At 42.0% G+C, this 144,179-nt stretch overlaps 1 protein-coding gene and 1 long non-coding RNA gene across 4 annotated transcripts; both read right to left on the bottom strand.

Moving 5' to 3' along the window:
• Positions 1-26,683: 26,683 nt before the first annotated feature.
• On the bottom strand, positions 26,684-106,123 carry Mfhas1 (multifunctional ROCO family signaling regulator 1). Of its 3 annotated transcripts, XR_010042537.1 has the most exons (4): positions 102,992-106,123; positions 39,459-39,585; positions 33,828-33,938; positions 26,684-29,279 (listed from the first exon to the last, which is right to left on the bottom strand). XR_010042537.1 is itself a non-coding variant. In XM_005000272.4 (3 exons), exons 1-3 carry the CDS (start codon positions 105,987-105,989, stop codon positions 29,246-29,248), a joined length of 3,159 nt encoding a protein of 1,052 aa, XP_005000329.2. In that variant the 5' UTR covers positions 105,990-106,123; the 3' UTR covers positions 26,684-29,245. The 3 variants fall into 3 exon arrangements, 2 of the variants coding, with proteins under 2 accessions (XP_005000329.2, XP_063090641.1); XM_005000272.4 differs by lacking the exon at positions 33,828-33,938; XM_063234571.1 differs by lacking the exons at positions 26,684-29,279; positions 33,828-33,938 and adding an exon at positions 36,256-38,930.
• A 21,163-nt stretch (positions 106,124-127,286) lies between these two features.
• LOC134472585 (uncharacterized) lies at positions 127,287-130,631 on the bottom strand. Its single transcript, XR_010042471.1, has 3 exons — positions 130,029-130,631; positions 129,437-129,660; positions 127,287-128,423 (listed from the first exon to the last, which is right to left on the bottom strand). It is a non-coding gene; the product is annotated as an uncharacterized LOC134472585 (long non-coding RNA).
• Between the last annotated feature and the right edge of the window lie 13,548 nt (positions 130,632-144,179).

Raw genomic sequence — 144,179 nt, 5'->3', positions numbered from 1 at the left:
AAGATGTAATTTATCAGTTAGTGCTTTCTTAGTGTTAATTTTTTTTGAAATTCTGATTATTTCTACCCTTTTTTCTGTTTTGCTTTTTTTCTCTAAATTAAAAAAAAATCATAGTGTATATTGAAACATATGTCACTCAGTCTCCTCTATCATAAACCTCCCTGGCTAAATAATTTACTTCAGATGATAGTGCTAGAGACACAATATGTCCTTTGCTAGTCTGTTATGAGACTCAATTACAGATTGTCATTAAAAATGAACTAAGTCTTAGTTTCCATTTTGCCCCACCAGGAACTCATAAGCTAATTTAATCACAAAAATTATCCTGAACCTCACGATTAAAATAGACATACATTCATTTTATTGAACATTTTATTTTCATCTTAAAATTTCCATTGTAACTTTAAAATAGACTATATAAACATTTAAATCTTAAATTTCTGTAACTTAGGCCAGAAAATCATTTCTTTTTTAGTGCTTATTAGACATATATACATGTGTGTGTGTGTGTGTGTGTGTGTGTGTATATATATATATATATATATATATATATGTATGTATGTATTATGCAAAGTGTCAGAACGCATGACAGTATAAAGAGCAATAAATTGAAGATCTTGCCATTTGGGCTGGATATGGTAGCACAGGCCTGTAAACCCAGCACTATGGAGACTGAATCACTTCCATCTGACTATATAGACACGTTTTTATTATCTTGAAACAGTGCAACGAGGGAGATTTATGGTAGCAGTGAAGGTTCATGGGATAAAGAAAGAGGTGATTCCTCCAGGTTTTGGAACTACGTGATCAAGATTGAATGCTTAAAGACCTGTCTGCTGTTGACATATAAACCTCTTGGGAAATAGTGACAAGGCAAATTTTGGATCTAGATCTTAAGTATGCACCAAATTTTATGTGCTGAAGGCTTGATCACTGACCTGTGACTCTACTGAGAGTTATGTGACCTTTAGGGAATAGGACCTAGTGGACGGTGGGTCAGGGCACTGGGGGCTGGAACTTGGGCCATATAGGGTTAAGTTGTTGAACACAAGGACCTCTGACGGTGTCGGAAAAGAGCATATGCATAGTGCTCTAAACTCAAGATAACACCACAGCTGAGGCAGCCAAGCACATGACCCTCTATTCCAGAGTAATAAAGCTGCCAACCTTAGAGATCGAAGAGTTCTCTTAATTGGCAAAATTTACTGCTTGGAGAATTCTTTGATCTGACTTCCCAAGTCCTGCTCAGTTCCCACCTTGCCTCAATATCCCTTTCCTTTGTTTGAAAACCAAATAAATATAGGCCATCTGGTGGAGACATCTTTACTCCTGAGAGTTCTGACCTTCCTGGATTCTCCAAAAATTGTACCACTGGTCTCTTTTATTTAAGCTATTTGCTATCCACTTGTTTAGGAAATGAGCTAGGCCAAGACTGATAACTGGGCACATGCCCATGATGGGAATGTTGGGACTTGTGCCCCTCAACTCTGCTTCCTGGCTGCCATGATGTCAACAGACTCACCCTGCTGTGCACTTCCTGCCATGATGGACCACCGGTCCAAAAGCAATGGGATCAAGTAACACTGGAATGAAGGTTCTGGAACTGTAAGCCAAAAGAAATCTTTCCTGCCTTTAAATTGGTTATCTTGGGTTTGGGTCATAACGACGAAAAGCTGAATTTTAGGATGTTAGATACTCTGGCTGGCATCTCTGAAGCAAGCCTAGAGATCCTTCTGACTGTGACATAGGTGGGGTTCTGATCTTGGAGAAGAACAAAAAATTATGCACATTTGTGACTCAACTATCCTTTAATCCAGTTAGGAATTTATTTCAAAAGCTTGAAGTAGGATATTATAAACCAACAGAGTTCCATTATCCTAGGAGGTGATAGTGCTGGGGGGGGGGCGGTTATTAAAAATGCTGGGACATCTGAGTGAAAAGACCCTACAGCCAGGATGCAGGACTCCAGCAGTGAGTGGAGCAGTTGCCAGAAACAACCATCAGGTGGCAGATCAGAACACGAAATTCAGCAGTGCAGGGCCAGCCCGTAACTAAATTAAGAATTAGACAATGTAGGTTACATTTACATGATAATTAACTGAATTATGTTGCAAGTAAAGATAATAAGTACTCGATAGCCATCATTTCCTAATTCCTTTTACTATTTACTGTGTTTTTGGAGTTTACATATATATAACTTTTGATAAAAATACTCTTGATAATAATTCTCTATGGCTCATGTCTTCTAGACTTCACACTCAGTGGCATCAATTTAGGAAACCAAAATTGGCCCTCAGAGAAATACATACACTGTGCCAGCTGGGAAATGCTACACATCAGCTCTTCAGGGGCCTGATTCTTAAATACTTTCTAGACATCACTGAGAGAAATAATGGAGACCACTCAGTAAGTTATGCTGGGAGACAAGAAAGTTGAGCCTTAAATTTTCTTGTTATAATAACTGAAACACAGCAAAATGAGCTAGCTGAAACCCGGGAATCTATTGTAAGACCATAGGATTTGAACCTATTTACTGTGTTGTCTGTATACCTTGAACAATGATTCTCCATCCCTGTCTCTTTATCTGTAAAAAGAATATTATAGTACATACTACATGGTGCTGTTATAAAGATTAAACTAATTAATTTGCGTAAGTTACCTTACACAGCTATAGATGTTACCTATTATTACCAAAAAGCAGTGGAATTATTGGTACCATTAATACAGAGGTCATGATTATGTAAACAGCAGACAAATTTGAATTCTAAAACCCTAAAACCATTTACCAATCTTATTGTATTTTTACATTTAATTTTGCATGATGGCTTAAATTTATCTTCTGGAAAAAAGACTAACAAGGTATGTATTCTCTTTTTGGTATTTGGGAAGTAAATCAAGATTTTCTAGCATAGATCTTCAAGGGCTTATCCTTTTTCCTTAAATTCTTGCAAATTTCAGAAAATCCATTGAGTTTTCCACAAAAAGCATGCTATATATAAAAATTTCAGGTTTTAAATTACCTGAATCAAGAAGGGTAATTCAGAAATTCAGTTAACACAGACTCAAATCTCACTCCTCAAATGAGTGGTCAAGAATTTTTCTTCACATTTGAACTAAAATGGCAACTTTTGAGAACAATTTCAGCCAAGAGAAAGTAGAAGAATCTGGAGCAATCAGACAATTGTGACTCTGAAGCCACAAATGAAAGATGGTTTGGGGGTAAGACAAGTTTAACACATGAGGTGAGGATTTTATTCATTCACTTCACACGCTTCTACTGGCATCAAGTTGTGAAAGTGCCTTTTTGGGGTTCTAGAGAAGTTCTGGGGTCCTGGTGTGAGAGAACTATTCTTTCTGAGATCAGAGAAAATGTCCACTAACATCACCTACAACCGGGAGAAATTGGAAATCACAAGACTAGAGGTTGGCAAACTGCCGCAGAAACCAAACGTTAAAACCCAGGCTGCAACATTTTCTACTCACAACAGCCTCTCATATATTTTTGACTCACATATTTCAATTCGATTCTCAGATTATCACCCCAACATTTATTGGCTTTCTGTTACTTCTGCCCAGCACTGGGAGAAGTGCATTTGGGAAATTTATTTTAAAAATTATAGAGAAAGGAATTTTGCAGAGCACTCACAGATTAAGAAATGCTACACATCAGCTCTTTAGAAGCTGGAGTCCATCAATCTGTAATAAATAAGTTCCTTTAAAAAAATCACACAACATTTCAGCAATGTAGACACCCTAATCTAAATTCATTACAATGGGAACTCTTCAGCTACAAGAAAATGACAGTCTGCTTCGCACTGAGTGTACACACTGGCACTTTTAGAATTCCTTCTGTCACAGGGTAGACTCAGCTCTGCAAGGGACAAGCATGTGACGCTCTGAATCACTTGAGACCTCAGCTGTCCTCCTGTCCTGTTCCCACTCAGGACTATTTTGGCACCAGGGCAGCTGCTGATGGACCCCAGATGGGTGTATCCATGTGTGAGTAGAAAAGTGACAGGGACAGGACATCCGACACTACAGAGGTGGCTCCTGACAAGGAGGCTAAGGGCCAGGACCCTGGCAGTGTTTTCCAAAATGTAAATAATTGTATATTATAAAAGCACATGCTCATGGCCAAGTATATATAAAATAGAAAATTATACTGGTTAATTTTAAAGGAAATTCTTTAATTCAGATGTGTCTTGGTTACTTTTCTCTCATTGCTGAGACAAAATACTCAATACCTGAAGTTAAATGAAGAAAAGTTTGTTTAGCTCAAAATTTGTAGAGGTTTTAGTGCATAATCTGCTGGGTCTGAGGCAGGATGACTTGGCAGGGGGGCATCCCAGTGAACAAAGAGTTCATGGCAGCAAAAGACACCAAAAGCAAGCAAGGGGAGAGACAACCTTCTTCCTGTCCTTTACATTGCATCCAGTCTACGGAGATTAGGGTGGTGCCAATCCATTCAGTGGACTGATCCAGCAATCACCCACATAATCCCAGGACCCTTGATTCCAGCATTACACTGTGACCCATCACACCTAGCTTCAGCTACCTGTGTAAAAGCCCCATCTAAAACTGCACGAGGCTCTGAAGGGAAACAGACTAGTATGTAATCCCACAATCCAGATAAAACACTTTTTACACCTTTGCTGAATTTCCTTTAGTCATATTTCTGTGTGTGTATGTGTGTGTCCAAAGAAAATGATTTTTTCTTTAACTCATTGTCTTACATTATTTTTTGTCTTTTTCGTTTTCATCGGTACCAGGGATCGAACTCACGACCACACACTTGCAAGGCAGTTGCTTATGCCGCAGAGCTAAATCCCTGCCTCTATTTTTAAATAATTTTAAGGCTGCATAAAAGTGCAAAAGTTGTAAAAACAAATTCCAATACATTCTTTATCCTTTCCCAGATTCTCCAGATATTAACATCACAACATTCTTATTTTCCCCTCTTAATTTTCCTGAACCAGTTGTCAGTAATTCCAAAATTGGTATTTCCTTTCTTCTAAATATTCCATGTGTATTCCTTACAAACAAGACCCCATCTATACATATCTATATTAGATTTATCAAAATCAGAAAATTAACATAGATGCTACTGTAAATTTGATATACATAATTTATTTCAATTCATCAATTGTCTTACTATCATATGTGGTATATATGTACATATTTCATACACACACAGATTCCATTTCAAGATCATTTACATTTAGTCTCTTGGTATTCTTAATCTGGATAATTTTTCAACCTTCCATATTAGCTTTTGACATTTTTAGAAAGTAAATACCAATCATTTTATAATGGTGCTTTGAGATTTTTGTATGTTTACATTCCTATTATGCGTCTCTGGCAAGACTGGCACAGAAATGATGTCATGCTTTTTCTTAGTGACTCCTACAAGGAGGCAGATACTGAGGCTGACACAGTCTTAACGATGTAACTTTAATCATTTAAGGTGGAGTCTGCCAATTTACTCTACTATAACTTTACTATTTTACCGCATGTAATTAAAAGCTACATGGCAGCCCCTGTCTTTTGTCGTTTGTTTGACCTATTTTTGGTATTTTTGTTTCACTGCTTTGTTATAGGGATATTGAAAATTTTACTAGGGATGTTAAGGGTTTTGTGATGAATGTTTCAGATATTATCTCCCACCCTATCAGTTGTATTCTGAAGCTTTCTGGAATTTAAAATAATTTTTTACCCTTTTGTGTAGTCTCATACATTGAACCACTCTTTCCCCTAACCCCTTGCCTCTCTTTGTCATAGAAAACCTTCCTTCACACATATGATACTAGAACACATTCTGCTTTCTTCCAGTCATTACACAGATTTGATTTTTACAAAATTAAGATGGTAAATTTTTGTATCCCTCTTTTTTTTTATGTTAGAAGTATAGGGTAGAGATGTGGCTCAATAGTGGAACGGTTCATAAGTATTACCAGTGCTTTGGTTCAATTCACAGCACTGCTAAATTGATACAAAGCTCTTTGAAAATGTGAGTTTTTTTATTCAGGCAGACTGATTATAATAACTAGTTTACCCTTTATTGTGGGCATACGAAGAGCTGTTAACTTTTATAATATAGATATTTAAATGCATGTCCTTATAGATAATTGAATAAAATCCTTTTTCTATGGAATAAGTGTTCAGAAAAAGATCCAGTGGTACATCAGTTCACAAACACCTTTGTTTGCAATCAATTTGGTTCGCAGACACAAGCATTTGGCAAAACCTTGTTTGTGTTTGCAAACTCTGCATTGGTTTACAAATACAACCATGGCCATCTTTCCCACACAAACACAAAAATGGCTATCTTTTCCAAAATCATAGAATAAATCAAGTTCATGAACCGAAGTACCGCTTTCATGGCCAAATTTATGCCAATTGATAAGGAAATGAATGAATGGATCCTAGTACATAAACACATAGAATACTGCCCAGCTCTCTACAAGAATTCTTAATATACATACCACACAGAGATGCTCATAGCCATGTTTGCCTTAGAAAATGAGAAAAATAGGACTTAATGGAAAAATCTGGATTTTACCTGCATGAATTTGACATTTTTCTCTACACACTACTTTTTCACTTTCCTTGTCTTACACTTTTCTTTGTTCTACATGCTAGCTCTGTTGTCATATCCTTCTTTACACACACATTTGTTCAAGAAAAAATGAGACAGTGGTACAGTGACTTACCCATACAGACTTATCACGTATTGGAGGTGTGAACCCAATATTTAACACATAAAACTACAATTTAAATTAGAGAAAAAGAGTACTACAAAATTACTGTCCTATGGGTACTTGTCAGGAGTTTATTCTGGTACCATTTAATGACAAAATTCAAGGCTCATGGGAACAGAAAGTGAAGTTCATGTATTTCTGTTTAGATACATCCCATTGAACTTCTTCCCTGGGGATTCTGTAATCATCTATTGGATTTTCATCTAAAAAGTATTTTATAAGTGGCAAGCTTCATAATATCCTTTATTACTTCTGTGATTACAAAAACTGAGCATAACCCATTGGTTACATTTGCACTTATAAAGTAGAATCACTGAATGAGGTCACTGCGTCAGTAGCAAAGGACCTAAACTACAAGGTAAACTTTTCAGCCTAGGAATCCTAGTCCTTTTCATTTCTCACATCCCCTTATAGGTAGACCTTTTGAAGAGTCTCTGTAGGGATAAACCATGCTGCTTAGTGGAGTCTCTCTCTTCAAAGTTCCCATGTTGGTGATCTGACTCAATGGTGGTAAAGTCATGTTCCTGTGTATCCAGTGGCATCACAATAGCTTAATGTTTGGGGGTCTGGATTGTCTGCCAAGGCCACGTGTTCAAAGGTTTATTCCCAGAGTGGCTCTACTGGTGCAACAGAAAGCAGAAACACCAAAACAATATCCAGGATTTGGAGGCAGATTTATTTATGTCCATGGGCATTGACTGAGATCCTTCCCAGAATGTCAGGCCCTGATCGCCAGTGGCCTAGGGCTTATAGGGATAAGCAAGAAGAACAGAGGCAGAATGGCTTGTTTTATACAATGTGCATCACAGTGACCAGCTGTTTCTTAGAAACAGGAGCAACTGGAACTGGAACAGGAACCATTACCTGGGCAACTAAGAAATTGAAGTATACTGGCAAGGGAGGGCATTTTCTGCCACGCTGGGAGATGGTGGCACCCTTAGAGGTGGGAGTATCCCTAGGGGAGTACTCTTGAAGTGGACAATGGGACCCCAGCCCCTTCCTCCTCTTCTTGCACTTCTGGCCATAGTTAAATCATTTGCTCTACTAGGGGCGTCTCCCATGTGGTACACCACACACCTGGAACAGCAGGGCTGAGCTATCATACATTAAAGCCCTGAAAACTGTGAGCCAAAACAAACCTTTCTCACATCTGTGACAGTAACAAAGCTGACTAATACAGGATCCTTTTGAGGGCAAATTCTCAGCCACCTAACGAGTGGGACTATCCTTTTAGAAAGGTGTAGAACTCCTGACATTCAGATCCTGGAGAGAGTTTTGAGGAGGTCAGAATGGAATCAGGACAATTCTGTTCCAGAAAATAACAGAGTCAATGGTTACTGCTAAATCCAGAAAGAGGAAATGTGGGGACCTAGAAAGCTGCCTTATAAGTCAGGCTTCAGAGATCCAAGGGATTGTCTAGAAATTTGACCCATTCTTCTCCCTCTCCTTATCTCCACATTTATAGCCTTCAACATTGATGCACCTTCTGATGCAAACACATAGTTTAATGTTTCAGTTGTACCCTCTATACTTCTCTTTAAAGCACTTACAAAGCAGTGACTCTCCAAGAGTGAGTCCTGTGCTGGCAACACCAGCATCAGTTGAGATAATCACAATGAGTGAATTAAAATCTCAGTCATTCCATGCAACTTATGTTTCAAAGAACCTTAAAGGTGGTTTCTGACTGGTGCTAAATTTTAAGAACACCAGTGCACTGTAATTGTTGGTTAACTCATCTATAATTTGAGCAAGACATACAGCTTCTTCAGGAAAGAGACAAATTGTTTACCATTGCACTTGCAATATAGAATATCTAAAATATCTTTGAATGAAGTGAATGAATTGTACACAGTCCGAAGTGACTAACAGATACCCAGCGAATACGTCACAGCCTCAGACTTGAGGTCTGAGGGATCTTAGTACAGAAGAATGAAGCTCTCTACTGCACTGGAACCAATGAAGCACTGAGAAAAATTCCTCTCCTCATTCAGTAATGGAAAAAAACATTTCTTTGGAATGCACATGACACTCAAAGTACATTTAAAGAGATGCACTTATTATGCTAGAAAATGGTGTACAGTTTGATTGTAAAGCAATAAGAAAACACAAAGTGAACAAAACAAAACCCTCTTATTCTGTCACCATCTGGTTCTTTTTTTCTGTGCCCTCTTTTAGCCTCTTCAATTATGATATTAAAAATAAAAATTACTCCCTTATAAATCAATAAAAATTGCTTGAAAATATTGGAAAATTCCAAAAAACACCACAAGGAAATAGCATCACCAATAAATTCCATCTTTCAGCAATGTAAATGCCTTTGTTGGAATCCTTCCAGACTTTGTGCCTTCACGTGTACTTATAAAAGGCCTGCATATACTCTAAACCTCCTAATCTGGAATTCTATCCCCCTTCCCAGCCTCCTCTAGCTGCTGCAATTGTGACTTGTTCCTGTGTTGTGAAACTTACAAAGCACACTCATTGTCACCTGATGAGGCCAACCTGAGGGGATCTCACACACTAGACACTGCACAGTCATCAAGACCAGGAGTCTGCATGCTAACGACCCTCGGTGACATCATCTAAATCACCTGCAGGAGAGAAGATGCTGCGGCTTTACTTTAGAAGTACACGTCAAATTTATTTTTACTGTCTTCTATCAGTACATCCCAGCTACACACAATGCTCACGTCCACTCTCAGGACGTGTCTTCCTGCTGCTTTCCTCTGGGCCTTCCTCTTCCGTCAACACCTCTTCCCGTTTATTTACAAAAGCTTTGTATCCATTTTTCTTCTATTTTCCCTCTCCCTTCCTTCCTCCCTTTCCTCCTCCCTTGTTCCTCTTCCCATTTGATTTTTTCCTATTTCACAAGTTCTATGATACACTTTATTCCTTATTTATACTTTCATTTTCTCACAACAGAGAAACCATGAGATATTTGCCTGCATGTGTCCAATTTATTTCACTTAAGAGCACGGCTTCAAGGTGCATCCATTTAGCTAGTTTATCTTTATTTATGACTGGTAATAAGCCATTGTATTAAAAAAAAACCCCACATCTTCTTTATCCATTCATCAATTGATGGTCATTTGGGCTGTTTCTAAGATTTAGCTATTACAAATTGCACCACTATAAACATGGGTGTGCATGTGTGCTGTGCATAATGCTTTTAATTCTTTCAGGCAGATACCAAGAAGGGGAATAACTGAGTCAAAAAGAACGTCCAGTTTTAGTTTTATTTTTTTTCTTTTCTTTCTTTCTTTTTTTTTACAGAAATCCCCACAATGATTTCCAAAGTGGTTGTAGGGTATGTATGCTCCCACTAGCGGTGGAGAGAGTTCCTTTTTCCCCACAGCTCCACTTTATTATTGGTTGATTGTGTATAGTAGCCATATTTTACTAGGATGAGATGGAATTTCAGCATTGTTTTAATTTTCATCTCTTGAATGACCAGTGATTAGAGCATTTTTTCATATATTTATTTGATGTTTGTACTTTGACATCTGAGAAATGTGCTCATCTCAGATGCCCATTTTTGGATTGGGTCTTAAATATAGGCACTTCTGATTTATATATTTATGTATTTATGCAGTCTAGCTATTAGTCCTGTTTCTGAGGAGGGACTGGGAAACATTTTTTCCCATTCTATAGATTTTTTTTTCTTCACTTGTTTTTTTTTTTTTTTTTTTTTTTTTTTTGCTACACAAAAGCTTTTAATAAGATGAAATCTCAATCCCCAGCCCCAAGATCTCAATTGTTGATTCTTTGATATTTTCCTGTATAATCAAGGTCTTGTTCATAAGGTTTTTGCCTAGACCAATGTCTTCACAAGTTCCACATATTCTATATTTCAATAGATTTAGTGTTTGTTTTAATATTTAGATCTTTGATCGATTTCATTTTAGCTTAGTGCATGGTGAGAGAAATAGGTCTAGTTTTACTCTTTGGCATGTGTAAACTGGTATTCCCATCCCCATTTATTAAAGAGACTGTCTTTCTTCCAGTAAAGCTGTTTGACTCTTTGTCAAAGCTAAGGTGGCTGAATGTGTTTGGAATTGTTTCTGCATGTTCTAATCTGTTCCACTGACCTGCAGGTCTATTATTTTTTGCTAGTATAGTTTTTATCACAGTAGCTTTGTAGTATACTTTCAAGTGAGGAAGCATGATGTCTCTCGCCTTGCCTTTGTTACCCAGAGTTGTTTTTGCTATTGTAGATCTCTTCTGGTTTCAAATAAATATTAACATTTTTTCTCTAATTTTATGAGATATGCTATTGGAATTTTGATCTGAATTGCATTAAATCTAGATAATAATTTTCAAATATGGTCATTTTCACTCTATTATTTCTTTCTATCCAAGAAGAAGAGCGATTTTTCCATTTCTGATATTCTCTTTGATCTCCTTTTTCTGAGTACTTCAGTTTTCAATGCAAAGTTCTTTTAGTATCTATGTTAGATTGATTCTTATGGATGTGTTTATTTTTTTCTTTTCTTTTCTTTTCTTTTTTGATGCTACTGTGGAAAGTGTGGCTTTCCTAATTTCTTAGTGAGTCCATTGTTTGTGTGCAGGAATGCTACTGATTTTTGAGTATCCTGTTATGCTGCTGAATTTGGTTATTAAATGTAGAAATACATGGTGGAGTTTTTGGGGTCTTTTGTGTAGAGTATAATGACACCCATAAATAATGATAATTTAATTTCCTTCTTTCCTGTCCTCATTCCTTTTATTTCTTTGTCTTGTTTAATTGCTCTGGTTAATGTTTCCAGAAATACATTGAATCGGAGTAGTGACACTAGACATCCTTGTCTTGTTCCTAGTTTTAGAGTGCAAACTTTCAGATTTTGACCATTTAGAATGATTTGGGGTATTGATTTGTTATAGATGGCTTTTACCATACTGAGATAAAGACTATTCCAATTTTCTGTAGAGCTTTTATCATGAAGGGATGTTGGACTTTGACAAGTGCTTTTCAACATCTTTTGTGATGACTGTGTAATTTTTATCTTTGGCTCTATTAATGTGGTATATTACACTTATTGATTTGTATATGTTGAACCATCCTTGCATCCTTATTGTGATTCCTACTTGGTCATGATGTATAATCTTGCATTCTACTTCCCAATACTTATTGAGGATTTTCACATCTAGGTTCACTAAGGAGGTTAGCCTAATAGTTCTCTTTTTCACTTGGATCTTTCCATAGTTTTGGTATCCAGGTAAGGCTTGCTTCCAGGAATGAATTTGGGAGTACACTTCCCTTTCAAATCCATTAGAGTTTCAGAAGCTGTGGCATCTCTTGTAGAATCCAGCAATGAGTCTTCTTCTATCTCTTTTCTGCTGTCACCACCTCAGAGTCCAGGTGAGTGACCTTCAGATTGTTCCCCTCATGGCTCCCTGGGGTTGCCTTTGGTGAGCTGGAAGTCTGAGTTGCATCTTGCTTAAGAGTCATTTTCTTTCTTTCTTTCTCTCTTTCTTTCTTTCTTTCTTAGTTTAATTCTTGGGTTGATGCTTATATATTGGCTACGGAAGGTATCTTTATTGATAGCATTGAGAACCCTTAGGAAATGACTACTTCTCTGAGATACCTACCAAGATATAGCCTGATTTGGGGTTTCGAGTCTGTTGTAAGATCCTACCTGTTCAATTTATTGGGGATGAGAAGTTGCTGCCTCTACAGGTCTACAATATTGTTTATGACCCTTAGGCAATCTCAGACTCAGTGTACCAAGAAGAACAACTGATCAGAACAATTATGTCACTTTAACTAAAGCAGTACAATCAGCAACAATAGCATTAAACACAGCTAGAGCATGACAAACTATGCTACTAATGCACCACCTTTAGCTGTATGAACTGTATTTGTGGTTATATAAGAAAGCCTAAAACAAACCAGAAAATTATATAAATGTCCTCAATATGGCGATTTTACCCTCAATGGAGAAAATAGAAAAGGGGTTAGGGGAAAAAATAGAGAGCAGAAGAGGAAGAGATTAAAAGCAAGGCTGGAGGACAAAGGAAGATTGCCCAACTTCAGGAAACTGGTGCAGAAGGCAGAAAGGAAAGAGAGAAGGAAGAAATAAAACCAAGAACAGAACAGAAAAACAACAAAGAAACTGGAAACAACATTGACACTAATATAAAAACAAGAACAAGAAGAAAACAAAACAAAACAAAAATGGAAGAAAAAATGTCCACTTTAAGATGTGTCTCTGCTGTCACTGGTCAACAGAGTGGGCAGACAAGACCCAGATTTATGTTAATAAACCCCAGCAAGCCATCTACAGATTTTACAGCAGGGCAGTGAACAGTCCCAGCAAGCCTGCACTTTTAGTTCCACTGGGGTTCAGGCTGATTTCTGGCTGTGAGGCTGGAATCTAATTTGTTCAGCTACAACACTGTGTGTGCTTCCTACCGGCTTGATCTGGCTTCCCGCTGCATGGAACATGGCTCCTTGACCTCAGGCCTTCTTGAACTTGGTTCCACCTCACCCCAACACTGAGACTGGCTAGTTGAAGCGAGCCCACAGCTGCTCTGAGTTTTGAGTTCAGTTGGACTCTCTCCAAGATGGCTCTCAAGTAATTGCCCTCTCCTGGGGGACATCTGAACCTGAATAATTCACCAGCCACTGTATCCACTGCATCCACTAAGCTATTCCACTGATGCATTTCTCTGTGGAGCCTCTGGGGTTGTCAATAGTGACCGTGTATCTGCAGGTTCAAGCTGCTGCTCCCACACAGAGGGTCAAAGTTCAGGGAAAGCACTGCTTGCCACTTCGTTCTTCTGTACTAAGGTCCCTCTTTTCACTCTCCCTGCGGGCTTCAATTCTTGCTTGCAAACCTTTCTGGGGCCTGGGGACTCACTTCCCTCCTTCTCTCTTCCTCATGTTGCTATCGTCCAGCCACCGGACACCAGATCTCAGAAGGGGCTGCTCTCTGTTCAGCCCCCCACTATCTTCCTGGAAGTCTTGAATGACAGGGTATGTCCTTCCTGAAGTAATCTGTTGTTAGCATTTTGTCTTGCATCATTTTGTCTGTGTATTTGCCTTCATGTGTTCAAATACACTATACAAAGCATTTGTACCTTGAGTTTTTAACTAAAAATCATAGCAAATATGTTTGTCTATTATTGTACAACATTTTTCTTTCTTTTTCTTTTCTTTTTTTTTTTTTTTTTTTTGTCTTTTTCTTTCTTATTGGTACCAGGGATCGAACTCACGACCACACACTTGAAAGGCAGGTGCTTATGCCGCTGAGCTAAATCCCCAGCCCCAACTTTTTTCTAATTACTACTTACACTTTACTGGATTTATTTCTCTTTGTTGCTTTTACATTTTTGCTGGAAACAACCTTAGTTGTTTATACCTTTCACCACCTCCCTCTAATGCTGGAGTACATGTCCAGGAGGGGAGTGATTGATGGAAAGATTCAGACAGTTTGGAAACTGTTCTTCCTAACTGGATTCCAAAACAGTACAACTTGCACTGCCATGCTCAGCATATGAGACCAAAAGAGAATACTTCAAAGGGTCAGTGCTTGGGAACATCTAGAGCACTAGATTGCAAAAGATATAAAAAATAAGCTAGATTTACTAATGTGTTCCTTCTTAGAATTCTTTTGCAACATTAATAATGGAACACAAGTTTGTTTTGAATTCTATTTAGGCAATTTGGCCTCAGATATTATAGTCTTGTCACTGTTTCAGTAACATAGTGGGTTTAAAGAACATTACAGAGATGCATCCCAGTGTAAGCTCCCCTGGCGAGACAGGATTTACTGTTTCCCTCTAACCATTTGTTGTTGTGGTTGTTGTTTTGAGACCAAGTTCCTCTGTACAGTTCAGGTTGCCTCTGATCTCGCTATGCAGTCCAGGCTGGCCTTGAGCTTGTAAACATCCTCCTGCCTTTGCCTCACAAGTCCTGGGATTATAATCATGCACCACCATGCCCGTCTCCTCTAGAGATACTGAATACCCTCCCCATTTTCACAAGTGACCATCCTTCCTAGGAAACATATCATCACTCATCCATCCACTCCACTGAAGAAGTAAAACAGTTAGATCTTTTCATTTGAATTTAAAAATAATACTGGTGAAATTTTTGAAGATTTAGGATACAATGCCTGGAAGACAGCAATCCCAGAATACATGCGCCTAATACTATATATTGATAGAAGGAAACAGTGTCAGCCAAATTCCATTACTTGGCCACTATGCGACAGATGTAATGTGAGTCACAAGGGAAGAATCAGGTTAGAACAGGCATGCAAACCAGCACCATCAGACAAACAACCCTAATGTTGACGGCTCAACTTTAATAACTTTGTAAATGTTTAACAGAGGCCAGTGAACTGTCATAGATTCAACTGAAAATGGTGGAAAGGACCTTGGTAAACTGTTGAGTATACAGATAACACAAAGCCAGAGGTCCAGAGATGTGTACAAGATTCCACAGCTACTTAGTGCTAATCTAATCTTTAACCAGTCTCCTGACGGCAAGTTTGGTATTCACTCTAGTGCTACATCAGCTGCATTTCTAGCCCATGTGGATGAGACTTGGCAGAGCTAGTTGAAAGAGAACCTTGGACAAATGAGAAGACACCCTTTTATGATTTTTTACATTGCTGCCACCTTCATACAGTTATAATTTTATGTTGCATCCCAGATGCCATATCCAGTTCTTTGCATATTCATCTCTGAGGAAGAAATATAATTCAGTGATGAACTCCTTTCCCTAGTCTCTTATTTTTAGTTTCCATGCATGAAAGGATAATTTCAAAGCAAGATTATTTTCCAATGAGATGGAAACCAATGCTCAGTGAATATGTAACCAAAAGCACCAAACTGTAATTTGCTGACCTCGACATCAGTAAACCTTAGCAATGCCTTCACATTAGCTTGCTTTCATGTAACTGCATGAACAAAGTTTTGCCAGTTCAGAGCACTTAGAAGTGTTTTGTTATGCTTTTTTCCTCGATATGCAATACTGAATACTTGCCAGAGCTAAAACATAACTCATTTGTCGAAGAGCTACTGGTAATTTGGATCGTAGGAGGCAGCTGGGCTCCAGTACATGTCCTATTTCATCGTACTTATAGAAATGGGGTAATAATGCAGGGCTCATGTTCATATTTTTGGTTGGTTGGGCATAGGGGATGAAGGTCAATGCCACTTTCTCTCTTCCTAGATCCTCACAAGCTGAATTTAATTCTAACCATCACACACCGAATGGATCCTATGTTGATGGTTCCAAGATAATCCCTAGGGAATGGAAGACTCAGGTCAATGTCTTGTTCTCTGGGAGTTCAAGTTCCTGAGGATGAAATACAGATAGAAACACTTTAATTAGGCAGATGGCATAAATGCCACTTAGCATTTATAAGTGCGAAAGGAAATAGGAAAGAGGGAAAATAATTTTGCCTGAGAGATTCTTTAAAATTATAGAAGGAAGAGTCATTTGAGCTAGGCATGAAAGTGGCTTTGCTGGTAAAGGGAATTCAGTAAAGAGGAAATACCCAGGGCTGGGGATTTAGCTCAGGGGCATAAGCACCTGCCTTGCAAGCAGGCGGTCGTGAGTTCGATCCCTGGTACCCATAAAAAATAAAATAAAATAAAGAGGAAATACCCTCAGAACAAGGTGACTCAGTCCCATAGCCAGGGATGGGCAGGTACAGGACATGTGGATGACAGTGAATGATCCAGTGTGAATATCACATATTATAGTCTCTGGCCACAAGAAAATCTGTTCTGTACAGAGGGCTCATCTAGTGACTCTCCACAGTCTCAAACAGATCCCAGTATATAATGACTGTCCGTCTTTAGATTGTATTTATAAAATGTCTTAGACTTGGCAACTCATAAACAACAGAAATGTATTTGTTATGAATTCTAGACTCTGGGAAATCCAATATCAAGGCATAAGCAAATTCAGTTTCTGATGAAGTAGAAGGCACAAACTCACTTATGACATTTTTACAAAGGCAATATCCCATTGGTGAGGGCTGCACACTCAGGACTTACTTATCTCCTAAAGTCTCCACCTCTTCATGCTATAATGTTGAGGATTCTTTTACAACATATAAATTTTGCGAGAACATATGCATGAGACCCTAGCAGTTCCCAGTAAGAATAAAGAAATCACTAGAAAAGAGTCATTGCTTCAATTGGGAATTTCTGGTGCAAACTTAGAGATTCACTGAGAGTACATCTGGCCATATTCAGAGTCAGGGCAGACAGATCAACAGTGGAAGCCACTGGAGGCCCTGATCAGCCCCAGACCCAGGCGTGAGGAGTGCAGGTTTTGGTGTGCTTTCTCCAATGTTCAGTCCTCTCTCACACTTGACTGCTTCTGCTTTCTGCAGGTTTCTACTCTACCTCACCTTTAGCCAGGAAGTGGCCAAGTGGCCAGTTGAATCCTTTTCTTTGTATTGTAACATGCCCTTTGCTCCTACCATTGGTTGGCTCAGTCTTTCCTATTTCTATTCCTCAGAGTAGGAAACTTGCTGGCCTGGCCCATTTTTGCATCCCAGACCCATGCCACCTCCAGCTTGCAATACCGACTGACAGAGGGCTCCAGATGTGGGTGTCTCCATGGGGAGTGGATATGGTCGGCTCACAGTCTCCACTACACCTGTAGAGGAATAAAATTGTTTGATTTAAATTGATTGGCCAAAACCTTTGAGTCATATTCAGAGGGCATAATGCTGGGTGGCTTCCAGTAGAGCACGGACTGCTGGGTTTACATTGATGTCCTCAGACTCTACTGTGCTACTGGCCAGCAGCCTAGCAACTCATTGCCCTCAAACACCCTTGTGTTTCCACCTCAATAGTCCATTCTCAGTGTGAAGCCATCACATGCTGTGCACTCTGCAGTTTTCTCATGGAAATCTGTGTTCTTGGTTTCCCTACCAGCAGAGATGTGGGAGGTCGGGTATTGTGAATGTGAATACAAACTCAGGTGTGAGCTCCACCACTCACAGTGTAATCCTAGCAAGTCACTTCAACTCTGTGGACCAACTTCTTCATGCATAAAATTGGGATAATAAAATAACTTTGGGGATAATAATATTTATCACCTACTCCTTTATTTGGAGTGGGAGCTCCTAACTCCAATACATCAAGTACAGTGACTGTACTTGAGTATTTAGGTATCAGAAAGGGTAATTAAGGTTAAGTGAGATCACTAATGTGATCTTTAGGATCACATGATTGCTATTCTTGTAGGATGAGGAAATTTGGACCCAGACACATGAAGGGAGAAGATAATATGAAGACCTAGGAAGAGAGCCTTCCTCTCATCAGAGAGAGACCTAGAATGCATGGATCCTTACCTCATAGCTCTAGAAGGAACTGACTCCGTAATATGCTGCGCTCAGGCTTTGAGCCTCCAGAACTGTGAGGAGATAAATTTCTGTTGTCCAGGTTACCCACCTGGGGTTCTCTGCTACAGCAACCCAAAATCTCTATCGAATCTGGTTATGGAGGATGAAACTTGTTACGGCATATGAAGCATTTGGACCAGTACAGTAACGGTTAACAGTTAATTTCTCAATCTGTCAGTCCTGCACCCTCCTTCCTCTTATGCACTGCATTGTGTGATCTTCTGCTTTACCTTGTTTCCTGACATCAAGCTGAATTGTCCAAACCTTCTAGATGTTCAGAACAAAGGAATCAAGCTGCATCTCCCTGCTACCACTGACTAGCATTTCACATACAGCAAAGAACTTCAGGAACTAAATTCAAAGAAGTTGCCTAACAAAAGTTGAATAAAAATTTTAGAATAAGTTCAAGGCAATATTTACTAACTCAAAGTAAAATCTGTCTGTTAGTTATTCTCATGTACAATAGAAATTAAGTATTTGTAGCATAATGATGAGTAATCTGTTGCTACTAATAGATTAAGAACTAAGATCATTCCTGTAATTCCAGCACTCAGGAGGCAAAGGCGGGAGAATTGAGGCCAGCCTGGTCTTTTCATGGTCAACCAGAACTATATAGTAAGACCTTGTTTCAAAAACAAATGAAAACCTAAAGATTGTATGCATGCAATATCTCTTTTTATACAGTGACATTCTCACCACCCTTCATTCTTAAAAACAGCTTCAGTGCATTTTTTCATCGAATCTACCCATTTAAAGAGTACAATTCATTGAGTTTTTAATATATACAGAAGGCCATCTAGTTATCACTACAATCTAATTTTAGAATAATTTTGTCTTCCCTAAAGGACTTCTGAACCTTGAATGTTGTTCTCTCTCTCCTCCATCCCTAACAATCATCTTTCTATCTCTACTTGCCTATTCTACTTGTCTATGGTTTATATAAAAGGTTTTTAATATGTACTCTTCTGTGACTGGATTCTTTTACCTAGAATAATATTTTGATGGCTCTTCCAAACTGGGAATACTATGCACCAGTACTTCATTTTTCTGCCAAATAAATAAATGTTGCATTTTATAGGTATACCACACTTTATTAACCATACTGGGAATACTATGCACCAGTACTTCATTTTTCTGCCAAATAAATAAATGTTGCATTTTATAGGTATACCACACTTTATTAACCATTTTTAAGGGGATCTATATTTGCATTGTTTTGACTTTTGGAATAGTATGAACAATGTACGGTGAAAATTCACTGACAAGTTTTTGAACGGGTATGTTTTCTTTTTTTTCAATACAAACTTGGAGTAAAGGAGTAGAATTGCTTGGTCATAAGGTAACTTGTGCTTAAATTTAAAAAAAAAAAAAAACTGCCCAAATGTTACCTAACCCTGGGGCATGAAGATTGATTCTTATGTTTTCTTCAGAGTTAAAGTTTTAGCTCTTATATTTAGCCATATATAATTAACTCTTATATGGGAGTTAATTTTTGTATAGTGTTAGGTAGGCATACCCATACATCTGTTCTTTTGCATATGGACACATGACTCCCTTTGCACTATTTGACATAACTGTTCGTTTGCCTGTTGATTTTACTTGACACCATTGTCAAGAATTTAACATGAGAGTAAACATAAGGGTTAATATTTGAAATATCAATTCTATTCCTGCAATCCGTACATCTATCATTTTATGCCAGTACTGCATAATCATGACTGCTATATCTGTGTAGCAATTTTTGAAATTTGGGAATGTGAACTCTTTCTATTTGCTTTTTATTCAAGACTTTGGTCTATTCTAGATATTTTGTATTTCCAAGTTAGGATGAGCTTGTCAATTTCTAAAATAAAAATAGTTGGAACCTGTCTGGCATTGTATGGAATCACTGATTAACCTGGAAAATATTGTCATCTTAACCTTTTGTGATTTTTGAATATGGGTTGCTTTTCCATATATTTAGCCTTTTCCAACAATGTTTTGTAGTCTCTCATGTCCAAGTATGGCACTGTTTCATAGTTTTGTACGTGTAAGTCTTACAGCTCTTTGGTTAAGTTTATTCTGAGGTATTTTATTCTTTTGGTACTCATGAAAGAAGACTTTTCTTAATTTTGGAAATGTTTAGTCTTATTGTATAGAATCTGCTAAACTTGTAATGATCTTATATTGTAGATCTTTGCTGAAATTATTAATTAGTTTTAATATCTCTACTTTAGTGGATTCTTTGGAACTTTCAACTCAGAAAGTGATATTTCCTGCAAATAAAAGTGTTTCATTTCTTTCTTTGCAAATTGGAGGCATTCATTTCATTTTCTTTTCTGCCTAGAATCTCCAGCACAGTGTGTCAGTGATGGGAGTAAATATTTTTATCTTACATTTGAACTTAGACACTTAGTCTTTTAACACTGAATATGATGTTAGCTGTTTATCAGAGTGAGGAACTGCTGGGGTTCTGGGTAGTTCATTTTTTTGTTTGTTTGTTTTTCAATCATTAATGAATATTAGTTTTCAGAAATTGCTGATAAATGTAGTTTTTCACCTTTTATTCCATTGATACAAAGCACTACATGAACTCATTTTGCAATGTTAAGCTAACGTATATCTATAATTCCATTTGGTTATGGCATATACTGTTTCTTATATGATGCTAGATTCAGTTTTCTAGCATTTTGTTTTGATTTTTGTATGTACAATCTTAGGAATATAGATTTAGGTATAATTTTTTGTGCTTTCTGTCTTGTCTGATAACCCTAATCCTCTCTTGGAATGATTTAGCGAACAGTGATATTAAGATACATATCTTGCTTCCTGGTTTAAAGCCTTCTCTCATAGCAGGTGATAAAAATTAAAACTTCTGTTTCTCAAGGTAGGTCATAAACACTATAAAACGTTCCCCTTCCTTCCTGTTTTGTTACTTGCCATAAAGAAACTCTGTGCCCTTACCTGTCTGGTAAGTCATAAAACCCTCCTCTCCCAGTGAGATCCTGCCCCATATCCTGGAAGGAGGAATGTTACACAGAGAGATTAAGAAGAAAGCTGTAAGTACACAGGCCTTTCTGGATTCTCCACCCGGTCTGTCAACTTTGGAACATAAACTTTCTGCTTGATCATATTTTGACACATTTGTGCATGCTTTAGTCATGTTTCCATAAAAACTCAAAAGCACAGAGTTCAGTGCTCCTGGGAGGCCATGGGAGGTACACACACCTTCCTGCACCTTACTCCACATATTTCATCATCTGTACTCTTTGCAATAAGCCAGTAAATGTAAAAACTGTTCACCTGAGTTCTGTGAGATGCTCAAGCAAACGAATGGAACCAAGACTTTGTGGGTTTTGGTAATTGTTTTGCTTTGCTTTGCTTTGCAATGCATTGCTGGGATTGAACACAGGCTTTCCTCAATGCTGAGCAAGCTTTCTACCCAGCCCAGATGTTGAGTATTTTGCTGTACTGCTCTGTCCCGTTTGCCTCCTTCATGCTCTTATTGCTAACTACAGTCATGAGTCACTTAGCACCAGGGCCACGTTCTGAGAAGTCTTGCTAGGCAAATTCATGGTTATGTGACTATCACAGAGGCTAGTGAAGAAAGTTGTGTAGTTTTAATTACTACCTTTGTAATTTCCTTTATTGGAGCTCATTAATGTGCTTTTGTCTTCTAGCTACCCTAGAGGTCCCTCTGGGTCTGTGTCAGTCACTTATTGGTCAAATGTTGTGCTTACTTTCCTTTGTTGCACTTTACTAGTTGTGTATGCAGCTTGGAATTTATGATCACACTTCAGTTAGCTACAGTTTTTGGCTCTGCATTGATTTAGGGACATGGAGCCTGGATTTCCCTCACTCATCACTTGAGAGTGGGTTTGGCCCTGGACGTGCACTTCGTGTTCCAGACTAAAAGAATGAGTGTGATTTTAGTGATAAAGGCCTTCTTAGGATTTGTTCCTGGCTTGCAGTATCTTATTTTCCAGCCAGTGTTTGCTCAGATGCTGTGATAAGCCTATGGTGCCAGGAGGGTCCTGTGTTGGTCAGACTGATCTGAGTGAAACTCAGGGATTGTTTCAGGACCAGCCTACATTCTACTGGGATGAGCCCTGGGTGGGTATGGCCTAGTGCATCAATACTGCCTTTCTAATCCTCAGAATTGACTGTGACCTCAGAGACACTCTCCTTGGTCTTCTGGGCTCATTGCCTGGTTAACTTCAGGCTGCACCATTCAGCTGTGAACCTCCTTGACTGCTCTTTACCATGGCCTCTACTGAGTTCACACACTTTCCAGGCACAGGCACAGCTGCAGATCTCCTTCCCCTCAAGGTCTGCCATTCCCTTGCACAAAGTTCAGGTCTCCACACCGGACTCGAAGGTAGGACCCTTTTTGGGCATGATACTTCAGCTCTGCCGTTGAGCTCTGAGGAGGGTGCTCTGGCTTACTTCTCCCAGTACGGTGTCTCTGTCCTGTGAGAGCTGGGCATGGGTAACCAGGCCCACATTCTTGGTCCTCCATGGAGCCTCCTCACAGGCAGAAGGGGGAAATAGTCCGCCCAGCCAGTTTCTCTCTCCAAGTATCTGGGGAGGAAATGCCAGTGGCCCAAGCCCTCCCGACATGAAATACAATTGGGGGAAGAAGGAATCTCCTACTCTGCTATATCTATTCAGAATACAGGATCCAAAGTAAAGCTTCTAGAACCTGGCATTACGGGGAAAGGAAAGGAAGTATGGTGCAGATGCTACTGACTCAGGCTGTTCTTATCAATATTTGTATAGTCACCCCTGAATTTCCACTAGGGATTGGCTCCAGAATTGCCTTGATATCAAAATGCATAAATGCTCAAGTCCCTTACACACAGTGGCATAGTATTTGGCTATAACCTATGCACATCCTCCTGTATACTCTAAAAACTTCTAGTTTATCTATATTATCAAATGTAATGTGAATGCCACGCAAATAGTTGTTTAGGCAATGATAAAGGTCTGCACATGCTTGGTACACTCACTGTTCTTTTTTCTTTTTCTGATGTTTTTGATCCACTGCTGAATCTGTGGACACAGAGCCTAACAGTAGGGAAAGTTGACTATATCTTTCTTCCGTTTCTCCATTGGCTACCATTGGAACAATTTCCAGGACTTTAAATGACAGAAACAGTGAAAAAAAGTTTTCCCTACCCAGTTTAGATTATACTGAGAAGAGTTCCCACTATGCTATTTTTGGTCCCCAAAACCTCACTCATGGCCCCCTTGGTGTGCCACGGAGGAGGCAAGTGTGAAGGCGCCGCTGGGCACAGCGTCCCAAGGCCTTGGACACAGGTGCACACAGCCTGCACCCCGCGATGTCCATGCAAGGATTTCTCAGTACTAAGCATACAGTGAACCTGAGCGATCTGCTCCGTCCCATGAACACCAAACCAGTGTGTGAGATTTTATTTCTAGTAAGTGAAACATGTGAGCTCAAATTTTTAGTCTTACCTCAGTAAAACATTCAAAAAAATGTATACGTTCCTCCTAAACAATGTTAATGTTTGCACAAACAATTTACCCAAAATTTCAAAACTGTATTTATGTTTTAAAAAACTGCCTGCACTACCACATTTAAAGGTGTGTAATTTACTTTAAATTTCAAATTTAGGACAATGTTATAGTATAATTTAGTATAGTATAATTTTAGTATAATACAGTATTTTGAGCTAAAAACTTTAAAAGTGGGACAAGTATGTTGGGGTCCTTCTAACATACTCAGGCAAATCACCCAGTCTCTCCATGGTTTGCATTAAACCAGTGGAAATTTGTAAGAGTAGTGGCCTCAGACTTTCTCTTCCCATTTTGTTCTCCGCACATTCACATACCAGTTTCACAATTTCTGCGGCACTACCACGATTTTCACATATTTAGCTAGTACCTGCACTTAGCTAATAGGTTTTTTTGCTGACACATTTTAAACTATCTCTTTCTAGGAGTGGGAGTGTGGCTCAGCCGCAGAACACCTGTGCAGCACACGAGGCTCTGGGCTCACCCGCAGAACCAATAAATAGTACCTCCTTTAAAATGTACGCATTTTAAAGGCAAAAAATGTTATCAGTGATGCAGATAGACAATTCATAAATATAATGAAACAAAAGCTGTTAAAATTGTAGCTGGCCAGGTATGGTGGTGCACACTTGTGATCCCAGCACTCAGAGGCTGAGTTAGGAAGATTGTTGCAAATCCAAGGTCATCTTGGGTTACAAAGTGAGTTCAAGGCCAGGCCTAACTGCAAAGTGAGATAGTGTCTCAAAAAGACGTAACAAAACAAAACAAACATAAATAAAATTGTAGCCAGCTACTGTTAAAGGTTCTGAGCTTGTACTGCTTTCTGTAAAAACAGAACTGGGAAACTGTGAGATCAGCTCTTTAATCATGGCTGTTTGTCATGAGCACGTTATACATGGTGCCCCTTAGCAGTCATAATAGCCGTATGAAGTAGAATGTTCCCACTGTTTTACACAGCAGGAAACTCAGGCACAAGACGAGGAGATGGAGGACTCAGGATTCACAGAGGCAGGCTGCAGCCTCATTTCCCACCACAGGGCAGAGAATTCACTCTGCTGCACACGAGCTGCCGCGGTGCTAGGGCGGCCACACGCACAGCACACGTCTGCCTGCATCCTGGAAACCCAGGTCTGGGGAGATGATCACAGATAACCCCGGGCACGGAGGCTCCCTTTCACACTCAGGCCGCTATAGACATGCAGCACACGCTGTTTCCCTTGTAGAGACTCGTATGTTCCATCGGCATCTAAAAGGGCCTAAAAGTCCTGCAGAAAAGACTCCTCAGCTTTTTTTTAACACAGCACTTCACAGACTTACTGGATCTCAGGAAAGGGGAGCACAGTAGTGTCACAAAGGTTTCCAGGAACAGTCTGGGAAACTGGATTAGGTTCAGTGTTTAGAATGACATTCAGTTCACTAAAATGTATTGCATGCATACAAAAATAAAGGGGTATTTTTTTTCCTGAAAAGAGCTCACAGTAGTCAGTCGAGTTCTCTCATTAGGTATGTTTCCTCAAGTTGTAACCCAGATATTGGCAAAAGTTCACCTGCTTTCAAAAACCTCATGCAGTTCATCCCACTCCTTTCCCAGGCAGAGCAAGAGCAAATCTCAGCAGGTCCCACCTGTCCCACTGATGGCCTCAAGCAGTCATGGGAAAGGTACCTTCAGCATGGGGACTCACCATAAAAGCAGGCTTCATGTGTTAGGTACCCTGCAATCAAAGTTCAGTCAGTAAATCTGGAACCTATTTCAAAGGCTCACAATATGTGGGGGAATAGCTTTGAGAGGAAGTAACACTTGTAATAAAATAATGCATTCCCCCCCACACACACTTTTTCTTGGAGGTGGGGTTTCCCTAAGCAGTTCAGGCTGGCCGTGAATTCACAGCAATCCTCTTACCTCAGCTTCCTGAGTGCTGGAATGTTAGCCGTGCACCACCATAGCTGGCAAACAGTGCATTTCTAAATTTCATCACCAATACTGTGTGACCTGCTTTTATGTGTGACCTGCTCACCATCCAAAAGTTTGCAGAGCGTCCTTTCTCTTCCTCTACCTTGTTTTTGTTTTTATTTGCAGTGTTGAGAATGGAGCCTCGGGGCTTGGCACATGGTAGGAAAGTGCTGCGCCACTGAGCTGTGTACTGCCGGCCACAGAGTTTCTTGGTAAAAAGAAACCAGACCCCAATATGACTTATGCTCACACTGTGCTCTCTCCAACAGAGGGGACAGCAGAGGCACTGGGCTGAGCGCTGTGACACAGCTTTAAGAGAAGCCAATCCTTGTGAGGCATCCCTGTAACACTACTCTTTGAAATTCTGATGACCAAATGCTTCAGCTTGTCCACTGGTAGAGCCACATGACTACGGAGTGCCCTAAGGCCCTGGCTACATTTTCCAAAGTCTTGCATCAGGCCCCCCTGCCTGGTCTGAGGATGCTCCTTCGCTCCTGGTTCCCAGCCCCCAGTGGCTCAAGGCAGGGCTTGTCTTTCCCGTAGAGATACTGCCTCTGTAAGAAGCAGTTTCAATCTTTTCCTTGCCACATCTTCTCAGCTGTCCTTTTGTGAAAACCAGGAGGAACAGAAACTCTGGCCAGGTCCCTACCAGAGGTCTCTGTGACAGTACCTCTGGAACTGCAGTGGGAGTCCTGCCAAGAGCCTTTAGAAGACAGATCAGGAAAGGGACCTGCTAGACCTATCGTGAATTCATAAGCTTTGATTTCAGAACACAGCGGCTCACTGCAAAGAGTCTGATGTAGAGTCAGAGCCCATTTGGGCTGTGATGTAGCTCAGAGACAGAGCACTCTCTTAGATGTTCCAGATGCTGGGATCAACCCCCAGCCCCAAGAGCCAGAGCCAGTGTTCCAGGACAGAGTTTAAAACTAGGGTTCTTGAGTTGTTCTGCTGGAGACTTAATCCCCAGACAGATGAGAACAGGGGCCCCACCTCCCATAGCTTAAATTTAAGAACTAAAGATATAAAATAGTTACTCCAGAACTGATAAAACTGATACTAAAAACAAAAACAGAAGAACAGAAGTATTATTGCTTAGCCATTTCTTTGCATTTTTATTGAATTTTTTTCTTTTTTAAAAAAAATTTGGTTACGACAACAAACTGGGAAACTACAATTACAATTCACAGATTGTGGCACGAAAAAAAACAATACATGCCATCAGGAATCACATCAGTCCCTTTCCTCTTTATTAATTCAAAAGAGAGTCCAATGCACAAGCATCAAATATGAGCACTGTCATTTTTCTTTTTTCTTAGAAGGGGGGAAAACATTTATTCTGGCAGCACTTTCACAATTCCAGGAAGTGGCTTTGATACCACAAGCTGCAGGAATAGAAACCATAACAAACTTGGAGGGCATTTGTTTGGGAGGCAAGGGACTCCTGGGTTGGAAAAAGATTCCTCTTGTGCTTAGTGAATTGCTTGTCAGCCTCGGCTGGTTGTTGAGTCTTCCTGGGTGTTGAAAGAGAAAATGGAATTTCCTACATAGATGGCAAAAACTCCTGCAGAGCAGAGTTTTGTATCTCCACCCTCTCCCCATGCTGAAGCAAGTTCTCATGCTTTTCCGGCGCTTACTGTGGTCACAGGACCCTCTATCATGCTGACCCTTAGGCCAAAACACACTGGATACCAAGATTAGCTCTTACATTGCTTCTCCAGGGTTCAGATGACAACATAAAACATCACGTGTGAAAAACGACAGCTACTAAGAACCTGGGCATTGACGTTCATGAAAATAGCAAACACTTTGCAGGATGTATCACCCAAAGGGGCAGCATTTCATTTCACAGGCCTTCTGGGAAGGGAGCCCAAAGTCATACATTTGAATGCTTTTTTTCCAAAGACTGGCAGAACTGGTTGGTGTAAGGAACTTTCTCATTCAATTAAAAAAAATTCTTATTGCCTAACAATTCAGTGGCCCACAAAGCAATTAAATGTTAACATTCTGTTTACATTTACACCCATGTGCGCACATGCGCGCGCACACACACACACACACACACACAAAGAACTCTGACTAAAGGATTAACCAGGTGAATTTTGTGACTGTGTTCTAAAAGGAAAATGAATTCTCAAACTTAAGGTGTCACAATCAAATAGTAAAAACAGAAAACCAGCCCGATCTGATTTGGTTTTAAAATCACAGGAAATCATAACTAGGGCTCTGGAATCAGTGACATTAACTCCTGGGGCACGAAGTTTGCCATAAAATCAACTTGAGATGTCTGAAAACGCAGTAACCTATTTTCATTTTAAAATATGTGGAGACCGTGTCTTGTGGCATTCCAAGAGTCAATACTTTATAAATGACGTGAAATAGTAACACCAGCGGAGTTGCTTTTCTCGTCTGGCACTGGTGAGAAACGGCTGGTTTTACACATTTTCTCCCTGTAGGTGGAGGAGGCAGACGTCAGCAGTCTGTGCGTTCTTCAGAGAACGTGTTACTTCTGCAGCACATGCTGTAGGAGACTGGAGAGCAATTTGTTGGGTTTGCTTTTTAAGTTTTACCCCCTAAAGATTTCAGAACAAGGGTCTTACCAGTTCTTTATGGTAAATTGGATAGTAAGAGATTCTGTGTGCAATAAATGGCAGGTGTGGGACCAGGCTCCCATCTGAAGGCTTTCTGCCTGAAGGTTCCACAGCCAGATGTGGAGGATTCACAATGCACTCTGCTAGACATTAGAATCTGTTCTAGAAAAGCAAGGTGCACGTTAGTAGAGCCCCTCGCATGATTCAGAACTGACTCCTGATGATCTACGTTACTGAAAGACTCAGGTTTTTCTTGGACTCTTTCCTCCCTTTAGCCTCCAAGAGTGCCCCATCTTTGCCCTGCATTAATGATAGGTGTCGAGAGAACAGGACTAATCCTGCCGTCCTAAGTCACAGGCAGGGACAGTAACAAAGAGACAGGTCTGAAGCACATGTAAAAGGATCTTGCTGATTACGGGTAACTTCTATGATCAACATTAAATCCAGGGGCTGATAGTTACTTCATTTTTCCTTTTTAAACTCAGAAGGCAGATTAAAGAATAAAGAACAAAAATGTCTCACGTTAAATAAGAAAATCAGCCCCCTCTTGGCACAGTTCTCATGCAAAATATTGCACCCAGTGTTAACTGATGCTAGAAGCTTCAAACTGTATAAATTTAAAGGTATTCGCATATTATAAAAATAAAGATAAACATATACATATCTTACACTAGTTACGGAACAGCAATGAACGTCGGGCGATCCCTCTTTCACATTGAACAGAACTGAAACTGAAGTGCTCTAAATACTGCCACCTGGACTGTAACTATGGCTTATATGTGCACAGAAAACAAAATCCCTGAGAAGCCATTCAACTCTTCTTCAAGTAGCGCTCTCCTTAGAGGATCACAGTTCTGAGGTTCAGTTTGTGAAACGTTTGCTCCATGTTCTCTCCCATCCTTCACGTGCCCCTCCAGGCCGGCTCAAGCACCCGGGTGCACCTTCTCTCATCTCACTGTGCATGCTCGGGACTCGGAGAGCGTGCCGTGAACAGAAGAGGACGGGCCCCATGGGCCCCACTGCACGATTCTTTCCATGGAAACCCCACAGCCAGGAAAGTCACTGGTTTCTGTGCTTCTCACCAACATTCTTCCTAGATGGGTAGATGAGAAGAAAGCACAGATATAACAGAAGTATACCACAGCACGAGTCCTTTTTTGGTATTTAGGAGATGGTATGTGACTTTTTTTATTAGTACATGTATGTAGTACACATGATCACACTCAAGGTGGGGAATTGGTACACATACAGGACACATTATAGTTCTTTTTTTATTCAGAGAATGATAGTCTTAACTGTCAAAAAAAAAGAGGAGTGATGGTTTTCTGCACAGATTTTGATTTCTACTTTTGAAGTCCTTATAAACACATAATTGGTTACTCTGGTCCCCACAAAGAAGGAGTCTTTTCAGTAAGTTAATCAACAAATGTTTGAGATGTTAACCTCGGGTCAGCCATAAAGCCAAAATCATGCCAACTGATTATTACCACTTATCCAACTGTAATGCCCCAGCTTAACAACAGCTCTAATTAAAAACACCAAATTAATTACAGAACTACTTCGCCATAAAAAACGCACATACTAAATAGCCCTTCAGGATTAGACATATAGACAGACAGTGAGAACGGAAGTCTGTCAGGACTAAAAAGCATGACTCCGTGTGAAGTGTTATAAGTGAAACTTCTTACAAGCAAGAACTTGATGAATATACAGTGAAAAAACTGCTGCATCCTCAGCTAATTAAACAAAGTGGCCTTCAATTCAGACAAAAGAGTTAGAGGACAACATGTCAAACATCTCCATCATTTATTCTGGCTTTCCTACAAACACACGCAATGTGATGTTTTTAAAAGTGTTGTGGCAACATTTAATAAAGCACTCATGGACAATGAACAAAAAGGAAAAGGGATTGTGATCTGATTCCCCCAACCCAATCCCTCTCAGTGCCCTTGATTTCATGGACATCCACGAGGACACCCTTTCAGCCCAGAGAAGAATCACAGGGGGTTAGCTAGAATTTAATAATGGACACATCACTAAACAAAGCTCTTTCTACTTAGTAACTACATGCCAACAATTCTGCCTTTCCCTGTATTGTAATCCCATCCCTGATGGGATTCCTACCAATCCCATCAGGTAAACTCCTGCATTTTACTAAGAGAGAAACCAAGGTTCCAAGAAGTTAAACAATTTCCTACAGAGAGGGTACCTACTAATGAGGGGCAGAGCCAGATCTCTAATGAGGATTATCTGGCTCCGAGGACAGCTTGACAGATAATACAGAGGTAGGACATTTGGGGCTTTAGGGATAGATTCGTATTTCTAAATGCTCAGTAGAAGAAGTTTGGAGATTGGTCTCAAATTCCAGTAATAATGTGCTACATTTAAGCTGTGAAGAATATGCCTATATATAAAACACAGGTCTCAACTTAGCAGTGAACTGCAGTCTGTAAGTTTTGGGTTCATGTGGCAGATGAGCTATATAAATATTTTCTTCACTGCATCTAATAAAGCTTCGGAAACACAGACAGTTGTGTCTAGCTGTCTGCTTCCCTGAGCCACTGAGAAACACAAGAACATCCAGTAAAGGGCATGGAGTGGGACTATCCCACCACCCATCCAGTTCAGAATTTTCCCTCATCAGTACCACTTCTCATGTTTGGATTCAGGAGTAAAAGAGCTGTCAAATGTCCAACTTTCTATTTCTCCCTGCCCTTCCATCTCAGTAAACTCATCCTCATCCTGCAGCGCTAATTCCCAAAATGTCCAGATTCTTCCTGGTGGAGACCCTGCTTACACACTTACTATGCCAGGTATTCCATTTTAATTTTAATCAGAAAATAACAAACTTGTCTGGTTGTTTTTTGGAGGCCCATTCTATTAGACTCCTGAGGACAGGGTCTGATTTGGCTATTACTGCATGCTCAAAGTCTGGCGAATATCTATTACAGGGCAAACAATAAAGACAATGAATAATAAGATGTGATTTAAAAAAGCCACCGGCAAAAGGAATCTAAGGCACAAAGAGATCATTCTTATCATGGCATATTAAGAAGTATAAAAGACATGTGCAGGGAAAATAACTGATTTGAATGGAAAGGGTTGGGGATGCTTCTCAGAGACAGTGACACATGACCTTGGTCTTAGGGGAAAAGGGCCTTTATTGGGTAGGGAAAAAGGTAGCAGCCAGCTAAGGACCAACAATGACCACGGACACTATAGTTGACTCCCCTTGCCAGCCATGCCCAGGATTTTAACTTGAGCCTGTAATCACCAAGAAACCTTTCAAGGCTTGTACATAGAGACAGATGTGATAGAGATTGACATTAAAAGATAATACTGGTTTGAAGGACAAAGGACTAGAAAGTAGAGACTAAAGACTCATGGAAAGCTGAAGAGGAAGTTACATGGCCAAGTACACTCATATCAAGGCACGCTGCTAAGACAGGACAACAGATGTTGGTGACAAATTGCATATAGGGAAGAGAAGAAGGCAGAAGGTATTGAAGCTGACAGAGTTCTTTCTGTCCTTCTATTTTTTAAATTTATTTTTTTTTTGAGTCAGGGTCTCACTGCAGTTCAGGCTGATTTTGGACTTATAATTATGTAACCCAGGTTGGCCTTGAACTTGCAATGGTCTTCCTGCCTCAGTTTCCCAAGTTCTGGGATTACAGGTGTGTGCCACCATGCCTGGCAAGCTGACACATGTCTAGCTTAGGCAGATGGGCACAAAGCTCTGCTATTACCCAAGACAGGAACAGATGGATGAATAGCTTTGGGGGAAGAAGGCCAGAAACTCAGTTCTGCACTGTGAAGTCTATGGGACCTCGAGGAGAGACGCCAGGGAAGATGCTGTAAATGGAGGTGCAGAGCCCAAGGAAGGGCTCAGTCTGGGGTCTCAGTCTCACATGCTTCCAGGGAAGAGAAGCTGACCCTCCGGTCGGGTATCAGAGATGCTTAGACTGAAATCAAGGCCACCACAGGCTTCACGACTCACATCTTTTATTTTCTGTGTTTGATGCTTTCCTATCTGGGGCTTGCTGACCTGGAGGGACTGGCCTTCTCGGGGTAAGCCAGTTACTAGACACTGTAAATAACTCGCCTGCTGTCGACCTTCCACATACAAACCAAACAGTGCAGAGCCTAGACCACCCTGCCTTCTCTGCCAGGTCTCACTGTCTGGGCCACTGTCCACCTGACCTAATCACTCCAGGGCCAGGGGCCAGACCTCTAGGGAGAGCTTCTACAGCCCAGAGTACCAAAATGATTCAAACCCACCGAACCTAAGCCTCTTTATCTGTCTGGCTTCCTCCTTCCCACGGAAACCATAATCAAGGTTTCTGCCCGCAGTTCCTCCCTCACAGCTAACCTGGATGCTTCCCTGGGTAGCTCTCCAGAGGGGTACCTTCCTGTGTAGCCTGCCCCTTTCTCCTGGGAACTGTAACAAACTTGTTTGCAATGGTAGTCACCTACTGATCTATTGGTCCTACTATACTACGGATCTGCAAATACATTATATTTTTTATTTATTTTCGGTACCAGGGATTGAATTCACAACCTCATGCTTCCCAGGAAAGTACTTGAGCTGCTGTGCTAAATCCCTGGCCCAATACATTATATTTTAAAGAACATGCATGTGAGAGTATTCAGCCATGAAAACAGAACTAAGCCGGAAGTCAGTGCAGATCCAACTGGGCGTTCAGTACCTGTGAGTATGAAAAGTGACTTTGTCTAGGACTCAGCAAGCCCTGCCTTCTCTGACTTAAATGGTTGCCAGCGAGCCACAGAATGCAGACATTTGTGACTATGAAAAAGGAAGGGCAAAGCTCATCTCTATTTCCTGAAGACAGAGTAGGCAGATTGAGGCTTACTGCAAGTGCTTTATAAATAGATCATTGTAAACTTGACCTTGACCCTTGTGTGGCAGTAGAAAAGAAGAGAAACTGATATTTTAATCCCTAGCACATGTTTATCTGTCTTGGACAGGTGCCTCAATTAATAAGCTGTTATTAAGTCAGTAGGTAGATTTTACCATAGTACACTATCTGTATTTACAGGGAAATTTATTTTTACCTTTATATGCTCACCATTTATCCCTAGTAGAAATGGCAGCAGGTAAATATACTGAGCATTTATTCTATGTAAGTAGTTATCCTAAATGCTTGATCTGCAATTGTCAGTATATATGTGGCAACCTGGTAAGTACTTCCCATCTTACATAACAGATATTTAGAGTTAGGGCATCAACAAATAGCAAAAATTCACACTCAAGAAGTATAACTCCAGAGCTCAAACTACCTGGTGAAAATAAATACAAACATTGCTATTAAAAATCTATATGCTGTGTGATAGCCCTGCTTAATATTAAAGTATATTCTTTTTTCCTAACAAGAATGTAAGATTACTTATCTGTGTAATGTTATATAGTAAACCAAATGAAAGAAGCAAGCAGTTTTCTACTCCTAATTCAAATGCAAGTGGATTCTGCAGGAGTAAAAACTTAGATATCCTAGTATACTGTGCTTTATAGAATCTCTTTATCCGTAACTCCCACTGCCTTGTTTTCCCCCCTCTAAACACTCCAGGTCCTCAGGGAGGCCTTATCACTTTACGAAACTCTCTGTGCTTCCCAGAGACTTACCCTTAAAACTTGGTGCTCCTAAAGTCACAGACTGGGCACAGTAAAAATGATGGCATAAGGGAAGGAAGGACTATCTTTTCCACTTAATTTTCCAAGAAAGTATGAAGATACCTAAGCAGAGAGGGGAAAAATTCCAGTATCAATGTGGCTGATGGGAGACTAACAGATCAGTGAAACACAATTCCTCCCAGCCCATAGAGCAGCCAGGCAATAAGCTCTGTCACTCCTTGCAACGGACAAAACGAATGCAGGTCAACAGGATCTAGCCCACAGGACACCTCCACACTGAGCCTTTTCTTCTGAACTACCAGTTCATCCCGTCTTCTACGTTTTAAAATTCTGTGTCAGTGAAAAAATTCTCCCCTGTGATCTAGCAAATTCATCTTACTCCATGCTTTTAAAATTATGTTATCAAATTCATGTAACGAATCTGAGTTGTTAGACACGCTTTGCCTGTTTATTTGGTGAAACAACCACCACTGAACCTTCATTCATTTTTAAAAGGCTATTTAAGTAGGTTGCAAATATCCTTACGTCATTCCAAAGTCACTAAAAATTCTTACATAAAGTGATGAACATTTGAGAATACTTCCAATAGCAATTAATTGGAATTAGCGAGATTCTTGCTTGAATAAGCACTGTACTATAGATAGGCAATGATTCAAGTTCTTATAAAGGAGTTTTGAAATGCGTATCTCTGCTTTGCCCTCATTGTTATTATTATTTCCTGGAAAAGGAGAAAGCTTAGCCCAACAATTTTCAGAGCAGCCCACTTTTGCTAATTCTATAATGCATAGCCTGCCAAAATCAGAATTAACATCCTCCACAAACTCCCGCTACTCCCTGGATGATGGAGCACACAGACAGGGCATCAACACTAGAGAATGGCAACTGTCAGGAAAAAAGATGATACATTCCCACTTCCTGTCCAAGAACGCACAGGGCGGAAGTGGGGCGATCCTGCCTGTACGCCCTCAGTGAAGTACTTTCATATGGTTACCTGCTGACTTCTGTCTTTCACTATAAATCAGTAGTTCAGCTGGGTTAGGACCATTTTCCACAGTCTACAGTTCAACCAGGGGAGGAGGAGGATGGTTAAAATTCTTTGGAAAGAATCTTTGAATCCTGCATCCTATAGGATAAATGAAAAGTAGCTGGCAAGTGGCCACCTGCCCAAAGAACCCCCTGGTCTTTGTGAAATGAAATACTAAGTCTTTCAATCTGAAGAACTACTAGGTGGAGACAGGAACTCACAAATGAAAATCTGAAAGAAGAACCTTTACTTTCTCCAGACTTTTTCCACTGAAAGTAAGCTGGTCTTGCTTGTGCTTGGGGTCTACATCCACACACCCGACTAATCACAGACTGAAAATATTAGGGAGGAAAATGTATTTGTAACGAATGTGGACAGATTGTTTTTTCCCTTGTCAACAGTTCCTACACTATATGCATATAACAGAACAAATATTTATAGAGCATTCGCTTTGTACGAGGTATTATCAACCATCAAGAGATGATTTAAAAATATGTGAAGGGATACTGTAAGCAATATGCAAATACTATGTCATTTTATGTAACAGGTTTGAGTATCTTCAGATTCGGGCATGCATAGGGTAGGGTGGATCATAGAGCCAGTCTTTCCATGGAAACTGAAGCATAACTGCATAATTTTCCCCTTTTGAAAACCCCAAACCCCTGGGCATCCCTTGGGTACCTAGGGAACAAATGGGCCGCTACTAAGAAGTTTTGACAGAGGCAGCTCCGCCTCCCCTCATCCAGTCAACAGGGGCTGGCAGCAGACGATCCAGGTAAACCCATCGCTTTTGGATTCACAGCCAGGGACAACATGTGTTCCTGAGAACTTTAATTCTCAAAAAATCTCTTTAATACCAATACATAAGGCAGCAAAATCGCTCTGGAAAGCGCCATTATATGGGATTGTATTAGACACAAATGAAGGGTTAGCATGAGGTTTCTTTTTGGAATAGTGAAAATACTCTAAAATTACAGTGTGGTGGTGAATTGCACAATTCTGTCAACATACTGACAAATCACCAAATGGGGAGATTTGAGGTTCATAAATTATATATTATTAGAACTTCAAAAAATGTATCTGACACAATCTGTAACTTCAAAGAAGTCAGAATCTTTTGAAACAACTCAGGTGAATTTGTTACTAGCTGCATGTTCATTTCATGTCCAACACAGATATCCTTAAAAGTCAAGATATTCAAAGTATTACTCACATTTCTATTTGACCACTAGCAAAGAGGATAAGAAGTCACTCAAATCCTGGCTAAGTAAACATTAGTTATCCTAGGATGCCCTGCTCCATAGATTCTCTTCATCCCTAATCCTCATCCCCTGCTTTCCTCCTAAGCTATCCAAGTCCTCAGGAAGGTTTTATCTATTTTATGAACTCTCTGTGCTTCCTAGAATATTACCCTTAAAAACTGGTGCTCCTAAGTCACAAATTGGTACAGTAACATGATGGCATAAGCACTGTCTTTTCTACTTAACTTTCCAAGAAAGTATGAAGATGCCTAACCACTACAGCACCATCATTTTACATTCGGTCAAAGGCAGGCAGTTAAATGACAAGGCTCAGATCTGACCCAAAACCGAGAATAAACTTAAAGAAGGCTTAGGATATCTTTTTTTAAAGTCATCATCAGATACAGATATAAATGACCCATAAGTAGGGTGGTTATCTCACTACCTAGAACTGCTCTGGTTGGTATCTGTCGTCCCAGCACAATTATTAACCACCTTCCATAATTTTCAATCTTTTCTTGACCTCACTCTGTGTGAGGACAGGGGGCCTGCGGAAGACTGACAGCACAACCTGTGTCTTCAGCGTACATCACTTCTGCCTTGGTGCTGCTACTGCCTCCTGATCAAAGAAAGGCCCAACGGCAAAGGTAAGGCCTCCCTGGCCAGAGCTTACCCACAGAGGCAGAGAGGAGATCTGACAGATTTGAGCCTAGTGCACACACGCTGGAATCTGCTGAATGACTTCTGAAATGCTCGGGCCTGGCCCCTTCCCTTGGAAACTTTGATACACATGCTTGATGGAGAAAACCCCGCCTTGTCCACCTCCCTACATTGTGAGGAACAATAGAGAAGTAAAAGACCACTGCACTGTGCTCTTGTGTACTTGTCTGGTGTTCCAAGACAGTGCAGCAGCCCCAATTCCCCAGTTTCCCTGCTTGCCAAGACACCAAGTCGCAGGTAGGAGCCTCGGCCAGGGGACCTAATGGCCGCCTCTACTGACAGCTACCCTTGTCCGTACCCTACAGCCTCCCACTCCAGGTCCCTGCCATGTGCTTCTGCTGTAGGCCTTGCATGGACCTGGCTGGTTCCAGGGATATTGGCTTTATGTTCATGACATGAGCTGTGGATGCTTAAGGGAAAACTGGACGGCATTAAACAGGCTTCATCTCTCAGCATACTCTTTTATAAATGACCCCCAAGAGCTGGGGATTTAGCTCAGCGGCATAAGCACCTGCCTTGCAAGCAGGCAGTTGTGAGTTCGATCCCTGGTACCAATAAAAAGGAAAAAGACAAAAAAAAAAAAAAATTAAAAAAAAAATAAATGACTCCCAAATAGGCAATTTTCTCCTTGCCTCTATATTAAAAAAATACCTGGTCAGAGATATGAAACTTTCCTATTTAGAGACTATTCCTTCATTTAGAGCTGAGAATTGTATCACAAAGCTGCCCTTCACATTATGATAGTTTAGGGACCTATTTCAAAATAAAACTACTTGGATTGCTAGGTCAAAAGTGGTTTAACACCTAGAGGTGTCCCCTCTGGCAACCACAGGCCCGAGGCCTCTCATTACCCAAGATATTGAAGCTGCTAGGCTTATTTAGGTTTGATAAGCTGTGAGAGGGAAGGCTGATGACATCTGGGGTGAGGGTTGTGTGTAAATGTCTTTCTGTGGCAGCAGAAGAAACCCATGGGAAAACACAGATAATGCTGGCTCAGTGCCATTGTGGTTCCTTGTGCAAAGGGGTATTATAACTGCATCCCTTACCCTGCCTATTAAATGCAATGTGTTTCTAGCAAAACAATAGACTCATGTCTTGCTTGGCTCAGGGGAATTTACATCAACGGAAAGTGTACTGAATGACTGTTTCCATTCCATACCCAACTGCTCATTCTTATCCTAAATGTGTGTGGAAAAATGGGGGCCAATGTGTTCAAATTCAAGAAATTAGAAAAGCAGTAAAATTTATGTTTTTTGATCTGCTCAGGCAGGGGATAAATATTCTGGTTAACATGAACTTACTATGTCAGCCTGCTAACATTTAAGAAGCTCTTTCAGATTTCCTGGTGACTGAGGGTCCTGTCAGTGATGGAGCAGACGAGGCCACCTTAGCTAACACAGCCCTCTGAATATAGATTTAGATAGGAATTTCTCTTCGGTGTTAAGTGATATTTTCCAGCCAAGACGGATTAGGGATGTTCTGTTTAATGTTACCCAATTTAGGAAAAAGGGTTCCACACACTTCCACTGCAGATTGTGATAACTGGAAGCCATGACAGCGCAGGAAGTACTCCGAAGCTAGGACAGCTGTCACTTCAGGGATGAGGCACGGCTCCTACCACACAGGGCTCTGGCAGGTGGCCAAACAGCAAATCACAAGATAAGATAACGAAAAAGTCACAATTCTCAAATGCAAACATTATAGAGTTGTGTTATAAAAAGCTACGGACAAAAAAAAAAAAAAAAAATGATGTGGCCAACCAGGAAGAAAACTAAAGCCTGCTGCAGGAACAGGAACACCTGGCTGGAAAAGTCGCGTTGTTGAAAGCACGAACATATGAGATCTGACACAGAGATTGCTGGTGCTACTTTTCAAAGCGGTAGGCATGTGTGTATTTTACCTTGCTTTAAAGTGGCCTTTTGGTTCTTGGTACTCCAAAAATAAATACATGGATTTAAAACCCAAACGGAATGAGTTTTATCTACAATACTAAGCTTACATTCTATACAAAAATTAGTTTGTATGTGTTCATTTTCTGACTATCCACATTGGGAAAAGGTAAAGCAAATGGCACAGTTCTTGATTTTCAGGGACTCATCAATCAGAGCTCTGCAGAAAAAAAAAAAAAAGTTTTTCTGTAGACTTTTCTTATTTAATAGACCCCCACTATTGTTTGAAGAGACTCATTTTATACTACAATGACAGAATTCTAAGAATTCACCTAGGAAAGTGATTGAGCTTGGGCAAAACCTAGCAGTCTCTCAGCAAAGCACATAACTGATCTGCAAGAAAATGCTCATAACTGCAAATATATTAGGAACCTATGAACTATATTAGAAACTTATGTTTATTTTAAATAAGGAGACTGTGTGGTTTGTGAATGGTATCTCAAAGCTGTTAAAAATGTTCTGACATTATCAGGAAAATATTTTAAAAAGGAAACTGTAAAAGAGAGAAAGTAATGTTTGTATTTTGCTGCATAAGTCACGACATTGATGTCACTCCGAAGAATCCTGTCTGCCCTGCAGGATTTTGCAAGGCTTGTGTGGATGCGGGTGAACTTGGCTTTTGGTTATCACATCTACAGAACCAGGATCAGGAGTGAGGACCAGGGGCAGTCAGGCTCTGCCAACTCACTTAGAACACGGGCTGATCACAGTTGGCGTAGGTGGGTAAACCAAGGCCACATTCACTCTCTCGCTGCCGTTCTTGGGGCAAATGATCTCTGCCACTCCTTCTGGTCTAGGCTGGCTCAGCAACTCCCCTGCAGGACGAGAAAGAAACATACATTAAGAGGTGTCCCCGAAAAACACAACTGTTTTCCATAGAGAAAACCTGCTAGCGGAGGGACAGGGAGGAATTGGGGCAGGTAGTGGCCAACTGGAGAGTCTACAGACAACCAAGGCAGAGAAGCAAGATGTAAGTAGAACAGAAGAGTTGCCTGGGCTCCCGTGCCTGGTCTCATCTGCATTACCATGGAGAAGGTTAGATGCGACCATGTTACAGCAGAAGGCTGGTCCTGCGGATACGGCATCTACCATGGTCCTGCTCACATCGGTCACAAAATGACTCCAGTGAGGCTGAGCTGCCTCGGGGTTCATCTTTAGGATTTGGGGCAGATGGAGACTCGCAAAGCTAGCAGCCTCAACAAAACCTGGCACAAATGACACTGACATACGCAGACTAAAGGTGTTAACAGGGTAAACAGAGCCACGCTGCCAGCCTTTTCCAGACCAGCAAATTTCCTGGATAGATCCAAAAGGAGCTGAGAGCTGCGACAAGCACTGTCTTATGGCTAATTGGACCTATTAAAAACAGATGATCAACTTAATGGAGGACCACAATACCTAGAGAAAAGCGGATATTCTGCATGCCCCCAGTAAGGTAGGCATCTCTCCAGCTGAATGATTAACTCTTTAACAGCAGCAATTACCTCCATTCCTTGTCCCTCACCCCCACCCTTCCACTCCCTGGCCCTCTTTCCCCAGCACCCTGTCCTCTCTCTGTCCAGGAGGCTCAAAAGCACTCAAGAAACAGCTGCTGCCTGACAATGCTACATGATTTTGCATACACTGCCCTACTTAAACCCAGAAAGTAAATAAATCACACCAAGGATGCAAAAGGTATGCCAACAGGGAAAGAAGACTACTGAATTTCAGACTTTAATTCTTGGTGGCCATCACTTCTATTGTTCCTTTCAATTTTAGAGACACGAAAGTACATGCTGGTAAATAATGATAAAACATTCCTCTGTTCAAAACAGAGTATTTCTAAATGACTCATCTTCAACAGAGTTCATGAAGATGGAACATGCCCAGGTGCCAGCCCCACTCTAAGAAATTTAAATGTGTATTTCACTTCATTTTTGTATGTCCTGAAGAGGGTCTGTCTTCGTGGTTGAATTCAGGGAGGTTAGGTGATGCACACACAGGAATGCAGAAGTTCCTCTCCGGGCCCATTACCCTTACCACCAGCCTGTGGTATCTCCCCAAAGCAGGGACTGCTTCACTAAGACCAAACTCATCTTTCCTAGAGGAGCAATCTACAATCACTATTTTAAAACAATACACTTAAGCACTGGCATATTTATACCTTTAGGAAAGGCATTAAATTTCCTGATTGGAATATTTTATATGACTTTGCATAATAGGAACTGAATGTAATTTGAATTCTTTCACCAGACTAATATAAACACCAAGCTACTGAAAAAGTCAATTTATCACCTTTACCTTATCTCATGCATGCACAGGGAGTAGAACTGTACTCTAATACCAGCTAGGAAAAGATCCTTAATTACAAAATACGTGCAAAAAATGTAAACATCAAGTGCTAGTAAGATGAACCCAAGTAAGAGCATGTCAAGAGCAGACTGAACTCTGGAAGCCCTCCCACTCCAAATGCCACTCAAGAAGTCAGACCTTCCCTGAGTTTTAACAGATCTGCCCCAAGCCCTGTAACAGCTGTACAACTTTCCACCACAGAGCCAGGACCACGACGCACTGCTCTGAGCACCCGGGGCTGGCCTCCCCTCACTTGGCTCCTTGCCTGCTATTTTAAACCTCTACTTTTGGCCTTAATATCTTCCCCAACGCGTGGGCATGGACTACTTGTCCCTGCAAAGTCTACTGACTGAAAACTCACACATGCCTCGGTTCTGTCTGCTTTTGGTTGTCCGGGTAGCAAGGACAACTCCTGCAGATGTGAAGCCCCTGTCCCTGGCACCAGCCTAGCACAGCTGGCTTCTCTGCTGTAGCTTTTGGTGAGCAGAAGATCATTCTGAACAAAAGTGGAAATAATTTACAGATTATTAAGCCTAGGGCTCCAGTTTCTATTAAATCAATAACTTTACTGACCCTCCTCACAGAACCAGGTCATTGGTTTAGTTTGGGTCCCATCCCCAGCAAGGAATTATTCATGTGTTAGAGACCGGGTCTCTTGTATGGTGGTGGTGGGACCATTAAGGGTCAGGACCAAGTGGGAGGTACTTAGGCCATATGTAACACCTGTCCATTCTCTGGCTTCCTGTTTTCCATAATGATACCTTCAAGAATGCTCCATCACTGACATCTGCCATGAGGTAAGGCAGCCATAGAGGCCCTTACCAGAACCTACATCATGTTGTTTGGATGTTCAGCCTCCAAAACTACTGGCTAAATAAACCTCCTTTCTTTATAGAGTTGTCTGACTAAGTTAGTTTGCTATAGTCATGAAAAGTAGACCAAAGCACATGTAAATTTGCATGAAGGTAAAAACAATTATGAATTTTTAACTCACTCACTTGACACTAATACTCACTTGACACTAATAAATATGGAGTACCAAAAGAATAATTCATAATCTCAGTTATACTCATGTACTCCAGCAACCTGTTCCATGATACCTGTATTCTTAGGGTTTAAGAAAGATGCACAGTTCTGAGAGTAAAACCCTAAGAAAATGGCTTTTTCTTCTCAAGCCTGTATTAAGACAAATATGAAGAATAGTTCATCACGCGTACATTCTTGGTAAAAATAAGGAAGGTAATCCTCAAATTCAATACAAACCTGGTCCTCAAAATAGAAAGTGCATTCTTTGGCTGAGCAAATACCAACTGAACACTTACTATGTGTGAGGCACAGATACAGGAATTTAAGGGATGGTCTCTGATGCTGAGGGTCTCAGTCTCTGCAGGGATGACATATGTTCAAGGACTTAATCCCACAAAATGGGTGCCCCAAAGAGATTCAAATGAGATACTAGAAGCAGAATAAGACATCAATTATTTTGTAGGATTGGGAAAGATCTCAAAAGATGGCACACATTTAGTTAAAAGGCCCAATGTTCCGTATCCAAAGGCCTGTGGGCCCTAAGGCAGCAGTGCTGGAAAGTATTATAGACCTTTAAGAGGTGGGGCCTTTTGGGACTCTTTAGATTACTGGAGGGATGCCAATGGAACTGTAGGGGTCCCAGTCTTTTCTTCTCTGCCTGCTAATTTGAGAGCTGCCCTTGCCAGAGACACAAACCAACGGGTTAATCTATCTTGAGCTTGAATCTCCAGAACCATGAGCCAAATTAAATCTCTCTACACTGTAAAAGCAACCTGTGTCAGGTATTTTTATCATAGTCATGCAAAGCTGACCTATATACCCTACAGCACTTGTCATCAGAATGGAGAAGAGTATATGCACAGTACCATACTATTACGCTCTAATATAATGACAAACCGAAAACAATCCTGAGTTAACCAAGGTAGAAAAACAATGGTCACAGTAGCAACTAACATTAGTGATCACTTACATGCTTGATATTATATAGCTAATATCTCACTTAAGCTTCACACTACCCTCATTAAGTATGTCACTATCCTCATTATATAGGAGAGGAAATGGGCTTAGACAGGATACTAAGTTTTCCAGTGGTCACAGAAAAAAACAGCTGAGTTGAAAGTTGAACTCAACACTGTCTCACTCAACATTTAACTATGGTATAAGGTGTCATAGTATCCTATGAGAAGGACATCTTGATAATTAAATAACACATGGAAAATACTAAACACTATTATCTGGAATCTAAGTCATGATACTATTATTACAGTGATGGAAAGATGCTTTTAAAGCTTATTGTGATATTTCATATAAGTACATAAAAACACTACACTGGGGATTAGATCACAAATTATTACACTGCCCCACCAGAAATCTGAAAAATTCAAGTGGAAAAAATTTAGATTTCCTTACATATCCGACATCCCTAGCATAAAGTAAAAAATCCTAAAGTTAGTGAGAATTGTTTTAAAAAAAAATCATAGTATATTAGCAACAGACTAAGAAGAAATATACATTTGACTTGTTGGCAAATTTCCATCTTTAGGAATTTCCTTCAAGGAAGTGAGCATTTCTTTCTGACAAAAATTATATAGCAACTGCATAGCAACACTAGTTATAATGAAGAGAAAACTTGGTAATTCCTTAAAATGTCTTATTAACAGGCAAATGGCTAAAAACCATGGCATGTTAATGAAACAGAATATTCTGTAATTATTGAGTGTTATGACTGACATTTCCACGTATATTTGAAAGCATATTCTAATGAAAATTTCAGCGTGAAATACTTTGTAAGGAGGGAAATGTCTGCTTTAAATGTCGATCTCTTTCCTCTACTGGAGATCTATCCTTGTGCAGTTTCCAATGCAATGAGCCTTTCTGAAGATGCAGAAATGTGGTCCGCTGAGGGGAACACTGCCTCTCCTAAGGCCAGCACACAGTCTCCTGTGCCCACTGAAGTCATGAAAACTCCTGCCTTGCCCAGGCTCAAAATTCCTGCCATGAGAATGCTGGCCAATTCTTATCAGCTCTTCTTCCCTCTATGGAAGAACAGAACACCATGTTTCAGTAAGATGTTTTAAAAATAAATCAACAAAAGGCAAGTGAAACAAGCCCCATTATTCTGCTTATTATCAGAATTCTCAAATACAGCAAACATTACACAAAGTACTAAAAACATCATATGGACAACCTAAATTGTATTAATACAGAAAATCAAAATATTTTTCAGAGCAAATAAAAAGCCATTTCCTGATGTAGAATGACCAATGACACAAAAGAAATTGTCATTCCCAGGTACTTGTTGAATTCCAGTCGTGATTTCTTTTAAAGTAAATTTCTTTTAAAGTAAATAAATAACCCTCAAACAGCAAAACAAAACGACCAAGCACACCTTCCTATGCTTGAAGCTTCGAGGAGAGTCTTAGGGTGTACGAAGAGTGTAACCTCCAGGCCGCTGGGCTTTCTGGCCATGCCCTGCATCCAAGGTTGCAACTCTGTACCTGTCTTCAGTGAGTCTGCACAGCTTGTTCATCTAGTAGCTCAAAACAAACTACATTTCAACACTTTTCTTCAGCTTTGTCCTAATACCAGCCGAAGTGGTGACTGGTGATAGTTACAGGCAGAAGATCACATCCCTGATTATTCCTGTGATGACTCACGGTGACGCAGCCCTGTAATCCTCAGTCTCCTAAAGAACACCAGAAAGGGAGCCAGGTGGGGACACACCCTGGGTACAAGTGACTGGCACCTTTCATGGCAGGTGATCCAACTGTAGTCAACAAGCTCAGCTTTTCCTTTTCAGGCCATCTCGACAGTAATGCTTGCTTCCTAATTATGTGAAGCTTCTTTTGTTCATGGACGGAGAAGGGGATGAGTAAATACCTCAAATACAGTAGACAAAGAAGAGCTCCCTTTGGTCCATAGGGACCTTGATGAGAAATCACTCAGGGCTTCTAAATTAGCAAGTGTGCCCTCGAGAAGCATGGAGCAAGCTACAAAGGCTTTCCCTACGCCACTTGATATGGGAGGCCATGGACAGAACTGAGGGCTCACAGGAAACCGCGGCAGGGAGACCACAGAGAAGCTGGTGCAGGTCAGGAGGATCTGCAGGCCCAGCCTGTCCACACTCGGCAAGCCTTTTGCTTGGGTGAGAGGGAAGCAGATTCTGTCACTGACAATAGCCAGACCTCTGAAGCATGGCACAGTGAGTCCCCTGCCCCAATTGCCCAAAATGGACTGAAAAACTGATGTCAAGGTCCTAATTCTTGGGTCAGATGGATTTGCTATTAGCTCTTCTTTGCATAAGAAATAGTATTTTCTAAAATGCCATCCTATGACAATAGGGCACTGAGAACAAAAACTACTCACTAGCTCACTGGCAAGGGCTGTTAATGACTGAATACTTGTGTGGGGTGTTTTACAAATGTTGCCTAGACAGTAGAAATTATCTTATTATTTTAAAAACAAACTTGTAACAAAACCCAGAAAAATCTATTTTCTACTTTTAATAAGTAAAAAAGGAATGAAGAGGAATCATAATTCTACCACTATAAACATGGTATTCTTTTATAAAGGATCCCATGTACACATTGAGGTTGTATACTGCGTTTATGACCTTGCTGTTATGCATCTGTCACCAGTTATAGCATGAATACACTGAATAAATACCGTCACATTGTGAATGTTCAGGGCAGATCTTCTTAAGATCAAATCATAAAAAAGATACTGTGGTTTTGGATCACAGTATTTTTTCCACAGCATTTGACAAAACCTCAACTAAGGAAACCTAAAGAAAAAGGATTGTTGGTAAAACTTCTTTTCAAATCTGCACCTGAGAGAGGAGTGGTGGTGGATGCCAAGAATCCCTGCCAGTTGGGAGGCTAAGGCAGGAAACCTGCAAGTTCAACACTAGCCCCCGCAGCCAAGTAAGATCCTGCTTCAAATACATAACAAACGGCTGGGATGTACCTCAGCAGTGGAGCACTTGCTTAGCATGCACAAGACCCTGGATTTGATCCCCATTAGCACTGAAAATCCTCTCTATCTGAGTTTAGCCCTTCCCTCATATTACAGGCTCATACCACCCTTTTGTATGTTTCTTTTGGTTCTTTAATCCCACATATACAATCCTTGATAGCATTTCTTTTTCTCCTTGGCTTTCTGAAACTCTCTTTTCTCTAGCATTCTGATTTCTAGCACCCCTGAAAGTATGGGAAGCTCTGGGTATAGGATTCAGGTAGAAACCCAGAGAAGATTCTCCTTCGAAGTATGAGGCTCAAGCAGACCCAAAAATACATTCCAGGGGGCCAGAACAAACATCCTGGGCCATGTGGCACTTATTAATGTGTAGGAGAAGGGACTCCGTGAGACTCCAGGAAGCTGAGTTACCTATTAGAAAGGTTAAAAAAGAGTGAACAGGGGCAAGGGTATAGCTCAATGGCACAAGCTCCTGTCTGGCAAGCACAAGGGCCTGAATTCAATTCCTGGTATAAATAAGAAGGAAGAGAAAGAGAGAAAGCAACAGACAGACAGAGACAGAGAGAGACAGAGACAGAGAGGGAGAGGGGAAGGGAGAGAGGGAGACAGGGAGAGGGAGGACAGTTAAGTAAAAGATTGTTGTATATTGAAGTTCCTTAAATGTGTTCTCATCTTCACCAATGCCAGATTAGTCTGGATACTGTGCAGTAATTGGCACTATATACAAGAACAAGAGATCCTTTCCTTACATTCTGTGTGAGATTTCTCTGGACAGCCTAATAGAGTGCTATTCTATAGCCTAGAAAAGCAGAAGGGCAACACTGAAGCTTGAATGAGATGGGGATTCTGATGAGAAAGCATTGACACTGATGACAACACACTTAGCAATTCATGGCCCACCAGAGGTGGTGAGGGCTGGTCCAAATGGTTTCAATAAATTTAAGCAGTAAATCAATAGTGGAATGTAACCTAGAAGCTAGTTTGAAAGAATCCAGTTATCTACAATATTGTACTCTAACAACTGTGTAAAGCAATTATCCATCCACACACACGCATATGGGCTTAAGGTCACATGCTGGGCATGAGGCACATGCTGGGCTAAACGTCTGGAGCTGACAGGTTAACTCCTGTCTTAGCCTCTGGTGCTTTGACAGTGGCCTTCCACACGTCCTTAGGCAATGTGCCCATGTACAAAGACTCACACCACTCTCCTCACTGACCCCTGCAAGGTCTGATCCAGGTTGGAGGCTCCCTGGGGGCAGACAGGCTAACTGCCCTCACCTCTTCCCACCACTTATTCTGTCCCTATGTGCTGCCCTGGGACACGTGTCTGCTACTTGACTCCTTTTGGATGGCTAAGAGTTTATATAAATACAAATCCACCCAAGAAAGGAAAACTATTTCCCTTTTTCCTGCTCTGGATACAGTTCCAGCAGACTTGGCGGAAGATTAGACAAGCTTTACAGATCAAAGCTTGCTGAGGGGCTGGAAAGGGAAGGAGCAGAGGCGAACCCTGCTCACACTCCCAACCTCAGATCCAAGTCAGGATCATGAAGCGCTTTCCAAAAGGTGACTCTTTGTTTGGATAGCCTGTCACCTACTTCTTGCTGTGAAATGGTTCCAGGCTCAGAAATTACTGCAGACAGTGGAGATACATTCACACCAAAACGTTCTCCCTCCAAATTTAGCCTCAAGAGAGCATGACAGGAAGTTTGAGAGCCTGAATTTGAAATAGGGGCTCACAGGCCTTGTGACAGTTTAAATATCAGTGTCCCCTAAATACTGATGTACTGAGGGTCTGATCCCTGATATGGCAGTGTTTAGAGCCAAGGCCTAGAGAAGAAACGAGATCATGAGGGTACTGAGCTCTGCAATGGGTTAATCTACTGATGAGCTCACAGCTGAATGGGCTAGAGATGGGGCCCAAGGAGGGGACATAGGTCCCTGGGGCATATTTTGCCTGTCTATCTGTCTGTCTGTCTGTCTCTCTTTCTCTCTGCTTCCTGGCTGTCATGAAGTCAGCAGCTTTGCTCTTCACCATGAACTTCTGCCATGATGTCCCTCTACCTCACATCAGGCCCAGAGCAAAGGAACCTTCTGCCATCAACTACAACCTTGGACAGCATGAGCCAACATAAATCTTTTTTCCTCTAAATTGCAAATCTCAAGTAGTTTATCCCAGCAACAAAAAGCTGAACAATTCTGGTCTTACCACAATCAGCCTGGGTTTGCATCCTTGTGTCCTGAAGAGAAATGTATTTATTTCTAGTCTTCTAACAAGGAAGATGACAAGAATTTTTGCAGCTTCATTTTTCTCCAAGGAAGGAAGAAAGAAGAGGAAAGCAGGGGATGAAAGGACTGAAGTTTCTGCAAAGGTGCCTGGGAGACAAGACAAAACTCACAGACACGGGGTTGGACCTCAGGAGTTCTAGCAGAAGGAGCACTGAACATAGTTCCACTGCCTCACTTTGCAGAGGAAACAGTCCCTTCCACATGCACAAACACGCGTGACCATGCACGGCAGGGAGGTAACCCAGTTGGGAAGGTGGTCCCACTGTGGGCTCTTCTTTATTTATTCCCTCAACCCACATTGCTTCACGGAAGCCAGCTAGGACACGAGGCCAATTTAAGCACACACCATCCATGATGACCTCAAAGCATTCCACTGTGTGAGCAACTAAAACCCAGCACACCTTGCCCTTGCTAACCATAAAAAAGTGGTATCAACAAGAAGAACTCTGTCTTTCAATTATACATCAGCACCTGGCAAGGACATGTGGTGGGCGACCAAACTAAAGCCTAGATGCCAATGAAAAAGAAAATACAAGGATGAAAGTATTTGGGCAGGAAGAAAGTGTGTAATTGCCAAAGGGGAAAGGCTTCATCTGATGACACAGCGGTGCAGTGAAAAGGACACCTCTCAGAGGTGGCTCAGTCTGGTGAAAACTCTCTGCTTCATAGTGATGCCTTGCCGTGTCCTCACATGGTGGAAGGAGGCAAGGGGGTCCACCTTAGCCGCTTGTCTGAGGGCACTAATCCAGTCCATGAGGAGGTGCCCCAGTAACCTACTCATTTCCCAACAAATCTGAAGTATGCATTTTAGGGAAGAAGCCAACTTTCAGACCATAGCAATGCCCCTGTTGAAGAATATAAAATGGTAGACAGATTCCAGGAAGGAAAAATTTCATTTATTCTCCCCCATAAGTTCTATGTTTATAGATGCAGGAGATCTCATAAATGAGGCCGTGGAAAGGAAAATACCACAGAAAAACTTGCATCTTTTTTGCAGCTTCTATTTATGGTATTTCATTTGTGCCTTCCTGTGACATTTATAAAAAGAAAAAAATATATGTTATTGGATAAAATTTAACTTGAAGCTGTAGATGAAACCATTTACCAATGGCTATTAAATTTTGTAAGTCTAAAATAATTGGTGGTTTCAAATTTTCAAGGAATCGCAATACCATGGAAACACCTAATAACTGAGACTAAGACAAACAGAAAGCTGACATTTAGCACCAGGTAAGTTGACACAAATATGCCTCACCTGCCCCTAAGCAACTGGAGACATTCAAGTTTTGTTTCTTTCTCCTCTTCTTCCTCTTCTACATCAGAAAATTACTCCCTGTCTGTTACAAGGTTAAAGCTATGTAACACAAAAATGAACCAGAAGCATTAGGTCAGCCAACACTTCCACGGTACTTCAAAGACTCAAGGCTAGGAGTAGTTGGAGAAAAGACACAGGCTCCTTTCAGTACTGAAGCACGGAGGAATTCAGAGACAGACTCATGAAAGTAGCTCAGAAGAGGACCAGCTTCTCTCCACCTGGACTGAAAATTACACCGTTTTTGAGAACATGAACTGAAAAATGAGTAAGTACCATAGCACGCTCTATCATCTATAAGGAAATCTTTCCTGGCTTTTACACTTTTTTAAAGAAAGAAGCATTTTATTTCTTGAGCTGAGAAATTGTATCAAATTAGATCCAAGGTCTTTAAGGAAAGCCCAGTTGCATCAGAGACAATTCATCTAACAAAGTCATTTCCAGTTTTAAAGGACTAGGTAGTCATGATGTACAATTGCTTGATTTTCGACACTAGTAATGGGCCAGGCCCTTCTTAGCGCTGCCTCTGAGGCTGGAACAGCCCGGGCTCCCCCAGCAGCGGCGGAGTGCAGTCTCAGCCCTGCTCCCTGCAGCCGCAGGAGCTGCTGCTCCCTCCGAGTGCCCCAGTGTCAGCTCTGACCTCTCTTCCTTCTCTTTGCTGTGGCTCTAGCCCTTATCTACCATTCTCATTTACCCACTCTCTAGGGGCCAAGAGTGCCAAGGAACTATGGCCAGCAGCATTCCTTCAGAACACTGTTGGTTTGTGGACCGACCTGGAAGCCTAACTAGCAATCAGAACATCCCTGCTTCAAGGCTGTGGCCCCTCCTTTGGAGTCAGTGGACTATGGAGAATGTTTGGAGCGCAGCCTTTGTGGTTAAGACAACCTTTCTAAACCCACAACAAACCTTCTCTTTCTGCCACATAAACCTGTTAAAAGAAACTTACTAGACACAAGCAAAGTCACACATTCCAGGTCCAACAGGTGAAATTTGGCTTATATCTAATTTATTGTTCAGTGTATCCACCAATTTTCACAGTGCAAAACTCAATGGAGATCTGTAACAGGGGAACCAGAAACGTTTGAACATTGTGAAAGTCCAAAAGCTGGCTTTGCCATTGCTACAATATGTCATTCTAGGGAAGTCACAAGTCCCTCCACGCCTCATTTTTCTCATCTATGAACTGTGGATAGTAAATGTCAGGAATATACCTTCCTTATAGGAGCACTATGAGAATCAAATGCATAACAACGTCTCACTAAATGGTGGCTTCCTTTCTGCCTCTTGCTTTTGTTAACTAAAGCATAAAACCCAAGGTTTGAGCAAAAGCAACTTCTGAATAGAAATGTTTCTGTAAGAGGAACAGCTGCAAAATAGGCTTCACCTCTCCTACTTCCTTCTTTAAAAGCCCTGTTGCTCCCATTGTTATATCCCACAGGTGAGGCAGCATGTGAGCCCTGTTCTACCAACAACACTTATGCTTTCGTATATTTCTATAGAAAATATGAATATGTGCCTGCTCCTTAGAGAAAGATTTGGTAATCCCACTTTAAGATATTCAACAGGTGAATAGACAGATATCAAAAGTGTAGTCGTAACCCTACAGTGTTAACGACCAATGTAAGAAACTAGAATCAGTGCAAATGGCCATCAACAGAACATCACTAAGCTCCTACAACAGAGTATCAGGCAGCCAACAAAACGCCACCAGACAGCTTTCCATGTACCAGTATGTCCAGCACACATATTTAACTAAAAAAGGGTACAAGTGGTATATTTATATTATGCTACCTTTTAGGTTTGGAGTCTGTTGCTTTTACTGTCTCACACACACACACACACACACACACACACACACACGTGCACACACTCATACATACACACACATATCTCTCCTGAAGGACAGCCAAGAATCTGCTAACAGCAGCTGTTCTGGGAGGGAAAAGGAACTGTTGTGGATAGGAGGGATGATACTCTTTTTCGTGACAAGTTTCCTTTGGTACATTCAGTATTTTCTATTAAAAATAAAACCTAACAGTGCACATTTAAATATTTTCCTCTTTATCCATAGAACATTTTCTTATACCTCAGTCTTTATTTCTTTAATTATAAAAATTGGCATGTGCTGGTTTTAAGTCAATATAAAGATATGTAAGGAAAAAGGACTAAGAACTTTCCTTCTTTCCTCCTTACCAAGTACCTAGAGCTGACCTGGTGTGAATCCTGCTGTATTCTTCCCCAAAAGCACTTCTACATACCACAGATTTTTTTCCCCAATTTTCTTCTTCTGAGTAGAACAATACTATACACATCATCTGCACATTTTCTTGCATCTGATAGTATATTATCCAATGGCCAAGTCAGACCAAAAAAACCATTTGTTTCCAATTTTTTGAGTTGCACACTCTCAATGTCTTTCTCTTCTCTTCCTATATGCCCAAGTTCACATAAACTACTGTACATAAAAGGACTCACATCACACATTCATTTTTGATTTCCTAAGCAACTTCCTCACATCCCTGTGGAGCGGAGTCCACATGTCCCCCATACCATCCCTGATGTCCTCCACAGACTCTCTCATGTGGGCCAGACCCCTGCCCTGACAGCATCCCAAAGTCAGGGAGGAGACTGTGCCAGGGGACCCCAGGCAACCTCCAGCCACCAGCCAGCCATTAAATACAGACTGGGACCAAGCATAAAGTGCCAGGCCAAAGCTCTGGGACCATTTGCATGAGAAAATTAACCTCTGGATGCTTTTAACAAACCCAAATCATACATTTGCTTAAGCCAAAAAAGCACACTGTCAAAGAAAAGCTCTCAAGCAAGTAAAGACCTCTCGTCCTACCTTTTCTTTCAAAGATAACAGAGCAGAGAGAGCATGTGAGTCAGCGTGGGGAAGGCAGCTGAGCCCCAGTGACACAGACATCCATCCTGCCTGCCCAGGCCCTGGGCCCAGCAGCCAATCCTGTTTGGCCTGAGTATGAGAGAGAGCAGCTGCCAAATGGAGGCAGAGTGAGCTGCCAGGGCATTAGTGGCTTGTGTTAAAGCTTATGAGTGCTGCCCAGCCCCTGTGGCAGGAGGTCCAAGAAACTGAAAAAGAGGAGGGAGTGGAAATGCAAGGTCACTTCCTACCAAGCCTGTTTCCACCCTGCACTTCTCAGTTCTTAGGTTTCACCATGACAAATGTGCAAAAAGCAAGTACCCATCTCAGTATTTGCTGCACGAGGAGGTGGATCTAGAAACAATCACCTCCCTCCCAAATATGTTTGTATTTCTTGCGTTCATGTGGTCTACTAATGCCAGAGGCTACAAAAACACACGTCAATCACCACCAATTAATCAAAGTTGATTTATGCCAGAGCTTCGTAGTTGTTTAAAATGTGCACTGGCTTTTTAAGATCGCACAAGACAGTCTGCAGTGCTTAAACACTGTTGGTTGTTTCTACAAGGAAATCCTCAAAGGATGACAATCCTTTGTCAATGTCAAAAAAGTCCTCTTCTACTTTCAAACAAGTGAAGATGTCAGTAGAAACTATGCAGGTTCTCAGTCAAGGTTTCAATAAAAACTGACATCTAGCCTTGACTAACAGGCTGGGTGCGTAAGTAGTAATCTGCAAACCCTGGGGGAAAGACCGTTGGGTTCAGTTGGCACTGGAGCACTTTACTTTACAGTAGCCCTCCACCTTATCCAAGGGTTAGTTTTCTTTGGTTTCAGTTATCCACCACCCATGATGGCCCAAAAGTATTCAATGGAAAACTCCAGCAATAAAATATAACATTTAAATTGAATGCTGTTTGAGCAGCATAATGAAATCTCCCACAGTCTGACTCTATTCTGCCTGGGACGTGGATCATCCCTTTGTCCAGGGGATACACGCTGTACACGCCACTTGCATTAGCTGCTCAGCAAAGTATGGGCTAGTCAAACTATCATGTGTATCACAGGGCTTGTGTGCAAGTAATCTATATTTTACATATAGCGGCCTCAAAGCACAAGAGTAGTGACATAAAAGAGATACCAGAACACAAGACACAAGAACCCACATTGGTTCCATGCAACGGGGCACAAAGGAAGAAATGGCACATACAGAGTTGGTATAATCTGAGGTTTCAGATGTCCCCTGGGGGGCCTGAGAGTGTGCCCTGTGGATGTGGGGACCCAGGTATGAAGAGTCCATGAAGAGTCTAACTTCGAGTTAGGCAGCAGTCAGCAGGAAGACAGGCTGGGCCATCTGCAGAGGGCAGCTCCCTGCACTGCCACCTCCAGGTGTGCGTCCCTGGCAGTAGCTTTGATGGCTCCAGCCTGACTCCACCTCTCCACCACACACCTCGTGGGCTGTCACAGAGACTGAGATCATGTACAAATTAGCATGAGATTCTGGCCCAAGAACCCGAGCAGAACTATCACCAGGCCTTGGGCAGCAACACACAGCACAGTGAGAAAAGCTGAGGCAGGCGGCCAGGTGGCTCCCCGGGGAACGTGAAACTGGGGTACGAGGCAGAATTAGCCTGCGGAGGAGACTGAAGTAGAGAAGAGAAGGAGTCATTTGGGTCATGTGTGAGCTGCAGAGGAGGCTGCGCTGAGGGAGAAAGAAATGGAGCAAGGCCTGTGGGAGAAGCAGACCAACGAGCTGTGACCACGGGGACTGACACGGAGGGGCAGGGAGCATGGGCAGGGAACTGTCCCGAGGTTAGGACCTGAGAAGGAATCCTAAGACTCAGACAATGAAAGGGAACCGAAATGGACACAGAAGCCAAGAGAGGGGCAGAATGGAGGGTCAAAATGGAGTCGGGGACTGGGATGGGACACAAGGGTCACGAGAGACTTAGACAGGAACAAAGGGTCTGAAATGGACTAAGATGGGGACTGCGATGGGGATGGGGAACCAAGACACAGAAGGATGATTGAAGATGGAAATTACAGAACAGGAAGCACCAAGAGGCTGGGGTAGTGGAGGCGGACACAGGGAGAGAAGCTGGGACCCAGGCCTTGAGGGGCACAGCAGCCCAACTTCCCAGTCACACAGAGGGCCTGCACTTTGTCTCCTGTCCTTGGGGTTTGGGGTTCACCCTCCCCTTGCCACAATCCTGCTTTCCCTCCTTAGATTAGCTCAAGAGCCCTGACTAAATCACAGAAATAGGCAGCTTCTGTGCATAAACCTTTCTTTCAATAACTCTAAGTTATTATTTGCAAATCCTTAGGTAGCTCTAATAAATTATAAAAGTGTCTCCTGAAACCTTGGCTTAGAGATGAAGACATTTTTCTCTACCCAGAGACTCCTTCCTGTCACCGAGCCCTGTGGCATTCTCACCTACACAGAGAGAGCAAGGAGCACAGCCTTGAGTCCTGGCTCCTGACCCTGGCCATGTACCAATTCCTGCAGATCGCCAGCAAACCTTAGAGGGTCCACAGGGCATCAGCCACCAGCTCAAAAGGGGAGAGAATCAACTAGCTTCCTCTCGGTCAGTCCAGCTGTAAATATCTGTGGCAGCTTAAAATACTGTGAAAATGTATTTTCTACTCAATTTTCTAGTCTTCTTAAGTTAAACTCCTTGCAAATTTAGCATGAAGTAGAACAATCTCCAAAATAGGACACACAAGCATGTCCTTGGCTCTCCTCGGCCACCCTGATGACTCCCTAATTTAACCTTCAGAACCCTTCACCTCTAGGCACTGCAGCCATGGGCACGGGCACCAACAAGAACATTATCTCAACGTTTTCAACAGACCTGCAGTGGTGCTGTCTCAATATGATCTCACCACAGAGATAGTCAGGGCCAAAAGAAGAAATTCCGTCTCCAGCAAAGGCCTTTGAGCTGGTGGAGATGAGCAGTCCCTTTGGGCTTCAAACAGCGCAGCCCTATCATGAATAATGCATAATTTGGCAGCTCACATGAAAGGCCTCTATCACAGCAAATTTCCCCAGAGCTGAGGAAGCAACGTAAAGCGTACTAAGAGAGATGAGATTTAATTTTGTGCATAAATAAAAGTGCTTTTCATCCCTTCTTAGCAAAACAGTACCCTCTAGGAGCTCATGGCTCCCGTCCTTGAGCCAGATCTAAATATTTCCATCTCTGTGCAGCTCTGTTCTGACAGCTGACCAGTAAGGCTGCCCAATCCATGCTCTGAGCTGCTCCCATGAGAAAAACTTAGGGACAGTCATGCAAGGCTCCCTCTTGTGGGCTTGGTTGGGAGCTGGGAGCCCCCAGATCAACCTCTGCTCATCTTCAGCCATCTGAACAGCAGTGAGGCATATGGGCCAGGCTCCTTCCCAGCACAGCGAGTTGTGGGTGTTGCCACCCACCTTAGCCCAGGGAAGGAGGAGCCCATGTGGTTCCAGAGAAGATCCACGACAAGTCCTCTGGCCCTAGTTGAGGCCTAGCTCTGACCAGACTGCTGCGATGCGGGCTGAAAGGACAGCGGAGTTTTCCAACATGCACGCAAACACAGGAGCAAACACCACACACACGCACACAGACACCTTTCTGCTCCATCCGCAGTAGAATGTGTTCCTTGCTATCATTTGTTAAAAGGTAACTTTGGGTTGTGGGTTGGCTCAGGAGTAGCAAGCTTGCCACACGCATGCTCAAGGGCTTCAGTGTGTACTTCCACATGCTTGCACACATGTTCACATGCACACACTCTTCATTTCTTTTGTGGGTGGTGCTAAAGAGGTTTTCTCCAAAAAAAAGAAAAAAAAGAAAAAACCCACTGTGATCAAGACAGACCCCATACATAGTCAGACACCAGGCAGGGAATCACAAGCACAGGAGAGGATCCATTCTGAAGCTCAAGCAAAGAAGACACACTAGAAATCAGGTTAGTATTTTCTGGTTCTTAGGCTGGATTCCCTGAGACTAGTTTTCACCAGACAAGGGCAAAGAAGTGGCAGCCAAAACTAGGGTACCTCATGCTGTCCTAGAAAAACACATTTACCCTCAAAGTGTAAGGTGACCTGCAGGGCTGACAGGACCAAACACACACACAGGGCAACTTAAAGTCCAAAGACATTCACTGTCTCATGGTCTCGGGGCTAGAAGTCTAAGTCCATGATGGCCGCAGGGTTGGCTTTTTCTGAGACTTTTCTCCTGAGTTGAAAGATGACGCCTTCTCCCTGTATCTTCCCCTGGGCATGTCCTGTCCTGTGTGCTGTTCTCATAGGGAGCACAGCCCTAATGGACTGAGACCCACCCTAATAACTTCAGAGTCCACCTTAACTAACTCTTGAAAGATTCCCACTTCCAAATAGTTACAATTCTGGTCTGTAGGGGATTAAATCATCAACTATGATTTCTAAGGGACACAAGTCAGCCTGTATCAGAGACCACACAAGAACATGTTCAGATGCTGGGCTTTTCTGCCTGCTATAGAACTGACACCTGCCCTCTTCTCTGGCTCCCAGGGACTGTGTAATTAGCTGCAGGAGGCTCAGGGCTAGAGAAAGCCCAAGGTGACATAGATGGGACCTCTCATTTTATGGCTAAGGTTGAAGCCACAGAGACTGGACAGTTGTACCTGTGGGATTTTGATAATAGACTGATGTCCTTCCAATTCTTTCCTTTAAAGTTCATACATAATTATTGTGTTTTAAAAATCTCAGTAGGAAAAAACAACATAAAGCGAAAAACAAAGGTCTCTCCTTGACTACCAGACTATGCCCCAGAGGTAACTGCTGCTACCCACTTACGACACCACCCAGGAATACTGCACACAAATGAAATGTGTGTGTTGTGCGTCTGTGACCCACAACTCAGCTGCCTCTCCAGTGCCCACTTACTCCTTCTTCTGTCTGCACAGAACCCTGGATTGCATGTCAGGGAGGAACATGTGCCTAGCCAAATTCTTTGCCTTCGCAGATTGCTTAGAAGGCCGGGGCAGCTCTGGGGACAGTCCGAGCCAAGGAAATCGAAATGCAAGTTGGCTAGAGATTTCTGGGAACATTTTGGCTTTTATGACATCCATCTTCCTATTTCTCTCTTTACTTTTTTTCCCCCAGACTGGAAATGGAGATGTGGTGCTTTACAGATTGCAATCAACTTGCAGCCATGAAAGTACTGTCACACACTAAATCTGCAAAGTAGAAAGATAGCACCTAAGTCAGAGGTAGCACAGGCTCAACCCTGTGCTCACAGTACAATCCCTGAGCATCCCTGACACATCATAAAAAGCACGTGATATTACAGACAGATCAGTCAGAGAGAGAGAGAGAGTCTGCAGAAGAGGAGACACACCGAGACTGAGGCTTGAGGTGGACTGGAAGAGAGCTAGGCCTTAGAATGCGAGATATGAGTGCCAGGCCTACAATATCCCTGGAAATAAAGAACAGCTGGAGATTATACTTTTATTAGCAGTACCTGGCTCAGTGAGCCTAGGCTGGCATCAGATGCATAGACCGGAGACCCGTACTCTCATCCCTTACCCAGAATGCTTTTGTTTTTTCTATGTGAAAGTTACAGATAGGCTAATGTAATTGGTGCCTACTCTATACCCTGCTCCATGCCTTGCTTCCCTATCGGGTCAGTGTGAGCTAAAGTGACTCTTGTAATCCTATAGACTGACTGTAGTTTGACCCACAGTTACCCTAGTTGTGATTTTGTTGTGATTTAATAATGCCTGCCCTTGACAGAACCTCAGTAGCCACCCACTCTGAATCCCTCCTTTCTCTCAGGAGCTTGTCCTCCTTCTAACCTCATTTGTCCTCATATCCATTCTCTGGTTACCAGGGAGACAAGAACTTAGTACATCTGACATCTAACAGGCTGGGAGTCCCTCTTCTGTGACAAAGGTAAACAGATTTCCTCAGGTTTTCTTTTTATAGCTAATAACTTCCTTGCTGATATACCATGTATCTTTTTATTTTTTTAATAATATGTCAGCCTGTGTTACTGACTTGCTTGTTCCTTTAAAGTGTTCAATCACAAGCAGTACACAGGAATTGTGCTGTTTTAAATACTACCCAGTATTTTTGCTATATGCTAACAGAGGGGCTCCTATGCTGCATCCATTTTTTGCTAATATTTCCTGTAATTCTATTTGTTACTTTGGTTATTAAAAATGTTACAACAAATATCTGTACCACTATTTTTTGTACTTTCTGGAAAACATTTACAGGGTCTCAGTGGGATTACTGAGTCTGAAGATGTATACTTTTTAAATTCTGTCCGATACTACAGAGATACCCTTCAAAAATCTCTCATCCATATACATACATCGGTGTCCCCAGGCTCTCGCCAAAAAATGCATTACGATCAATCTCACAGGGGAACAAATGAGAGGATTTATTTGATTTCCTGTAAGGACTGAACCCAGGGCCTTTACACTGAGCTATGCAGCCCTTTCACCTACCTATTTTGAGACAGAGCCTTGGAAACTGGCCCAGATGGGTGGAACTTTCCAAAGTCCTGCTTCAGACTCCCAGAATGCTGGGATTAAAGGTGTGCAACAACACACTCAGCTTCATTTGCATTTTTAAACAAGATGAAGTTTATTATGTTTCCATATGCTTACTTCTAGCCCTGAACACCTATCCAATCATCATCTCGATGTTCTTTTTCTTTGTGATTTCTAAGACTTGTTTCTATACAAAAGGAATTAGAGAATTATCCCACTGATTAACATGCCACAAATAGTTCCCCAATCCATTATTTGTCATTTGTAGATTTTTGTTTCCAAACAGATCTTTCAATTTTCACATAATTTTTCTTTTTGGAAATTTAGTCTTTTTGTTCACAGCTTCTGCATTGTGTGACACATGTAAGAAAGACAGTTTTTCCTCCACCCCAAGATATTTTCATATTCTCTTACAATTCCAATAAGTCTAAATCACTGTGCTAGTTGTAATTCATTATTCTTTTTATCTGGTGAATGAGAAGGAGCACTGGCTTTGACTTTTTTCCCCAATGGTTTTTCAGCTGTCCTAAACATCACTTCCTGAGGGTTTATTTCCTACACTGATTCAGAAGGCCACATTTTCCCTACCTGAAGACACAGTGTGAAGCAGCCAATGCCTGCCAGGCCTCTCTCTGACTTAAATCCCAACTCCATGTGCATGTCAGTTAAGGATGCTCCTGAAAATATACACGGAAGCGCAAAAACCATTTGCTTGGCTTATAGAGAATGAACTAATGAGAAGAAACCACAGATTTTTTAAAAATCTCAAAACAACAGACAATGTACCAACAAGACAATATCTAGTAGACTATGCAGTGAAATCAAGGGAATTAAGTGCAGAGTGAGCTGGGGAATGGAAGCATAGCACACATGAAATCTTTGGAATTTTATCAGTAGCTTTGACTAATGGTTGTCTCAGGTGCCCTTAAAAGAAGCAGGTCTGAGTCTTTTTTTTAGAGCATCTTAACAAAAAGGAGGGCTTAACCTGGGCCCCACTGCACATTGCTCAGACTACAACCTGGACCAATCAGTTCTGTTCTAGACACAACTGTTTAAGAGGAATACTGGTCATACCATTCCCAATTCTACTCCACAAATGAGTCTGGTAGTTGCTAGAGAAACTATCGCTTAAAACCTAAAAATATTTACTTATGCAGCTCTTTACAGATAAAATTTGCTAAACCCTGACCTACAGTATATCTGCCCCAAAAACAATATAATGAACCAAACCAGACGAGACAGAAAATGAAGAGTATAAAATCAAATCCCTAAATAAAGTATAGTACTTTAACTTAAGAACAATTAAACAACTGCAATGCAGATTATGTTACAGGAGGAAAGTTTGTTGTGGCAAATGTAATTTTCATGTAATACTTGCTTAAGACAAAATGTGTGGTTTGACTAGTTCACGTATCTAACTTGTACCTCACTCTGAAAAGCTGCTTCTGTGAACTGTAATTATCAATTGCTCTAAGCTTCTTAGAAAAGTATCCATCTTTCCTTTTCAAATACTTCCTCGGTGTCTCAATCCACCTATCTGTGAATTTAAGGTCAAAAAAAGACATGATGCAGAGATGGTTTTCTTATGTCCCCCCTTCTCTCCACAGATGGCTGTGGTTTAGATAAGTGGTCCCCAAAAGCTTTTCGTTAAAGACTTGGTTGCCAGCTTACAGCACTAATTAAGAGGTGGGGCCTGGTGGGACGAAGTCAGGGCACTGGGAACCTGGCCTTCAAAGGGATGTCGGATGCTACATGCTGCCTCTTTGCTTCCTGGAGGCCGTCAGGTGAGCAGTTCTGTCTGCCTCACACTCCTGCCCTGATGAACTGTGCGGTCACAGCCCCAAAGCAAAACATCCACCAACCATGGACTGAAATCTTCAAAACAATGAGCCAAAATAAACTTTTCCATGTTTATGTCAATTATCTGGGGTATTCTGTTACGTCAACAGAAGGCTAACACAGTGGGTCTGCAAACTGATTCCTTTTTCCAACTGTTAATCTTTGGTAAATTAATCAACTTTTTCCCTTTTTTTTTTTTTTTTTCCCAGTTTTAGTTCTCTTGCTATTCATTTAAAACGTTTCTCTCTTTACATATATGTAAGTCTTGTCCTATCATAGTTAATGAAACATAGTTGCAATAAACAAAAGCTTAAGCATTTTTGTATAAGCTAAATTGGGATAGGGAAAGCAATATGGGAATACTGTAACTAAACTTAGAGCTCACAAATATTTATTTAGTATTTAAAATATGAACTCATCAAGTAACCATTCATACTGCTATAGTTCTTAAATGATGACGTAAATGTTCTAAATTGGACAAGCTCTTCACATATTCTTGGAGCAGAAGAACAAACATTATTCTGCCAGGCATTTAAATTAAAAAGTCTTAAAAAGCAACGCATCAAAGGACTTAACTAGGTATTTCTCAAAAGAAGAGTGGCTAATAGACACATGAAAATGCATTCAACACAACTCATTAGTAAAATACAAATTAAACCACAACGAGATACCACTTCAGATCAAGATGGCTATTATAAAAATAATAACAGAAAGTGCTGTTGAGGATGTAGAGAGTCGGAAGTCTTGTTTATCCTGCTAGTGAGGATGTAAAATGGTATAACACAGAAAACAGTATGGTAGTTCTTTAAACAATTAATAACAGAATTGTGATAGAATTCATTCAGTGGTATTTCTGGAGTACATACCCAAAAGAACTGAAAACAAAGTTTCAAAAAGGTATCTGTACAAACATGTTCATAGCAACATTATTCACAATAGCTAAAATGTGGCACAATTTATGTGTCCACCAAGGATGAATGGCCAAGCAAAATGGAGTACATGGTGTGGTGGAAAATCATTCACCCTTATAAATGGAATTCTAGCCTGGGATATAGTTCAGCATCACAGCGCCTGCCTGGCAAGCACATGGTCGTAAGTTTGATTCCTGGTACCAAAAACATGGAATTCTGCATATGCGATACCATACATGATCCTTGTGGATATTATGCTAAATGAAAAGACATGTACCATATGGTTCTATGTAAACATGGCACACAGGACCACCAAATGCTTAGAGTAGGGAAGGAGAATGATAGATTCCATGAGGCTAAAGGAAACGGGAGGGAGGAGTTATTATTTGTTCAATGGATACAGAATTTTGGTTCAGAGATAGAAAGAATTCTGGGGATAGATGGAGTGATAAGTTATACAACAATATGACTGCACTTATTGCCAAAGATAGTATATTTTGAAATGATTAATATGAGCTTACATGGTAACACATACCTATTACCCCAGAACTTTTGAGAACTGAGACAGGAGAATCACAAGTTTTGGCTCAGAATGGGCAGCTCAGCAATTTAGTGAGACACTACCTCAAAATAAAAATATTTTAAAAAGGGCTTAGGATGTAACTACATGAAGGCCCTGAGTTCAAGCCCTAGTAACACAAAATAAGTAAATAATATTAAATGGTTAACACAGTAAATCTTATATGAATTTCACCAAATAAAAATGAAAAATAAAGAGAAAGCAACGCATCAAAGATTTGCATCCTGAATGCACAGGGAATTCTTACAATGCAATGAGAATAACGTGCAAAATCCAATTAAAAACTAAGACAAACTTTAAATGAAAGAAAATGTGAACAATCAATGCAATATGAATAATCATGCATCATTAAGTCATTGAAAAGAAAGTAAAATCCACACCCACTAGAATGACTCAGAAGAAGAGCTAACACAAGTGTGGGCCACAGTGTAACTGAAATCCTCTTTCATTGCTGGAGGGATATGAAATAGTACAATCACTTTGGAGAGCAGTTTTGAAGTTTATTATAAAGTTATCCTATATTTACTCTATGATCCAATGTTTCCACTCTCTCTTATTCACCTAAAAGAAAGGAAAACTATGTCTGACACGCAAAGTTGTAATGGTTACAACAACTTTAGAACAACACAAAACTGGAAAAATCTTAAATGTCTATCAGCAGGTAAAGGGTTAACAAACTGGGGTGTAAAGAAATAAAAGAACAATTATTGATACACAAATGAATCTCAAACACATTATACTAAATGAAAAGCAAACAGGCCAGTCAAAGACTGTCCTCATCTCTACAAAAGGCAAATCTGGTTATGGTGACAAAAAGCCTGATGTTTGCCTGAGGTCAGAATGAGAAGGACCACCTGGGAAAGGGTAGAAAGGACAATTTAGGAGTGATGGTAATGATCCACAACGTTAACTGTGGTAGCAGCTATATAAATGTTTAAATGTTCACAATTCAATTGAATGGTATTTCAATTATATTTTAAATAGTGCCTATTGTTTTATCTAAGTTCTATATCAGTCAAAAAGTTTAAATTACCTGCTGGAAAGGAAACAACTAATTGAGTGAAGAGACAACCTACAGAATGGGAAATAATTTTTGCCAGCTGCTCCTCAGACAGAGGACTAATATCTAAATATATAAAGAACTCACAAAACTTAAACCCCCTCAAAATAAAAGACCAAATCAAAAAACGGGCAACTGAAATGAACAGGTACTTCTCAGAAGAAGTACAATTAGCCAATAAACACTTGAAAATATTCTCAACATCTTTGGCCATTAGAGAAATGCAAACTAAAACAATGTTGAGATTCCATTTTACTCCAGAAAGAATGGCTGCATCAACAAATCAAAGAATAACAAATGGTAGTGAGGCTACAGGGAAAAAGAAATCCTTCTACATTGTGAGTGGGAATGGAAACGAGTGTAATCACTATGGTGATCCATATAAAGAGTCCTCAAAAACTAAAAATAGAAACTCCGTTTAGTCCAGCACTTCACCCTCTAGGTATCTTCCCAAAAGAGTTGAAGACATCTTATTAGAGCAATACATGCATACCCATATTTATATCACCACAATTCATAATGCCTAAATCTTAGAAGCAGCCTATATATCCATTAACGTAAGAATGTATATAGAAAATGTGGTATTTGTATACAATGAAGTACTATTCTGCCATAAAGAAAAGCAATTTGAGTCATTTGTAGAAAAATGGATGCACCTTGAAACAATTATTTTAAGTGAAATAAACCAGACACACAAGCGGAAATATTCGTTTATATAAGAAACTCAAAATATAAATAATTTTCAAAACAAAATAAGAAATAGGTAATAGGAACAGGGATACATATGTTTTGCAAATGGGAAGGGGACCAAGAATTAGAGGATGGGGGGACAGAAGGGAGGAAAAGGGACAGGAAAAAGGAAACTAATCTATGTTATTTACAGAAGCCAATGCCCCACAATGAATGCAATCATACTAATGTGGTACGTACTAATAAAAAATCCCACTAAGCTTTCAAATAAAAAGCTTTTTAAAAGTAAAGCAAGAAGCCTGTCTTCCCATCTTTATGTATACCCCACTCCCTCACCTTCTAATAACCTCACACAAATTTCCATATAATATAATTTCTCCTCTTACCCTTCCTGGAATACCAGCTGTTTTCACATTTTACAGAGCTTTCTTTTTCTATGATCTAACACAATACAAATGAAGCAAAAGAAGGTATGATTTTATGGTACACTCAGGGCCTGTTTGATGCTTAACGCTACGCATGTAAAAAAGACAGATGTTAATTCAATTACTAGCTACTACTTACAGAGACAAACACTGTTGAGAAATGAGAATATTGACAAGTAGAGCACTAAAATTTATGAGACCAATAAACTGATTTCCTGTAAAAGCTATCTGCTCTGGATACTAATTGGTATTACAGTTTTTCCTCTCCAGAAAATTGAACGTGGGGGAAAGAGAATGAAAAGAAATAAGAATTGTAAGTTTAAAGGCCTTGATGCAAAAAATTAACTGAGAAAGAGAAAAGTAAATTTTCTTCTTCTCAAATATCATCCAACATCAGTAATTTAAAGATAACATTCTTTGCTCCAATTGTGAAGAAAATGGGATCCCCATAGAAGGCCCAAACTGTAGTGTAGTGACCTCCAGAACTAATATTAACAAGCAGCCAGATGGTCCCAGTTACGTGATATTCCAGAAAGAACACCAGCAGTCCTAGTTCCCAACTCCACAGGTAATGAACACAGTCAATTAGTGGGAAGTCCACAGCTTGCCTTAACCCCCTAATCTTAAATCTGCCACTCTATGCTTCCTCATCTCAGAAGCTCGCCCTGCAGCTTGATCACTGTGTATAAACAGACCTAAGCTTCTCGCAACCAAACTTACTTTTTTCTATTAGTCTGGTTCAAACAACCTAATATCTTACCAATCACATCAATGTGAAACTCTCAAGACACCCTCAACACCAGCTCAACACTGAATTCCGCTGTTCTGAGGTAACACAGAACATTTCATTTCATTTAACATTAAAATAGATCTGGTAACTATAATGCCTGGACCTGAGCTTTTTCAGATGAGCTTTGATGTTAACTCAAAACAAACACAGTACCTGGAAGGAAAGATATTATGCAGCTCACAAGTGCCTGGATGAATTTTCTCCAAGCTCTGGTCAAGAATGAGATATCTATGTGCATATAGTGTAACACAATATTCTTAAAGGCTTCTTGTTCATCAAAACCCTACCCATCCTACCCCCCCCCCCATTGTCAAAGTCAGTGCCATCCGGACCATCCTGTTCAAATCTCAGAACTGGGCAGCCATGACGCTGCCTTTCCCTCACGGACCTGGTGACATCACCAACAATCATGACATACCATTATATGACAACGAAGAGTTCCTCAACAGTGTGAAAACACACTTTTCAGAACACCTTTAGGCACAATGCCATTAGCTGGATGCTACCAGTACTTTGCAGCTCCTCAAATCTCAGCTGCATACACTGCTACTGTACTTCTGTCTCCTTGCAGCCTCATTTAGTGCTACATCTTGCCTTGTGTGACGAGTATATCCTGACAAAGATGGTGTAAAAGTTAACACTTTTAGAAGCCCTAAAGACACTTACTACTGATAGACAGCTTACTAGAAATCTTTCCAGAACATAATCTACTTCTTAATAAAGCTAGTAAAAGAGCTAGAATAATAAGGAAATTTTAGATATTAAGAAGCTCCATTTTATGTATTATTTCAAGTGTCATCAAATGTCAGCTTTCAGTAACTAAAAGTGATCGACTGAGAAGCAACTACAAATTACAAAGCTGTGGCTACAAATAGTCCTGGGGCTGGGGGTAGAGCGCAGGGTGAGGCTCTGGGTTCAGTCCCTCAGCACCGCATGCACACACTCACAAGCCACACAACACTGACAGTGGACTGCACTCCCTGCTTCCTTTTGTGTTTTCTGGGGATGATCCCATCACATACAAAGCACTAACGCCCTGAATCAAGCACACCTAATGCAAGAGACCATGTGAACTGGCAACAACTTCATCAGTCACGCTGCAGGCTGGTACTTTAGAGACAGCAACGCTGAGGCCACGAGGGTCTTGCAGAGCTCCCTCCAGGCTGAAGGAGCGGAACAACAACAAGAAGCCTCAGCTTCTTCCTGCTCTCACTGCCCTACAGGGCCTCGCCGACCGTATTATAGCACAGAACCCTAAATGCTCAATGCATAAAACAAGACTTGATCCTGCTGCACTTATCCAGAATAAATCACTTCTTATGTCACCACATAATTTTAGGGAACTGCCATCCAGCCCAAATTTCTACATGAAATTTTCTGCATTAAACAAAGAACAACAAAAAAAGAGTGATACACGCATTCTGGGTTAGTGCTAGAAATAAACCCCTTTCCTCACTCCTGGCAAGATATGCAGTGAGAGATCTCAGGGGCTGATTCTGCACAGCCTGAGGGCAGAGCGGAGTGATGGGAGGGGCCGAGTGTGCAACCCCGGACACCCACCGCAGGTTTGAAATAGTAAGTCCTAAAGGAGAAGCAGAACCCACCCCTTGGGACTTTTTGAGGGGCTGCAATTTCAGACATCTATTTAAGATACCAACACTTCCTTATACACAGTGAGTCATGATTTCAAAGTGACTTGGAGGCACACTTCGTGCCACAAGCAGCCCTTCCCCACAGTCATGCTAACAGGTGAGATGTGGCCCGGCGCCCTGAGCACCACAGGGAAGCACTCAGGAATGCAGTCCCCATCCTCGCACCAAGCTGTGCGATCAGGATCTTCTGTCTGAATAAGGTTCCTGGGGGCTGGTAAGTGCACTGAAGTTTGGGAAACACTGCTAGGTTACTGCTGGTAACCACTTGCACCACTCTAAGGAATCCAGGACACTGCCTTCCAGGCCTTTGGAGCCATCGATGTACAGGGCCTTCTCTCTACTTTTTGTCATGTGTTTTTGTTGTTTTGATTTTTGAATTAACATGATTTTAATCAGTGGAAAACCAGGAAAGTACATGTCTGGTTTGCATGTAAAAGTATGAGCAAGGAAACAAGAGACGTTCTCTCAAATTTAGCATTCACACCTAGGTCAAGGATAATGAACTCAATGGAAAAGTGGTATTGGAGAATCACCTCTGTTTCAGCATTCTTGAAGCAGAATTAGCTGCATAAAATATAAAGTACAAAAAGCTATTTTATAAGTGATTGCAGAATCGATTTAAGAGATTTAAAACCTGCTCTTCCCTGGGACTCTCAAGTGCACAGAGGTTATAATGAGCAGTGTGGAGATGATGGACTATAACCGTGGAGTCTGGAGGCCTGGCCTGCGCATCAGCCCCCTCCACCTCCCCACCAGTCAGCATGACAAGCTGAAACTGGGCTTCCCTTTATCAGCCAGCCTTATGGGCCAACGAAACTGAGGAATCAGCCAGGAAGAGTGTCTACAGTCCCTCCAACATAAGCCCTGGTCACAGTATGAGTCTAAATCAAATACTCATTGTTCTAATGTTTTACTATTTTCTTTAAAATGGGGATAAAAGAACTCACAGATGTTCTCATCAGATGCAGGATTCAAATGTGTCACTTGCCTGTTTTAGGAAACAGTACATCCTCTTCAAAATAAGATTGCTGTCACACGTTGCAGGCAGCTGAGTTAGTTAAAAATATTATAGGCAGTGAGACAGGGCTAGGTCCACAAAGGAGCCACTGCAGATACCTTGCAACTGTGAGGGAGACAGATACCTCCTGCTGTGGGCCAGGCCTCAAGACAAAGGATCAAACAAATGCATCCACATCCTAGGGACTGATACTCTAATTAGTTCCCTATCACCTGGAGTCACTACCCAATCCCCTAGGGGAAAGGTCACAACTCTAAGAATGCTCCCTTCCTACATGACTTGCTTCCTTATTTGTCCGTAATGTAATCAATTTTACCTGAATTATTGATCTTATTGGCTAACTATAGTTATGTCCTACCTTAGGCCCATCTGCCTTATGAGTTCCCAGTTTTCCCCCACCTTGAACCCATGGTTTTGCTCTATAAAAGTCCCTGGAAAAGACAAGAGTTCTGGGCAACCCACTTGGTCCCTTTCTGTCTCTCTCTCTCTGACAGAACCTTTCTTTCTCTCAATAAATATATTCTACTCTTCACTTCTGTTGTTCCTAAAATTCATTCTTCTGTCTTAGGGAACACAAACTCGTGACATAGTAGATTGGGAGTTTCATTCCCTATATCAACACTTAACCAGTTTTCTTTACAAAAGTACAGATCAAATATGCACAGGCACATACTCACTCCTATCCTTGTTTAAAATGAGGCCACTGCTTGCAACACCTTCCAATCTGAGACAATCTGAAACATATAAAATGTACTAAGCTATAACTTTTCTAAGTATTCTGCAAATACATTTTTCCCCTTTGGAGCCAGAGACAGAGATTTAAATTGGACTGCACTTATTCACAGGCAAAAAAGTAAAACCAGTTCGATATTTTCAAAAGTTTCACTGAGACTGCCATTCTCTAATATTCAATCAGCTGAGCCAATAATGAAGCTTTCCAGGTTAGTTTGCATAAAAGTCAGAAATAGTCCCATGAAAAATTAAAAACATAGTGACTTACGGATCTAATTTAATGGTAGAGCATGTGTTAAGCATGCTGAAGACCTAAGTTCAATCTCCAGGTTCCCCAAACCCATTTTTTATATTTATATTTATTATATAGACTAATGGATGGCATTTTCATACATGTATCTAACATATTTTGCTAAAAATATTTTTCCAGGTATTAGGAATTCAACCCAGGGTCTACACACTGAGCTACCTCTCCAGTACTTTTTTATTTTGTATTCTGAGACAGTGTCTCACCTAAGATACTAAGTTGCCCAGGTTGGACTCAAACCTATGTCCCTCGACCCTGCCTCAGTGTCCCAGAGCGCTGGGATGTTCGGTGTGTGCCACATTTCCAATGATCACACAGCTGTTTTCACAGTGAATAGCCAATATTGGTAAGATGTCAACTGACCTATGAAGCCGCAAGCAATGCCAGATTCTTTTTAGTGGATCAGCACCATCACATAGGACACAGGGCAGCAGAACCCACACTCAGTCATTGCCAGATGCAGGAACAAAAGACCCTAAGTGACATCTGTGAAATGACCAAAAAGCTGCTTGCAATTAGACTCCCACGGTTCAGGGATGCTGCCTTTTATACAACCCTTCTGCTTACACGACCCATTCCAGTTTGGGGGATGCTTCCTCACAAAGCGCCTTTATTGGTCTTTACCCTAAATTTTTCTTCCTTGACTTAAAGATTCTATGCTTTAAACTTAGTATTTTAAGCTAAGCATTTTAAGCTTAGTGTTGCCTGAATCTTACCAACAAATGCACACTTACCTTAGAGAAAACTCACTGAGGAGACTGAATGAGGTAACTAGCTTTTTCATAACTACCTCAATAAAAAAAAAAAAAGTGCAGCTTTAGGTATTCCCCCAAATATCCTTTCCCCAGCCCAGGAAATGCCATACCTATGGATCACTGTGGTTGCTCATGCCAAAAACCTTTATGGCTTTGTTTTCATTTGTCTGTTGTGACCCAGAACCGACCCTTCAACACATCCTTGAGAGCTATCTTCCAAGCAGATGTAGCGTCTGACCGCTTTTCACTAAGCTCTACTGCTGCCACCCAGCCCGGCCCGGAGTAAGGACACAGTCAGAACCCCAGAATGCGTGATGAGGACATCTCTTCCTCAAATGCAAACACCAGTCCGGAACAGCAACTGAGGCTGCCTCCTCCCCAAGCAAGGTCAGTACCTTCAGGAGAGCCAAACTGTCCCTAAAGCCACTGGGGTTCCTTCCAAGCTGCAAAACTAGAACTGAGGTAATGATTGGCCGGGCGGCAGCCCGCAGCAGCAAGCCCACAAAGGCCGACCTTGCTTTGCTGTGAGTGAGCAGTCTGAAGCTCCTCATCAGCGGGTGCCCCCTTCAGCCACCCAGGCAGAAGCCCCTTCCCTGTTCTCTCTCACTCTGCCTAATAAATCTGCCCAAGCCGCACATCAACAAGCCCTGGAGTGCTTTCCTCTGGGGACAGCCAATGAACTTACCTTATCCCAAGTGTGCAGGGAGGGAGAGCTGAAGTCCAAGTCACTTTTTTGCCTGGACTACTGCAAAAAGTGTTTCCTACTCGCCTCCCAGCTCTCCTGCAGACCTATTCACCACACACCCTCTACAGGCTTTTCAGATCTTTTAAACTGTCTCAGCTTAAACAGCACCACCAGCTTTTCAAATGTCATGGAGTACCCACCCCACTCCTCATCCTCCCCCAGCTGTGGCCTCCCTGGAGAGCCTGTAGCTAAGTGCTGCAGTCTTGGGGCCTCTGCACTTTTCTCTCTGATGGAAATGCTCCTTCCCTCATTTCATTCTTAGCTCTGCTCACCACAGAGGTTTTTCCTTGGTTACTTTACCTAAAACAGTACCCACCCACTCCACCACTCTGTCCTCATTAGTATATAAAATCTTCAGTGTCCTCCACGGCCTCTGACACACTGCAGACACTTGGATGGAGACTGGATACATGAGTGAATTTATTACTCATCTAGTATGTGCAGTAACGAGGCAGATGAATGAATGAATTCTACCCAACAGAACGCAAATCAACAGGGACATAAGAGGCTGCTTTTGCAAAGTGCTGACTTCACTTGGACCTGCGGATGCCCACTGGGTGACTAAAAGCAGAATAAAAGCCAGCATGACTGCCTTCACTTTGTATCTGCCTCCCTCATCACCTTAAACCATGGATCAGAGTCTGCACGGAGACATGTTAGTCGCTTGAAGGAGTATCTCTGAGACAACCGCTTAACGCAAGGTTGATCAGTCCTAAACCTACCTGACCTCTCTCCGTAAGACTGAAGACATCTAGGAAGAGCAGCTATGATACTTTCAAGATTCTGGGTATAATGACCCTCAAGAGCAGAACCCTTCATGATGGTCTGCCCAGATAAGTGGGAAGAACAGAGCGGACCCTGGGAAGCAAACTGCTTGTGAGAAACAGGGACTTCCATTGCAGGACCTCACAGAAGTGAGCCTGAGATGACTATCAGTCAGACCCCAGTCTGACCAGACTGATCAACCTTGCACACTTCTTGCTCCCACTTTTTTTTTTTGGTCTCTTTTTTTGTTGTTCCAGGGGTTGGACTCATGACCTCGCACTTGCTGGGCAGGTGCTTGTGCCACTGACTAAATCCCCGGCTCCTTGCTCCTACTTCTGTTTCTTCCCTATATAGCCTTGCAGCTCTCATCAGCACCCCAGAATACAGACATGGAGGATCCCTCTGCTTCCCAGGGTGACCACAAATTCCATAAATTCCTTCCCTGTTGCATCACTCCTCATGTCTGGTCAAATTCTCCAGCTGGGGATGGCAGAACCTGGCCTCCTGGGGGATCCCCAGGACTAATGGTCTAAGACTCTTAAGATTTCGCAGGGCAATACTGACCAATTTGAAGCTAACACTAATGGTTAAAAACAAAGAAAGCAGGAAGAAAGGGGAGGAACATGTGAGGGGCAATTAAAAATTACAGTGAATGATAAAGTTAAAAATTTATTACAGTAAGAGACATGCTGCTGTTTGTTCCCCTAAAAAGACTTTCCATCACTTGGAACACACTGATCCCATTGCTCTTGCCACTTTCTGTATCAGCTCTGGAAGTCTTCTTTGTGTCTTTCTTTACTAGGTGGGATCAAAAATACAGTGATTGCTTCTGTTGAGAGTCACCTAACAGAAAGGCAGACACATAAAAACATTACAGTGTCCTCCTCCACCTCATTCACCAGCTCTGGCGTAGTGAGACTTCTGGCTCTTCTCAAAATCCTACTGACCATGAAAGGTAAACGTTTTAAATTGATTCAGGATACAGAGACAGTCCCAGCAGCACAACTAAAAATACTCACAAAGGAGGACTTCCAGAGCCACTTCAGCAAGCGGCAAGGATGATGGGATCGGCTTGTTCAAAGCAAGAGGAAGTATTTTAGTAACAGCATGCACCAAATAACAACTGTGTTTATCTTGAATGGTGAGATTACAAGAGGTTTTTATTTTCCTCTTTCTACTTCCTTGCACGGCCAATAAACATACTGTATTTTCACAATTATTTAAATAAAACACTACCTAAAACATTAGGTTCTTTGTGACTGATAAACAAGCCCCCCGGACTAAAACAAAGAGAGCCACAAGTTCAGAGGTAAATTTTATGGTCCAAATCATTAATAAAATGCACAACACTGAGACCTCAAAGACCAGGACCCCTGAAAGAGACAGCCATGGGTTTGGGGGTTTTGTTCCAATACACAAAAAAATTCTGGATAAGGAGTGCCTAAATGGATGGAGTTTACTTAGACTGCAGGGAAAAAATAAACTATGAGCTAGAATAGGAATCTATTATTGATGGAGCAGCTGGTGGTTATAGCCTAAGAAATAAAAACATACTATGCTTAAAAATTGCCATATGTGAACACCCCGATGAATACACCTCCTTACATAAGGTATAAACTGATTCTGCGGTAAATTCCCTGCATCCTCCATGCCTTCAGAAAGCACATGCTGACTGAAGTTCTATCTTATCACAAAGGCCGAAAGGAAGGTTTCTATTCCCTATCACTCAAGATCACTGACATCTAACGTCCAATCACTGATCACGACATAGACTACTTAGTACAGCCCATCCAGAGGATGGGATCCATTCCCACCATATTGATGCCTTAAAAACCTACACATTGGCAAGGGCAGTAAATCCTAGGACAAAAGAGTACTATAAAAGGGTTCCTGCCTCTTTAGGGATGTTTCCCACCTTCTGATGAAAGGTGAGACAAGATCACAGCAGTGGACACCAGGCTAATCAAGCAGCAGGAAGCTCACTGGGGCTACAGCCAGGCCTCAGGGCCCCAGTTTCCATGTGACTGAACCCACATCAGCCATTCTGAGGTTTGGGTTCCACTTTTCACCTTCTAATGAAGCTACGAGGCTTCAAAATGAAGGGGAAAAAAAGACCAAATCCTCCTATTTCACTTCCTTCTCCGTCACAAACAAAAGTGAGAGGCACAAGGAGAGGCAAGCAGAACTGCAAAGGGGAGAACTAAAAAAAAAAATCCCCTGATATTTAACCTGAAACTAAAATATTAAAATTCTTCATGAGCTGAAGACGAACCTTCTGCATGATACCAGAGCCGGGAAGTTACTTTTAAATAATAAGTAAATTATTCCACGGAGAACACACAAGGCTCTCAGTCTCACATGAGGACTTTTCTTCTTAAAGCAAACAAATGGAAACAGGACTCAGAAGCAGGCCACCAGCCCTCAGGCTACTTCAACAAAGGGACTTACTGTCCCCAGCACTCTCACCAGTGCTGCCAAGTCAGCTTCACCGTGCAAAACTGGTTCAGAAAACAGTGAGTAAATCAAATCACCATTTTTTTCTGAAGGTAGGAAAGGGACTGACTTCTAAATTCACACCACCACAACACTTATTTCCCTTTAAGTGGCTAAGTGATTGAATTTACCGCTTCCTCCCAACAGCCCAGGAAAGCTGAAAGACCAGTACTCTGCAGTAATTAACTCAGAAGGTGCACAGTTCCTTGACTCGTTCCTTCCTCAGCCCAGATATTCATGTGTGCACGTCTGTGTGTGTGTGCCGTGCGTGTGTACTTTCTATGTTAGCAAGAACACAGGGTTCTTATAAAGACAAGCGCCCTGTCTCACATTTGTGCCTTTACATTTCTCCCAATATTTAGACCAAGTCAGGCTGAAAAAGCTTCCCAGCAGCAGAAAATACATTGTATGTCCTGGTCCAGAGCTGAGCAGCACAGACAGCTACTTACTGTGGTTCGGGGGAAACTGCTTTTATGTAAATAAACTGTTGCTTTGTCCAAACTGCAAACAGATAAGAGTACATAAGCTTCATTTTCTAGCAAGGGCAAAAATTATCTTATTATAGCCAGCTAAGTTAGCTAGGAATATTATAGGCAGTCAGAAAGGGTTGGGCCCTGAAAAAGAGTCAGTGCAAAAGGTAAGAACACATTACAACCGTGGCTGGACATGCACCTGTCAAAGGCTGGCCTCAAGAAGAAAGACAGAATGACCATAATAACACATGTCTACCCAGGGATGAGCAGCAGTGACTGATTTTTCTAAATAGGCATCAACCACCTTGATGAGGGACCAAAATTTCTCTGGCCTGCTCCTCCAAGGAAAAGTCCTTGTTTGGTCCACGTTCACCTGCTATGTGACTTGCTTCCCCCTTGGGTCAATGTCACCTAAGCAACTACACTTGCAGTCTTATTAGTTGTTCATAGATTTGTCCCACTTTATAGTCATTTCAGTTTTACTCCATAAAGCTTCCCCTGATAAAACGGCTCACAGGTGACTCTCTTTCCGGGCCCCAATTCTGTCTCTCTTAGACAGAAGCTTTCTTGTCCCCAATAAATATTTCCCACTCTTACCTACATTGTTCCTTAGGAGTCATTCTTCAATTTTAGAGAACATGAACTTGACATATTGGACACCTAGCAAGCTGGAGTTATAGTATTTCCCTTGCATTAGTTGGAGGTCCTATCTCATCCCTGTATCAATCTCCTTTTTCTTTCTCTCAAAGGAAACAAATGCCAAGAGATGTTTACAGTTCAAAGCCCTCATTGCCTGGCATGGTCCCCAAAAATTCCAATTTGAGAATATATCTTTCCTTTAATTACTCTGGGACAGAAAGCAACTAGGTCTCCCAAGAAGCTACTAGACTTTTTCAGGATGGTAGAAATTTCCAGGAAAATAAAGCATTAAATTACTTAATCCTCACAGAATTTTAAATCTTTATCTTGAGCTGCAAGCATCTTCTACAGAAGATATTTTATAGAATCTATTCTTGACTAGGTTTGAGGCTACTAAAACCAAAAATCAGAGTATGAACTTTTAAATTCAGCAGTAACTTGACCTATTAAGCCAGTTAGCATTTATAAACTATTAGTTCTCAGCTCCACCCTTTGGTAAACATTAACAGTCCCTTAAAGTTCTCTTTCATTCACTTAAATGTAAATAGCTTAATAGCAGTGTAACAATTTACACTAATAATTTCCCACTTTTTATAAAATGTTTAATGGCAGTAGCAACTTTCACTAATGCCCTACCTAAAAATACTTCTCATGTTAGAACAGCAGACTGCAGTGCCAATATTTTCCTAACAATGAATTTCTATTCATAGTAGAATTTTTTAATTGGAATAGACTTTAGAAATCATTTAACACAGCTCTTCATGTTAAACATTAGTAGACAGGACCAGACAGCTGAAAAGTCCAAAGTCACAGAGTTTATTACTAAAGACAGGATCTAAACATCCAGAACTCCCAAGCCAAGGAGTTCATACACCAATCAGCCTAGCACAACCCTCACAGTTAGGGATCATCGCCACAAAACTCTTCCCTTTCCAGACCTGCCCTCACTCCTACAGAGGGTTCCGCCTTCACCCCAAAATCTTGGTCCAGCTTTACCCTTCTTAGAACTAATCACCTGTCACACTGGATGATTTTTCTTAAAGTGAATTTCCTCTATGTTATGTGCAAAAGTCTTAAGTTTTCCTCAAGAACTTATAGAGTAATTTCTAGGGCTAGATGAGTTAGTGATAGTATAGATTAAAATTATAAATTTTAGGGGCAACCTACATGCCCATCAACAAACCATGGATAAGGAAACTGTGATATGTATACACAAAGGAGTACTACTCTGCCATAAAGAAAGATAAACTTGAGACATTCATAGGAAAATTGAGACCATAATGTTAAGTGAAATAAATCAGACACTCAAGCTTACATGTCACATGCTTTCTCTAATATGAGAAACCCAAAGTATAAATAAAGAACAAAATTAAAGATATATAATAGAAAGTGGGAAGGATAGATCTTTCTCAAATGGGAAGGGGATCAAGAGATGGAGGGAGGGAAATGTGGGAACTGGGATGTGTTATGTCCATGCACCAACTCCATACAAGGAATGTAAATCTTATGCACTGCAAGCATATATTACTTATGATAATTTTTTTAAAAAGTTTAGAGACTGTGTGTGTAGCTCAGTGCTAGAGTTCATGCTCAGCAGGCACAAGGCCTTAGGTTCAATTCCTAGCATCACACACATGCACATGCCATATACTCAAAAGATTATACTTTTCCTTTATGGTATGGTTTAGTTTGGATGCTTTATTAACAGGAACTAGGTTTTGTTGAAAGATCCCCAATACTGACATTTAGCACTCCTCCAGCACTTAGAAGTGCACTTCCAAGTACTGTTGTCAGTACCACTACGGCACAGGAGTAGGACGCTGGACTTCACATAGACACAGATGCCTTACAGATGCAGACACACTCAGGGGAATGCTATTTGAGTTCTAGATATAACAAAACTGCCTCTTCAAATTCTATATGGGATTGCTATCCAAACAAAACTAACTTGCTTAGCAGTTTAATCAAATTCAGGAGGCCGCGCTGTACTACAAAACGGAGTTTTCTACTTGTTGGTAAACAACCTGGGAATAGAAAGTTTAAGGTTCTTATCTCCGGCTGCAAATCAGAACTGAAAACAGAAGTGTATTCTCTAACGTTAGGCCCTTCCCTCTGCTTTACTTTTCTCCTTCCATTCACTAACACTTTAACCAAAGAAAACACTTAAAATCAAAACAAATGCAGGAAGTTAATCCAACTGAAACACTCGCAAGAACATTAAAGAACAGTCTGTGGAAAAATAAGGAGCTTTGAGGCCTCCCACGCATTAAAGCCATTCTGGCTTATCAGAGTTTAGAAAGGCGCATGTCCTACATCCTCAGTGATGAAGTATTTTCTCTGGACAAAGCTAAAGCTTAAGTGCAAAATGCAGAACATCAAGCAGATCCTAATAAGGACGAGCACTACCACAGAAGGAGCCCAGAGCAGCCCGGTTTGGGAGCACGTGGAGTGACAGTGGAGGGCAAGCTTCTATTCAGCAGCACCAACCCCTGCTCTTTAGCGTCACCCACACCAAACATCCTGTTTTCCAGGGAGCCAAGTTTCCAAGAGTCCCACCCAGCACAGTACCAATGGCATAGCCATGAGCACTTAAAGCTGCTGGGGAGGTGTTACACCCAGCATGTGCTGGTCTCCATGGCTTTAAAACTAACGGGAGCATTTTCTTTCTTTGTAAATCATGGGTTCTTGGGATACCACTGCCCGTATTAAGACTGAGATTTCAACTTCCAAGGCCATTTGCCACTGATGCTTTTAATAACCATGCAATGACTTGGTTCTGAAGTGCAAAGAACAAGCCTTCTATTTTTGCTTTCTCTACTAGGATACAGCCAAACAGGCACACCCCACAATATGAAGCTCTACCCTGGCTGCCATCAGGACAAAGGTCTGGGATACACTTTATTACTTTAGGTTGAAGATGTTTATAGCCTACTGAATGAAATGTGCATGCTGGGAGAAGGGCATGATCCTCCCTTCTAAAGACATAAGGTCAGAACTGTTTACATTTCTGCAAAAACATTTCTGCCCAGACATATTTCAGAGTATTACTCTGTGGATGGGAAGATGGCCTAAAAAAACTCAGTGCATCCTAAAAGAGCCAGAGGTCCTGACTATTCTCAGCAGCCACCACTGCCTGACTCAGCTCTGTCCCTACTACTCTCAAGACCCTCATTTCTCCCTACCCGCTCTCCTTTTCCCTGCTATCAAATGAAGATATCACCACCGATGATGTTTATTTAGCTCTACTGTGTGTACACACACAACACACCTGCTTGCTCCCCAGAAAGCTCGAGGCTTCTAACAATGCATACTGTCACTGAGTGTTCTGAGGCACCTCTTAGCTTAACAGGGGACAAACTCCTGTCCTCCCTGCCATGTCCCTCTCATAATGAAAGACAACACTGGGGTGCTATATTGAGAACCTCAGTAAAATCAGAAAACACAGAGAACCTTACTTTTAACCACAGTTCCAGAACCTCAGACAACTGCTTTATTCCTAAAAATCACGACTGTCCAAGATGCCTGCCCATTCCCATTGTTAATAACAACAAAAGTTACTTGCATTATGAGGACCTGGCACATACAAGGCAAGAAGCAGAGGCAGGACCTGGCTACGTGTTGTTAAGGAGACCTAGTTGTCATAGATGAAATGGTCTGTCTTCCCTAATACTGCTTGTGAAGGAAGCTCATTAATCTTATTTGCAATTCTGCATTTTATAGAAGAAATCAAATCCCATGAATACATTAATTCATCTTACTTGTAGACAAATTATGAAAGTATATATATTTTGAATCAAAACATAGTTTCCAAGTCATAGACATTGTATAGAGTTGGCTGATTTAGCAAATAAAAATACAGAATGACCTATTAAATCTGAATATTGCATGAGACAGGTTTATACTAAGACATTATTCACTGTTTCTCTGAAATCTGAATTTAATAATTCATGCATGCATATGACATGACTATAATTAATACTTTATTGTTTCTCTGAAATTCAAGTCTAACTGAGCATCCTGTATTTGATCTGACAATGTCAAAATTACTGGAATCTAGAGGGAAAAAAGATGAATCAAGACACTATATGTGACCCCCAGGGAGCTCACTGCCTAGACAGGGAGCCAGAGATAAACAAGAATCATAAAAATGATAGTGAAAGGTTAAAGGCACTTACCAAATATGTCATCAGGGGGTGGAAGGAAGGAGAAATTAAGTACTAATTTTGATGCATATTAACATCTCTATCCCTCGCAATTAAAATAAAGATTATATACTCTATAATTCCATATACCCCAATGTGTATTATTTAATCCTGATTCATGAACTTGGTAAGTGTTCTGAATGTTCTCAATGTTCCTCCCAGACATCACCCACATTCACCCTTCAAGAGTGAAATTCATAGTGTAAGAAGTAAGCCCCGAGCTGGGCCAACATTTCTAAACTTCCAGCAGCAGCCTTGATAATAACCTCCCAAGAGCCCATGTAAAAAATAACACCATGCATTGCCTGCCGTAGATACTCTTAAGGGTCATTTGGTAAGAAAACAGAAGCTTACTAAGTCCACATCAACTTCACATGCAAACCAAGACCTAAACAACTGATGAGTGGTGAAGAATTAAGCTTTCTGTTATTATTTGTATGGAAGTCAATTACTGTCAGTCATCAGAAGAAAGGCAAGAGAGCACTCACCACTAAGCACATACAAAAGACAGAAGAGAAAGCAGAGCTGCTTACAATGCCAAGCCACCTTCATTACTCAGCTGCTCCGAGCTAGCACAGTCTGAAAGTCAACCTGTCTCAGAACTACAGTTCAGAAGTTGGTCTTTTCCATTTCTGCTAGTGAGAGGGATTCTCCAAATAATCCCCACATGCACAGCTCCGAGAGGAAGACAATGGGCTCATATTTGGACAACTTTCCAGCTGTTTTTGCACCAGCTGCCAGGGGAACTGAGAAAGGTACACAAGTTGACTGTCAGGAGAGGTCAAGCAAGATGATGTCAGAGCCAGTCTGCCCCATGCATATGCTGGCCACGAATGGTACAGTCCTTTTAACTATATGCAATAATATATTTGAGGATATAAATAAAAACATGTCTTTATATAACACGTAAGTAATATACACACAAAACACTTAGGCAATATTTACACAAAATTTTCAAGAGTACAGACAAGTGCCAAGAGCACAGACAAATGAATCTACATGATTTTAATTAAAAATAAGCTCAAAAATCACTCTTGCATTTTATAAGTTCAGTAGCTACACTGTGTAACTGCTTTTTTAGCTGTCGGCAAATCTAACAAGAAGAAACTCCTACAAGTAAATTTTTAAAATACATAAACAAGTTTTCAAGTACATTTGGGCAAGTTTCCCTTATTGATCCATGTGCATTGCTATCGATAATCTACCTATATCGACTTCTAATAAACTATTATCTAAACTGTTGACCAAAACCAACATGATTCAAATAGTGGAGAGGGATCAAACAAAATGACCTGTTAAATCTAATAAATATGGATCTGGGTCATTTGCCTACCATGAGGGCTGACAACTCTTAACCTATCCGGGAGCTAACACCATCTATGTATTATCTGAACCCAGGGGAGTGGGCACAGGCTTACAGAACCAGGAAGGATGGGAAATTGCTTACTAAATGTCTCCTATATGCCACACGCTGTGCTATGTACTTTCACTTATGATCTTACTCTAGATCTATAAAATAAGATTTTGCTTTTTTATAACCATGAAGATGGACTCAGCTATTGGGTATCTTCATATTACTTAAATCTAAATAGATGAAACTGCTCTTTTTCAATGCTTTCTAATTATCTTTTGAAAATTCTATAAAGTAAAAAACATTTAAGCTTAATATTTAAAATTCTATTCAACATAAAAACCTATTAAGTGACCAGCCCTGTTTGGATGCTAAGAAAGAACAAAACCAAGTGATCTATTTTACTAGGACTTAGAGCCCAGAACAGGCTTATCGAACTTTAAATGATACTGTAATGCTGTAAGCACAACTATATTGAAAATGCTTAAGTTTTCTGTACATTCATTATCTTCATGGCATAAACATCTCATAGGTAAACACCTATGTCAAAACGTATCAAGCTGTATACTTGAATATGTGCAGTTCATTGTATGTCTTTTGTACCTTGAACTGTATTAGTTCAGTTTAAAAAATAGACATGTGTGGATCAGACCTAAAGGGAAATAAGAAGTGACAACAAACATAACTATATCAATAAATTTCTGAATCAAAGCGTCAATGAACATAAGCTAGGATTTTAGATCTACAACTTATCAAAATATATTCTGAATAATACAAGTTCCAAAGTAAAACCTTATCGCCAACCAATGTTATCTGCAGAGGTCCCAGGACTTAGGACTTCAACACACAAACTGGCTGGGGATAGGAAAGAAGGAGATATAACTAACACAAAATACCCTCTAATAGTTTTAAAATCATAAGAGACCATATCAAGAGAAGTTTAGGTCAGTATCCTCCCTGGGAAATCCGAGTTTTACAGGTTTTGTTATTTCTGAGCATCTCTTTGTATTCTCTAATGTTCTGATTTATACACTAATTTGGTAAAGTATTCTTGTTTTGTTATGTAAAAATAGACTATAAAAAGTTCCTCCTTCACTGAATGCCTAAATGTAGATTTTTTTAAATTAGTTTCATTCATCAAGGCATTTGTGTGCATAGAGACAAAAGACTGAATGGGATTGCCGGGATGGAAAGGGGTACCTGCAAGCCACAGCCACAAGTCACTGCTGCTTTTGCATGACCCAGGAGTTAAGGGTGGCTTTTGCATTTTTAAATGGTTAAAAATAATATTTTGAGGACAGAAAAACAATTTGAAATTTAAATATTAGCTTCTATAAATAGCTTTCCTGGAACACAGCCACATTTACTTGTTGACGTGAAGTCCACGGCTGCTTTCTGCTGCGGCACCGAGGTGAACAGCTTCATGGTCTCCAGGAGTTCCCGGAAGTGCGCCAAGCCCTCAGGGAGCCAGGCAGGAGAGGTAGCCTAAGGACACCCACTCTGGTGGCTGAGAGCCCTCCACACTGGGATAAAGAGGCAATGCAGCCAAGGCGCCCAGGAAGAGCACGTGGTCAGGTAAGCAACTACCGGAACACAGCGAGAGTCCTGCAAGCTGGAAAATCTCCAGAAGGCAGCGGAGGAGGGAACCACAGTGCAAGGCGCACAGAGGACTGACCAGGGGCCACATGGCGTTCAAACCCAGAGATTTACACGTTACACAGGTGCTTTACCAGTTAGCTACCTGCATCTAATATTAATCCTATTTTTCAAATAAGAAAGTGGCAGCTCAGAGATTAATCTGCAAAGATTATCCACTTTAGGGGAGGAGTTAGGATTTGAAACCACAGGTGACTAGCTGTAAAACCTGTATTACCTCACAACACTCCTAAAATCACATCTGAAGTAATTTGGGTATGAGACTTCCTCTCAGAGCTGGAAACCACTGACCAACAGAAAAGGCATTGTCAGGGAAATGCACATGGGCCTGGGGTTCCATACAGATGGCACAGAACTAAACATGGAAGCCACTCCACTTGTAGAACATCACCCTTGGGGATGCTCTTGTCGGCGGCACATCCACAGACATTAGACTATATGCCGTGTGTCCCCAGTGTCATATCTGATTGCTAGGGTAGGCCCAACCCATGCAGCAATAATAACCAGCTGAGTTCCCAATCTCCAGCACTTAAGTTAATGGAAACAGGAGGAGAAAGCATGCTCCAGTTAGAAAGTGAAAGTATGCAATCTGTCCCTTTCCATTTTAGTCAGGGGTCTCCCCCACGGATCTAAGAAAATACAGCGGCAAGCCAATCCGCCTGAACCCACTGCTGCACTGAATTCTCTAGAGTGTGCTGGGAGGCCTCTCCCAGGGCTCTTCATCTGACGTTGACTATGCCTCCTGCTATCGTCACAGCAAACAAGAGGCAGTGACAGGCCACAGCCACTTTCCCAGCACCTTCTTCCCTCCTAAGGAGACACTATGAAATCAACTAGCCATCTCTTAGGACTGATGACTCAACCAATAACCGAAAGATTAGTCAGCATGAGGTCCTGGTAAGTCACGGTAAACTACAGTGAGATTTAAAAAGCTCAAGAGCTGCACTTGCTCTCAGCAGACTTGTAATTTTCATGCAAATTGAATCACTGGTCTCATTTCTGTTTTTTTAAGGCTCATCTGCATACATGTTTATGTAGATGTGAGCACACAGATCCACAACCACTTATTTCTTCAGTATGAAAACCCAAACAAATTCTTACAATTACTATAACCAACACAGCAATGACTGAGAGCTGTACTCCACAGTTCCTCATTAATGATTGTGACAGAAGTCTATAGTGCCTTTTAATTTCATCACCTAATTATTTCAGGCTGGGGCAACATCAGATTCATTTATATGTCAAGCCATTGTGATTCCAAGAAAAAATGTACTTAACTGAATAAAGCAAAGGGCCATTAGGAACAAAAACCCTGAGGCTTTTTTGCCCACATCCACAGCCTTGAGATGTAACTTTGTTTTTTGGGGACACAGTATCTCTGTGTAGTGTGCTGGCCTTAAACTCGCTTATGTACTCCAAGCTCATGGTGATCCTCCTGCCTCAGGAGGAGGAGGTGATCCTCCTCTCCTGAGTGCTGGGATTACAGGTGTGTGCCACCATACTCTACAAGATGTAACTATTGCCAAGAGTCATTCTAATGAATTTAAAAGCAAACAAAAAATACTCTATTAGTTAAATCATATAAAATTGCTACCTTTGTAGGTCAAAAATGATTGGATATGAAAAATTCCATGTAGTTCAACCTAGTAGAACATAATACAACCTAAGATAGACAATCTGAATGTATATTTAGTCCTATGCCTATGAGTTCCACTTCTCAAAGTATGCACACACAATAGATACAATCACAAAGCATAAGCCAAGCTAACATGTTCTCAGCAGCTAGAATGATACATCAGCAGAATATGCCTGACTACCAAAACACTGTTTGGGTGACAACGCTTTTTGAATTTCTCCTAAAACACTCAAAAATATTTACCATCTTCTAGAACTGCAATGGGCATAAAATGGCCTACTCCCTTCCTTTAATTTGTGCCAGCTGCCTGCCTAATAGTTTTGAAATTTATTGTGCAATGCTTGCATACAGGATTAAATCCTTTGAACTTGAGGTCACTTGGCAATCATTTACAGTCATCTACAGGCTCTAGAGAAGAGAGAAACAGAAAAAGAAAAAGAGACAGATAACAAAGACAGATGAGTGGACAGACAGACTGAAATTGGATGGTATCAAATGCTTGTATCAGATAGTGCTGAAAATTTCTCATCCAAAAGATTGAGTCTCTTTCGATTCTAAGTATGAATAACATACTTGCTACTAAAAAGGTTGTCTTAGTCACTTTGTCATCACTGGGACTCAATACCCAACACCAACGAATTTAATGAGAGGTTTATTTTGGCAAACGGCTCTTAGCAGTTTCAATCCATAGGCTGCCGGCTCAGACAGAAGAGGCAGAGAAAAGGTGCAGAAGCAGACAGAGGGAGAGAAGCCAGGGAGGGAGAACATGGCACCCCAATCACACCCCCAGTGACCACCTCTTCAGTCTAGGCCTCACCAACCTCGCAGTGAGCTGCAGAGCCCCATGGTCTAATCAGCCTCCCAAAGCCCCCACTCAGAGCATGAGGCTCTTGGGGGCCTCTGGATACAAACTATAACAAGGATATCCAGTTTCTGAAGAAATCAATTACGAGTTCATCTAAGTAAGTAAACAAAGCTTCACCCTAAGTATGAGAGGCTGAAAAGCTATTTCCCAATAAAGAAGTAGCTACATTTAGTTTAATAAAACTTGAAGGGAATCATGGCCCATTCCTATAATCCCTACTACTTAAAAACCTTGTCTCAAAATGAAAATGGCTGGGGATAGAGCTCAATGCCTCCCCCAAAACAGAAAACAGGAAAAAAACAAACCAACATTTAAAGCAAAATGTAGAAACTCCAAGATACAAAAATTCAAAATGGGTACCACCAGGTGCAGGAGCTGAGGAGCGGAGAGACTAAGAGTGACCCTAACTCAGATGGACTCAGTATTTATCCAGAGATGTCACCCAGGACAGCCCTGGAGAAGCAGTCACAGGGAAGAAGAGCAGATGACACACGACATTCGTATCATCCTAGGAAGCGTTTCTTAGTTTTAGAAAGTGGGTGTTAAGTACAGTTTTTTATCACTTAACTGTCACATTCTCAACTACTCAAGGTGAGCTGCCTGTAACCTCTATGTTGCTCGTCATTATTATCAAAACTGAGCTGCCACTGTTAAACCACTACTTAATCCAACTATTTGTTCCCAAATCTGGTATTCAGAATCTTAGAAGAATTTAATTTTTAGAACAAAAAGATTAGAGGCTGGTTCATATAAAACAGCTGACTTCCATTATTTTACTGAGGAAGACAGAAAAACCAGGGCAGGAATTATCCCTCGTGGAGAACAGCTATCCTCCATCCCATCTCCCACCCCTGCTCAGATGGCCTGGTCGGCTCTCAACACAGTGCAGTCAACGCAAAAGCTCAGAGCCACACGAACTCAAAAAGGAGCTATCAGAGGCTTAACTTCGGGTTCCAGTCGGGGTTGGTTAGCTAGTTTTTGGAAAGTTTTACTTCCAGTTAAAGTCATTTTATCATTCTCTTTCCCTAAGTAGAAGAATACAGGTAAAGAGTGGTGGGAACTCCAACAGAGCATCTCCTCATCCGTAGCCATCCCGCCTGAGTCCTCCTATGACAGGAACTGCGCCTGGCCCAAGTCCTCCTTCTCCCTGAGCACTGTTGTTTCAGAAGGTGAAACTTAGGCATGAGAACCTAGAGGAAGGATGTATGGTCATGCAGTAAGGATCAGTCTTAGGCATGGTAATGAAGGTGAGCGGTACCAAATGGCCCGAGTCAGTCAGTTTGTCTGTCTCTGTCTCTGTCTCTCTCTCTCTTCCTCTCTGATCACCTTACATATATTCTCACAAACACTGATTGCCTCATTTATTGTAACCTCAGAAATGACATGGAAAATGTTCAAATTACTACTTGGCTTGCTTCCATCTTACAAACCACCCTAATAAGCAATTACTTCAAGGAATCCTAAAATAAATTATGGTATGAGTTCATGAATCAAGAAAGTACAGTTCCCTTGGATCATTAGCCTACTTTAGAGGATGGGAAAATAGGTATCTGACAGAAGGTAATTTTTATCCCATCATTTTCAAATAACTACAAATTTAGAAAGCGACAGTAGGAAAAAAAGCAACAGGACAGTATGATCTATTTCTAGCTACAATTCAGCTACATATGGTAGAGTCACAGTATTTCTGGTGTTACCAAGATGCACTAGAATAAAACAGAAAGAAAACTCAACAGATCTTCAGATTGAAGGAAATAAGATGATAAAGCTGATGGACTGAGGTCTCCTGAGGAAGAATAGGAGAAGATAGGTAGAAGGCAGACAAGGAAACTTTGAATTTTAAAAGCGTACTCTGAAGATTGCAGCTGCAAGACCGAGTTTCTGAAGGTTAGGAGACCTTTTTCACCGTAGGCCTATTGTTCTTCCAGGTTCCTCCTAAATTCCTAAGTCTTAAAGATATAACAAGTCCACACATTTGGCTTCTGTGTTTTTCCCCCCAATACTATAAATCCATGAATTTCATTCTCAAAGAAATTGTGCTAATTAGATTCCGTATCTCCAAACTTCAAATACATACAAATGGTTTGAATTTTAACCAAATTGATTAATCCAGTTTTTGATTTAGCTGACTGATGAGCAATTCAACCGCAAGAAAACAGAGATTACGTACCGTGAATAGTAAATAACTTAGAAAATAAGCATTCCAGATTTCAAGTCTTGAAGCTGCCGTAGACCACACAAACCCTCAAGTCCCAGATCATATAGTAGATTTGACATTCAAGCACCAACATTCCTTTCTGAGGGTGTATTTCTTTGATTCTGCCTAATTAATTTGCCCAAGCCTGATACTGACAAGTCTGCAATCTACTCCACAGGGAAGTGGGTTTAGGTCCCCATTTCCTCTTTGGGGGATGGCCAGCCTAGGCCCACCCGTGACACTTTAAGTGTATACTAGCAGACAATGTAATTAAACAAAGCAAACTGTTCTATTAAAAATCACAGTGGTTGTTAGTACAAGTAGACCGACTAAATTCTCATCATTTCAATTTTCTGGTACATTTTTATAGCATGAGTTAAAAGTACACTTTCATACTCTTGAAAGTATGCTTTTAATTGTTCTTAAAATAACAAAATTTCTAAAATAAATATTCCTAAGATAACCTAAAAATAGAAAGTGCTATGTAACTACCTCTTTACAGGTTTTGCATTAGAAAAACTATTTTTAAAAGCTAATGTTTAAAAAATTAAATTAAAATTAATGTTTCTACTCTCTTATCAAATTAACCCCGGGACTTCAAAGTAATGCAAGGTATCATTACATGAGAAAGACTTAATAGTAATTCAAAAATTATTAATTTACTGCACGCTTTTAATAATAGGTTAAAAGCTTGGGATGTAATGATGTCTCCAGAACTAAAATGGTCATTTGTTTAATGCTGTCCTTTATTCCCTGACTGCCTTTTCCACCGCTAATAAACAGGATTAGGGATGCTCCACAGCCCAATTCTTTCTCTTCTGAACTCTTCAGGTGCTTTGTTTAGACTGACTTCTCATAACATACCACAACTGTGTAGAGCCTGAACCCACCTCTGAACTATATTGACTGAGCCCGGCTCTGAGGGGATCCCCACATGCACATTTTACTAGAAGACCTCAGGAAATTCCTGCTGAACAAATGTTGGGTTAAAAGAATCAGTATAGTAAGAAACAGCATCTACTTATGGATAAACTCTAGACCTGTCTTGTTCATTGCATGCATACCGTATTGCATCTTTTAGTTAATTATATAAATTAGGTTAAATGATTATTCTTATGCAATTTAAAAAAAAATTCAGTATGAACTAAAGCCATAATCAGGTCCTAAAAATGAAAATGTATAAGTCAACTGTGAACTGATTACAAAGAGTTACTCTTCACAAATATTTTGGAAGACAGATATTTACTTCTGAATAGTAGGCTTTGGGCTCATCTCAATCTGGAGTCATTTTCAGCTACTTGGCCTTCTAATTAAGACCACCTTATAGAGGATGAGGCAGCTCACCACCCCACAATGAAATATATGGGTGGAGCCCTTTATGAGTAATTACTGATGATCATGTTGTAATACTGGTGTTATGCGGCTCCTTCCTCAGAAAGTAAGCAGTAACTTTTTCCTATACAAAGATGTTAGGAATGACTAAAATCAACAGCATTACAAATTGTTACCACTGATTCGTGCTTAAAATTTGTTTCAGTACTGGGGATTGAACCCAGAGTCTCGTGTATGCTAAGGAAGTACTATACCACTGAGCTATGTCTCCACAACCCAATCTTGTTTTTTATTTTTATTTTTATTATTTTGAGACAGGGTCTTCAAAATTGTCCAGGCTGGCCTCAAACTTGCACTCCTCCCACCTCAGCCTGCCCTCTAGCTGGGATTACAGGTGTGCACCTTTACAAGTAGGTGGCTCATATATGAAAGTTAAATAAAATAGTTCCTTGGATATCTCATTCAGATCACCTTGCTAAGGAGAAAGAAAAGAGGACCAAAAAATCTTCTGCTGCAGTTTGTATTTTCTAAACCTCTCTAATTTTTTCCAGAGGATAAAAGATCATAGAAATGTTTCTGAACATTTATTCCAACTTATTTTATTATTAATAGGTAAGAAAGTAATGAAGATATAGCCCGCTTTTGCAGAGTGTGAAGGATCCACTGACTTGAAGAATTTAAAGAGGGCTCAGAGAGTTGGAAGAAAAGGACAAAAACAGTTACTTTGGAAATGCCAATAACCAAGAAGAGATCCACCTATTCTGTGCTTTATCTTTAACCCAAATTGTAGCTGTGAACACTACCAGACTCTCTCCTGGCTCTTAAACTTGGTAATGAAAAAACAAAACACCAACAAAAGTAACATACACAACAGGACAGCACACTCAACCACTATGGACCAAACTTTAATGCACTGGCTCTGACCTCTAACAAGCATCACCACTGAAAATAAACTACAACAAAAGAAGATTCGTTATGCACAGCATAAAGGACTCCAGGCTCACTGCATACATAATTCATGATGCAAGGCAAGTTGCCATCAGCATCATTTATTCTTCCAATATTTTAAGTGGAGAAAGGTTACTAGATACTATTTATAAAGTCTCTTATTTCTACATGTCCCTTCCAAATATAAGAAATGGGGAAATTTATTCTTCTAAAAATGGCCCTGCTACAAATGTAAGGTTATAAATCCTCTGGAATTCACTTGATATCTATCCTAGGAAGGTAGCTAAACAACCCCAATAAATCAATTAAGTCACCAAGCAATATACATCAGTCTCGTTGAGATTAATCTTATCAAATTACTTCTTCTTTCTATCTTTAAAATAAACACCCTAGTTCTCTTGCCATAGTCACTGATACTGGTCCTGAACCGTATGTTTAAATCAGAGGCTCATTCCTGCACGATGGATGAGCAAACTGAAGTGTACGGAGGTTCTCAAGCATGCCCAAGATTTCAGATCTGAGACAGGGACTTGGGTCTCTGGCAGGAGATCTTCATCACATAATACTGTGTGGATAAGTCTAAGTGGTCCCCCCACTCCATTCTTACCCCATTCAAATCCATCTTCAATGCTGCTGCCCCAGAAGTTCCTACAAAAAGTAAATGCCAATTCCTCATTTGGCCTCATTATTTTCCTCCTGCTCTGGGGGTGGATCACCAGGCGTTATTTTAGCTTTATACGGAGCTGAGAGAGTTCTCTTTTTGGGAAAATTTTCTTTAGTTAATCAGATAGATAGGCTAAACATTACTTACAACGGATACACACTGGTAAGTCAACAGCAGGGCTTCCAGGAATCTATACAACCTTCAAGCTCCCTATCCTAAGTGGTGGCCCTGGTGCCTCACAGAAAGTCACCAAGCAAACCTCTTCTGGAGACCTTTCCCCGTCCACCCTGCCCACTCACCTGTCATCAGTGCCCTTGCCAGGCCTCTCCTACCACTGAATGTGTTTCCCCTTAGAATCCATGCCACAGCCCTGCAGCCGCATGTGTCCCTGCTTCCCTGCTCTGCTTCCCTGGACTGCAGCTTCCTGAGATCAGGGCCTTGTGCCCTCCAATGCCCCTTGCTTTGACCTGTGTCCACTCAGTGCAGACCCCTGCTTCCTGTTCACAGTCCAGTCCACTGCAGTTAGCAACCATCACCTGCATTTCACACTCATCACTCCATTTTTTTCAAATAATCACCCATTTGTGACAAGTGAGAAGCAGTATAGGGTGGTGGCAAAGACAGCAGTTTCTGGGAGACAACTTGGGCTCAGCTACACACTGTATGACTCTGGCCGAGTTATGCAGCCCTCTTGTGCCTCAGTGTTCCCCATCTGTGAACAGGATAATGGTAATTGAATGGTAATTGGAGCCAATACAATGGAAAATTTACTATTACATCTAGTAAAAAAAAATCAATCTGGGGCCTTGCTGTTCATTAAATTAATTTGCTCCTCACAACACCTCAGGAGGTGGTAAGAGCAGATGCAAGTGCTTAGGAACCATTAGGATTATCTCTCTTCATTTACAGATGAAGAATTTGAAGCTCAGGAAGGCTAAGTGGCTTCCCAGGATCCTTACTCCCTAAGCTACTGCTTCTGACTTCATCCCAAGATAAAGGAAATATGGCCTCTATTGGATGCTGGTTTAGCACAATGCAAGAAAGCTTTATAGTGATTCTTTCCTGGCTTAGCTGGAGACACCTGTTCTATGTCACCTTGGACGGGAAACAAATCAAACAGACTCCTTGTGATGAAGATCATGATGCTCCTTTCTGGAAATTCACTCATAACTGGAGTAACACAAACCCAGACGCCAAGCACTGTAAAATGCTCAGTGTAACATGTGCTCCCGTGTCCTTAGAAGGCAGGAGAGCATGCGTTTGTGCGTGGATGTGAACAAAGCCACTGACACACTACCAGATTCCTCAAAAGCAAATACTCTCTCAACCAAAGAATCAGGATTCTTTCCTAACAAAGAACAATGGAGACCATTCGAATTCCTCATTCTCCCTCCTGGTTTACAGTTATGAGCTCAATGGAGATTCTCCACAAATAAATGTGTCTGAATCACAAATGGCACCATGAATCAGAGGGTTTATGGGCTGTAGAGCAGAGATGGCATGAACATTCCAAATGAGGGCTTCCTTCACGGGGGACACCTGGAGCCGGATACGTGTGCAGCAGTGTGTCTGATCCTGGAAACACTCATCTGCTTTTTTTGTTTTTTTGGCTAAGCTGGAGAATTTTAACAGCCCTGCTCCTAAGATACAATCATCCCTGCTATTTGCTACACTCTGGATGCTGCACCACGTTAAGCAGACCAGGCTCAGACTCAAAGGGGCTGGGGAGGCTACCAGGCTAGATAAGCTCTGCCAGAGGGAAGCTGGGCCCGGCAGCCCCCAAGGTAAATTCCTGAAACAACCAAACAGAAAATCAGTGCATTTTCCTTTTCCCTACACTAAGAAAAAAAGATGGAAACAACGTAGTAACCAGGGAAAAGCCGAGGGCACACACATGTGTAATTTGCCCCCTTGGGGAAGGGAAAAGATAGACAAAGGTACAGAGGCCTCATAAAAGAAAAAATTCAAAAGAACACCTGCTCCCTCCAAGAGAGGCAGGGAAATATCTTATAAAAGTGAGAGCGAACAGCCAGAGCCCAGATACACATGAGCCATCTGGAGGCAAGGGGTGTTAGTGAAGGGGACAGCTGCACCCCACAGGGGCTGTGCATCCCGTTTTTTGTCATTGTATGATGGGCACAAAACAGCCTGGCACTCAGCAGACCAGAGAGTTCTTTCTGGCATCACAGTGTTCTGGAATATTCATATTTCTATTTTTAGTTCTTCTCAAGCAATCCATGAATCACACCCTCCTGAATCTGAAGACACCTCAGCTATGGCATCAATCAAGAGAATCCCAGCAAATGTTTTTTAATGACACATCCAGAGAAAAAAATGAGCTGCCCCTTTCCTTCATTCTGTGTGCGCTGCTTGGGGCACTTAGGGTGAGATGAAGGATTTCAAAGGCAGCACAGTTCAATGAGTCCAGTAAAATTCTCTTACTGGAAGAAGCCGCCTGCTGACTGTGTTAGCCTCAAGTAATATACGCCAGGATCTTTGAAACACAAAAGCAATAGTTTCATTGTTTACTCTTTTTCCATGTCAAACCTCTACAAGAAATCCCAAATGGAGCTATCAGTTTCACTGAGGGAAATTTAAAACTTCAAAAGACAGAAAAAATTCTAAGCTGTCAAAGAGAAGCTAGACAACATGTCTACATCCACAACACGGCAGACTAAAGATTATTATCTTTACTGTATGAAGAATTAATATAAACCAATAAAACACTGCAATAATGTTTTCAATATGTTTTAGGGTGCTCGGTTAGACTCACTCTTTATTCATTATGCACAAAGAAAAACAAACAGTGTGAGTAATTTCTTAAATTTTATACTCCCTCTTGATATGAAAACAAAATAGCCAAGACGCATGTCCTGTGCACAGCACACCAAGTGTCCTCTAAAACACACAATGGTGCCGAATTCCAGAGGCAGGCACAGGACAATGAAACTGCCACTTTGGCCTCCATAGATTTTCTCTGGAGTACAACAGCTGGGGAGCACCACAGAAGCAATGGTTTGAGTCCGTGAGCCTTGGTTTGGCACCAATTATTTTTCATTGATTTTTTTTTTTCACATGGACAAAGCATTATTTTTGCTACCACAGTGCCATTTTGATTGGTGGTGTTTTATATTTATAAGCTTTTATAGGATTTGTAATTATCGCTGTCTAAACACTACATCACATGATAATGGTGAATTAAACTGTGAAATCCACAACTGTACTGCAAACAAGGATATTCCAATATGCAGCACAAAGGCCAATTTAAAATATTACCCTGTTTAAAAGTCACGATAAGCTTCTATAATTCTTAAGGCTCTGTTTATGTCATATCATTCTGATTCTCAGACTTGTCTTTTTCTACTTGTATCTCAAGACTGTTCTGACGACAACAAGGGGGCTACTAAGCTAGGAAGAAACCTAGTTCTTAACCTATGACAGGAACTTACTTAGCTTATCACCTATAAAACAACTGGAAAGGATCAAAGGACTACAGTACCAGTCTGACTAAACCCAGTAGTACCTGGCAGTATGAGAATATATAATATGTAATATTATTTTATCTCAATATATAGGATGTTTATATCTGCTTGTATATATAGTAGCATCTCTACATACAACATATATTTCTATGTGTATATATATATGTATTATAGTATGTGTGTCTATATATGTGTGTGTGTGTGTGTGTGTGTGTGTGTGTGTGTGTGTGTGTGTTCTTTTAGGTCTTCCTTTTTTCTTTTCTGATATAGGACTTATGTTGCCCAGGCTGTCCTAGAATTCACAATTCAGCACTCCTGCCTCAGCTTCCAGAATAACTGTCCAAAATATTTTTAAGTGAATAAATAGGGTGAAAACAATGAGCATAAAATGATCTTTTCCAGATTAAAATGTATGTAAATATATGCTTTATTTTCCCTGAATATCAAAAGAAATATTTTACAGGGAGGATAAGGGCTTCTGCTACTGAATTTATTGTTCGACATACAGATTTTTTTTAATGTGAGTTGAAGTTATATGGGTGGAGGATAATGATGTTATTTCTTTAGTTACCACTCTGTATTTAGAAAAACAAAAAGGTTATGTTTTTTAAGCTCTATAAGAAATTACAAATAGAGCTATCAATTTCATTGAGGGTAATTTAAAACTTCAAAAGACAGAAAAAAATTAAGCAATCAAAGAGAAGCTAGACAACATGCCTACACCCACAACATGGCAGACCAAAGATTATTATTGTTTTTACTATATGAAGAATTAATATAAACTGATAAAACACTACAATATTGTTTTCAAAAATCACTAAGGTGATGCCCAAAGGAGTAATCAGAGGACTCAGGAAAGCAGCACATTTATACAATGTACACGAAACAAATAACCACAATTCTCTAATTCAAATCCTGAATCATCTGTGAGGCACTGTTTTCCATGAACTGTGCATAGAGCGGACGCCCAGCGAAAAAGACCCAGCCCTGAGCACCGGCTGTGTCCTGCGCCCACCACAGTCCCTCCAGGGAAAGCCAGGAAAAAGCAGGCCGAGACACAATGGCACTCTCTACCCCGCATGCTGCGACTCCACTCCACACAGCTGCCCAAAGAAGGCAGAACTTTTACAAAGAAATCCAATTGTCACAAAATAACACCACCAACTAGAAACAATGGAGGCCTGACATTGTTAAAACAAGGTAACATAAGGTTAAGTAACAGACTATCAGGCAAACATTTATAATTATTATGTAGGCACTAACATGTGAAACTATATTCACAATAGCTTAGATACAGAATATGTTTTATTGTATAACTAAAGTTTATTTAAATAAAAGGTTATTATCTTTAAATACCAAGAATTGGGGCAAGGAGCTTATTTAAACTCCTTTATTTATGTAATAAGATCACACTAACGCTGAACCAGGACAAATTTCCACAGTATCACTCACTCTCAGATGTTTTCAAACCTATACCCTTGGAAAGATGGATGTGACGAAAAATACAATCAATATTCTTTATGGCATGAAATGTAAGAATCTTATTAAGACAATAATAAATTTGGTACCTAATGAAATATTTTTCTGATTTTATGTTTTCCCTTTCCATTACTTTTTCTTTTTCAGAACTGGGAATGGAACCTATAACCACCCACTGAGTTGTAGCCCAGAATTTTTGTTTGTTCTGTTGCACTGGGTTGGGGAGGGGGCAGGGATTGAGACAGCGTCCTGTTAACTCCCTAAACTGTCCAGGCCAGCCTGAGACTTGTGATCTTCCTGCCTCCACCTCCAGGGACATAAACTCATGGAGGAGTGAGAGGGGTGAAGGTTTGTGCTACTATCCCAAAACTGACTACTACTTTAAAACGATGTTAATAGCATAGGACGCTTCATTTTAGGACTAGGGAGGAGCTAAGATTAACTCTTTAATTTTCTCAACCTTCAACAGCCTAATAATAGGAAAGCATCTCAACAAACATCCCTCAACAAAGAAATCTTAAAGTAGCTGTCATGTATCTTTATGACAGCATGTGATTTAATACGCATTGTTTTGGAGTCACTATTCCTAGGCTTTGATGTCTGGAATGACTGATGATTTCAACCCCTTCCAAAATGGGGGTAAATCCATAACCGACTGAGAACAATCAAGATCCCTGAGGAAGAGACATTTCTTTCCCTCATAAGGATGATTAATTTTTGAAGTTTTTGGAAAGCCTCAGATACAATGCAACTTCTTGCAAACAAATGATTTAGGCTGCAGATCATGGGAAGATGATGTGGGCACTGCTTCCCACTTCCTCATGTCTGTCAAGCAAATCCAAAGCTGTAGCAGTTTTTCTCAGAATGATCACTGCTCTCCTATTTAAAAAAAAAAAAAAAAAGGAAAGAAAAATCAAACGCCAGATTTCTCTCTCTCTCTCCAGTAAACTCTCAAATACACAAGTATTTTCTCCCTATGTGGTCAGATTCCATATACTGAAGAATCAACAACTACATCAAGTCAAGATTCCTCCGCCATTGCCAAGCTTATGTATTTTATTTCGATCTCCCACAACGCCCAATTCAGCGTAAATCTGCGTGCACCGCAGGTGTTCAACAGTGACAGATGACAGAAGGAAGCTAATAGGGCACATCGATCTGTCTCACCTGGTCATGTCCTAATTTTGTACCTCTGTCACTCAGTCCCCTTCCTTTCCTCCTTATCCTCCACGCACTCATGGCCTTGCTGAACTTTCCAGGAGCTCCATTCAAACTTTATGCAAATAAATAAATAAATAAATAAGGCTCAGTGCAGAACACAGCAACCATGGAAGTCTCATTTGTGCTCTCTTCCAGGCACTCTTTGCAGCATCCCACACTCTCACCACCCCAATCACACCCCACTCAACAGACCAGGCGGCTGAATTCCTTCATTCCGTCCTTTCAGCAGTCAGAGGATTCCCTCTACACCACAGGAAAGGACGCCCAATCAATGTGACATCTCAAGGCCAGCCTAGAAATCACTCTCCTCCTTACCTTCTACCTTGGAAGCCAAGCTGTCATCAACAGCCCAGCTGTGAAAGAATTTCCATTCAGCTTATCCCGGGAGAAAGCCACTCGCCAGGCTGGACAAGCACCTAACTTACAGATCATGATTGCACGACACTGTGAATGTGGGTCAGGCTACAAAACTGCTCACTTTTTTTTCCAGTACTTGTGACTGAACCCAGGGGCACCCTACCACTGCGCTACATCCCTAAGCCCTTGTTTTTATTTTATTTTGAAACAGGGTCATGCCACGTTGCCCAGGCTCTCCTTGAACTTGTGATTCTCCTGCATGAGCCTCCTGAGTAGCTGGGATTACAGGCAAGCACCACCATTCAGTGTTGGGTTTATTCACTTTAAAATGGTGGTTTCACATGGTGCAAATTCCTCTCAAGATAAGGTGGAGGAGAGGAAAGGAGGAGCAAGAGCAGGAGCAGCAGAGCAGCACCTGACTCCTAGAGCCACATTCCCCAAAAGCAGAAAGGCACACAGCAAACAGGCGCCTCCAAAGTAGTTTGGACATCACTGTAGCTTCACTCTCCTCCTTGCCGATCTCGCAAGTAATCTTGCACACAGATCTAAACGTGAAGGAAACAGCTGGCACGGCCCGGGCACCCGGGGCTTCTGCGGGCAGGAAGTCCCTCCTGCGGCAGTACACCCGCCTCCAGGCTCACAAGCCCCTGCATAAGCACCACCCAGCATCTGGCGCCCGTCCTCTGCCCTGCATGGTCCTCCCCATTGCATCCTACATCTTCGGTAGCCTTCACCTCCTGCAAATTCACAGTTAAAGGGAAACTTTTCACTAATTTACTCTTCAAGAAGCCAAGCCCTAGTTATTTTTCAGCTAAAACATTATGTTAACGAAGGAAAAATGAAAAAATGTTTTCAGGCGCTTAGTGCCAAAAATAAAAATAACTTAAAATTTTCCTTTCTCCATCTCCACAAATAAGTCAGTCTTGTTGGCAGCAGTGTCTGGGAATTGTTATCCACGCTGCCACCACAGCATACAATACACATGGAACTAACAGCCAGCAACTGTTCCACAGTCTTCCCCATACTGGAAGCAGCAGTCTTAACTCAAGACAGAGCTTCTGGAAAGCAACATCACCTGGAGCAGGGCGAAGGCACTGGGACAAACCACCCCAAGTCCCTGCCTTCCTGAACCCCTCCCATCTCCCCAAATCACATCTTTCACACTCCTCATCCTTCCTTTCCTCCTCATAGAGGCCAGAGGGGTTTGGGACTTGGAAAGGAGGAGCTGCTAGCTTTGGGAAGAAGTGGATACTTATCACCTCAAAGAAAGGAACATGAGATCATGAGATCGGGTGTTTAGCTGCCAGTTCTTACACTTAATCTATCTTGGCATCCCACAAAGCTTCCCCCTGCCCCTTTCTGTTTTTTCCTAAAAAACTATATGGGTACACCATACACACTTCCTTAAATTACAGACCTAGGATAGCATCATAAAAACAATAAAAATATTGTTGCCAGGAATGACTTAAGAAACACTAGGACTTCTCGAGTGCTTCCAAAGTAACCAATTTATATTGAGATGCTCCTGCCAATACTATTCCAGGAACTGCCCGAAGGGCACTGTGCCACCAGGTGACACACAGACACAGAACTCAGAGTGAGTAATTACAGGATGACACAACCATGACTTATGCACAAGAGAGTCTTCTGGGTCTGCAAGATCAGTAACAACTCAGTCACAGGTACACTGTGATGGTCTGCAATGCCTATCAGTCACTCTGGGTGACTGACACAAGGCAGCTTCCTCAATGCTAGAGCAGCACGGAAGAAGGACCCAGGCTCGAACAGGGGTGCCTAATCCCTCCTGGCTGATGTGAAGGTCTTCAGCCCCATTCGCAAGTAAACAGAGGCCACCCAGCAACAGGCTTTGCAACAAGAAAAGCAGAACTAGGGACAGCTGAGGCTCGGCGAGGCTGCCCCTACATAGTGTGTTCGCCATGGAGATGGGACTGCAGAGCAGCTCGCCAGCCCAGGCACAGGGGCTCCACTGCTGCAAGAGACAAGAGCACAAAGACCAGGTCAGCACTTGTCCCTATTTGCTTTCCTAAGACAATGAGCACCCTTAAAAATGGGTGGTCAGGTCCTTAATCAATACAGGCTCCTGTGGAGACAGAAAACTACAGTGAGTAGAAGGAGAAGGTAGCCAGGAGGGTCCACTCTGACAGCAGCCTTTCCCCGCGTGCCCCTTCCTGTGCAGTGGGGAAGCCTCTCATCTCCCCAGACCCAGAGGAAGAACCGTTTCTGAAACCATTCCCTCTCTCCCTTCCCTGAAACAGCCCTACAGAGTACATCCTACAAATGTGATCTAGGTGTTAAAGTGAAGTAAATGAGTAAGAACCGAAATAGGCCAGGTTTCCTGGGGGTAAAAGGCACAGGCTGAGACGCAGCACATCCATTAATAACAAATCAATGAACTTTCAGAAGGCCCAGACCCGTAGGCAGGGAAGGACTTGAGATTCTATTGTAGAATTTAGAGAAGCACCTAACGCTGTACTAAAACAATCTGAAAACTCCCAAGGCGTTCCCCACCTCTAAACTGCACTTCACATACTACATCTTTCTTCCACTGCATGATTCAGGATTTTTATTTTACGTGGAACAAAGCCCCAGAGAGTTCAGAGTCCTCGTCATGAAAATAAAAGCCAAGGGGCATCAATATTAATAAAGCCAAACAAACAAGATATCAAACAACTTCCGTGAAATTAAAAACAATGACTAATTCAATTCAAACAACTAGGTCATGCTCAAATTCAAGTAATTCTAAAACTTAGATATAATAAGGCAAGAATTTTGTCTTGCTTCAGTGGTCAAAATGAAGGACTCATTCAAGGGCAGGCCAGTCACAGGGCACAGTGAGAAGCCTGCAGCGGCACAGGGGCAGCAGGAAAGCAGAGGCCAGCTCACCGACACAGCACCACCTGGGAATGAGAGAGCAGGAGAGTAACAAAGACATTTCTCACAAAAAAAAACCACACAATGGGCCAAAGACCACAAAGCCTCAGGCACGACTCTCTGCCTAGAGAAACCAGTGAACAATCTAATCAAAGAGCTGTCGTGACACAAACACCAAAGAAATAAGAGGAATACCCCCCATGAAGTCAGACAGGTACCTCAGGTGTGCAAAACACCAGAGGCGAAAAGCCATGGCAGGGGATAAAGGCCCAGTGTCACTTAGGAACAGGAGAAAATAAAGTTCAAACCCTACAAATAATTCAGTCTACTGATTTGGGCTGCTTTCTTGTCACCTGTGAAGTCGACCTGGAAGAATCTGGAAGGTAGCCAACTTAGTGAGAACTCACATTCAATGCAAGTTGGAGTCACTAAGATACTCTCCCAATTTAAAAACACAGCAGGCATTCATTTGCTGAAATGGAATATCAAAGTAGAGACCCTTGCTGCAGGCCAATGTCCTGGCCACCAGATCTCAATACCCAGCCCTACCTCAGGGTTCTTGACTTTCCCTTTTAAATGTCACAGTGGCGGAAGGAAGTGAAATCATAAACACTCCACATGAAGACACATGCTCTTAGACAAGAACACGGAACCATCATGAGCAAGACCAGTGCCAACGGAAGGGCAGGCTGGCCATGGGATGCAGGAGGGGCTCTGCACGCTGGGTCTGCACTCTCCCTGAGACATTCAGGCAGCATCACTGACCTCTTGGAGTTTCCCGAAGAATCTCCTGTCACTCAAATAAGACAGAAAAGGAACTGACAACGTGATCAGCCTTCTTCTACAAGAACTTTTAAAACCAATGGTGGCTGGATGAGGACTTTCCAAAAGACTACATTTCCAAAACCAAGTAAGAAAAGAGAAATCTAGCAGTAACACTTCCCTCTGCCAACTGCTGAAGTGTAGTGCAGGCCAGAAAATTCAAGACAGGTCCAAAGCAGGCTTTTAAAAGCTACTAATGCAACTTCGTGGTTCTTCTATATAATTTCAAAGGAGATAGTAACTTACTATCTAATACCCCAAAGTTGAAAAAAACCTAAAAGTCAGTTTTTTCACCATTGTAAATAAAATTGTTAAGATTATATAGAACGCCATAATTTAACTGAATGTAAAATTTAGTGTCCCTAAAAGTAATTTCACATTCCAATTTTGTATCCCTAAAAGTAAAATGACTTCTTAAGACAAAAAGATACCAATAGATTTAAAAGTTTGTTAGATTCAAATGTTTTAATAATCTAGGCATGAGTGAACGGATTTTTAATGTGTACCCTAACTAAACATCCAACGTTATAACTGTGCCTACGTCTCGTTCTGCAGGAGCTTTTAGTATTTTGCTCTTACCATGTCACTCCCAATTGTGACTAGTACTAATAAACAACAGCTATCACAGAAAAACATGGGGAAAATGTGTTTTCCCTCGTCTTCATGATGGATTAAAACTGTGAAGTGATGACCTTTTTCCACTATTCTGAGCCCTTCACTACTTTTGGAAGAAAAATATGATCCTAAACAAATGAAAAAGCCTCCTGATTATAAATATGACATGCATATACTTAAGATTTATTCCAGTTCAATATACTGTGTAAGATTTTGCCATTTTTCAAGCATTTTTTGTTTCACACATTGAAAAAAATCATCTCTTCCTCAGCTTGGACTATCGACCAGGTGTGTCTCATTTGAGATGCTAATAGGCAAAACAATAACCAGAGAATGTGCTTGTTTCTGCATCTCTGTACACGCTTGTTTGTGGACTGCTACAAACCAAAAATAAAGAGCTAAGGTTAGAAAAAACATTCCAGACTCATTGTTTACTTCTGGCAGTTCTTGGAATTCCCCTGCAGAGAACTTGACTTGTCCAACGTCTATGCCTTTGTTGTTAACACCAGTTTTATTAATGCTCCTGGTCTGAAGTAAGGATGGGTTTTAGGTAGCTGCTTCAGTAAACTCTGGGCCACTTAATGCAATTTAATAACACAATAAAGAAGTATTTTGCTTCCATGAATAAAATTCAATAGCAAATATAAAACAATCTGAAGAGTCTACCCCGTCACAGACTGTGTGTGACAAGATACCAGAAAATCACACAGAATGGCTCAGCTGACTGGTCACTCAATACGGTGGCTTTTCTCAAGCTAAAGAATTAAACTCAGCCTAGATCTAGGGCAACAGAAAGATGTTACCTTTGGAAATACTGGTATCCAATTCCTTCCTGACACTATCAGGAGCTACATTCTTGTTGCTGCTTAGACAGGAACAAAGATTAGAGTGGCATGCAGTCTTCCATCCACTGCCCCTCAATGCAGCCCGGGGGTGAGGGACCCAGGTGTGCACTGGCAATGACACTACTGTTGCATGCTTTGGGCCTGCCACATGGACAATGCTGTTAAACAAACTAGCTCTACAAAAGTCACAACTTTAAAGAACTACATAAGATGAAGAAAGAGTTTCAGGCTAAAGACCTACTTGAGACTAATTAAGGAGACCCAAGAAAATCCCAGACAAAGAAAAGATAAAAGTAGGAAGACGGTAAAAATATCAGTCTGCAAGGACTGGGGTAAGATAAACTGATGGAGCACAGAAGACTCTTTTAGGGCAATGAAACTAGTATGTATGATTCTACAACGGTGGATACATATTGTTATACATCTGTCCAAACCCACAGAATGTTCTCTAATGTAAACCATGAACTCGGTGAAGATGATATGCTGATGCAGGAGCACGGGCTGGAACACAGGTCCCTACCGCTCTGGTTCAGGCATGGATCTCCGGGAAGGTTATGTATGCATGAGGTCTGGGGACATACATGGAATACCTCCATACCTCCTGCTCAGTTTTGCTCTAAACCTAAAATTACTCTTTAAAAAAGTCTTAAAAAAAAAAATCCCAGACAACTAGTCCTGGAATTCTCCCACTTGTATATAATGATTTTTTAAAAAAGAAAACAAGACATAAGTCTGTTGAAAAACACTCCCCAGAGGATTCTTGTCAGCTTTTTGTCCCTTCCATCTCTTATAAACCACTGCCAGAAAGCTCCAACTCTGAACATTTACCAAGAAACCTTAAGATGTCTATACAGCTCAGACTTGCCAGGAAATACCCAAGGAAACTCCCCCGGAGAGTTCAGGTCTGTCTTCCATGCCTTAGTGAGCTAGGTCAAACTGCAATCTCAGGATTCAGTCATGCATTACAGTTTGTATTTACTCATCTGCCACTCACTCAATTACAGAACATTCTTCTCTGGAATTTCTTAGGAAAAATGAGCCATAACATTGATTTGATGGTTACAGTCTGAATTTAAACAACAGAAGATGACACTAGCCACTTACAACTCAGACTTCTCCCTCGCACACAGCCAAGGCCCAGAAAGTGACTAATGTCAAAACAGGTCCCAGGTTTTCTGCTCAGCCAGCTAAAATTTTCTTCCACCAAATATGTTCAAGTTGAGAAGTAGGAAAAGGAGCTAGGCTACCTTTTAACTTTGGAAGTCCCAAACTTCCCATTCATTAGGAGGAGACAACAGTTGTCTTTTGTTTGCCCCCACACCTCTATTTACCTTGAAAAGCTTTCCTAGAAAACCAGTGAGGTAAAGTAAACATTCTGCCAAATGAAACAAATGTCTCCAAAATTGCAACTTGAAACACACCACAGAAGAAACCCAGAGGCCCCCTCTCTCCTTACCTGGGAAAGCATGTGGATTGGGCGATCCTCTCTTAAGGCACTTAGAACAGAGGATGTGCACAGTGTAGTGCAGGCCAGGCCATTCCTGAAGCAGGACATTCAGTTCCTCTACCAAGGGGGTGATGGCTTGCCATGCGGTCCATATATTTGGTAATGATGCATGGCTAGCAATAGACAGGGTATCTGGCTGCAGGACCCCCTTGGCGGGTCTGTAACTCACCACCACAGGAACCTTCCCTCTATATGCAAAGATCTGAAATTTTCCATCCGACCTGTGCACCACATGGCTGTTGATCTGGACACTGTAGCGCGCAAACAACCCAGGTGGAAAGGTAAAGGGGAAACTATATTCGATCTGCAACTGCTCAGCCACAAAAGATTGGCCAGCTAGGTTGGTCCCATTAATCCAGGCCTCTGCATGGGGCACCTCATTCTGCACATAGCATGGGAATTTGTACCAAGCTGTTGAGCCATTCAAAGGCTTGCCCTTGGGTTTATTGAGGCAGTAACAGAGTCCCATCTTCTCTAGCAGCTCCAGCAGCAGCTGCAAGTCCTGCTGGGCCTGGACATGAGGCTTAAGCAGCAACCGAATGACGTGGGCTGGCAGGAGCCCATGCAGCAGAAAGCCCTCCACGTAATGATGGAGCTGGGTGGCCCGGAGCACATCCTGGTTCGGAGCGGGCAGTGCCATGGCAGGGAAGCTGTCCCCCTCGGCCTCACCCTCTCCACTGGTCCCCAGTAGCAGTTTGTGCAGCAGCAAGGAAGCATCTCTCTGGAAAAAGACATTGAGGATGTCAATGAGGCGGGTGAGGTTGTGGAAGACGTGCTCCTTGAGGGCCGGGCTGTCCTCAAAATAGAGCAGCTTGCCGCTCTCATGCAAATAGGAGAGGGCACTCTGCAGCCGGTCCTCGGTCAGACCTGCCTGCAGGCCCAGGCGTGCTGAGTCCCACCAGCTTAGCCAAAGTCGCTGTGCCTGAGGTGGCTGGAAATGCAGTTCCTCCAGCACCTGCCAGGACCGAGGCAGGACTCTATGTAAATTGGGGAAGATCTCTCGGTGTTCAGCTACCGAGAGCAGCTTGTCCCGAAGACGCTGCAGCAATCGGGGATCCCAGCAGCTAACAGGCAACACGGGCGAGAGGATCTGCAACCGGTGGTTAAGCAGGTATTGAAAATGAGCTTTGCGCCGCCGAAGATTCTTGTCCGAAACACCATAGTAGGCTGCATGAGGGCTGGCAGAGCGCAGCTCAAAATCACGAGCCAGGGCCTCATCCACCACCTGGGCCAGACGGCTCAGGCCCTCTGCATCGTGCTTCTCCTGCAGGGCAATCTGGCGGTGAATGTCCAGACACTTCTCCTCCAACTCCCGCTCGGCACACAGGTCAGCATGTGTGCCCACAATGCACACCACGGCATGAGGCACCCGCGCCCCCACTCGATGCAAGAAGGAGCCCACAGTGGTAGGAAAGCAGCGTGGTTCATAGGTGGCCAAGTTGACCACCAACACATACAGGGCACCTGGGGAGAGGAAGAAAGGCTGGATCACTTCGTAACTTTCATCACCAGCTAAGTCATACACGATGAACCGCAGGCCCCTGGAAGCATCAGCCGTCCAGCTAGTCACCTCGATGCCCTTGCTCCCAGGCAGAGGAGAAGGTGGGTAACTCTTCTCCTTGTCACCTCCTGCTTGGCTTCCCCCTACTCTGTCCTCGGTGAGACAGTGCCTGAGCAAGGTCTTTCCTGAAGCCTTGTGACCCATGAGGAGCAGCTTGAGGCGTGGCTGCACCGCAGGCTGTGAATGAGCCAGCTCCTTCTGGTAGGCTGCAATATAGGGGATCCCCTTCATGCAGACCTCATAAGGGGGCTGGATCAGTGGGTTGTCCTTGATCTTCCACAGGCCCACCCGGGAGAGCTGGCCAAAGTTGTCAGGCAACACAGCGATCTGGTTCCCCTGCAGCACCAACTCCTCCAGCCCAGTCAGCTCCACAATGGAGTCAGGCAGGTATCGGATGCGGTTATTATCCAGCCACAGGGTAAGAAGCCGGCCCAGCCCCGAGATAAGGGATGGCACTGAGGTGAGCTGGTTGCGACTAAGGTAGAGCTCCTCCAGACCAGCCAGGGGCAGCAGCGCAGCAGGGAACTCCTCAAAGAGATTGGAGGATAGGTTGAGCATTTTGAGTCGCTGAAGGTGGCTGAACTGTTCAGGCAGAGCCTGCAGCCCGTTATTGTCTAGCATGAGGCTCTCCAAACTGGCCAGCTCGCAGAAGCCATTGGGCAGAGTGCCCAGCTCAGCCCCACTGAGCCAGAGAATCTTGAGGGCACGCAGGGCACTGATATCCTCAGGTAGGCCTCGCAGCCGGTTGCTGGACACGTCTAGCTCCTCCAGAGCCGGCAGCTGCAGCAGCTGCCTGGGAAAGGCAGTGAGCTGGTTGTGGTCCACGTCGAGGGTGCGCAGGCGGTGGAGGCAGGAAAGGGACTCGGGCAGGTGCGGCAGGCGGTTGAAGCTGACATCCAGCTCCTCCAGGTGGGCGAGGGAGCCCAGCTGAGCGGGCAGGCAGGGCAGCTGGTTGTGGCTGAGGTTGAGCTTGCGCAGCTCCCTTAGCGCATTCACAACCTCTGCGCCCAGGGCGGTCAGTCGGTTGTGACTCAGGTCCAGCTCGGTGAGGTGGTGGCCGAGCTCGGCCACCGCAGGGGGCAGGCGGGCGAAGCGGTTCCTGCGCAGGATCAAGACGCGCAGGCTCCCCAGAGCAGACCCTAACCCGTCCGGCACCTCCTCCAGGCCGTTGTTCCCCAGGTTCAGCACCTCAATGTCTCCGATGTTGGCCGGCAGCACCAGCTGGGGAGCGTCGGGGGACTCCAGGGGGTCGGCTCCGTCCTCGGGGCAGCTCCCGGCTGCGCTGAGGGTCAGCTGGCGCAGGCTGCTCCGCAGCTTCCTGGCGCGCAGGGCGGCGTCCCGCCACAGCCTCACCGTCTTCAGGTTGCCGCCGTCCTTGCCAGCCATGGCGGGGCCCCGGGCCGACACCCTCAAGCGGGCTCCCGCAGCCGCATGCCGCGCCGCACCCCCGCCAGCGCCGGGCTCCCGCCCTGCGGCTCCCGCTCCTCGCCGGCCACTCCGCCCGGGCGGCCGAGGGTCCTAGCGCAGCCAGCGGCCGGGTGCGCGGAGCTGGGCGGCGGCGGCCACGCGAGCGGCTCGGTGGGGCGCTAGGCGCGCGGCGCGAGGGGAGGCGGCGGCCGGCGCGGGGAGCAGCTTGCGTTCTCCGGGCTCCCGGGCCATGGGTGCGCCGGGCCGCGCCGCGCCGCGGAGGATGCCTGCTCCTCCCCCTGCTCCGCCCGCCTCGATGCCCGACTGCGGCCCCGCTACCCTCGCCGCCGCGGCCTCAAGCGCGCCAGCGGCGTGGCCTCCGCGAGCTCCGCGGCGGGCATGCTGCGGGCGCGGGCCGGGCGCGGCCGTGGGGAGGGGTCGGCGGCCCTCCGCGTCTCCGCTTCCCGGCTCCGGCGGGAGCGCGAGCGCCGCGTCCCCGGCGCTGGGAGGGCGCGATCGGGAAGCGCCGCGCCGCGCCGCCCGGCCGAGCGCCCCCACGTGACCGGCGGAGGCGCCGCGTGTTCCCGGCACCGCCCCGGGGCGGGAGCCGCGGCCGAGAGCCGGCTGCGGGACTGGGGGCGCTGGCCGGCGCCGGCCCGGGAGGCGACCCCGCTGGGCCGGGAGGCCGACCTCGCCGCGGTGGTGCTGCGGGCCCTCCCGGGGCTGGCGCGCGCCCGACCTCTGTGGGCCCTGCGTCTCTAAGGATTCCTTTTTCTTCTCCAGAGCGCGAGATCCGCTGGCTTCCCTTACTCATCCTTTACCGGCGCCCCTTCCATCCACCCTCCATCCAAACCGCGGCGGAACTGGCAGGACTCGGGGCCTGGTCTCCCTGCAGAAGCTGAGAGCGAGGTGGTAGTTAAACAAAAGAAAGGAGGAGAGTGGGCAACCATTCATTCATTTGGTAAATATTTCTAGGTGCCCTATTTTGTGCCAGACCAATTAAAAGTGCAGGTTTTCCGCTCCCCTGGGGACGGCTTTGAGCGAGGAACTCCCTGGCCTAATGCAGGTCTTTGGGATAGGAACCCTAGAAGGTGTTTTGGCCAAGGTGTCCCTAATATCTTCAATGTAAACACTTGAAACAAATGCCGTACCCGTAGTAGTTCAGTGCCTGTTATGTTATGGTTTCCAGAAAATGATGACTTTCGGGCAGAAGTCACAGGTCCGAACCCAATTCACATTCACTTTACTGTTAGTCCTTGAGTGTGTGTATCTGTGGTGTGTGTGATTAGAGACTGAACCCAGAGTCTTCCAAGTGAGCTACCACCCCAGTCCTTTCTGTATGTTTCAGAGACAGGATCTCACTAAGTTGCAGTTTCCCAGGCTGGGCTTAGACTTGTAGTCCTCTTGCTTCAGCCTCCCGAACTGCTAGGATTACAGGGTGCACCACCACACCTGGCTAAATTGCTTTTATTTATTTCAGTATTGGGGAATGAATCCAGGGCACTCACACCATACCACTGAGCTCCCAGCCTTAGGGTGTCTCTTCAGAAAAAGAGAGACAAATCTGCCTCGGTGATTTTGTTACCCAGATGTGATTTGCATCCTATAACTGGAAGATGCTAACCAGGGCGGCTAACTATGTCCTAGATCTCTGACAACTCAGGTAAAACATGGATTTTTTTTTTTTTTTTTTTTTTTTTTTTTTTTTGTACTGGGAATCGAATTCAGGGCCTTGTGATTGCCAGGCAAGCGCTTGTGCTGCTGAGTTATATACCCGGTTAGAATGCGGCTAATTTAACCTCAGGGTTAATCTACACCCACTTCGAAGGTTTTCCTGGGAGATAGTATTACTTGGGTACCCCAGTCTTCCAGATAGTAAGAAGTATACAAGAAAAATTCTGTCATGGAGGCTGATTTTTTACTCTACAGAGGTAGAAAAGTATCTAAAGATGTTAAGTGACTTCCTAATCTGGTAGCAAGGTAAATGATAGAGCCAGTTTGCTAACTCTCCAAATGGGGTGATGCCCTTTAATGCATCACTCTCTTGATGATCTTAAGCCAAACCCCAAATCCTCTGTTCTTCTGCTGCTTTTAACACGAACCTGAACCACAGAGGAGATAGGACAGAAGAAATTAGCAGCTTCTTACTCCATCATAAATGAGTAAACTCAGGTCCTCAAGTAGTTTAGATTATATCTAAATAACATGTGCTCCCCGCTAGAAGCCATCAGAAAATTGATATGCTTCCATTTCAATTGTTTTTTTTTTAACCTGTACTCTGGCTGTGTCAGTAGGCAATCAGTCATTTGCTTCATCTGATAAAGAGGACTGGGTAGGATAGAGAACACCACAGGGCTGGGGCCAGACTTGGTAGGACTGAGTTTGTTCAACAGAAATGATTCTTTCAGTTCCCTTTGGCCTGCAAAATGTTGATGCAGTTAGTGTTGCTGTAGGAAGCCTCCTGGTCTGAAGCTCGACCAAGAATTCTTTGAAAGTCACATTTGGAAAAGAAAAAAAAAAAAAAGAAAAAGAAAAAGAAAGAGAATCAAATCAGAGAACTCCAAGAAAAGAAGTTGTGTTCACATAGCTGGTCATGGTGGTGCATGCCTGTAATCCCAGCATTCCAGAGGCTGAGGCAGGAGGATTGTGAGTTTGAGACCAGCTTGCACTACGGAGAGACTTTAAAGCCAACCTGAACTGCATAGTGAAACCCTGCCTCAAAAGAGGAGAAGAGGAGGAGGAGGAGGAGCAGGAGGAGAAGGAGGGGGAGGAGGAGGAGGAGGAGAAGTAAGCAGAAATTATGTTCAGTATACTTCTTTAATCCAGGCAAGAAGGACTTATTCCTTGAACACTCATCATGGCCCTCATCTAGTGATGCTGTATCCGTGTAGTTGTTTCATCATGATGGGCCAACTTATTGCTCCTCTACCTTAAAAGCACACCTGGTGTGAAGAGAGCCTCAAGCCCTGGATGGGGAGTTTGCATCCAGACTGTGAACCAGTGGCCCAGGCATGGCACCACTGGGAGGTAACAGGACCTTGAAGAGATAGAGCCCGTTGGGAAATTTTAGGTAATGGTGGTGGATGGGTGAAGGGAAATGTGAGAAACCTCTTCCTCTTTCTCTCTTTTGGTTCCCAGCTGCCCTGAGGTGTGCAGCTCCCTCTGGCTGTGTGCACTGTCTACTGTGATGTGCTGCTAAGCAGTGGGGCCAGTCTATCTCTGAGCTGAAACAAATCATCTCTCTTTATACGTTGGTTATAGCAAGTTTCTGATACAGTAACAAAGCCAATTAACATAAAGAGCAAAAAGTTCTTCATAGTTGTTCAAAAGCAGTTGTTCGTGAGCACACCCCTGGGCCTGGGGTCTTCACTGTAGCTGTGGGCACACACAGCTCCTCTCACTGCATGAGTAGGATGAGAAGACGATGCTTGAGCATGCCATGGTTGTTGGCATGTTGTCACATGTTTGGGCTTGTGTAACCTGGGCCTCCGTTGGTACTTTTGCCCTCATCCTGAAAATAGTATAGATATTTTTAAAAACCACCTCAGTTTGGAAAAGGGTATTTCTATTATTAGAAGTGTATTTGCCTTGAATGTGTATGTCATATCATAGACCTCATCTATCAGCTTTTCAAAAGCTTTCCAGTATAGGCCTTTTAAATTACATGCATCCTGTTTCATTTACACTGATGCCGTTATCATGTGAGCGGCTGCCCTGTGATGGCAGTGGCATCCATGGACACTGGCTTTGTTCCAGAACCCAGACCCCATAGAAACACACATTAAGGAGAAAAGAAATATTTGTGAAGAGGTGGTACCTTGAGATAGGCCTTAAGAGGGGAGGCTAGGGGAAGGGTGGGCACCCCCAGATAGAGGCCCCACATCTACACAGCATCAGTACCAGGCTCGATGCTACAGGATACCTGGCTAAGACTGTCGACCAGCTATCTGCTTGTCACCTTTGAGCTCCATCTTCTACACCCTGGGTTCCCTCTGTTTTTGACACATGTCTCTCTTGACCTCACTAACCCCCTAACGATAGTTCTAGGGTCTTAGTTTCTTCCCTGAAAGATGTGTTACCCGGACTCCCTTTTTGGGCCCAGAAATCTGGCTTCCATCCCAGCATCATGTCGTCAGTTACGCTCTCTAAAAAGTCAGCTCACACTTCTTCCTCCTTCACCTTCCACAGTTGAAAAAGGGGAATTTCCTTTGGAAATGTTCTCCTCACCTGAGCTGGAGGATGTCTAGTATCTAGTTTAAGGTTTAGATTTTCAAAAAGAGCCTTATAAAGACCAATTATTTCCTTCTAGATGTCAAATTTGCAGTTAAAATAAGTGCTCCCAACTGACCCACTGTAATCACTCAGGCAAAGTCCAGGACTTGACAAGGTATGGACAGCTTCTTATAATAGCACTTGATCACTGTGGGGTTTTTTTTCTTATTCTGCTTATATTAAAGATGCATAAGCCTAAAAATCAAACAAGTAGTCTTTCCACTGAACCTGTTTCCAGTAACAATTTAAGCATTTATTTTAGATGAGACAGTATCCCAATTTGCACAAGGTTAAGGGGTTTCCCAGGATGAGAGACATTGTGTGCTTAAAACCTGGACAACTCTAGGAAACTAGTACAGTTAGATCTCCTACTTGGTCTTTAGAAAGAGTCTTTTATCTTCTTTTGCCCTTGGAACTCAGAAAGCACAGGTCCCCAGAAATGCAGCATTTTCACTTGCTTCTGCTGCTACAGACTTTCAGAATAGGTCTGATTACATTGAATTACCTGCTTTCTGATTTAGAAGACAAGACGTTTGTGGGATGGAAGTTCTAACTTTGGAGGATGGAAACTACCTGTCTGGTCTTGAAAGGAAACTTGGCAGCCTTCATAGTGCAATGTGAATGAGCCAGGGGCTGGGTTACAGTGCTTCATGAGGGATTGAAGAACAATGCTCCATGAACTCTAGAGATGCTGGGGACTTATCCAGAAAAAGAGAGAGCTTTCCATGTTTTAATCTCTGGTAATTTTAGATCCATCCAATATGTTGCTTTAAGTAATCAGCAGTGCTTTATCTTGTCTGGTAAGAAATAACTAAGAGAATGGTCTCACCTCCATGATTTTAATTAGACCACGTCCTTGGCTTGACTTTACAGAAACGGAAGGAATCAAAGGAAAAAGACAAAGAGAAAAGGATCTGTCTAAAATATTTTAGGCTTATTCCTAAGAAAAAGATTAGCAATAAACCTTAAGAACTGACATCCACATAGTCATGTTTACTGTGACACTATTCACAGTAACCAAGATGTGGAACCATCATCTGATGAGTGCCTATCATCAGATGATAAAAGTAAAATGTGGTAAATACATGCACTGGATGATTAGTCAGCCGTAAAAAACGAAAGCCTGTCATTTACAGTAAAATATATGGAACCAGAGAACGTTAAGTGAAATAAGCCAGACACTGAATGCTGAGTACTGAATGTTCTCCCTCATAGGCGGAAGCTAAAAACAGTTGCCCTGAATGTAGATTAATAATTTCTAGAGCTTAGGAAGCAGGAGAGAAAAAAGAGGGTAAATAATGGAAGGCTGGACTTGACGGGTACACATGGTAAGCATATGTTGAAAATATCACACTGAAACTCACTAATGTGTACAATTAGTACATGGTAGTCAAAAGTAAATAATTTTAAAACTGACATCAAACCTGGGATACTGGAACATGCCTCTCTGGGAAGCTGAGACAGGAGGATGTCAAGTTCAAGCCAGCAATTTGGCAAGACCCTTCCTCAAAATAAAACATGCTGGAGATATAGCTCAATGCATTTGTCCCAGATTCAATTCCTATTAATATATATTTATTATGTATACATATAAATGTATGTTATATGTGTAGGTATGTATATATTTAACATCAAATAGTTTAGCTAAAAAAGGTCTCACAAGTCATGTCATCAAAACTCCTGACACTGGGTCTCACCAAGTATTTAAGCATAATTACCAGTCACAATATCAGGTGTGTATTGAAGGTTTCCTATGGACCCAGGCACTGTGCTATATGCTTTTCATGGCATATTTTATTTAGCCTTCATGAACTCCCTGAATAGTCAATTCCATTATTATCCTCATTTTTATAGGTTAAAAAAAACTCTCAAAAAACAAAAGTAGAGCTATTGAGTGGCAGAATCCAGACTCAAGCACCCTCAGAAAATCGGCGCCTGCACTATTCACTGAAGGCTTGGAAAGGTGGAGGGACCAGTTCTAAGTTCCCCGGGTGTGCACAGGACACTGTAGGTAGTGGAGCAGGGCTCATGCCCGATTTTCAAGACAAACTGAACTTTGCTCTTATAAAGTCAAACAATATAGTAGGCAGTCAGCAGCTCAGCAAACAGTATTCCAAGGTTTAACATCTGTCATTAAATGTTACTGCAAAAAACAATTCTATGCCAGTTGTTTGATTTTAACCCAAAAGGAATTAATATTAGTATTGACAAAATCTAGACTTCAGTTAGAGGGCATCTCAGACTTCATATTTTGATAAGGGCATTTGAAAAAAGAAGACTTAATTTATTAAGTTCAGGTTAAGGACAAAGAATTTGACATCTGTTGTCCGAGTTAAACTTTTCCTAAGCATGTCTCACTTCTCTTTCCCATTTTAATGAATCTGCCTTGGACATGTTGTCTGATCTCAATGCAAGCCAGTTCCTATCAGCAATGGCTAAGAAACCTGCAGAGTCGTCACCTATCCACAAACAAAAACATAAAAAATTTGCTCAAGACACTGGTGCCCCCAGAGAGCAAAGGCAAAATTGTACCAGTATAACTGTTGTTTTTTCTTTCCCTTGCTCTACAGAAAACAAATTTATTTTGGAATGGGCAGCATTAAATTGAACATTGAATCTTTTTGTATTTCCAAGTCAAGTGGGAACACACAGACTCCCTACCAAGGAAAATTAACTGCCATGTATTTTTAGCATCCGTTGAAAGTATTTTCAGCTGAAGACAGGAGCCAGTTTACTTCACTGAAGTTGGAAGGATTTACCATAGTGTCACCTTAAATTCTAGAAATTTCCTTGGGGTTATGTAATCATGTGGCTACCCCAACCCCTCCACTGCCCCCACTCTCAGTCCCAGCTCTGGAATGGACATTTTGTGAGGAAAGAGAGGGAAATAAGCTGAGTAAAAGAGAAATGGAAAACATCTGTGAAATAGTTTTGAGAAACGAGCTAACTATAGCACACTTGGCCCTTAAAAATGAAGCACATCCAGGAGGAGGGAGTGGAGAGAACCGGGTGCAGAGAGGGGCACCCCACTCCGCTTCATGCCCAGTGCTGAAGGTAGGCCGTGCACAGGGCCGCCCACGGGGCTTTGTGGAAGCGTGTGGTGTCTGTGTGCAGCACAGAGCAAGGTCTCCCTCTGCACACTCCATGGTGCCGTGGAGGCCGCCCAGGGACGTGAGCTTCTATGCACTCCTCCAAGCGTGGTGTGCCCAGCGCAGGAGGCCTGCAGCCCTGATAAGGAAGTTCCCGCGACCGGCCCGAAATGTAGTCAGATCTGATTAACGGCAAAGGGTTCGTCTGTCTGGATAGCTTTGACAAACATTTCCCACTTTATTTTTTTATTTTTATTTTAAAGAGAATAAAAGCAAACAAAACAAAGCAGAATAAAGCTAATCAGAACACAGCAATGAAAGTGATACACAACTTCAAAACAAGAGAGTACCAAATCAACAATGGCTACCATAAGCCTCTTCTGAATAGCTGCCCATCCCATCAGACACAATAAAATCAAACAAACAGAACATAATAAAACCAGTTAAAGCAATGAAAGCATGCTTTAAAGAGAATGAAACCAAACAAAATAAAACAGAACAAAGCCAAAACACTTAAAGTGATACAAGATTTCAAAACAAGATAATGTGAAATCAACGGTGCTTCTTGTTGGCTTCAAAATAGCTGCCCATACCATCAGACACAATAAAATCAAACGAAACAAAACAAGAAAAGAAACCAATCAAAACAGAACAATGAATATAATGAAACGATGAAATAGAACAGAACAAAACAGAACAATTTGAATTTCAAAAACAGGACAAAAGGAAATCCCCATATTTGATGTATTGCACATTATTATCCTCTTAATAGATGCTCAGACTACTTGTCTTAGGCTGAAAAAGTCAATAAAACAATAGAAGCATTGAGTTGTTTTGGTACCTCTGATGCTAATCAACTCAGCCTGTCCTCCAAATCAGCTTACTGGGAGTGTTCACCTCTCAGTCCAAGTGCAAGTTAGCTCACAAGAAGGTTGACTTGGCTTCTTGTTCTACCTGCTGCTCCTCGGGCCCAGCAGGGCTTCTGCCGACTCACAGGAAGGGCAGATTTGGCTTGTTCTCCCTCCAGGACCCGCACAGCTTGCATAGGAACACAGGAAGGGCAAATTGGCTTCTTCTTCTTGTTACTTCTCTCTGGCCCACATTTCCTATTTTAGAAAGTAAATTCATTTAACTCCTGGTATTTAAGTAAATGTTTTAATTTTTATTAGCATAAAGCTGTGTCTGCTTTCTGTTACTGTGACATAATTGACTCATAAAAAGAAGGGTTTATTTTGGCTCACAGTTTGGGAATTTGTTTGTTTTTGTTTTCCGACAAATTTTCACTGTGTAGTTCAGGGTGGCCCTGAACTCACTATCTAGCCCAGGCTGACCTTGAATTCATGGCAATCCTCATGTCTCGGCCTCCTGAGTGCTGAAATTACAGGCATGTGCCACCACTTGGCTCACAGTTTTGAAGATTTAAGTCCATGACCCACTCACTCCTTTGTTTTGGGCTGGTAGTGGCCCAAATCATGGCAGAAACATGTGGCATAACACACTGTTTACATCATAGCCAGGAAATGAAAGAGAACAGGAAAAAGAGGCCAGGGTCCAAATGTCTCTGCAAAGAATGCCTCCCCAAAGCCTAAGACTCCCACTAAGCCTCATCTCCTAAAGGTTGCACCACCTCCCAATACCAAGATGATAGTAAGCCTTGAACACGTAGAACTTCGGGGACACCCTAGATGCAAAGCATAGCAAACATACACACATACAGTATATACATACGTACATAGGCATACGGATGTATGTATTTTTTGAAACAGGGTCTCACTATCAGTTCAGCCTAGCCTTGAACTCATATGTAGCCCAGGCCAGCCTTGAACTCTCAGACTCACAGTGATCCTCTTGCTTCAGCTTCCCAAGTGCTAGGATTATAGGCGTGTGTCACCATAACCAGCATCATATATTTGTTAGAAAACAAGGAAGTCAAAGTTATTATTTATGTTCCCCTGATACTTCTACTTCTGTAACAAAAGAGTTTCTGTTTACTCTTTTATCAAAAAACTAAAAAATCTAATTCCTTATCTACATTCCACTTCATCTTATGCAATGGTGATCGCCCTGGAAATAATACCGTGTATATGTCCTGGGTATGTGTCCTGGATATGTCATTATATAGGCATCATGGTTCTGATTAACCCACAAATGTATTAATAATATGTATGCAAGGCCATGTCTAAGGTGTCGGAATACAAGATAACTTGAGACGATTCCTTTGTTCTCTACAAAGCTCATTTGTGTGCTATTGATTAGGATAGTTTTCAGAAGCTGTGGAGTCTGGTAGGAGACTATTTCAAATGAGACTCTTTCAAATTTATAGAAGATTTGTTGGCAGTCTAGATAAAGTAGCTAGCAGGCACCCCAATTTGGTTCCTTTGTTCTCAAACTACAGTGGTGTTCAGGTATTGAGGAACAATTTAAGGAAGCCCTTCCCTTCCTCTGTAGACGAATATTGTTCCCTATGGTTCTTGAGTATAATTATATTAACATTTAATTTACATTTTCAAAACTACACTTGGAATACATTTATTAGGGATTAGGGTTTGTTCTAATGCAAAATACTAAATTTATTTGTCCTTAGATTGGTTTATTTTAATAAGGCTTTTAAGCAAGTTTAACACAATGTACAAATCGAATGCAAATCGACTCCAGCATTAACTGGAAAAATGAGAGAGGAGTTTAGCTCACACCCTGCATTTGCCATAATTACCATCCCCGCAGTGCGTCATTGCTTTGTTGGAGACTGAACTGTATTTAACTAGCATCAAACTTGCAGGTTTTCTCTCCAATTTTAGTGTTCACTTTCTTGCAGATGAAAATTTTTTAAATGTATCATTTTCATTTATTTATGAATCCCCTGTAGAAAACACTAAATCTGACAGGATCATGAAACATGGTTTTAGAGACATGCTTGGTATGATGCACCACCCTTTGGTATCCACATAAATTCAGTGATTCTCTTTCGTCTCCTGTACCCTGCACTCTGCCTTCAGACTATTAGACCTGCTGTAGGCATTTAATCAGAACTAGGCAAAATCCCTCATCTAGGTATTTGGATGTGGGATTGGGAAAAAGAAAAATAGGATTTCTCTGGGTCTAGATAGTAAATTTGGATCCAAAAGCAGCCATGACCAAACGATAAGAGACATTTCAAAGCAAAGCCAGTCTATCAAAAAAGAAAGTCAGTAAACTGGTTCATCAAGAAGGAAAAAAGCAACTGGAAAATAACAGATACACAGGACAGAATGTATTTCTGGCTTTCCAACATTTTCGTTTTTAATTGGTATTCTTGAGTCCTAGTACATTCCTTTCCCTGAAGACTTATAATAAATTCCCTAATTTTGCTATGGTGCCCTTGAAATGTTTTTTTTTTTTTTTTCTTTGAAGCTAAAAGAATCTTAACATACAGAAAATTTTATCTGGAAGTGAGTTTTCAAATTACAGTCCATCAAAGAAAATGCCTATGTCAAAGCAGATGGGGTGACAAGCATGTGGTCCCTCGACTTAGAAACAGTGGGTTGGCGTACATTCAGTTCTTTCAGCAATACGGAGAAAAACTTTAGACCAAGGTTCTGTTCCCAAAAAGAGACAGAGGAAAGCAGAGTACACATACCAATGTGTGCAAGAAGCCTTTCTGACGATACCCAGCCACCTAACTCTGCTGAAAGCCAGACTAAATACCATCTAAAAAGACAACGAATCATGTCTCCTAGTAGCAATCAAATTCTATGTTGAACCGTTTTTGAAACTCAAATTTGAATATTTGTTTAGAAAATGTATAATCTTGGTATTTGGGATGATAATTGTTGAGAAAAACCAGAGGAGTTGAGGATTTCAACTGTAAAAGTTTCAACTTTAACTCCCCAAGTACACTACATGCACCCTCTCTATTCCATTCCATTCATCCAGCCAGATAAATGTGAGAAACAGTTTAGCCCCAATGAGTTTAACTACATTCATCAACTTGATGATATTTAAGAACAAAAAGTGCCATCATAAAGTAGAGAAAATATTGTCAATACCTATGGCATAGAGTTTATATTCAAAATAGGTAAGGAGTTCTGCCAATGCACAAAAATGAGTATTATAATAGCAAGACAGATAAAACAGCTTTCTTTGAGAAAAATGCAAGTAGCTAATAGACACAAAAGATCTTCAACTCAAAAATCATCAAAGAAATGCAAATTAAAATAGGGTACTTACTCAGTCCATTGTTTCTTGTGTTGTAAGGAAATACCTGAGTCTGAGTATGTTATAAAGAAGTATGTTATGCTGCATTTGGCTCACATCCCTGGAGTGTCAAGTGCACAGCACTGGCATCAGCTCAGCTCCAGGTGAAGATAAGGAAGCACCCAGTGGTGATGGCATCGCGATGGAGGAGCACACACCTGAGAGGCTGTTACCGCAACAGGAAGCCACAGCAGCCAGGAGTGGCCAGGCCTGCTCTCCTCTAACAACCCTCTCATGGGAGCTGGGTCAGGGTCCCACAAGAACTACCTCATCTCTCCCTTGGGCAGCATCTCCAACAAGCCTTAAGCCCCTTCTCTTAAAAGCCTACCACCTCTTAACATTGCACGGCGAGAATTAGGCTCCCAACACCTGCAACTGTGGAGGGCACACTTGAATGATATCCAGAGAACAATGGCACTCTCGATCTTGTCTGGCTAAAGGCAACGAAGAGAACAATTTCATCTCCCTGATTTTAGTTAGGCCACACCTTTCATGGTTAGCTTTACAGAAACGGAGGAAATCAGAGGATAAACAGAAGGAAGAAAAGAAATCAAAATCTTAAGCTTTTTCCAAAGAGGATTAAAAATAAACTTTCAAAACTGACATCACAGGCCAGGAATGGTGGCATATAATCCCAGCACTCAGAAGGCTGAGGCAGGAGGATTGTTGCATGTTCAAGACCATTCTGGGCAACAAAGTAAGCTCAAGGCCATACCGTACTGCATAGCGAGACTCTGTCTCAAAAAGCCCAAAAAAAAAAAAAAATTGACACCATATACCCATGTTTATTGTGACACTTTTTACAACAACCAAGATACAAAGCCAGTTAAGGTGCCCAGCAGTAGATGAAATAGATAAATAAAGTGTGGTAAGTACATGCAATGGAAAATTATTCTTTCCATAAAAAAAGAATGAAGGCCTTTTATATCCACTAAATTGGATGGAACAGGAGGTCTTTGTTTTAAGTGAAATAAAGAGATACCTTATTTCATCTGTCAAATTGGTGTGGAGTTTTAAACATCCAGTAATAGTAGGAGAACAGGGAAAGGAGGCACTTTCAGGTAGGATGGGTAGAAAGGCAATTAATACAACCTATGTGGAGCATTTAATAAGATACAGTAAAACCAAGACATTTTCTTGGGGATTGTTCTAAGGAAATAAAGATACACCCAAAGGTCCACATAAAAGGATACTGAATAGAGGAAATTGAAAACACGCTAGATTCCCAACAGTAGAACAATGTTGCCATGTGGGCTGGGGATTTAGCTCAGTGGCATAAGCACCTGCCTGGCAAGTGCGTGGTCAGGAGTTCACTCCCTGGTACTACACACACAAAAAATGTTCCCCTGAATATATGATCAGATTCATGTAGACATTAACATTTGTTTTCTAGGGCCTGGAGATGTGGCTGTGTGCTTAGTACATACAAGGCATGGTTCAATCCCCAGCACCACCTTGAGAAAATGATTTCCAACAGAAGTTAATAACTTCTAAAAAACATCTGTGCTGTTCATTTTGTTGCAAATATCAAAATACAATTCTTCAAATAAAGCACAGATCCAAAAAAAAAAAGCAAGAACCTATTTTAGCTACATACATAATCTCTCTCTGTCTCTCTCTGTCTCTCTCTCTCTCTCTCTCTATATATATATATATATATAGAGAGAGAGAGAGAGAGAATATCCATTAATTGTAAAAGCCAAGAAATATATTGTACATTAAATTTTTAATGGTTACTTCTGCTTGCTAGAGTTATCACTTTTATTTTCTTTCTTTTTAATTCTCCAAATTTTTTGTTCTGTTCTGTTCTGCTCCATTTTGTTTTGTTTTTTGAGATAGGATCTCACTAGGTAGTAAAGATGGCCTTGAACTCATTATGTAGCCCAAGTTGATCCTCCTGCCTCAGCCTCCCAAGAGCTGGGGTTACAAGCATGCACTACCACACCTGGTCCAAATTTTCTATAACACATGTCTTCATCATCATAATAAATTATATATGAAAAATTCATGCAAAAAGATTATTTTTATTTAAACAATCTCAAAAAGTACTTCTTACATTAAATGCTGCATTTCTATATTTCAGCTTATGATTCCTGGTGAGCAAATACGTTCCATGAGGAAATCCCCATCCTTCCTGGAACATCAGTCTAAACTTCCTGCCTACCCTTAACACAACCCTTATCCAGCATGTGCAGTTTCTCCAAGTTAATTGCAAGAGACTCATAAAATTGGGGATTTTAAAATATGCTTCAACAATGTCAGGAATCTGGTTGCTTAGTATAATACAAAACATTTCCACAACTTTAGCTTTTAGCTAAAAAAAAAATTTAAAAAGTTGGTGTGGGTGAAGTTCTGCAAATGCTACATTAGCTGAGCTTTGATCCTGCCGGCTCCTCTGTGCCACTCCTGCCTTTTAGACGTCGTATTTCTCCACTGCTTCTTCCTCGTTGTGCGGAATGGGCATGTTCATGGAGGAGCAGGCAGATGTTAAGAGGAAGTAAGGGAGAAGAGAAAGTGAGTTTAGTAGGAAGGAGAACCGTCTGGGCTTGTGACTAGCATCCTGCCCCACCCTGCATGCACCTGGCATTTGAACAGAGGACGGAGCTTAAGGTTCCATGCTAGTTAATACAGACATAGTAGCAGATGGCAGGTGGCAGCGCCTGGCACTGTGAATGACAGGGCAGGGCACACATTTGGGCCAGCATGACCTCTCACACCAGTCCACTGAAGTTCATAGGTCCCTGATCAGGTGGTAGTAAAACCGGCTTTGCATCTGAAGCGAACTTTTTACTCTGTGACCTTCAGCAGAGTGCAGAGCACCCTGCAGTGTGGTTCCCATTCCCCCGTGGCAGGAAGGAGCTGAACTATAGCAGTTTATTTTTCAATCAATTAATTTTTTAAAAATTGACACAAAATATATGTATTTATCATGTATATCATAGTGTTTTGAAGTACATATCCATTGTGGAATGCTTAAATCTAGCTGATTAACAGATCTGTTACCTCACATCATTAATTTTTGTTGTGAAAACATTTACCATTCACTTTTTTCCAGCATTTTCAAAGAATGCAATATATGGGAACTAACCTACAATAGGTATCATGCACTGATTGTAGCTGTGTAACTATAAATATGAACCATCTCCTGACATCTGATTCTGAATTTCCGAGTCTGACATGGACATCAGAGGATCCATAAAGAGAAGAAGTTTTACACAGAATGACATACATTTTTCAAGGGAAAAGAGCTACACCTTTTATCCTGCTCTCAGTTCATGAATCCAAGAGGGACTGTGACCCACTGAGTTTATGGTTAACATTTAAATTCCATTTAACATTAGTATTTCTATGATTCTCCATTTATGCATATTTTAAATAACACTTTTAATTGATTAGAGAAATCCATTTAAACCATGTTAAAGTGTAGGCAGACTTCAAATTGATGAGACTAGTGTAAAGTGAAAATTATGTTTTTCAATTTTAAGAGCAGTTCTCTATATATACCAAAATACAGAAGATTTATTAAAATAATTAAATATATTTGATGTCAATGAAGAAAATTTTGCATTGAGACTAACATAATTTACTGGCTTTTTCCACCTAATTAGAATATTTTTAAATTGATATATGTTAAAGATGACTAAATTCAGTGTTAACACTGTACAATTCTGATGCTGCCCTTAGTATAATATTTTCAAATAAACTGGAAAGAAGTAGGAAAGTCAAGAACTAATTCCAAGACTCTCAACTTCATCAATATGTAAATAATACAATTATAATGAATTCAGGATCTTCAGATTTCCACTACCTTCTGGATATGGATAATGCAAAATTCTGCGCACATTAGGGTCTCTGACCCTTACCTGCTCTTCCAAGAGACCACATTAGAAATGGCTTTATCATGATGCAGGCACGTAGCATCTTGTGCTTTAGAAGCCAACTTCAAATGCACTGGGAAATTCTGTCTGGAACCAACCTTCCCTGGCAGTGTCTTTGCCAGGGTAATGGACGTACCAGGCCACATCCTGCTTTTCTGATGAGCAAGAGCTCATCTCACTGCTCTGGGTGCTCTGCGATGATGTGCAACAGAGCACAGAGCAACCAGAAAACAAAAGCATAGTGTGGCCCTGCAGCTATGGTGAGCATTTTGTTTTTATTTTTAAAGTATTTAATCTAGGACTGTTAGAACACCAGTAAACATGTTACAAAGCATTAAATTCAATCACTACATCCTGAGATGCCTGAGATTTATCTCTGACTCTGCAGAGTATGTTAGCATTTATTTTAAGCACAGCTGTGCCCCTAAAGGGTTCAGCACATTTGAAAATACATATGGAAATAAAACAAGTAAAACTTATTATGAGACCATGTGACATATATGAGGAAACTAGCTATAAAAAGCAAGGCAATTCTGCAACTTGTTATGACATGAGTGCACCTTGAAACCCAATGGTAAGTAAGATAAGCCAGTCATAGAAGAACGTGTGTGGTTCCATGTATGTGAGGTACCTAGAGTTGCAGAGTCACCAGATGGAACTTAGAATGGTGGCTGCCATACTACTGAGGGAGGAGGGTGGAATGGGGAGTTGATATTTAGTGGATACTGAGTTTCAGTTTGAGAGAAGGAAAAAATTCTGGAAGCAAATGGTGATGATCATGCAGCAGTGTGACTAGGCTTAATTACACTGAAATGCAGCCATAGAAATGATTAAGATGATAAATTTTGTGTTACATATATTTAAAGAGAACCCACTGAATTGTAAAGGAGGAGGAGGAGGAGCAAAGAAAGAAAAGAATCATGAGACAGTGAAGGAAATTTAAACACTAACTAGATATGCAATGATATAAGGAAGTATTTTTAAAAACTCTCGTATAGTGGTACATAATGAACTATTTACAGCACAAATGATGTTTGTCTTCCTTTAGAGTAATCTTCTGGGAGAAACAAGGGAAGCATAAATGAGATAATGTTTGCCATGAATGGATTAGATGTAAAAAGAGAAAATGAGAATATTTAGTCTTGAGCAAATGACTCTTTAAGTCATGTAATGTAGTTTGCACTTCTGGTAACTAATTTAGAAGCAGTTACTATTTCCGAATTTAAAAGCTTCAAGTGAGAAATTGGTTCTTTGTGACAACAAGTGACTTAGTTGCTATAAATGTTCTTTTGAGAATGTGTCCCTCAACCTGTATCATGGTCCACAAAGTCAGTTTCTGTCTCAACAGAAATACACAGTCTGTTAACTTACCGGCTCCTGGTTGCATTAATGTTCACCTCTTACTTAGTTTAAAAATGGAATATTGTGCAGACTTTCTCAGAGTCTAATTTTACTTTTGATTCTTCAAACATTATGAGATGATTCCAAAAATCAGTATGACCAGAAGGATCACACAACTCTACTATTATCTGGAATTATCTCTTAATAGCGACAGTGACCCTGAACACTGACTTGATTTTGGAATCTTCCGGAAAGTTTACAAATAGTGATTTCTAGATCCTCCCCCCAGAAAGGCTGATTTATTTGATCTAGAATGTGGGGAGCTTTTAAAGTACAACCAAGAGGAAAATCATCATAGAAGAGTCTGAAATCACGGATTTTTCAACGTAAATCCTGGGATTGGAAGCCAAAGAGAAGGCAAAATCAAAGGACTATAAGCATAATAGATTCTAGATTTTCTGTAATTGTAAATGTTTTAGCCTATTTCAACATTGTCATTAATGGTCTCGTCTTCTTTGCCCTGGGGTTACTTCTCAGAAGTGTCGAGCTCTTACATTACACTGGGCTAGGATGAAAAGAGTGTCAAGAGAACAGTATTGTAGACAACCGAGTTAGAAACATTCTAGGCAATCAGACAGGCCCTTCCCTCGAGGGAGTCACTGCAGAAGACCAGAACACATGGCAGCTTCGGCTGGAGGGCCATGTGTTGAAGGCCCGGCCTCAAGATGGAACGACTAGGCCTACATGTCCCCCAGGGGACAAGATAATTGATATCATTTGGCCCAGCAGCTATCAGTAACCCTGGTGGGTGGCCAGGCCCTCCTGACCCACCCCTTCCTAAAGAGCTCCTTGTTCCTTCCATGTCCACTTGCTACCTCACTGCTTCCCCACTGGATCAGTATCACCTAAGCAGCCGTCCTCATAGTGTTGACTCACACTGTCCCCGCCCTTGTGATTTTGTTCTATGAAACTTCCTTTGAGAAATGGGCTCCTTGGCAACCTACTTTTGGATTCCCTCCTGTCTCTCAGGAACTGCCTCTCTCGGTAAAGTTTTCTTACTTTTAATCTCCATCGTTCCTTAGAATTCATTCTTTGGTTTTTGGGGAACGTGAACTCAGCATATCTGGCATCTAGCAAGCTGAGAGTTATATTATTTCCCCTATATCAACATACGTGAGATAAAGTGTGCGAAACACTGCTTAAAAATAACAAGCTATAAAAATGTGAGGGAAACCAAAACTTTGAAGAGATGCATGAAGTGTACAGAACAGAAATGGTTATTAGTATGACATAAACTGCCTCAAAAATTGTGTGTGTGTGTATGTGTGTGTGTGTGTGTGTGAGCATGCGCGTGCATATGTGTTGCTGGGAATTGATCCAGGGGTTTTTCACTGAGCTTGCCCAGACTTTTTGTTTTAATTTATTTTTTTATTTTGAGACAAGTCTTCACTAAGTTGTTAAATTAGCAAAACTGGGCTCAAAATTGCTATTCTCTTCCCGCAGCATTCCAGAGTGCTATAATGATAGGCATATGCCAACATCCTGGGGTTTAAAACTAATTCTTAATACACACACACGCACACACATTCACACACACACATCTACTTTTATTTTGGAGGTGAGTGATTCCATCATCAATCACTTTTACTTGCTGGAAAATGAATGTAGTTTTTCGTGACTGAAAATTCTACCCATTCCAATGCTTACTGTTTAAACAGAGCCCTTTTGGAACAGGCTGGTTATTCATTTATGTAGTGCAGATCTGTCTCTACGAAGTCACACCATGTACAGTTTTGTTTTCTATTAAGTTCTCACACCTGGTTTGTATTTGGTGCGCTTAACTGTGCATGGTAACAAATGTAACACAGAAAATTAGATGCAAATGAAGGAAGAAAGAATTACAAGAAAAGTGTGTTTTTTAATAAACAAGAAAAAGCACATGACTTTAGCTCTGTAAGTTCTAAGACTAGAAGCTGTCACCCTCAGGGACTCAGCCTTGGCCCCCCGTTGGGAGCTTCCAGCCCCCCCCCCCCCCCCGGCTCTGGGTTTGGGGTCCTTGTCACTTCATTACCCACAAGCCCTCTTACAGAGCCCTTCCTCCTACTCTGCCCCAGGCGCTGGGGCTTCCATCTGGTGTTCTCAGCAGCAACCAGCCTGGTGTCATCATTCAACACCCCTATTTAGACACTCCCTTAATGCCTCTTGTTTAGTCTGGCTCATTGGGTGTTGCCCATAAAAAGCGCATGGCTTTTGTAATCACCACTAGTGCAGGCTGTGTGACTAATCGGTCAGTGCCCTGCCTCTCTGTTATCGTTGGTGAAGTGAGTCAGTTTCATCTTTGGCTGGTGCTCGTGTATGTCACGCCCTGCTTTCTGATAGTTGAGTCTAAGCTGCATTTGTTCCAGACTTTCAATGTTGTTTTGAAGTGTATTTGTTTTCTTCCAACAAACGTATTCTATGTTGTCTCTCAAGAGTGGACCTATCGCCACAGAAACCTGAGAAATTTTTAACAATGCTAGCCCACTATGCAGAATTCCCCAAAACCATTTATCTTCCCCAAAACCATTTATCTGGCCCTTGTATCAAAAACACACAGGTCATCATGCATGTACCAGATATTTACAATGTGCTGGGTACTTTCCCTACAGACTTCCTTAAAGAATAAAGTTTAAGTTGGATGTAGCGGTGCATGCCTGCAGTCCCAGCACTTGGGAGGCAGAGAGAAGAGTGTCACCACAAGTTGGAGGCCAGCCTGGGCTACATAGTGATTTCAAGGACAGCCTGACCTATGTAGGGAGACACTGTCTCAAAAAACAAACAACCCCCCCCATACAAGAAAGTTTATTTTAAAGCAGATTTAGATTTACAGAAAAATCTCTGTAAGATAGTACAGAGATTCCCATATATTCCACACCCATCCCCCCACTTTTAACATCTTATATCTGCATGGTACTTGTTACAGTTAATGTAAAAACATAATATATATCAATATTGATACAACACAATTAACATCCATACTTATTCATATTTCTTTAGTTCTATATTTTGTGTTTTTTCTCTCCAAGACCCTATCTTAGACATAATAACACCAAGTCCCTCAAGCTCCTCCTGACTGACAGATTCCCAGACTATCTTTCACTTTGCTGAACATGACAGCTTCAGTGAGTGCTGGTCAGGAATTCTGTAGGATGTCCCTAGTTGGGATTTGTTCACTGGTTTTCTCATTAGACTGGGGCTGCGCCTTCCTGGGAGGAAGATGGCCAAGGTAGAATCCCATTGTTAACACACCGCGCTATGGACGCATGCTGTCAGCGTGACTCAGCACTGTTGATCTTATCTGAGGGACGCTGGTTTCTCTCCTATCAAGCTGCCCTCCTTCCCCAATTCTGCACTCTTTGGGAGGAAGTTATACTACACATCCTAAAGGGGCAGGACGCTATGGCACAGCTCCTCTGGGACGGATATAACCCCAAATGATTTGAAGTCCTTATTTAGGCATTTAGTTATATCTGTATGGACTAAAGGATTTTATTTTTATACTTTGTTATAATCCAACACTTATTTGTTTTCTTGCTCACAGTTTTCCAGCTTTGGCCATGGGGAGCTTTTACACTTGGCTCCCTTTGACATCTGTGTGTGTGTGTGTGTGTGTGTGTGTGTGTGTGTGTCTGTGTGAGAGAGAGAGAGAGAGGAAGAGAGGGAGGGCATGGAGGAAGCACTTTTTCAATTTCTGGCTCTATGATATGTGCCAGCTGATTGTATATTTGTGCTCCAAACCTGAGTTGGTCATTTCTTCAAGTTCCTTTTATTGGAGCATGTTGTCAGAAATCAAGAACTGGGTACTAATACTGATGGGGTGACTTTGAGTGACAGCCAAACAAGAAAGCAAGTATAGGTAGATAAGGTTACAATAACCCAGGAACTTATATATTTGCATAGATACTTCTGTATGCAACCATGTGTCTCTATTAAGCTAAATATGAATTCAGTGGGATGTCTTCAACTCTGTCCATTGCCACAGAGATCACTCTGGCTTTCTTCCCTTTCTCCAACAGGCAGAAACCTGGCTTCCGCCATCTGCCATCATATATGTAACTGTTCAATTCTAGTATGCATTTGCTTAATTGTTAAATTCCAGTATCAGAACTGTTAGCTCATGGGAGTCATTTTCTAAGAGTTAAAAAGGAGAATACGACAGTACTGTCCACATAGGGTAAAATGGAGAGGAAGGTCAGAGAAGAGAAAAATGCAGGGGTTTGCTTTTGAATTGTAGTTCAACTTCTGTGAAAAAGTAACTTATTTTCTCCCTGGTACTGCTGCCTCTTGACTCAACACTTCTTTTGCTCCCTTCCTCCTGCACCACTCAGCCGTCATCATCCCTAATGGGGGTGTGGGTGCACCTTAGAGTGCATCACCCCGTCCTGAGCTGTGAGGCCACAGCACAGCGGGAAGCAGTAGTGGCTGGCTGAGCTATCAGCAGACGGGCACTGACTGGTCTAGATTTTCACACAAGAAGAGACAGCTATGGGGAGTAAAATGAGCATTTGCACTTGCCCTTCATCAAGACCCAGCCATACCTGTCATAGTCTGTGTCCCTTTATTGATCTGTCATCAGTAAACCAATTATTCAGGTACTATTTTCATCTATTGCCAGCTGGCAATTTTAGGAATAAACCCATGTTCACGTTCCAAATATGGCCTGATGCCTGGAAATTCATGATAATATATAGGAAAGAACAAGCGTTCCTGCAAAGGGAAATGTAACATTTCCCCTTGCATGAGAAGAGTCAGAATTTAGGTTTCTTGAAGGTAGAAAAGGGTACAGTGGAAGGAAACAAGGTTCTGGAGACCTGAGTGTGAATCCTAGTGCTTCTTAACAGTAGAACCACCTCGGGCTAAGTATTTGCTGATGTTTGCATTGAATTGATATTAAACTAATAAATATGAATTATTAAAATCATGTTTAAATGATATGTTTTATTAATATTAGGAATGACTTGTGACAAAACTCAGCATTTTATAGTGAAGAGTGGCTCTTTTATGGTGGTCATACCTGCAGTGCCGGTACTTTGGGAAGCCAAGGCAGGAAGATCACAATTTGAAGCCCAGCCTGGCCTTGTTTAAAAAAAATGGGAGAAATGAAAGAAAAAGGGGGAAGGAGAGAAAGAGAGAGCATGGGCACTGAGGATGTAACTTATTGTGAGGGCCTTTGCTTCAATCCCCAGTACCCTGCCCTTCCCAGAAAGTGAATTGTCATGTCTACAAATTTATAAATGATTTAGGGGACGGAGGAATCCTGGAATGGAACTCAGAACTTGGGCAACCATTCGCTGCACAAGAATGTAAGACAACCTTGATGACGGAGATGAAGAGAAAAACGTCAACTCTGTTACACTGCAAATGAGCACGGTCTCAGACCAACACTGTCAGGCAGAAAGCACTGTTCGTAGCGCTGTGCTCCAGTTGGGAGTGGATGTTAAACTCCCAGAAAGCATCTCTAAACCAAGGGATGCACTCTTTTTGTTGTTTCTTTCCCTTAGGAGGAACACCCATCTTGAATGCCTCCCTGGGATGTAAGACAAGGGTTGAGAATGATGGACCTAGAAAAAACAGAAGAAGTCTATTAGAAACATCATTCCACAGGGATATATGCACAGTCATGTTTATAGCAGCACAGCTTGTAATAACTAAACCTTGGAATCACTCCAAATGCTCATCAATGGATGAATGGACAAAGAAGAAGTGGGTGTTTATATACAGTGGGGTACTACTCAGCCTTAAAGAGGGATAAACTTGAGACATTTCTAGGATAACCTTGAAACCATAATGTTAAGTGAAATAAATTGGACACACATCTGTAAACATCACATTGTTTCTCTGGTGTGAGAACCACAAGTGGAAATAAGGGCCAAAATATGTAATAGGTATTGTGAGACAGGAAGAAATGTTCACTAGGAGAAGGCTTGGGGAAAGGAATAAAGGATAAAGGGGAAAAGGTAATAGAAGGAAAAACGAAAACAGGTCTTTTGCAAATAAGAAGGGAGAAAAAGGTTAAAGGGAAGGAAAGAAATGGGGAAAAAAGAAATCGAGATATACTATGTATAGCTACAAATTCCCTGTGATGAATGTGATCATGTATAGTTAGAATGTCCCAATAAAATTAATTTTTAAAAAGGAGAGGAAGGAGCCAGGAACCAAATATAGACCCCTAAGATCATTCCTCCATGACCAACCCAGCACACCCCGAAGCACAATTTATTAATCTTCTAGGCAGCTCTCAAGCTAATCAAATGGATTGTTAAGCTTAATTGCTACATTTGTATTATCATCTTCACAAAAGAGTTTTATAAGTGAGCCAGACAATACATCAATTTAGATTTTGTTTCTTTTATATCAAAATTGCACCCTGAATTTGGGAGAAATGCCAACAAGTATAACAGAAGTCACTTTAACATGAGAGTATGCATTTGGGGTTTAAAACAACTAAAATATTAAGAAAATAGTTATTCATAAATAGCAGTTGGTTCTCGTTTAAATAGTTCCCATTAGGTACTAATGCTTGCCTTCCTCTCTCTCTCTCACCCTGCCCTCCTCTCCAAAATTTTGTTATTACCCTGGATTTAGGAATTGCTGTTTATAGAAAGACCAGAAACAGGAGCTGCTGGTTAATAATTGCTAAGTATCCATTTCAGAATGGTTACTCAGTAACACTTGTAGGTCACATCCACAGTCCAGGAACTCATGTGAGCTTGCTACTCACTCTTCTGACCATCTATCTCACTTGGGTGGTTTTCAATTAAGAACAGCCTCTGGCATACAGGAGACCTGGATGCAATTCTAAGAATCAAAAAACAACAACAAAAAAAAAAGAAATCAAAGTTCCTATGGCAGATAGCAATTTTAAAAACTAAAATATACTTTTAAGTAAGGATTAACAGATTATTTAAACTCACAAAATAAGTTGGAAGCATTTAAATTCATGTTAAATAATTTTCACAAAAATGAAACAATATTCTAAAACCAGTCACTCTAACCCAGCCTCCTAAATCTTCATCTCTTTCTCCTCAGTTCCAGGAAACCAAGACAATATCCATAAAAGGGGAATAAACAAAGTATCAGTGATGGTCGTACTGATATTTACATTCTGTCCTTAAGCTGGACCTTTAACTCCCCGGTGTGAAGCCTCTTTCCTTGTCTGCACCTACCTCCTGTTTTTCACATGTGACATCCAAAGCTACAGAGCTCTGGGTGGAGGAGCAGCCACACCGCCCTGCCTTAGGCTGTGGCTGCTTCATTGCGAAGGAGGCTTGGATTAGAAGGAGCATCCCCAGTGCAGAAGGCTTACATCCTGGGAGAGACACTGAAGTTCAAAGACAACACAGAAAGCCAGCTATCAGGGATGACAGACTTATTCCGCTCAAACAGCTGCCTGTCTGTCAGATCCAAATTACTTATATTATATAGGCCTTGGTGTCCTTCAGTGCAGGGATGAGTCCAAGGTCTTTTCCAACAGACATTCTGTGATTCTTTTTTAAACTGCATTTTTAACATGCTTTTTGGTTTGTTTGCTTCTCACTTTTCTTTTCTTTGTAGAGACAGGGTCTTGCTCTGTAGTTCAACTGGGCTCAAACACTGTGTAGCTGTGGCTGGCCTTGAATGCAGGACCCTCTTGCCTCAGCCTCTCAAGTGCTGTGATTACAAGTGTGCACCACCATACCTGGCTTTAGTCTGTGATTCTAAGGGGAGCAAAGATCATTTTGAGGGAAAATTACTTAGAGGACTCTCTTCCAAGTGTTGTGCCACTGCTGTTATAGTGTGTGTGTGTGTGTGTGTGTGTGTGTGTGTGTGTGTGTGTTGAAGGGTGGGTAGGAGGAGAGAGAGATTCTTCCTTACACATCAACAGTTAAAAGCACGTTGAAAAAAAATCCACTGTGCTGTCTCATGTTCGGGCAAACAGGAATCAGGGCATCTTGACCTCAGGGTCCCGTGGAGACTGCCCGGAAGCCTGAAGAGCCTTCTAGCCCTGCTGAGACAGCATCCTTGCAGCACTGAGAGGAAGCTGAGGGGGCAGTGTGGGCGTCCTCAGGGCCCCAGCAGGATGAGCAAATGTGTGGCTGGCACTCAGCACCAAATGAACCCCTGACTGTCTCATTGGCCTTGCAGTTGTCTAGGAAGGAGGCGGAAAAAAACAAGCAATTTTCCCTATTCAAAATTAACTTTAGAAAGCTAACTGTAGGATGGAGTGCAGCTCACTAGGAAAGCGCTTGTGCAGCCTGTGCAAGGCTCTGTGTTTGATCCCCAACAGCACAAAGCGAGCAAGCAAACTAACTATGCATAGTACTTGCACAGTGGCCAGGGCATTATATGTGGGCCATTGTCTGCTTACAGATTTCTTTGCTATTTCTTTGCTATGGCTGTTAAATCTAAGACTTTGGACTGGAGGGTGATCTACAAAGTGCACAAGAGCTTGAGAGCCCATGCCATCGTCTCTGAATCTTTCTGTCCCTCCACAACTCTCCATTCCCCTTTCTCCCTCCCCTCCCAGCCTGCTAGCCCAGGCCTGGTCGCTGTCCAGCTGTCCTAGGGCCCTCTGGCTTAAGGAGCTGCTCACCTCTTCAGTAGTTCTGTGTGACCACACTTTCATTTCTCCTAAAGCCTCTCTGTTGGGTTCATGCAGACCCTGCCTACATCTGTTCCTTTCTCATGTGGCCCTAAGCTCCATGGAAGACCCCTGGCTATGGGCTTTCAAGTCCTCTACTGGCCCCTGGCCCTTTGCTTAGGAGCAACCTGCTTCTTGCCCTTTTTTGTAAACTCTCACTTCTGCCATTTGAGTCTCAGCTAAAATTCTTCATGTTCATTCATTCCTCAGCACCCTACACAACTACATAGCACAGCACACTCTGACTATCTGGGCCCAACTTTTCATTTTGATTTCAAGCTTTGAGCACAGAATCTTCTTAATACATGCAAAATGAATAAACAGACCTGTATTCTAATGATGCCACCTTGAATTCTGATTTAGTGCTGGATAAGGAAGAGGTATGTGATGAAATTTGCAAGCCAAGACATGGGAATTTATATTAACTGTTAGTACTTCAATTCACTTTATGGAAAGTCACCTTGAGATCAAGGAAAATGAGGCCAGAAAATCTCTATAGTCCCTTTCAGTTTCAAAGATCTTATCTAAAAGGAAGGTCTCTGTAGCAACCGTGGATGCCTTTTGGTTAAAAATGGCTCTTCTCAAAATTATACTGCTTGTTGGGACTGTTAAACCTCCTAAACTAGCTAGCGCAAATTATTACAGTGGAAGTCTCCAGGGATAGAGAACACTGGAGATGTGCGCTTTGGACGAAAGGCTCTTTCCTGGCACGCAGGCCACAGCTGTGGCACTAATCTATGCTCTGGGACTGGAATTCACTGCTGGCCCAAGTTCCTGGCTTGTGGGTACATACTCCCCACAGTGTGACGAGCCTGGGAAACTTAGCATTGCCTCTCTTTGCTCACCCAAGAAAGAATGATAACAACAGTAAATCAGAGGAGAGGGCCTAAGTCCAGCATCTCTTTGGGTGCTTCTGGGGCTCTGCAGCTCTGCCAGGAACCGTGTGTGGACGGTCAGTTACTGCTCTGAGCTGGAGATGGGGTGGGGGACAAGCTGGTCCAAGGGAAAACCAAGTCAGGTGCGACACTGTGGATTTCTAACCCACTAGTGAGGTAATGTTCCCAGTGTTTCAGGACAGTCAGGAGCCATGGCCTGCCTGGGGTGGGGGACACTGTGGTTTAGAATCTGGAGTCCACATCCTCTTCCCGCGGAGAATCTCTGCCATTCAAAACTTTGAACTGCAAGTAAGAAATGAAATGGAAGAAAGTCGATCATCTGTAAATGATCAATCTCCCTACCATCTGCGGAAGCAACGCCCACAGAGAACTTTGCTCTGAGAGAGTTCAAAGCACCCAGTCCTACACCTCACCACACATACACACACAGCTTTGGATCAGGATCTCAGAGAAGGGGATGAAGCATCTTCATTAAATCAAGGCCCATTGGTTAGCCTAGTGTGCTTAAACCCTTGTTACTTCAACTACAGAATGGGCATCACTTGGGAAATGCAGACTCTGAGACCCTGCCCCAGACCTACTGAATCTGAATTTTTTTTTAAAAAAGGCAGAATCTTGCTATGTGGTCTAAACTGACTTTGAACTCACTGCGTAGTCAAGCTGGATTCTCCTTCCTCAGCCTTCTCAGTGCTGGAATTACAGGTATACACCACCATACTCAGCTTTGAGCCTGCCATTTAAAAAAAATTATGTAAAGTACATATAACACAAATTCTACCATTGCAGTTATTTTAAGTGTACAGTTCACTGTGTCATTTCATTCACATCATTGTATAACCCATTTCCAAAATTCTTTGCATTTTGCATAATTGAACTTTGATGCCTTTTAAATGATTCCCCATTCTTGTTTCCCCGTTTCCAGCCATCATCCAGAAGCTGCATTTTAACAAGATGGTTCTTATGTCTACAGGATGAAAATTGAAAATTATAAAATCAAGAGCCTTGAGCAAGTTTGGACAGGCAGCCAGGTCATTTCCAAAGGGCAAGGTAAGGGATGAAGCAAGGGAAGCAGTCAGCAGAATTGTGGCAAAGCTCTCTGGGTAACGCCGAGGAGTGCTCCAGTTTGAGAGTAGCTACCTAAGAATTTAAGAAACATATTCATGCCCAAGACCATCTCAGAACAGCTCACTCTCTTTTGAATTTCAGTCAGATCTAGGGCTGATCACTCCACATTTATTTAATCTGCCTTTGAGGAAGGTTCACAACAGTTTTCCCAGCTGTACGGTCGGTCATCAGTGATTTCAGCTTTGCCAGTGTAACCATGTTTGTCGCTAGAGTTAGAAACTGGGGATGTTTGCTGGGTGTGGTGTAATTCTGAGGGAGGATCATGGCTTCAAGCTCAAACTGGGTTACATAATAAGTTTAAGGTTGGCTTGAACTATATAATTAGACCTTGTCTCAAAACAAAATAACAACAGAAAATCAAACAAGAATAAAACTAATCAAGAGAGGAAGGAAAGAAAGAAGGAAGGAAGGAAGGAAGGGAGAAGAGAAGGAAAGGGAAGGGAAGATGTCCTAGTAAGGACTTAGCATTTGTTTTTTCTTTTCTGCATTATTGATTCTCTTGAGAGGATTAGTCAGAGCATTCTTATGCACCATTATGGCAACACAGAAAGATGGTGGAAAGAGCAGTAAGATTGTGGAGCTGTTAATGGGAAGGGGCGAAAGAGGTTAGGAGGAAACAGGATTCTGCAAGAAGCTGTGGGCATTAGGGGGAAATAGTGATTGTAGGAGAGACCGTGGGGCCGTTCCACTTTATATCCTTTCAGTCACACTGCCATGGCTTTGGGAAATCTAACACGGGAGCAAATCTGTGTTTGTGAAAATAAATAGCTATCTTATTAGACACTTTAACACTTTAGATGCAAACAATACATCTAATGTTTTAGAGGCAAGCTCTTTCCTCATTGCCTGTCAATATTTCCTACCACAGCATTCTGTTAATTTTCTTAATAGCATTCACCACATTTAACAATTGTCATGTTCATTATCTACCTCCAGTTGATAAAGTAACAGCAGTAGCTATATGAGCCAGGTTAATTGATTTTGCTCACTTCTTCCTCACATACAAGCCCTTGAAAAATATTTAAAGGAAACAAATAAAGTATTCAATGAACTGATGTACTTATCAACCCTGCTGTGTATCAAATCACTTTTAGTCTGCAGCCCCAAACTGCTTGTTAGTCAGTTCCCATGACTGTGACAAAATACCCATAATCAACTGTTAAACAGAAAAGGGTAGCTGAGCATGGTGGTGCAGGCCTGTAACCCCAGCACTCTGCGAGGTTAAGGCAGGAAGACCACAAGTTCAAGTTTAGCAGGTGAATTTAGTGACTCAGTGAGTCTCAAAATAAAGTGCTTTGGACAGTTCAGTAAAAAGACTCTGAGTTTGATCCCTAGTACTACAAAATAGGTGAGTGAAGAGGAGGGAGGGAGAGGGGAGAGAGTGAAAGGGCAGGGGGGAGAGATTGATTTTGGCTCACAGTTTTGGAGGTCTCTGTTGCTGTGGCTTTGGGCCTATGGGGAGGTAGCACATCATAGTGGGAATGCATGGTAAAGTTACCCATCTCTTAGCCAGAAAAAAAACAGAGGAATGGCAGGAACCCCACAGTCCTCTTCAGGGGCACCCCTCCGATGCTCAAGAACTTCCCAGGAGGCACCGCCTCTCCAGCTTTCCATTGCCTCTCAACAAGACCGCCCTTCAGACCTGTCCATTAACACATGGAATTAGAGGGCCCTCCAACATCTAAGCCAGTGTGCCACTGAGAGTAACACAGAAGGCAGCTACACTGCTAGGACCCAGAGAATTACAGAGGTGGAGGGAGCAGAGCTTTGTGGGGAGGCTGCACCAAGCAGTCAAGGTCAGTGCTGGAGCTTTCCCAGGAGACAGATGCTGGTGCAGGGTCACAGGGCAAACCATTTCACTGGGTAAAATTCGCCTTAAGTGACAGTGTGACAGGTTTTCGAGCTAGAGAAATCTGAATGTAAATGTGAGCTCATCCAGAACCTTCCAGCTGGTAGTGGGGCTTGTTTTGCAGCATGTTAATGCAGCACTGCAGGCAGAATTCTGTAGTAGAAAGAGCAGATTTGGGGATGCAGGTGAGCTTAAATTCTGCTCCCTCTGCTGGCTGGTTTTCCAACCAACGGGAATTACCCATTAGAGCTTCAGCTTCCTCAACTAAAGATGGGTAGCAACATGTATCTGATATATTATGTAAAGTACCTCGTAAAATGCCCACTGTATAACAGCATTAAATATATTTGAGATCCATTACAAACTGTGGATTTCCTCACTGTTTTAAATCTTTTCTTCTTGACTTCTGGGAGAACATGGCGGACAGATAACAGCAGCTACGGAGGCTCTCTGAAAGACTCAGCTCAGAAGTCAGGAATGGTGCGGAGTAAGGAGTCATAAGCAGGTGGAGATATGCTCTGCTGACCCAGGAACGAACTGGGCTGAGAGAAACCAACTTGGAATGCAGTCTTGGTGCTAGAACAAGAACAGAAAAGCCTCAGGGTGGAGGCTGGAGCCCGCGCCATTGGAAGCCGCGATTTGGGTTTCCCGCCGTGCGGCGGCTGCGTCTACATCGGCTTGGCAGGGAGAAAGACGCGCAGAAGCTCTGCAGGACCGCCGGGGAGCCGTGCACTGACTTGTGGTGAGATGAGTGAGAGAAACTGACACTCTACCACAGTTTGACTCCAGCGGAGGACATTCTGGGACTGGGCAGACTTGCGGGAGTGGGGCGCTGCAGCGACTTCAGCCACGTATCCCCCTCTCAAGCGGGATCGGTGAGAAGTGCCTAGCCTACATGACGCTGCCGGCTAAGACCCAGTAGGCTGGCACAACCCAGATCCCAGAGCCTGAAGGTGGCCTGGAGGGGCGGGCCCCGCATAGGCTGCCTGGTCTGGAATTTCCTGGTGTACTGTGGTGGGTGGGAACACCTAGCCGGCGCAATTTGATCAGGCTGTGACTGACAGGGAGGGAAGCTGGGCCTCCTATATAAGCTTGCATATATAAGGAACAAAGAATATGAGAAGAGGCAGCAACAAGAAAGGCTCCTCGGCTCCCAATCCTGAGAAACAGGTAATAGCGGACACCACACCAATAGACATAAAGCGCCATCTAGAGAGCCTCATAGATCAGTTCAGGAAGTTATCAATGACCTGAAGCTAGAAGTAAGCAGAATAGTTAGAGAAATGCTAAGCACCACCCAAGAAAAAACAGATGGTGGAATGGAAGAACAGAAAAAGAGGGGAGAATTGCTTGATGGAGAAAACAGAGAAAGCATAGAATACGTGAAGAAGGTTCAAAGAGACTACCAGGGAACTAAAAACTCTATCGAAAACTGGCATAACAGCTTGAAAGAAACTAAGGACAGACTATCTGAACTGGAGGGCAGATTTGTAATATGTAAAATGACATGAAAAACTTCTTAAAAGTAACAAAGAAACAAACAGCAATAATATAAAGACAAGAAGATGATAAGAGGATCCATAACTTAAGAATTAAGAACATAAAAGAAGAAGTAGGGACACAATCAAATGAACTACAAAAGCTACTCACAGAAATAATCCAGGAGAATTTTCCTAATTTAGCAAAAGGTAAAGATACTCAGATATATGAGGCATACAGGACCCCAGCCACCTACAACCCAAACAGAGCAACACCCAGGCATATAATAATAAAAATTCCAGAAATTCAATACAAGAACAGAATATTAAAAGCTGTCAGAGACAAGAAACAGACCACTTACAAGGGAACACCCATCAGAATTACAGCAGATTTCTCTGCACAAACCATCAAATCACGAAGAGCATGGGGGGAAATAATTCAAGCTTTGAAAGATAATAATCCAGCCAAGATTGAGATATCCTGAACAACTATCCCTGGAAATTGATGGAAAAACAAGGTGCTTCCAGAATAAAGAGGAACTAGGGGAATTTGCAACCACCAATTCAACTCTACAGAGAGTATTGCAGGATATTCTAAAAAAGAAAAATACAAAGAATCCAGAAATAGTGGCGGGGAGGCCACAATGAATGGAGCAGAGAACAAAATGAAGAAGACAAACTGACTACTAATGACAGAAAAAGAGCTCAACAGAAATGAGGCAGAGAAGATTGGATGATAGGAACAGCTATTTTGGAGAAAATGACATCTTAATAGGTAATACTGATTTAGTATCATCTTGTTTTGAAGTCTCATCAAACTTTTGTTGTTCTGTCTCCATAGGTCTAAACAGGTTGTATCTTATTGGATTTTATTATGTACGATAGTATAAGCAAAAACTTTTAAAGACAAGAAGATTATACAGAAACCATTGTTCATTTTCTGTTAGTTGATTCTAAATACCCTGTAATGCTGTCATTCTCTTAAATGGTTTTACATTGTTTTGATATATTTAATGCTACAATATACGAAGTTGTACTCAAGGATTTCAAGGAAAGAGACAATATGGTAACTACTTTTATGTCAGGATTATCTTGTGGTGAAACACTATTCTGCTTAAATGGTTATGTTTTGATCTGCGCTGTTTTGCTGTTATGCCCTCTTCTATCTCAATCTCCACTCCATTATTTACTTTTTTATTTTTATCCTTTTAATTAAGGGAAAAATTGTCGATGTCCGCTCCCGGCCGGCAGGAAGGACACACGACAAAGTCTGGTAGTGGACAACCTTTTCTTTTTATTTTCCTTCTCCGTACAGTCTGCCCTGGGTTCTCCCAGCTGAAGCCTCCTCTGGTCCGCTCCCCACGGCTCCTTTTGTGCTTCAGTCTGCCCCAAAGCCTCTACCGGTCCGCTCTCCGCGGCTCCTTTTTGGGCTTCTACTTCCGGGCTTCTACCTGGCTTCTACTTCCGCCCAGGGGTGGCGCCGGTATATATACGGGTACAGTGTCCAATCATGTTAAAGTAAGCAAGGCAAGCTGATTGGCTAACATCATCAGTTGCCAGGCAGACTATATTGTTGAGCGGGTTGTTTACGCGGTAAGCAGGAAACTAACATATTCGATGGGAGGGGTAATCTACCTCAGGCTTTGCTCTTTACCACAGGCCGCACGTCCGCCGCGCAAGGCGAGCTATCACAGACGCGGCTCCCAACATCTCCCCCTATTTTATTTTTTATGAATGTGCGCATCGTAGCCCTTCCTGGACTGGGTGCAGAGGCTTATGCCCTATGTGTAGGCCCACCGTAGGTCCTTGGCTTAGACCCTGGTCGGCCATGCCATGGTCTGCCAAGGCCCTGAGGCCCTCGTCCTTTTTCTAGGGCCAGGCACAAACTGGACGGAACCTGGATGCACACAAGCTTGCATTCATTTCCTCTCCGTAAAGAAATCCCCTCGGAGAGAAATTTAGACCTGGGCAGCATCTAACAGTCCAGCGGCTTACGTGCAGGATGGGGTAGGGCCTGGCTTAGGTCGAGTCGTGCTGGGGAGGCACGTTCTTACCCGTCATTGACTCACCTACCCTGCTGTGTATTGTCACCTTATGGAGGAGAATGAGGGATGCCCGCCATATCTAGACTCGGTCGTGGGCCAATTGAGCAAGCCATGCATATGCCTGAGGATCTTCTTGTCCATTTCGGGCTACCGCTATTTCTATTCATCTTGTTGGTTGGTCTGTGATGGATCTCCAGTAGGGCAGGTCTGATCTTCAGTCGAGGGCTTTGTTGCCCGTGTCAGTCTCTCCGGTATCCACAGTGGTTCTCGTCCCGGTTCCTGTGGGAAAACACAAACCGCGCCTCGGTTCCAGCTGACCACTGGATCCGGGCCCATCCATTGTCCTGTCAGGACATCTTTCCACTTCACCCACCCTTTATGGTTGGGGGAAGGGTTGCAGTGCTCCACGGCTGGGGAGCAATTATCATTATTTAAATTTAAAAAATTGTGTGTGAATAGTGCCATGGATAATCGTGCCTTTGGGGCCAGGCCTTGGCCTACTCCCCCTTTTTGTTTTTTATTTTTTATTTTTATCTTTTTTTTTTTGTTTTTATCGGTACCAGGGATTGAACTCACGACTGCCTGCTTGCAAGGCAAGCGCTTATGCCGCTGAGCTAAATACCCAGCCCCTATTTCCTCGACCGGCGTTTCTCTCAGCCTGCTCTGCAGAGAACTCTGTGTACCAGGCTCGCCAATCCAGGTAACTACCCGAGGGCAGACACGCCTTTGCCAGCTGAATCCAGTCCGCGGGGGTGAGGGGCCCAGAAGACAGATTCTCCAGCATGGCAATGGTGTAAGGCGCAGTCGGCCCAAAGGTTGTAACTGCATTTTTAAGTTCTCTAATCTGCTTTATCTCAAAAGGCTCCCATACATTGCGTCCCTGGCCCATAGCTACTTGTACAGGAAATATCCCGTAGGGGCCACTATCTATCCCAGGTGGATGTACCTCATGAGACAAGCGTCCCCCCTGCCAAAGCCGCCTGTAAAAATACCGACCCGCCGGCGGCGGAGCATAAGACGGCGGCCGTGATTGGGCGGAAAATGGGGGCCCGTGCATCACTTCCTGTTCTGGCGAAAGGGGAGGGAGCTCCCAGGCGGCCGCCTCGTGGCGAGGGATCGCCTCCCTCTCGCGCCGGGGAGCGCTCAGGAGCTCTCTACTCCTCCGCAGACCAGGTTGAGCAGAGCGCAATTCGCGGGGCAACGCTGGAAAAGAACCCTGCGACTCCTTATTGAGCGACTTAGGCTCCTGACAGCTGGTCTCTTTGGCCTCCCTGCCATTCAACTTTCCCTCGTCCTCGGAGTCAGACGACTCCGAGGCTAGAGCCCCGTCCTCCTCCTTAGCATCCTTGTTCCCCTTGACGGACCCCTCTCGGGAGCTCCCTGACTGGGCCTGCTCAGATACCCTGCGTACTTTTGTAAGCTCTTGAGAGCTTTCTCCACAACCACCCTCGCTCTTAGTGTTGCTACCTAACATGTTTCCCATCTTTTAATATGTTACTCACCGCGTGAGGCCCAAGGAATCCGCCACTTACGCGTGAGCCTGAGGGGAGTCTAAAAGCCCTGTAGGTGCGCGCCACCCAGAGCCCAGGCTTATCCCCAACTCACCTGTCTCGCAGCTCTGTACTGGAGCGTTGTCCACTTCCACGTCTCGGGGGTGATCAGTCCCCGTGCGGGCCTCCAAATGTCGATGTCGCTTCCGGCCGGCAGGAAAGACACACGACAAAGTCTGGTAGTGGACAACCTTTTCTTTTATTTTCCTTCTCCGTACAGTCTGCCCTGGGTTCTCCCAGCTGAAGCCTCCTTTGGTCCGCTCCCTGCGGCTCCTTTTGTGCTTCAGTCTGCCCCAAAGCCTCTACCGGTCCGCTCTCCGCGGCTCCTTTTTGGGCTTCTACTTCCGGGCTTCTACCTGGCTTCTACTTCCGTCCAGGGGTGGCGCCGGTATATATACGGGTACAGTGTCCAATCATGTTAAAGTAAGCAAGGCAAGCTGATTGGCTAACATCATCAGTTGCCAGGCAGACTATATTGTTGAGCGGGTTGTTTACGCGGTAAGCAGGAAACTAACATATTTGATGGGAGGGGTAATCTACCTCAGGCTTTGCTCTTTACCACAGGCCGCACGTCCGCCGCGCAAGGCGAGCTATCACAGACGCGGCTCCCAACAAAAAATAAATAAAAATAGCAGGATATATTATAGCAACCCACTTTGACTTTCCATTATCTTGATTTAAAGCCCTGTATTGCTCTCACCATCTTGTTTTTGACTGATTTTCCCCTATTCTGCTTTGCTTGATAGTACCAGGTTCGAAAGTTTAGGCAACAGCTGTGAAGATAGTGAGATTCATTATGACGCCCATTCTTGATGACTTTTATCTACTTTTGAAGACCTACAATGTCTCCAATGTTTTGGTTTTGTCGGTTTAGTTCTTTACTGTTTTGTTCAATTTTATTATAACTGATGATATAGGCAATTCTATTAGATAGCGGGAGGCATTATGGTAACCATTATTGATCACCTTGTATTATGCTTTTACATTATTATGTCCACCCTTTTGATTTGATTGACTCTGTTCTGGTAGGTCACATTTGGTTTTACTCCCTTCCAAAAAAGTAATAAGAACTGTGGGAGCAACAAAATCCAAAATGTGTAATTGTCATTGTACAAAAGAGAAGAAAAGAAAGTGCTCTAGATGATATAACTGCATGTATGTTTAAGTGTATAAGATAGAAAATGATATCACTGAGTTTGATTGGATCATTGAACAGAACTGTTTGCAGTCTCACTGTTGGAATGTCCACTTTACAAGCTTTAATTTTGTGACTTGAACAATTATTTCTAAGATAACAATATGTAATCCATTAACTAGTGATTTCCTACTGTTTATTTTTTTCTGTAAATCTGTATAACTTGTACCCTTTCTCTGCTTTTTTTTCTCCTTAAATAAAATTTAAAAAAAATCTTTTCTTGTTTTAGTTGCAATTTTAGATCTTATTTCCTCATCACTAGGACTTCATGCCACCCCTTTTAGCACTTACTGTCTATAACATTTGATTGGAAAAACATCCCCATACTAGCTTACATATTTTTCTCCGACATTATATTGAGAGCTGTGTGACTGTAAATATACTAAAAGCTGAATGATTTATTTAGCTTTTCCCCAACACTAACAGAAAGGCCTCTGCTACAGGAAGCTTACCTTCGGTCTCTGTTCTGTAGCACTGAAATCTGCAGTGAGACACAGGAGTCTGGCATGAATTTTTCTGACCCCAATTAAGTGCAACATGCACATGGCAGACAGTGTTTGCCCCTGAATATTTCTTTCTTTTTTTTTTTTTTTTTTTTTGTCTTTTTCATTTTTTATCGGTACCAGGGATCGAACTCACGACCGCACACTTGCGAGGAAGGCACTGATGCCACTGAGCTAAATCCCCAGCCCCCGAATGTTTATTTCTATACCCCCCAAGAGTGTCTCTTGAATGACACTCAACCAAACATTACTGCTATCATAAATCCAATTGGTTTCTGTTGATATGCCATACTACATGAGGTGGGTTCCACTTTTTAAATCAGGTTTTATTTGCCTTACCTTTAACAGAAATGAAAGTATATGAAAAAGACATAGCACCTTTACATCATCAAGCTTTTGATTTTGTTAGAACAGTTACAGGGAATAAAGAATTATTTTCTCTATGTAATCGCCTATTTTTTTAGTGAAAAATCCCCAGCCTTCAGTTGGTGTGTTGCAGCCCATGTAAAAGATGATCTTTCCTGCACTGACTGGTCCGATAGCTAGGTGCTTGCCAGAGGGATGGAATGAAAGTGCCACTGTACAGTATTTCCAGGGTAACTGCTTGTTAAGAACTATGCTTTTTAGTCTTATGTTGCCAGCCTGGAGTGTGGATCAGATGACTGGAGTGCCCTTCGACTTCTTGATCCATTAGTACAGGGTCCACATCCTGGAAATTATAGCATCAACAGCCTGAAAGAGACTGAGTCCTTACTGAATTTGACGTGCCTTGCCTCAGCAACCCCAAAATGCCTACTCGCAAAATAAAAACTTTCTTGTAAAAACTTTTACAAGGGGGCTGGGGATTTAGCTCAGTGGCATAAGCGCCTGTCTTGCAAGCAGGCAGTCGTGAGTTCGATCCCTGGTATAAAAACGAAAAAGAAAAAAAAAAAAACTTTTATAAGAGAAAGTGGCCAACTGTTAATGCAGCTGATTCTAGTGTGAAAAGATAAACGTTATAAATTATAACTTATGCATACTCAATTCATATGACTAAAGATAATTACAGATAGTTAATGCCCTACTTCCATGATGACAAATAGTTAATAGTCTTAATTGTTCTGAAATTCTGGCTATATGTAGTATTTAATTTAAAATGTAAAATTAAACAAATAGTAAGACATTTAAGAAAATGTGGTTGATCCACACAGTCAATTTTAAGCATCAGTAATAGCCCTAAGCTTCTCTAACAATTACCTGTTAACACTAACAATTATCCTTTAAGGAAAACATACACAAAAACATCACCATAATCTGGTCAGAAGAAAAGCATTTCCTTTGTTTTAATGGATGTTACGAGCTACTTTAAGTCTCAGGTTGTAAACAGATTTAGAATGTATTTGTTGTGCTAGACAATTTTTTTATCACTCATAGAAAGAAAACCTGCATCCTAGGAATACATATATGTTAAGATTTGGATTTTTCTTTTTATTAAAAAATTAGCAGGATGGAAAGAAGGCAGAGACAGTTTAGAGATGAAGAAAATTAAAACAAATGGAGTGGAAGGTCAGGAAGATGAGAGCAGAAGGCATCCTACAGGTAGGTTGGCTGGGACCCAGAGGTAAGAGATATGTCTTACCATATGAATAATGAATTTCTGTGTACAAAATCCTGCCATGATCTTAGAGATAAGTATCAAAACCCAGAGAAGTTTGGCAGGGGTTATTGGTAGGCGGGGGGGGGGGGGGCTACAAATGATGATTTTTTTAATGGATAGAAAAGTATGAAGTGTCCACACTCCCGCTTCTTAGGATACCAAGTTTGGCTACAATATTTGTCATGTATATAAATACCACAATGATTCCCGTCATGTATATGAAATGAGAAGATGATTCAGGTTTTATACCTAACACAGTGTTTTAGAGACTTTTTTGTGAAAGATTCAAAATTAATTTCAGAGGCTCGGTAGAGACCGAGGAAACAAAAGCTCCCAAGCCTTAAACTTTTAGTTTCACCGAATATCTTTCTGATCAATACTTATACTTTAAAAATAATCAAAGGAGAGATCATAGGATAC

This window comes from Cavia porcellus, unplaced genomic scaffold, assembly GCF_034190915.1.
Source record: "Cavia porcellus strain 051 isolate PalLab524CR breed Dunkin Hartley unplaced genomic scaffold, mCavPor4.1 scaffold_24, whole genome shotgun sequence".
NCBI classification, from domain to species: domain Eukaryota; kingdom Metazoa; phylum Chordata; class Mammalia; order Rodentia; family Caviidae; genus Cavia; species Cavia porcellus.
This window is presented reverse-complemented; position numbering and strand designations above follow the sequence as displayed.

Bases quoted from the DNA above. Each gene is read 5' to 3' on its own strand.
- Mfhas1 (XM_063234571.1), bottom strand. From the start codon at position 105,989: ATGGCTGGCAAGGACGGCGGCAACCTGAAGACGGTGAGGCTGTGGCGG. The intron at 39,586-102,991 runs GTAAGGAGAGAG...CTCGTCCTGCAG, and splicing joins CAATCCACATGCTTTCCCAG to GGGAGTTGCTGAGCCAGCCT. The intron at 38,931-39,458 runs GTGAGTTGGCAG...TTTTTTCTGCAG, and splicing joins GTGATCAGCCCGTGTTCTAA to AGCTCTGATTGATGAGTCCC.